At 50.5% G+C, this 107008-nt stretch overlaps 3 protein-coding genes and 1 long non-coding RNA gene across 4 annotated transcripts; 1 reads left to right on the top strand and 3 right to left on the bottom strand.

Annotated features, from left to right (window-relative positions):
- Positions 1-29517: 29517 nt before the first annotated feature.
- Positions 29518-55238, bottom strand: LOC136311237 (uncharacterized). The gene is made up of 9 exons (XM_066240529.1): positions 54204-55238; positions 53934-54083; positions 50544-50693; positions 47154-47303; positions 43764-43913; positions 40374-40523; positions 36983-37132; positions 33593-33742; positions 29518-30352 (listed from the first exon to the last, which is right to left on the bottom strand). Exons 2-9 carry the CDS (start codon positions 54006-54008, stop codon positions 30182-30184), a joined length of 1146 nt encoding a protein of 381 aa, XP_066096626.1. The 5' UTR covers positions 54009-54083; positions 54204-55238; the 3' UTR covers positions 29518-30181.
- Positions 54284-55063, top strand: ANXA2R (annexin A2 receptor). Its single transcript, XM_066240544.1, has one exon. The coding sequence runs from the start codon at positions 54284-54286 to the stop codon at positions 55061-55063; it is 780 nt and encodes a 259-aa protein (XP_066096641.1).
- Positions 55239-57940: 2702 nt separating the features above from the next.
- Positions 57941-63671, bottom strand: LOC136320355 (uncharacterized). Its single transcript, XR_010728317.1, has 4 exons — positions 63623-63671; positions 60940-61229; positions 59801-60013; positions 57941-58045 (listed from the first exon to the last, which is right to left on the bottom strand). It is a non-coding gene; the product is annotated as an uncharacterized lncRNA (long non-coding RNA).
- A 340-nt stretch (positions 63672-64011) lies between these two features.
- LOC136319493 (spidroin-1-like) lies at positions 64012-97058 on the bottom strand. Its single transcript, XM_066252738.1, has 3 exons — positions 96926-97058; positions 80155-80219; positions 64012-65958 (listed from the first exon to the last, which is right to left on the bottom strand). The coding sequence occupies exons 1-3, from the start codon at positions 97056-97058 to the stop codon at positions 64012-64014; spliced, it is 2145 nt and encodes a 714-aa protein (XP_066108835.1).
- Between the last annotated feature and the right edge of the window lie 9950 nt (positions 97059-107008).

Here is a 107008-nt window from a genome sequence, read left to right as displayed (position 1 = left end):
CCTTCCCTCCCAACCCGATCCGTCTGGTAACTACCATGCTGTTGTCTGTGTCTATGAGTTCGTGTTTGTTTTTCTTATTTACTTGTTGCTTTCAGTTTTATATCCTACATATAAGTGAAGTCATATGGTTCTTCACTTCTGTGGTGTACATTTTGTGTCAGTTAATAATAATGAAATTTATAGATGTTCTCTGGAGTTAATACGATTCTTCAAACTTAAGGAGACTTTACCGATAGTTCTGGCCACCTCAGTGGTGCCCTTTTCTATGTTTCAAGGCAACAGAGGGAACGAGACACCATGGTAGTCAAGAGTTCGGTTTGAAAGCTAGCCTGTATTTAAGTATTTGTTCAACTTACTAGCTGGGTGACTTTGGGCAAATTGTTTAACTTCATTAAACTTCCATTTCTTTACCTTTAAAATAGTGTTGTTGTGGGGAGTGAGATAACACATGGAAAGCACTTAGATTAGATGTCCTGACACCAGATTGAACTGTGACATCAGTGCTCCAGGAGTCCTCAGGCTCCTTGACCTCTTAATATCAGAGCATGTCTGCTAGGTAGTAAGCTTTCAGTAAATGAAGTTCCTTATTATTAAGGTGACCAACTTTTTTACAATGAAAAGGAGGACAAAAATAAATTGACGAAAACAATATCGTAAATAAAAAAACATTTTATTCATTGCAACAATAATACACTATAATATGATAAATGCATAATAAAAACATTTGTAATACTTTATATTATAATTCTGCTTACATGCCTATTAACTTTTAATAATTGTAAGAAAAAGCTACTCATTTATATACAAATACGTCACATCACATGCAATGGATCGACTCTGCATCGATTGAATATGGACATTTACAGATTAGTCTTTCAATATCAAAAAGGAGGACATGTAGGAGGACACTTTTCGAGGGACAAAAGAAGGACTGTCCTCTCTAAAGGAGCACGATTGGTCACCTTATTATTATGGCTCAGTATAAGGTTTATGATGCTCCCTGTTGGATTTTTTAATAGCCATTTATGGATTAAAATTGAGACCTTCTTTGTGACTGCCCAAAGGAACTGAAACTTGAAGATATCCTCGATGAAACAAGTTGCAACAAGATAAAAAAAAAAAAAGGATTATGACAAGTCCAGATGTTTTCCAGGGGCAAGCAATATTTTAAATATGCCACAGATAAGAAACTGACAACATTATTAAGATTATTATTCCCTCCTTTTCTTCCTTCAGAGCACATGCGAGGCTCAGGACAGGAATGTGTACTTGAGAGCAGTTACTTAGTAGCCTCCTGGCTTGTGGATGGTGACTCAGACAGGAGTCATGGAATGCGGGCTTGCACGCTCCAAAGTAGGGAGTTACTCAACCATCTGGTGGAGCTGGGGAAGAAGGCAGGACCATGGCCAGGGACAGCAGACCCAAGCAGGCTAAGCAAGGAATGACACCCCAGGCCCAGAAGTTTCCCTCTCAGCATTGTGGTGCCAAGCAGCTGTCAGATCTTGAGTGTTCAAGTTCAGCTCTGGTCCCATCTTGGTACAACAATCTGAAATTGTAATAACCTCTGGGTGTGGAAAAGGTTGCTATTCTCCTGGAAGTTGGAGATACTCCAGAATGTTGTTATTGTCAAAGGGTCCTTTGAGGTCTGAGTACAGCTGCTGCTTTTATTCATTTATTTTTAACTTTTCTTGCAATCTTGGAACTCACTGGAACCTCCTTGGAATTTCTGTGGATCTTCCTCTTTTCCTTGACCTCTTTTTTTTTTTTTTAACTTTAATTTTGCATTGTGTTTTGAAAGAGAGAGAGAGGGAAGCATCAACTCATAGTGCCACTTAGTACTTCCATTTACTTGTGCACTCGTTGATTACTTCTCCTACATGCCCTGACCCGGGATTAAACTCATGACCCTTTGTGCCTGGATGACGCTTTTATCCACTAAGCCACCTGGCCAGGGCTCCTTGACCTCTTAATATTTGAGCACCACTGTGCATTATTTTTAATGTCATTCTAGTATGTTTTGGATTCAATTTATTATGTTAGTACTATGTTTTCTGTTTGTCTTACTGTTCTGTGTTACTTCTTTCTCCTTTTTGGATTGATTTTTAAAATTATTCTAGACTCTAAGATGACTTCCAAACAGGGCCAAAACTTCAGTGGCCTGAAGGAGGCATGTGCCTGAGGTGACAAATTTAAGAGGGGATCGAAACTCAGAAATTGAAATGAATAATATTTTTATGCAACATTTTGTTTTTTAAGAAACAAAATGAATGCAAGACTTCCCCTTCCAGGAAGATAGAGTCAGTGTACTCTATGCTATTTGTCCCACTAAGCACAGTGAAAACATTGGACAGTATATAAAAATGTTTTTCAACTAAACTCTTTTAAGAATGATTCATTTGACTTCTGAAGGTCAGGATACCAGAATGTGAGTTTTGTATTCTGTTTCTAAGACTCCTTAAGTCTTGGGGCTTTTTTAAAAAATATTTTATATATGTGTGTGTGTATATGTACATATAGATATATTAGTATTATATGTATGTATTTTTTAATTGATTGTAGAGAGAGATATATCAATTTGTTGTTTCACTTTTTATGCATTCATTGGTTGATTCTTGTGTGGGCCCTGACAGGGAATTGAACCCACAGCCTTGGCATATGGGGACGACACTCTAACCAGGCCAAGGCCTAACTCCTGAAGTTCTATTCTACATATAATTCTGAGAGTCTCAGTGCTGTTACGGAAATTGCAATGCATAATTATTCCTCGCGTTTTCTAAAATAATTTAAAATTCTCATATGGAAAATCTAAGTTAAATTCAATGAATATATGTGTGTGTGGAGGAGGAAGGGGAGGGGAGGAAATAAACACAGAATATCTATCCCTCAACTTCTGACCCCACCCACCCATTTTATTAGGGCTGAACCCAAGGCATGACAATCAGGGAACTCTAGAGCCATCTTAGGGGCATGCTAGAGTAGATAGACTCTCTAGACTGTCCTAGAAACACCCTAGCCATCCCAGACGCCCCAAGACTGGGAAGTCCAAGGCCAAGTTTTGGGGACAGTACAAGTTGCCTTGAGCTCAGCTTCTGTCCTTCTCTAACTCCACACACTCTCGCTAGGTGACCTCACCCTTGGTCTTGCTTTATATACACCCAGACCTACATCTCCAGCCCAGACAGTGATGTTCAGCACCAGGCAGGAGGCTCTGCTGGGGTGCCCTAGGGGTGCTTCAAAGCCGCATCTTCTGGACATCAAATTCACTCCTCTAACTGAGATTATAGTCTTGGTTATTAATACCTACAACTACGCACTAGTAGAACAAGTCAGAAATCTGAAGATTGTTTCTTTTGCTTTTTTCTCCCACTTTTGTCTCTCTGTCACACACATACATCTAATCAACATATACCAAATCCTGGTGATTTTAAACCCGTAATAATGCTCATACCATTGACAAATACAATTTCTAGAAAGTCATTTAGCAATTTTTATGAAGAGGGTTTGACAGTTTTATATCCTGTTACGAATTATATAGCATTATGTAAATCAAGGGCACAATAAAATCTTTACATATACAGAGGAGTGAGTATAGGCATAGCAAAAAGTGAACAAAGAAAATGCAACAAAAAGTTAACACTAGCTGTCTTTTAATGGTCGAGTGATGGAATGTTTTATTCTTCCGTACAAGATTCAATATTTTCTGTTTTACACCAAGGCTGTGCTATCATTAAATATGAACTCCATGTGTTTTTGAAGTGCCTAGAACAGTGTCTGACACATAGTTGGTGCTTAATAAATATTCGTTAAATGCATAAATCTTTATAATGTAAAATATAATATGAAAAGGAATAAGTGTATAGAATTTCCATTTCATCCTTTCCCTGGGTTTATTTTACTATGATTTTTTTTTCAATTAAGTGAGAAGCTCCTGCAGAGACAGACTCCTGCATGTGTCCTGACTGGAATCCACCTGGGAAGCCCCTTACCAGGCCAATGCTCTGTGCATCTGGGCTCTGCTCCATTGCTCAGCAACCGAGCTATTTTAGCACCTGAGGTGAGGCCATGGAGCCTGGGGTCAACATTTCTTAAACCATTTTAGCCATGGCTGCAGGAGGGGAGGGGAGAGAGAGAGATGGCATAGAGGTGGAGAAGCAGATGGGTGCTTCTCCTGTATGCCCTGACCAGGACTCGAACCTGGGACTTCCACACTCTCGGCCAATACTCTACTGCTGAGCCAATCGGCCAGGGCCAACTGTAATCTTCATCCCTTCCTTTAGACCACCTGTGGCTAAAACAGTCAGCAGTGGCCATGCCCGCAGGTCATTCCTAGATCTTGGATTTTTTTGAGACCTCACGAAGTCTTCCCTCTGCTCTTTCCGTTCACCTTCCCCACAACACTGTTAGGCAGACTGGCCCCAAGTCAGTTTTCAGAAAGTGATGTGAGCATCATGCTGGAACAAGATGTTTTGTCTGCCCCTCCACAACATTAAGTTGGTATCCACGCACACATGCAAAAGTGCTTTTGTGGACACCATGGGATCCAGCACCCATGGAGTTGGGAGGAGTCTCCCCCACCTGTGTGTCAGGTAATAGGCACGTAGACCAGTTGTGGGTCCCGCAGTGGCCTGTGAACCTCTTGGCTGTGGTCTTGCAGCCCCTAAAAAATAGTCTCAGAAATCACCAATGGACAAGAAGAGTCTTTGTGGAAGTTCAGGTTTCCAGAGGAGAGGTTCCAATGCACTGTTGGATTAAGAGAGAGAGAGAGAGAGAGAAAGAGAGAGAGAGTGTGTGTGTGTGTGTGTGTGTGTGTGTGTTCGGGGCATTGGAGAGAGGAAGAAAACAGTTTGACTTGACCTGCATGAGCACTGTCCCCAAAGCAGCACAGCATAGGGTCAAGAGAGATCTTCCCGGTTTGTGATTTCTCTTGACGGTGGGTTGAGCAGGAAGAAGTGAGCACCGCTTCCCCACGGGGCAGACGCTGCCAACGAGGCGCTTCTCAGGCTTTGGCAGGTGGCTAGTAAACGTAGGCAAAATACCTGGCTGAGTTCTGCAAGCCCGAGAAAAACCACAGGCTTGACCTTGAGCACCACCTTTGGGCAGAGTGAAGAAAGGCGTAAGCCTTTCAGTATCCAGAGAAGCTTAAGAATTCTGCCACAAGAGGGCGCAAAAAGCGCGGAGCAGGTGTATGAATAGGTCTGAGATCTCCAGAATTTCTCTCCCAAAGTCAAGACTGGGAGGAGGTGTCTGCTGTTTCAAAGGCAAAAACAAGTGTAAAATGCAAGGAACATGAAAAATTAAGGAAACATGGTAGGTACTATCAATGAGTCACACTAACCTTACAGAAACCAACACCAAAGTCATGAAGATCTATGAATTGCCTGATAAAGAATTCAAAATAGATATTTTAGGGAAACTCAGTGAGCTACCAGAAGAGACAGAAAGACACCTCAACTACATTAAGACAACAATAGGTCAAAGAACATGTAAAGAGAAACAAAATAGTTTCCAAATATATAAACGGAAACATCACACACCAGACCTAATGTAGCAGAAGCACTTTCCATCTTGTTTTGCCAGCATGTTGGCCAACTAGCCATACTGCTCTCAGTGCCTGGAAATATTGATCAGATGTATGTGATGTATAAATATTTAAAATCATCAGGACGCTTACCCTTCCATAAAACATTCAGGATCAAGTATAGTTCTATCAACTCTGCCCATTAAGCAGATTTCTCCTCACCAGTGCACTTAATACTACCTTTTTTCTAACCAATAATTTGATTAACAGGCAATTATTGAACCAAGTCATCTGTGAACAATCCTAAATGCATGCCTCCTCCATCCACAGTTCACAGTTAACAGTCCACAGGGGTGACATGAGTTCCTACAACACAGGACAATGACATTGGGCCTGGGTTGCCTATCCAGTTTACTTATGATTCCTGGGTATTCCTGGGGTCATTTCTGAATGCACCACACCACGGGTGCTGCAGTGCCTGTTCAACTGTGTGTTACAGTGAATCTGATCAACTTGATTCTGATAGGCGTTTCCACTTGCATGGTCAGTTGGTGCCCATACCATGGATTGGACAGATTGGGTCATGTTAGCTTCTCCAGGAGCTTTGTTCTGCTCTGGATGAGGTCCCTCTCTTCTTCTGGCCCCATCAATGTTCAGAGACTCACGAGTCACTGACTAAATGGGTTGGAGAACTGTTGTCAAGAGTGATCTGGCTGGTCCGATGGTAGTGGGTTATCAGAACTTATTAACTTAGTGTCAAGAGTGATCTATGCTGCCTGACCAGGTGGTGGTGCAGTGGGTAGAGCAACAGACTGGGATGCCGAGGACCCAGGTTCAAGACCCTGAGGTCGCCAGCTTGAGCGCAGGCTCATCTGGTTTGAGCACAAGCTCACCAGCTTGGACCCAAGGTCACTGGCTCAAGCAAAGGGTTACCCGGTCTGCTGTAGCCCCACGGTCAAGGCACATATGAGAAAGCAATAAATGAACAACTAAGGTGTCGCAACGTGCAACGAAAAACTAATGATTGATGCCTCTCATCACTCTGTTCCTTTCTGTCTGTCCCTGTCTATCCCTCTCTCTGACTCTCTCTCTGTCTCTGTAAAAAAAAAAAAAAAAAAAAAAAAAGAGTGATCTATGATGACTTCAAAACTGAACACCGCCCTGGCCCATTGGCTCAGAGCGTTGGCTGCCTGTGGAAATCCCGGGTTCAATTCCGGTCAGGGCACACAGCAGAAACAACCATGTGCTTCTCACCCTTCCCCCTTCTCTCTCTCCCTCTCTCCCCTCCTCCTGCAGCCATGGCTCGAATGGTTCGAACAAACTTGGCCCCAGTTGTTGGACATGGCTCCATGGCCTCGCCTCAGGTGCTAAAATGGCTCCGTTTCCGAGCATCTGAGCAGCAGCCCCAGACGAGCAGAGCATCCTCCCCAGGTAGAGGGCTTGAGGGTGGACCCCGGTCCAGTGCATTCAACAGTCTGTCTCTCTGCTTCCCTGCCTCTCACTTAATTAAGGAAAAAAACCACAACAAACCCAAAACAACAACTGAAAGAGGCTTCAAGTGCTGTGCTTATTTGTGGAGAGGAATTCAAGGTACAATAATTTTTCCTTTATTGGCATGCCCTTGGCCACTAGTACCCTGAGAACTGTATCAAAGTGGCACACCCTCAATTTCTGTAGGGTTTACACTACCTACTGGAATGCAGACAGTAACTTTTTGGTAAGTCATGTTTTTTTTAGGAATATGTCTTTTTTATTTAAAATTTTCAGATTTGTTGATATAAAGTTATATACAGTACACCGTCATTAATATCTCTTTACTGTCTACAGACTCTACCGTGATGTTCTTTTTATTCCTGATCCTATGATACTATTAATTTTTTCTCATTTTTATTTCTTGTTAGCCTTATTAGGGGCTGTCTATTTCAGGGTTATTTATCATTTCTAATGTCTGTTTAATGTCTACATCATCAATGTTTATTCTTATAATTATTTACTTTCCTCTAATTTTTTTGGACGTAATTCCCATTATATTTCTCTAATCTCTTGAAATAGATTCTTAATTAATATTACAGGTATTGGTTTTATAAGTATAGTTATTTAAAGATGAACATTTATCTCTCAGCATGATTTAAGGTGCATTCCTCAGATTGATGCTGAATATTCATTAGAAATCAATTAAAATATTTTATTTATATATTATTTGGGGGGCATGACAGAGACAGAGAGAGTCAGAGAGAGGGACAGACAGACAAGAAGAGAGAGAGATGAGAAATATCAGTTCTTCATTGCAGCACTTTAGCTGTTCATTGATTGCTTTCTCATATGTGCCCCAACAGGGGGGCCACAGCAGATTGGGTGACCCCTTGCTTGAGCCAGTGACCTTGGGCTCAAACTGGTGAGCATTGCTCAAACCAGATGAGCCTGCACTCAAGCTGGCGACCTCGGGGTCTTGAACCTGAGTTCTCCGCATCCCAGTCCAATGCTTTATCCACTGCTCGACCACCAGGTCAGGCCAAATAAAATATTTTATAATCCCCACTGTGGCCTTTTTCTGTGACTCATGAGTATTTAGATGTATATTGCTATTTTATTTCCAAATATTGGCTTACTGCAGAACTTTTTTCCTAATAATTTCTAACTTAATTTTTTTTTTTTTTTTGTATTTTTCTGAAGCTGGAAATGGGGAGAGACAGTCAGACAGACTCCCGCATGCGCCCAACCTGGATCCACCCGGCAAGCCCACCAGGGGCGATGCTCTGCCCACCAGGGGGCAATGCTCTGCCCCTCCGGGGCGTCGCTCTGTTGCAACCAGAGCCACTCCAGTGCCTGGGGCAGAGGCCAAGGAACCATCCCCAGCGCCTGGGCCATCTTTGCTCCAATGGAGCCTTGGCTGCGGGAGGGGAAGAGAGAGACAGAGAGGAAAGAGAGGGGGAGGGGTGGAGAAGCAGATGGGTGCCTCTCCTGTGTGCCCTGGCCGGGAATTGAACCTGGGACTTCTGCACACCAGGCTAATGCTCTACCACTGAGCCAACCGGCCAGGGCCTAATTTCTAACTTAATTTTAATGTGACATCTGTTGAAGTAATTTCAAGTGCATACTGGAATTTAGCAATAGGATAGTGTTCGTTTCTCAAATTAATGGAAAAAGATTACTTATTCATTAAATATGTATAACATCCAACTCCTAGAAATAAACAGAAGTGGTTCCCTACCCAGAGGCAGACTAAGGTGGGTTGAGGTCCCGGGCGCACAAAAAAATATTGAGCCCCAAGGGCCCAGTGAAGACCCCCCTTCATTAGAAAAAAGTGTAAAGTTGGGGTTTTGTGGGGCCCTTCAGAAGTGGAGGCCCAGGGCAGGCGCCTGATGCACCTGCCATGAAATCCGCCTCCGTCCCTACCTCACTCTTTACTCCAAAATATATTCCTAGAGAATAGAATATTTGATGTGTATATGACTAAAAGATTTAAATGAAAATATTTAACATGTGAATAAAAGACTGGAAGATTTATATGGAAAAGTAAACACATTATAGGATCATAGCTTTAAAAAACCACCTTTTGGTTACTGATTATATTACAGATACAGAATTCTTAGCAAATTATCATAATTCATCCTTGTAACAACATACTCCTATTTTATTTGTTTTGTTCTGTTATATTATATTCTCTCATCACCAACCACCATTTCCACTCTTGTCTCATTCTAATTTTTCAAAATTTTAAAAAGTATGTATACATCCATCTAAATTTGTGGAATTTTAATGTGTGTTTTTGATATATATGAATGGTACTCAGACCTATTTCTCTGTTTTCATTATTCACTCATCATTATGATTTAAAATCAACAGGTCTGTACATATGACTCATCTATTTCACCTAACTGCTGCAATATATTTTGTAGTGAGCATGTTCCACATTTTATGTAAAAATATACCTAACGATGATACCAACTCTTCTACATGACAAACAATGCTGTGATGAATGTCATCACACTCATACTCTGTGGACCCGAATGGAATGTTTTCTGTGACAGTCCAGGAGTGAGGTTTGTAGGGACAGAGGGGAAAAGTATACAAAGCTCCCCACTTACTGCCATATTGCTGTTCTTAACCATCAGTCCTGAAGAAAGGGCTGTTTTCAAATCTTCACCAACTCTTTAATAAACTATTCACCTTTCTAATGTTTGCTTCTTTGGAAGTTTTATAGTTTTAACATTGATTTATCTATGATGAATTTGAGCCTCTCTTTACACACCCGTTAGCCAGTTTGTAGTATAGGTTTCCCATTATCTAAAAGTACAGTCTTCTTATGCAACTTTTTAAAACTAAGATGGCGTAAAGCAAAGAGGCAATTGCCATAAATTTATATGAAAAAATATTTCAGTTTCCCAGATCCAAAATAACCTACCAAATAACGCGTAAAACCTCAAATAGCACTAACAGAATAAAAGCGGAATGACATTGTTAGACAAGAAAACTTCCACGGCCGAAATCGTTCCTGAAAGAAAGGGTTTACTGAGCCAAATGCTGGCCAGAAGAGGCCAGGTCCTGGGGCGTGGACCAGGTCTACATGGAAAAGACCAACAACATTGCCGTCCTTAGTTGACGGGCTCCTTTATGGACGCGGTTTGGGAGAGAAAGATGTAAGTTGTTCTGAAAGAACTAGCCTTGGCTGTAGACCAAGCGGGTGGTGAAGGTGAAGCATCCTTGTTCTGGGGAAGGCACACAGTACGTCAGGAAAGTGACGGGCCCTTCGGATGGGTGATGGGCAACAGCATGGGAAGCTCACGGGTGGTCGAGGAGCAGAGGCTCCCGGTGACCGTGACACCTGGCTTTTCCTTAGATAATCACAGAAATGGGCACCGCGAAGTTGTCTGCTTCTGCGTGCACTCGGGAATGTAAGCAGCGCTTTCTCGGGCTCCCTGCAGCTGTTAATGGGTTAACCTCTCCTGTCTCTTCCTTCCATCCTCTGGCCTGCGGTGATTTAATTTAGGGCATCTCAGAGTTCTTTTCTTGTCAATCTGATAAGTACACAGACCGTATAAAGTAGAAATAAGGTGTGCACAGGATAGCTCCACTTATTAAAAAGCCTGACTTGATTTCTTCTTAAGCTGAAGAAAATGGAATACCACTCTTTGCACACCCGTCAGTCCAACTCAGACAACAGACTTTTCGTTTTCTCTATTACTGGATGGCGACTGAAGAGACCATCTGCTACTAGCAGAGCCTATAGTAACTTCAGCAGCTCTCTCATTCCTTCTTTCTGCATGTAAGCAGTATGCATGGCACACGCAGGCAAGCTCCACGCATGCGCAGTCTTTATTTTATTCACCGGGATTAAGACGCTTAATTACATCAAATTTTACTCTACGTGTAATACCATGCAAGCTCTTATAGGCTTTTCTGATCCCTTAGGACACATCTTGCTAGTGGATGCACAGAATGAGTCAAGGTAAAGCGCAGATGCTCACTGACAGCTCAAAGCCGTGGCAGCTTGAGGCTGAGATGCCGAGTGTAGTTCCCGGGGAAGGCGCTAGGGATGCCCGTCTCTCTGCTCCAGGTGCGTGCTGCCTCCCGAGCAGCTTGAAAACAAACGCTGAATGCTATTTCCACTTTCCTTTTTTTCTTTTTTTTTGTAAAAGAAAAATCCTTTCCAGATATTTTTGTTGTTCTTAGCAAAAACAGGTACAGGGGGTCCTCATGTTATGACACGGTTCCATCTTTACACCAGTGACGTAACCCTAATTTTGGTGTAAATCGAAACACACCCTAGCCTAAGTCACTTACCTATCCTAACAGAGTTGTAAGACCATAATTTAAAACATAGAAATACAACTAAGCCACAGAAGAGGGAAAGAACATAAATATACTGTACTGCACACGGTAATGTAGTAACAGAAAAAAGACAAAAAGTGAGTGTATGCAAAAATTCCTTACCTTTACTCCTGTGGTTGGCTTGCAGACTGGAAGGGGCATTGCAAGGTGGGAGACAGTGGCCTGTTGGGAGGAGAACCTGCAGAAGGTGCTGTAGACACTGGGTCAGGGGAATCAGGATTGCCTAAGGAACATGCAGGAGATGCTGGAGATGATTCTACCTGCACTACAGGTGTTTCATTTGAGAAGCAGCTGATGCAGAGGGTACACGATCTGTTGCAGGCCTCTCTACCTTCTTAAAGATTTGTTCCAAGCTAGACTGGAAGGTTGATGGCTTCTCTCTTCCAAAATCTGCCTACAGCATTGCAAGGCATCCATAACAGCCGAAACACTCATATCTCAAGTTTTTAAAGTTTTTATGGGAGTGAGCATCATAAACTCAAAAAGTCATATGTGAAGACTATTGTAAGTCGAGGACCCTCATACTAATATAGGTCTTTCATGAAAGCAAAGTGGTGTAAAGCAGACATTCAAAAAGCAGGGTTTGCCTTTATTGTGCTGTTTATTCTCCTGTGAATTTTCTTTGGCTTTCCTGATTTATTATTTCGATTTATGGAAGTTATAAGTGGTGTGTATACCTATTAATTACTTGTAAATTTAAGACTTTGAAACTATCTTCTCCTGATTGTTTCTAAATTCAATTTGAAAATAGAAAAAAAAAAGAAAGAAACAACAGGCTCAAAAAAAGGAGACACTGGGAGAATCCCATCAATTTTTTTTTTTGTGTGTGTGACAAAGACAGAGGGAGAGAGAGAGAGAGAGAAATAGGGACAAACAGGAAGGGAGAAGCATCAGTTTCTTATTGCGGCACCTTAGTTGTTCATTGATTGTTTTCTCATATGTGCCTTGACGGTGGAGAGGGAGCTACAGCAGGACAAGTGACCCCTTGCCCAAGCCAGCCACCATGGACTCAAGCTAGTGAGCCTTGCTCAAACCAGATGAGCCTGCGCTCAAGCTGGTGACCTCGGGGTTTTGAACCTGGGTCCTCTGCGCCCCAGTCTGAAGCTCTAGCCACTGCACTATTGCCTAGTCAGGCAAAATCCCACCAAAATTTAACACTGAATCCAATTGAAGTTTTAGCCTCTCACAAGAGGGGAATTTTTAAAAAATTAGTGTATAATTTTCCAGATCAGCACTAGTGAGGTAAACTGTCAGATAGGACCCCTGCTGCCCTTCCTCCAAAGAGAGGTGTCCTTACCTGATACAATCTTTATTTATTTATTTTTTTGCTAACAACTTTCTTGTTGCACCCAGTTCCTCCCTATAAAAACCTTCCATTTTGTTCAACATCTCTGAGCACCTCTCTACTCTCTATTAAGTAGATGGGATGCTGCCTGATTCATGAATCATTAAAGCCAATCTTTAATTTTACTCGGATAAGTTTTTGTTCTTTCACAATTCAATAAATTGATGTTTAGGCATGTTTATGGCATAATCCTACCCACGGGCATATCCTTGAAGGGATTCTCTCACAAGGGGACTCTTTTACGTGGAGAAGGTGGGTGAGAGGCGATCTGGATGTCCACGTAGACAGCAGGTCGGTGACATGGGGCAGGGCTCATCAGACGTTAGTATGCCAGCATTGGAAGCAACAGATAAAATGTACACATAATTACCTTAGAAACTTGCAAATGAATAGAAAATAATGGACTAAATTAGGTATATACATTGATCACTGTATCTGAATTTAAGATACATGCACACAAAAGAACGTCACATGTTACCAGACTAATGCAAAAAGACACAAAAAATTGTTCTGGCCCTGGCGGTTTGGCTCAGCAGTCAGCCTGGTGTGTGGAGGTCCAAGGTTGATTCCCGGCCAGGGCACACAGGAGAGGCACCCATCTCCTTCTCCACCTTTCCTCCTCTCCTTCCTCTCTACCTCTCTCTTTCCCTCCCGCAGCCAAGGCTCCATGGGAGCAAAGTTGGCCCTGATGCTGAGGATGGCTCTATGGCCTCCACCTCAGGAGCTAGAATAGTTCCAGCGGCAATGTGCAGGATGTGCAGAGCATCGCCCCCTGGTGGGCATGCCCTGTGGATCCCGGTAAGGCACTTGCGGGACTCTGATTGCCTCCCTGCTTCTACTTCGAAAAATACAACAACAACAACAACAACAAATTGTTCCCAATGGGAAGAATTGAAAAAAAAGTAAGGAGAGTGTAAAGCCAGTAGCCACGGCCACCATCACAGCCGCCTGGCCCATGCAGTTTTGCATTTGATTCAGACAGTGGGTAATGAAACAATGGAGCCAAGAACTGGTGGGCCATTGCCTTTAATCCTAGCTTGCACCCGACGGGCAAGTAAAAACACACACTGGGCTCCGAAACCCACTCACTCAGTGCTCACAAAGCTACTGACTTATCAGAGTTTCCTAGAATCGAAGGTTTCTAGCTCACCAGATTTATTCACCTCTGTCCCCATCTCCTTCTCTCTGCACAAACTCTGCACAAACTGGCTTCTCACTCAGCACTCCACCATCTTGGCTGTTTCTCCTGCTCTCCTCTCTAATGCTAATCTTAGAACCAAGAGAGCAAGCTTTATAGTGCCCCACTTTATAGTGTAAAAACCAAAACCTTTAATCCAGTATACAAACAAGGAAGTCTCTGATACAAAGTCACTTATCTGAGGCATAATGGGATTCCTCATGAAAGTGCACCACCCCACATCAAAAAGAGTGGGAAAGGCTTAATCCCAAAACCAAGCCCCAGGCTACAAGGATCCTGCCTGCCCACAGCCTGCCCCCAACACACATTAATATAATCACTCCCATCCCGAACAAGAACGGCAACCAATACCATCACCTGGGAGAAGGGCATCCACGTGGGCAGCTCCATCTTTAACAAAGTGAGCATAATATGTTTTATCTGCTCAACAGAGAGCAGAGAAAAGGGAATCACTAATAGGATAATGCACATAATTACATAAGACACAATAGAGGTTTGGAAAACAAACACCAGGAAATGTGGCATTAACTATAAATTTTTGCCATCGGGTATGAAAAGCATAGCATATTTGAGGTCTTTCTTTCATTGAGATAATCCAGTGTAGACAAAAATAGAAAAGAACAATTCTAAGTGAGGTATGGGACTCCCGTTTTCCTCCTCCTCCCTAATGACTCTTTTACTTATTTTCCTTCCTGACACATCTGAGCCCCGACGTGAAGTCTCAGTTCAGCTCCAGAGGTGAGCAGCGCTGTGATCTGCAAGGGTCTCGTCTCCCAGAATCTCATCTCTACAGCAGACAATCCTCTCTAGAATAAGAAAACAGCACACGAGAGAAGAAAGGTTTGCCTGGAAAGCAGAGACTTTCTATGGAAAATAGAAACAGCCAGGAACTGGACCTTTCTCCCCAAGGACCTTCTCTCTCCTCCCATTCCCCATTTTATATTTAAAAAATTCAATTTCGAAACCGCTCAGATTTTCAATAGGTCTTCCCCCACCGCGGGGAAATTTCTCTTTAATCCCATCAATCTCGGAGGCAATTTGCAATGCAAACAGTAGCCAATCACGTGTAAGTTCCTTTCCCGGTCCCTGGCCTGTCCCAGAGGGACAGCATGAAAGGCACTCTCTGTACCCGACTGGGTCCTTCGCCTCTTCTCCCAGACCAGCTCTACGTCTCCGGCTGCCCAGGAGGCTGCAGCGATGGACACGCATCCATCCACCTCGGGAGACCCGTCTTGGATGTGGGGATGGCCAGAGCCCGCCATGCCGCCGGGCCTGAACCGCGAACAGGCCTGGGCCTGGGCCATGGACAACTTCCCTGCGCTGAGCCGCCACTCGTGCGATCCCGGCCGCCTTTGCCGGGAACTCAGCGATGGTGCCCTCGGGCTGCTGCGCCGTGCTTGCACCTGGCACGCGGATGATCCTGTAGCCGAGAGGGGCCAGAAACGCGGTCAAAACTCGCACGTCCGCGACCCAGTGGCTGAATCCGCCAAGGACCCACCGTCACCAAAAGGAGAGGCGCGTGGGACAGACCTCACAGCCCAGTGGGGCCTGAACCAGCCAGGAGATGCCAGCACCAGAGCGCATGGAGAGAGAGATGCTCCTGGGGCCTCACTGAGCCCAAGCCGATCCCACAAGCGGCTGAAAACCGAGGCTTAACTCCGCCGGAACCGGACAGAAGGCAGTCCAACCTTGCTCCAGGAGACAGCACGATGCCCTGCAAGGAAACCCACACACCCCAGGAGTCAGACTGCCCCCAGAGCATTCCTGCTCGGTTCTTCCTCTGCTAAATGACTCACAGAATTTTCAGTGATGAAATACCCCTCTGAATGGAATCAATAAAATGCGAAGGAATTTGGATTTTGCACCTACTTACCCATGATTAAACCATTAAACCCTTTTCCACCCCTTCTGCTGTCCAATTGATTCTCACAAGGGGCATCAGGATCGCAAGAGGTGGCCCTGGGACAGGAAGGGGACAGGGCTGGAGGTGAACTAGAGAAGCTCAGAGAATGAATAGAGAAGTCCTGGGTGGCACTGGGGAGGGAGGGGAATGTGAGGACCACACACAGGGGAGGCTCGGTTATTTGAGTGTGGGCTTCTAGCTGAGTGCAGAGAACAGGCATCAATAGATGTTTCTTGAATGTTTGAAGGAGACATTAGCAAGGTGGGGGAAGGGCTGGTTAAGGTGAAGGGGTTCACCGGGAAGACTTAAGCCCTGTGCCCTCTGAGTTGACAGCCATGGGTTCCAGAGCACCAGCCCCAGGTCAGACTGTGCCAGGCAGCTACAGAATGCTGCCCTGGTGGAGTGCCTTGGGCCACGACCCACATAGTGAAGAGGAAGGCAGTCGTGGCCTGGACAGACAGGACCAATTACTGAACCTGGAATATGTATGTTCTGTGGGCTTAGGTTCCAGCGGGCATGCTGGCGGGCAATCCCTGCTCCAATCGGCTGACTGATCAAAGATGACAACCTCTCCAAAGCACAGGGAGTCAACTGGACTCTCCACTGGATGGGCCGAGGAAGTGGGCACTGACTCACTACCATGTCTGTTTAAATGTTGCTGGGCTGGCCAAGATTTCAACTAGACCACTTTCCAGTCTCAGCAAGGGTCCCCTGGCATTGCCCAGAGTGCAGAACACCTAGAAAGGAGGGCGGACATGCCTAAAACAGATAACCCCAACCCCTAGGGAAGGAAAGTCGCCACCTCGAGGGTTGTCAAACCTCACAAATAAGACAGACTGCATCCAGGGCAAGCTGCCCTGGCCAGGATGCCCACCTGGACCAACACAGCTTCAGACAGTCCTTTGAGCAGGGACCATTTGGAGCAACTCCTTTCAGTTCCAGCTGCAAGGAGGCGCTATGGAGATTTCTCGGTCTGTTTGGAGTGGACGGGCTCCTCCTTGACCTCCTTGCTCTGGGTCAGCTGCCACCTGCCATCTGACACTGAAGTGCTTTCAGGACTCAGCTTGCAAATCTTTTTTTTTCATATAATTTTATTTTTTTAATGGGGTGACATCAATAAATCAGGATACATATATTCAAAGATAACATGTCCAGGTTATCTTATTGTTCAATTATGTTGCATACTCATCAGTCAGATTGTCCTCTGTCACCTTCTATCTAGTTTTCTTTGTACCCCTCCCCCTCCCCCTTTCCCTTTCCCTCTCCCCCCTCCCCCTGTAACCACCACACTCTTATCAATGTCTCTTAGTCTCACTTTTATGCCCCACCTACGTATGGAATAATGCAGTTCCTGGTTTTTTCTGATTTACTTATTTCACTTCGTATAATGTTATCAAGATCCCACCATTTTGCTGTAAATGATCCGATGTCATCATTTCTTATAGCCGAGTAGTATTCCATAGTGTATATGTGCCACATCTTCTTTATCCAGTCTTCCATTGATGGGCTTTTTGGTTGTTTCCATGTCCTGGCCACTGTGAACAATGCTGCAATGAACATGAGGCTGCATGTGTCTTTGCGTATCAATGTTTCTGAGTTTTTGGGGTATATACCCAGTAGAGGGATGCTTGCAAATCTTTTTACATCTTCTTCAGAAAGGTTCTATGTGAAAACACTGTCTCATTCCTCTTATTGGATCTTCCTCTGCAACAAGAGAGTGGTTCATCAAACCTCTACTTTTGCTCTATAATGATGGAAGAAGTTCTGTCTTCATTGTGCTTTATAGTCATCCTTCGCCATATACTGGTTCACTTTTCGTGGTCTCTCTGTATTGCAGATTTAAAAATTCTATATATATATATAATTATATATATATAATTATATCTAATTTTGTATCACAGATTTTTTACTATATCACGGAATTTGCAGTATATAGCTATTTTTATATATTTATTATCTTAATTATTTAGAAAGTGTTTAAGAGCATAGGAGTGTTTATAAGAGTGTGGGAAAGGTTAATAACAGTGCATAGAGGTTTATAAGAGTATAGGGAGGGTTTATAAAGGCTTACAATATATATAAATAATAAAATAAATATAAGGTCGCTACTTTGCGGGTTTTCGCCTATCGCGGGCGGTTCTGGAACCTAACCCCGAGATAGACGAGGGACCACTGTATACAGATTTTGTTCTCTTTTTCAGTAAAACTGTGCCGCATGCCTCTGCTCCTGTGTGTCAGTGTGAGTCTGTGTGGGTGCGGTGGGAAATTGGACACCTATTGGGAAAGGGTGTAAGTTCGAGCCTGTGTGTAGCTGGATGTGGGCTTCAGCTGGGTGACACTCTGGATTTGGGCAGTAGGAACAACCAGCAGTTACTGTTAGGTACAGGCGGTTAGTGATTAAAAGAAAGTGTTTCCTGGGCCAATCTAAGATATATACTTTTTCTCCGGTCTACTCGAGGTCCAGCCAAGCATTTTCAGGTTGCTCTGCCTTATCCTCTGACACTAACTGAATATCCACTCATCCCCATATGACATGTAAATTTAAGCTCTTTTCTTCAACAACAAAAAATAAATAAAAGAAATGTGAAACTTATAGATGAAAAGAGATTTTAAGACATCTCAACTCTAATGAATAGAACTTCTGTGAAATTAGGTGATCTCAATTTTGTTGGTGACTGATACTGATTATCTGTAGTTTGACTGCATTCCTGGTTCTCATTACAGTGATTTTTTTTATGTGTGTGGGTGTGTGTGTGATAGAGACAGAGAGAGGGACAGTTAGGAAAGGAGAGATGAGAAGCATCAATTTTTTATTGCAGCTCCTTTGTCTACTTAGTTGTTCATTAATTGCTTTCTCATATGTGCCTTGACCGGGGGGGGGGGGGGGGGGGGGCTGCAGCAAAGCGAGTGACCCCATTCTCAAGTCAGTAACCTTTGGCTCAAGCCAGCGACCTTAGGCATCAAGTCTATGATCCCACGCTCAAGCCAGCAGCACTGCACTCAAGCTGGTGAGCCCAGGCTCTTTCCGGCAACCTTAGAGATTTGAACCTCGGTCCTCCGCATCTCAGTCTGATGCTCTATCCACTGTGCCACCGCCTGGTCAGGCAGTGACTTCTTTCTTGATGCATCTACAAAACTGACTAGCTGCCCTTTACCCCACTTGTGGAAATCAGCTCTCCCTGGGAGTCAAAGTATTGTCTGGGAAGGTTCTCCACCATGTTGCTGAGCCATCAAAGGGAACAGAATTGATGAACTCCTGTCTGGCCCACCTTTCAACCTGGCCCAGCAGAGTGTTCCACCTTGAATATCTTTATTCTGTGTCCAGAATCAGCAGTAGAGAGTGCATGTTGCTCCAGTGAACCCTTTGACCTATCACTATGAGCTACCTTAATCAGAGCTTCAACCCTTCTGCTCCCTTTTTGTTGTTATATTTTCATTTCTCAAGTTTTGTTTTGATGGCATTTCATCTCTTTTATGTTTACTGATTTCTCATCTTTATGCCTACTACTATCTTTTTCCCTCAGCTCATGCAAAAAGAATAACTTGGATGCCAAACATCACAAACTTTAAAAGTGTTCTTTCCTGGTATCAATCAATCACCATAGGGAACAGGAGTTGGCTATGTTCTCATGGTCCTTGACTGTGATATTCTTCTCCCCTGAAAGTGTGGGCTCTGCAAAAGCAGGCTCCAATTCCACTCTGTATGTGCAGCGCCCATGACAGCACCTTGATCATGGTAGGTGGTCAGAGCATGCTTGCCAAGCTCTTGAACTGATCTGACTTTGTTACACTGATATGTCATTGACATATCCGGGTTGGAATGCCCTGGCATCTTTGCCAACAGAAGGTCAGGATCATCTGCTCAAGGCTGTCAGGGAGTGCCATTTTTCTAGATTTCAGACAAGAAGGAAAACGACTGACAAAGAATAAACATTAACAAAAAATAAATGACAAAGAATAGGATGACACTTTACATTTGCTATTCATTGATGTCACTTTAATATCCATGATCATACCTTTAACCAGGATAATGAAAATAATAATAATTGTGATTACTTTTATAATTACAACTTATTTTGTGCCAAGTAATCTCATCACTTAGTCTTTGTTAGTCAATGTAATTGTAAGAGCTACCTTGGAAATACTCATGTTTCAGCTGTAGCCCTCAGGTAAAAATGGAAGACAAGAGAGATCAGGAAACTAGTTGAATGCCATGTATACAGAAATGATGGACAAAACTTGTACCCAAACACTTTGCGACTCGATCCCTAGACCTTGAACCCTCTCCATCATACATGAAACCAACAGAACACCAAGGTGTGAGTCTGACTTCTGTCATTGTAAGGTCAGCAGTGTGACTTTATGTAAACACCACTTCTCCCCCTGGTCATCTGGGTAACATCTGATTGCATGTTCCAATGAGAAAGGCTATGAGAGTCAATGAACATAAAGATACCTAGAAGTGTCAGGCACAAAGAACGTTTTTCATAGAAGCTGTCCTTCCAAATAGCATGTCTAGAACAATCCCCTCTAACTGTAAATTTTTAAAAAATTCAAACGAATAAACAAACTTTAATCTTATCACTCCACACAACCAGCTCCACCTTGGACATCCCCCATCCAAGATGACTGGATTTCCCTTAATCCCATCAGATCCTGCCTTCTGCAGCAATCTGTCCCTGGAGAAGTCGTTACCACCCAGCCTTAATATCCTCTGATTGAACCCCTGAGAACGCAGCGGACTATAAATGCGCAGGGAAGGGGTAGCGGGGAATCTTCCTCCTCTCGGCGGCGGAATCATGGAGCAGGACTTGCTCCGCTGTGTGCGCGAGGCCTGGGACTCGGTAGAGGACTCAGAGTCGCCAAAGATGCCTCCACCCGGGGCCCCCGAGGTCGCCGGGCCCTGGCTTTTCTTTCTCTACCCTACGCTGAACCCGCTCATTTGGGAAGGCCAGGACGTCAGCGGGGAACTCGATTCTGTTCCCTGCGGGCTTCTGCACGGAGTCTGCCGGCGACACGGGCCCAGAGCACAAAACACGTCCCAGCGGGGCGCAGAGCCACCCAACCCGGATCCGGATGCGGCACCCGAGACCCAGCGGCCAGAGATACCCTCGGGAGTGGAGGCTGCGGATCGGAAGCCTGGCGGATGCTCGCCCCCCAGACACCCTCTACCTGTCGCTGGGCAGGAGGAAGGGACCCTTCCAGCATCGCTCTCAACTGCGGCCACCTGACACCCGACGGCTGAGGCGGCGGATCTGAGACGGATCTGAGACGCAGGGGCCAGGAAGCTGCCTTTGGCTCCCAGGAGTTCTTAGATTTCCTCTGAGACTCGTCACTGGATGATCCTCTGCGGCAACTGTTCTTATAATAACCTTGCAGTTTAATAATTATAAGAAATTTGCCTTCACAGACATTTGTGAGTTTTTCTTTTGCTTACCTAATAAAGTATACAAAAGTTACATCTTTCACTCGTCTGTGTGTCCCTGCTTTGGCTGTTAGGGAAGGGCTAGGCCAGGGTCCCCCTAATCACCTGGTAAGGCAGTGGGGTCTCCTGCACACTGGGGAAGAGGTACATAGTGGGTCATCAAACTGGGACCCTCCAACAGTCCCGCAGAGAGGCCACCAGCAGCTCTGACAAAGTCACTTAACCCAGAAACGCTTCTGCTTCAGAACTTGGTCCGTCCCGTCGTCCCCCCCCCCCCCCCCCGCCCCATGAGTCCCTCTTGGTGGCTTCTGGTCACCTCTCTATTTGTCTGCTGCCTTCTCTATATGTAGGCACTGCAAACACATCTACAAGTACTGGCCTCTTATGGCCCAGAGCTTCTCCCTTTTTAAGGCACTTGCCGAAACATGTCCCTTCTTCCTGAAGTTCCCCACAAAACTGACTTCCAGCACGCACAAGCACAACCCAGCTGACCTGCTAGGGTGGCGTGGGAAGGACACTGGAAAACCAGCCATGAGTCCTTGGTAGTGTGAACTTTCTGGATCCACATTCCTTAGTGAGAATGCCAGTTTCTATTTCAAACTCCAAACTGCTGACTTACCACTGGTCACACAGTACTTATGGCTAATAATGAACAAAAATTTAGCTGAGTAAATGTAATGATCTAATTGGCTTTAAGTTAAATCATTCATAAATAGGCAGTGTCCTTCATACAAAATTAAAGGTTTTTATGGGAAGAAGGTGTGGCAGAGGAGTTGTTAGCAAAAGCAAGAATTAATTTTTGACCAGGGCATCTTCTTTGGAGGGAGGAGAAAGAATAGCAAGGGACTTCCTATACCGATTGCATGCATCATTTGGAGATGTTGAGGGCCGAAGATAGAAAGGGGCCTTAAATGGCCAGTAGCCTCTGCCTTTGTGGTGATGCAGTTTCTCATTGGATTTTATTAAAGTCTCATACCAGCAGATGAGCAAACCAGGCAGGGAAGACTGCTTGCCTCTCATTCAGGACTCCCAAAGCCCTGACGCATTCTCTGGTCCCACAATCCAGAAAAATCTTCTCCAGTTTCTCCTGGAATCAAAGGCCCCCTCCAGCTTCAGTGGAGCTCCCAAAGCCCCTTAGCTCAGGTTCTGCAACTGCACTCCTTCATCTCTTCTTGCAAAAACCTAGGCTGGGGGAAAAAAATCCCTTCTCCAACAAACATCAGCAATACAATGACCCCTCCAAGCAGGAAGGTTATCCGAAATTTGCAATTTGCCTCCCTGAGGGCAAGCATTCGTAGCCTTTCACAGACTACATGCACATGGTACTTCCCAGGCCAATGCAAACTATAAGCGAGCAAACCTAAAAAATCACATTTTACAAACTTATTTGCCCAACAGTCCTTGTGATAGATTACCTATCTGGTGCTTGACAAAAAAATTCCAGACTAGTTGATTGAGATTATATCTCAATTGAGATTATATATATGGGAGAGATGGAAATTGCAGTGAAATCAGGTATTAAATTAAATCTAGGGCAAGTATCGTGCTTGGGCTTTTAGCATGAGTGTCACCATTTTGTGGATATTCTTGGTCTCTCTGCACAGGCAGTTGTTTTGTGCCTTCATTTTCTGGGTGGCAACATCACTACAATCACTGGGTCATTCCTTTCTTAGTAACTGATAGATAAAATGGCTACTCAGCCACCATCTTTCTTAAGAATAAGCACAATGCAGGCCTGAAGGAGGAAGAAGGACTTGCCTGTTCAGCAATCTGGCTCAGGCTTCCTTTGTATCTGGATACTGATAAGGGACGATTGGGTTAGGGTACAGATAATTTTGAGAAACTGTGGCACTACTCCCAGCCACAAACAGAAGAAGACTATCTTGCAGCTGCCTTTGCCCAAGGTCCTTTGATGAATCCATATAACCCCTGCCCCATCTCTCCCTTGGGGCTGACACCCTTTGCTGGTCTCAGCCTGCCTGCACCCAGGCATTTTTAAAATAAATTTTCCTTTTGGAACACACAAGCCTTGCGTTTTTGGTTCAACCCACAGTTTCTGCCTTTCAGTAATAACACCTCTAATCACACCAATTGGACAGTTTCAAAGTTGCAGGTTCCCCAGTTCTGAGTAGCAAAATGTATCTTAGTGGCAGCAGATTGGGTAGAGATCAAGGCCCATGAATAAGACGCACCGTTATTCGAAAAATTTGGGGTCTTAAAACTGGGTGCGTCTTATACAGGGTTGTAGATTTTTTAACTTGCATTTCCTTCTTTTTTCAAGCTTGTTTTTTCGCTCATTTTTGAAAACAGTGACTCCTCATCAGACACTGATGAGGACAATTTAATGGATGAAAGTTTGACAGTGATGAGGAGTTGTATGAATTCTATGATGAATAAAACTTGAGTTCAATAACTATGGAATACATTTCCCCCCCAAATTTCGGGCCCAAAAATTAAGGTGCATTTTTTTATACATTGGGATCGTCTTATACATGGGGAAGTATGGTAAGTACACATAAACTCTAGAGCGCCACTGTTTATTTATTTTTTTTTAATTTTTTTTTATTCATTTTTTTAGAGAGGAGAGAGAGAGAGACAGAGAGGGAAAGAGAGGAGAGAGAGACAGAGAGAGAGAAGGGTGGAGGAGCTGGAAGCATCAACTCCCATATGTGCCTTGACCAGGCAAGCCCAGGGTTTCGAACCGGCGACCTCAGTATTTCCAGGTCGACACTTTATCCACTGCGCCACCACAGATCAGGCCATAGAGCGCCACTGTTTAGAACCCAACCCAAGCCCTTGGTTGGATGGCCGCAACGACTCTCGGTAGTTCTTGGAGAGAGCAGATTCTTGCTCGTTCTCGTTCGTTTACGTGCAAACAGTGTCATTTGCACGGAAATGGTCGGTTTCTTGTTCCTTCTTGTTTACAGTGCGGGTCGAGGCACGGCCCGCAGCGGCAGAAGCCCTGCTTTCCCCGCGCGACGGGGTCCTAGCATCGTTGCTTTACTCGAGGGTCTCGCAGTCCCGCACGGCGGATGCGCGGAATCCGGTTCCCGGGGTGACTGCTTGCGCTTGGTAAAGGGCCTGCGCCGCTGCTGTCGCCGCATAATTCACTGCCTCCTTGGAGCTACCGCTATGTTTGTCTTTACTTCGTAAACGAACAAGGTTTTCTAGGCGAAACACCGGTCGTTCCATTCACCCAGATGCTTTTCACTGCTCTGAAAACCTCCGTTATTAAACCTGGCTGTTCCTTGACCGCAGGGACAGCTGTTCTCCGCTAAAGGAAAACAGGTCTTAACTAGGCTTGGGACACCAACTGCTCCGTATCCTCTGTCAGCGCTGCGAGCATTTGGGGATCGCTGATAGCTACAGTTTCCTTCCAGGGATGTGGACGAAAACGTCGAGTCCGGGAAGGCCTCGGCTGGCAGGTGACTCCTCCAGAGATCCAGTTTCATCACCATCCCTGAATTTCTAGTCGCTCTCAGTAAGATTTGCGACCAAAACGTGAGATCTAAACACTGTCTGCTCCCGATTCTGTCGACGATGCTCTGTGAGGATGATTGTGCCGTGCGCCCCCCGACTCAACATTTCACAGCATTTTATTGCAGGTCACAGACGTCGCGCATTGACCAGCGAAGGGTGAGCCCGTTTTGAATTAGGCGATGTTGCAATCTGAGGAGCGGCGTGGCACGAGCGGGTTTCGCGGAGACCTGCGGTTCCGTCCCCGAGTGGGCACCGTCAGCCGCTCTCAGATGCTTTCTGCGGTCTCTCAAAGCCTCCGTTTTCAGAGCCGGCTGATTCTCGGCGGAAGCGACCGGGGTTCGCCCCGAAATGGATAAATGCCGTGCCAGGGGCTTGGGCCACGGCACCGCTCGCTGTCCTCTGTCACCACTGCCAGGGTTTCGACGCCACTGAGATGGCCGGTTTCCCTTCAGCGACTAGGCCTAAAGCGCGGAGCCCCACAGCGCCGGGGCTGCACGCTGGTTTGACGGAGACCCGGGGTTCCGTCGACGTGTCCGCACTGTCCTACGCTCTCAGTAAGACAAGCGACCGCAACGTTAGTTCTCGTACGGTTTGCGCACGGTTATGTGGACGGTGCTCCGTGCGCCCTGCTCCTCAACATTGCACGGTATTTCATCGCCGTCACAGACGTAGCGCACTGACCAGCGGACGCTGAACACGTTTTGAATTAGGCGATGTTGCAATCTGGAGCAGCGTGGCCGCGTCCGGGTTTCGCGGAGATCCGCAGTTCCGTCACCCTCAGCCGCTCTCAGCACGACGGGCGACCGCAGCGTTGGTCTCAGAACGGTATGCTGATGGTTCTGCGGACGCCGCTTTGTATGGGTGACTGCACGGTGTTTCTAGCCCGTCGTTGTTGTCATCGGAGAAGGGCCGTGGGTGCGCAATGCATCGCGTTACCCGTGCTTTCCTCGCTTTCCTGCAACGGTAACGGCTCTCAGACGAGTTTGCATGGCGACGTTAGTCTCGGAACGGGTTGTTAATGGTTCTGGCGGCCCTTCCCTGTATGCAGGACGGTTGGGTGCGCCCTGCCCGTCACCATTTCACCGTATTCATCGCGGTCACCGACTTCGCTACTGTCACAGGAGAGACACGGGGTTTGAGTCAGGCGGTTTTGCCATCTGGGAACGGCAGTGTGAGCACGCTGACCTCGCGGAGATCCGCCGTTCGGTCGCCGTGTCTACACCGCCGCCGCTCCAGTAAGACCGGCGACCGCAACGTTAGTTCTCGGTACGGTTTGCGCACGGTTCTGTGGACGGTGCTCCGTGCGCCCTGCTCCTCAACATTGCACGGTATTTCATCGCCGTCACGGACGTAGCGCACTGACCAGCGGACGCTGAACACGTTTTGAATTAGGCGATGTTGCAATCTGGAGCAGCGTGGCCGCGTCCGGGTTTCGCGGAGACCCGCAGCTCCCTCACCGTCAGCCGCTCTCAGCACGACTGGCGACCGCAGCGTTGGTCTCAGAACGGTATGCTGATGGTTCTGCGGACGCCGCTCTGTATGGGTGACTGCACGGTGTTTTGAGCCCATCGTTGTTGCTATCGGAGAAGGGCCGTGCGTGCGCGCTGCATCGCAGAGACCGGTGGTTTCCTCGCCTTTCCTCCACCGGCAACGGCTCCCAGACGAGTTTGCATGGCGACGTTAGTCTCGGAACGGGTTGTTAATGGTTCTGGCGGCTCTGCCCTGTATGCAGGACGGTTGGGTGCGCCCTGCCCGTCACCATTTCACCGTATATCATCGCGGCCACCGACTTCGCTACTGTCACAGGAGAGACACGGGGTTTGAGTCAGCCGGTTTTGCCATCTGGGATCGGCAGTGTGAGCACGCTGCCCTCGCGGAGATCCGCCGATCCGTCGCCGTGTCTGCACCGCCCGCCGCTCCAGTAAGACCGGCGACCGCAACGTTCGTTCTCGGTACGGTATGCTCACGGTTGTGGCGACGAGGTCGTGTGCGCATGACGACGAGGTGCGTCCTGCTCGTGCACTTTGTACCGGATCTTACCGCGACTACAGATGTCGTGCCCTTGTCAGCGGCGCGGAACTCTGTTGGAATTAGTTGGGTTTTGGCCTTACCTGTGGTGGTGCAGTGCAGAAAGCATCGACTGGGAACGTTGAGGCCGCCACGTGGAGAGCCCAGGCTTGTCTCATCAAGGCACATATGGGAGATGAAGCTTCCTGCTCCAACACCTTCCTCTTTCTTCTTTTCTTCTTCCTTTGCTTCCTCTTTTTTTCCCCCAAAACGAAGCAACAAAAATTTTAAGATTATTTTTTCTGTATGTAAAAGTAGTGACGTGTTCCATCTGTGTGTTTGCACCCGCCCACGACCCCGCGGAGCATAAATACCCTGAGTCTGGTCCCATCTGCAGCCTTTGCGTCCAGCACCGGCTCAAACGTTTGTGTCCTCCGGGTCCAACGTCTCCGCCATGGAGCAGTACTTTGGCGACGCTGTGAAGCGGGTTTGGGATTCCGCAGACCTGGCGCCGGAGCCGGTGCCTCGGGCGATGCGGAGCTCCGGAGACTCAGGGCCGTGGCCGCTGGCCCTCTACCCGGCACTGGGGGTGTCCTCCGGCCATCACGGCGATGACGGCGGGCGCCTGCTTTCCAGTCCTTGTTGGCAGCTGCCCCCGATCTTCCAGCACGACTATGGCCTCTCAAGCGGAGCTTGGACCGCAGTGGAACCAAGCCCAGCGCAGCCCGTTCCGGGCCCCTGGCTGGGGGCACTGGTGACGCCAGAAGCACCCGCAGGTGCGCCGGAGCCCGCAGAGGAGGACACGTTGCAGCGGGTTCCAATGACCCAGCCGCCCGACGACGCCGTCGACGCAGCGCAGGACACCGAGATCGCTGGGCGCGCGCAGCCCGTTCCGGGCCCCTGGCCTGAGGCACTGATGACGCCAGAAGCACCCGCAGGTGCGCCGGAGCCCGCAGAGGAGAGCACGTTGCAGCGGGTTCCAATGACCCAGCCGCCCGACGACGCCGTCCACGCAGCGCAGGACACCGAGATCGCTGGGCGCGCGCAGCCCGAAGAGCGCCGCCCACCACCGGGCCCGGCTGCGTGGCGCCGGCAGCCGCTGTTCTCAGGCCTCGTGCAGTGGGTCGCCGGCGCTCTGTCTTCCCTGAGCTGCGGCGGCCTGCCGACCTCGTGCGACGTGGAAGAACCCTCAGATGGCAGCGGCGGGGGGCCTTCTGGGGACGTTCTGGGTTAGGCAATAAAATCGCACGAAGCCATGTTCCGTTGTCGATGTTCCGTTCTCTCCTTTTGCCGCGCCGGTCGCGTCGTACTGGCAGGTTCGTCGCTCGCTGCCGAGCCACGGGGCCGAAGTGTAGGGCCGATCTCGAGGCAGCGGGGCCGGTGGCGTCTCGCGGAGCCGCTAGCTGGCTCCAGTCCGGTTAAGTGCTCGGGACGGCATTTTGTGGCCGTGCCTCTGACTGGAGCAAAGCGCGGGCGGACTCCCCGCCCACCGCCCCTGTTTCGGGACCAGCCCAATCCTTTGGTTGGATGGGCGCGACGACGATTCCTGGTGGTTCTCGGGGAGAGCGGATGCGTGCCCGCGCTCGGTTCGTTTCCGTGTAAACAGAGACGAACTTTCTCTGGTCCTTCCCAGCGGGCGGTGTGGGGCAAGGCACAGCCCGCGGTGGCAGAAGCCCTGCTTCCCCCGCGTCGAATGGGTCCCCGGAACCGCTGCTTCTCCCGATGGTCTCACAGTCCCGCCACCGCGGATACGCGGGACCCGATTCTCCGTGTGAGCACGTGCGTGTGAGCGCAGCCCGCGCCGCTGCTGTCGCAGCACAACCCACGGAACCTTCCGAGCCAGCGCTGCGTCTGTCTTTACGTCGTAAACCGATGGGGTTTTTCTCCGCGCAACGCCGGTCGTCCCATTCGCCCAGATGCTTTCTGCGGCCTCTCAGAGCCGTCTCAGAGCCGGCTGATTCTCGGCGGCAGCGACCGCTGTTCACCCCGAAATGGATAAATGCCGTGCCCGGGGTTGGGGCCACGGCACCGCTCCTGGTCCTCTGTCACCGCCGCCGGGGTTTGGACGCCGCTGAGATGGCCGGTTTCCCTTCAGCGACTAGGCCGAAAGCGCGGAGCCCCGCAGCGCCGGGGCTGCACGCTGGCTTGCGGGAGACCCGGGGTTCCGTCGCCGTGTCTGCACCGCCCGCCGCTCCAGTAAGACCGGGGACCGCAACGATAGCTCTCGGTACGGTTTGCGCACGGTTCTGTGGACGGTGCTCCGTGCGCCCTGCTCCTCAACATTGCACCGTATGTCATCGCCGTCACGGACGCAGCGCACTGACCAGCGGACAGTGAACCCGTTTTGAATTAGGCGATGTTGCAATCTGGAGCAGCGTGGCCGCGTCCGGGTTTCGCGGAGACCCGCAGCTCCCTCACCGTCAGCCGCTCTCAGCACGACTGGCGACCGCAGCGTTGATCTCAGAACGGTATGCTGATGGTTCTGCGGACGCCGCTTTGTATGGGTGACTGCACGGTGTTTCTAGCCCATCGTTGTTGCCATCGGAGAAGGGCCGGGGGTGCGCGGTGCATCGCGGTACCCGTGGTTTCCTCGCCTTTCCTGCACCGGTAACGGCTCCCAGACGAGTTTGCATGGCGACGTTAGTTCTCGTACGGTTTGCGCACGGTTCTGTGGACGGTGCTCCGTGCGCCCTGCTCCTCAACATTGCACGGTATTTCATTGCCGTCACGGACGTAGCGCACTGACCAGCGGACGCTGAACACGTTTTGAATTAGGCGATGTTGCAATCTGGAGCAGCGTGGCCGCGTCCGGGTTTCGCGGAGACCCGCAGCTCCCTCACCGTCAGCCGCTCTCAGCACGACTGGCGACCGCAGCGTTGGTCTCAGAACGGTATGCTGATGGTTCTGCGGACGCCGCTCTGTATGGGTGACTGCACGGTGTTTTGAGCCCATCGTTGTTGCTATCGGAGAAGGGCCGTGCGTGCGCGCTGCATCGCAGAGACCGGTGGTTTCCTCGCCTTTCCTCCACCGGCAACGGCTCCCAGACGAGTTTGCATGGCGACGTTAGTCTCGGAACGGGTTGTTAATGGTTCTGGCGGCTCTGCCCTGTATGCAGGACGGTTGGGTGCGCCCTGCCCGTCACCATTTCACCGTATATCATCGCGGCCACCGACTTCGCTACTGTCACAGGAGAGACACGGGGTTTGAGTCAGCCGGTTTTGCCATCTGGGATCGGCAGTGTGAGCACGCTGCCCTCGCGGAGATCCGCCGATCCGTCGCCGTGTCTGCACCGCCCGCCGCTCCAGTAAGACCGGCGACCGCAACGTTCGTTCTCGGTACGGTATGCTCACGGTTGTGGCGACGAGGTCGTGTGCGCATGACGACGAGGTGCGTCCTGCTCGTGCACTTTGTACCGGATCTTACCGCGACTACAGATGTCGTGCCCTTGTCAGCGGCGCGGAACTCTGTTGGAATTAGTTGGGTTTTGGCCTTACCTGTGGTGGTGCAGTGCAGAAAGCATCGACTGGGAACGTTGAGGCCGCCACGTGGAGAGCCCAGGCTTGTCTCATCAAGGCACATATGGGAGATGAAGCTTCCTGCTCCAACACCTTCCTCTTTCTTCTTTTCTTCTTCCTTTGCTTCCTCTTTTTTTCCCCCAAAACGAAGCAACAAAAATTTTAAGATTATTTTTTCTGTATGTAAAAGTAGTGACGTGTTCCATCTGTGTGTTTGCACCCGCCCACGACCCCGCGGAGCATAAATACCCTGAGTCTGGTCCCATCTGCAGCCTTTGCGTCCAGCACCGGCTCAAACGTTTGTGTCCTCCGGGTCCAACGTCTCCGCCATGGAGCAGTACTTTGGCGACGCTGTGAAGCGGGTTTGGGATTCCGCAGACCTGGCGCCGGAGCCGGTGCCTCGGGCGATGCGGAGCTCCGGAGACTCAGGGCCGTGGCCGCTGGCCCTCTACCCGGCACTGGGGGTGTCCTCCGGCCATCACGGCGATGACGGCGGGCGCCTGCTTTCCAGTCCTTGTTGGCAGCTGCCCCCGATCTTCCAGCACGACTATGGCCTCTCAAGCGGAGCTTGGACCGCAGTGGAACCAAGCCCAGCGCAGCCCGTTCCGGGCCCCTGGCTGGGGGCACTGGTGACGCCAGAAGCACCCGCAGGTGCGCCGGAGCCCGCAGAGGAGGACACGTTGCAGCGGGTTCCAATGACCCAGCCGCCCGACGACGCCGTCGACGCAGCGCAGGACACCGAGATCGCTGGGCGCGCGCAGCCCGTTCCGGGCCCCTGGCCTGAGGCACTGATGACGCCAGAAGCACCCGCAGGTGCGCCGGAGCCCGCAGAGGAGAGCACGTTGCAGCGGGTTCCAATGACCCAGCCGCCCGACGACGCCGTCCACGCAGCGCAGGACACCGAGATCGCTGGGCGCGCGCAGCCCGAAGAGCGCCGCCCACCACCGGGCCCGGCTGCGTGGCGCCGGCAGCCGCTGTTCTCAGGCCTCGTGCAGTGGGTCGCCGGCGCTCTGTCTTCCCTGAGCTGCGGCGGCCTGCCGACCTCGTGCGACGTGGAAGAACCCTCAGATGGCAGCGGCGGGGGGCCTTCTGGGGACGTTCTGGGTTAGGCAATAAAATCGCACGAAGCCATGTTCCGTTGTCGATGTTCCGTTCTCTCCTTTTGCCGCGCCGGTCGCGTCGTACTGGCAGGTTCGTCGCTCGCTGCCGAGCCACGGGGCCGAAGTGTAGGGCCGATCTCGAGGCAGCGGGGCCGGTGGCGTCTCGCGGAGCCGCTAGCTGGCTCCAGTCCGGTTAAGTGCTCGGGACGGCATTTTGTGGCCGTGCCTCTGACTGGAGCAAAGCGCGGGCGGACTCCCCGCCCACCGCCCCTGTTTCGGGACCAGCCCAATCCTTTGGTTGGATGGGCGCGACGACGATTCCTGGTGGTTCTCGGGGAGAGCGGATGCGTGCCCGCGCTCGGTTCGTTTCCGTGTAAACAGAGACGAACGTTCTCTGGTCCTTCCCAGCGGGCGGTGTGGGGCAAGGCACAGCCCGCGGTGGCAGAAGCCCTGCTTCCCCCGCGTCGAATGGGTCCCCGGAACCGCTGCTTCTCCCGATGGTCTCACAGTCCCGCCACCGCGGATACGCGGGACCCGATTCTCCGTGTGAGCACGTGCGTGTGAGCGCAGCCCGCGCCGCTGCTGTCGCAGCACAACCCACGGAACCTTCCGAGCCAGCGCTGCGTCTGTCTTTACGTCGTAAACCGATGGGGTTTTTCTCCGCGCAACGCCGGTCGTCCCATTCGCCCAGATGCTTTCTGCGGCCTCTCAGAGCCGTCTCAGAGCCGGCTGATTCTCGGCGGCAGCGACCGCTGTTCACCCCGAAATGGATAAATGCCGTGCCCGGGGTTGGGGCCACGGCACCGCTCCCGGTCCTCTGTCACCGCCGCCGGGGTTTGGACGCCGCTGAGATGGCCGGTTTCCCTTCAGCGACTAGGCCGAAAGCGCGGAGCCCCGCAGCGCCGGGGCTGCACGCTGGCTTGCGGGAGACCCGGGGTTCCGTCGCCGTGTCTGCACCGCCCGCCGCTCCAGTAAGACCGGGGACCGCAACGATAGCTCTCGGTACGGTTTGCGCACGGTTCTGTGGACGGTGCTCCGTGCGCCCTGCTCCTCAACATTGCACCGTATGTCATCGCCGTCACGGACGCAGCGCACTGACCAGCGGACAGTGAACCCGGTTTGAATTAGGCGATGTTGCAATCTGGAGCAGCGTGGCCGCGTCCGGGTTTCGCGGAGACCCGCAGCTCCCTCACCGTCAGCCGCTCTCAGCACGACTGGCGACCGCAGCGTTGATCTCAGAACGGTATGCTGATGGTTCTGCGGACGCCGCTTTGTATGGGTGACTGCACGGTGTTTCTAGCCCATCGTTGTTGCCATCGGAGAAGGGCCGGGGGTGCGCGGTGCATCGCGGTACCCGTGGTTTCCTCGCCTTTCCTGCACCGGTAACGGCTCCCAGACGAGTTTGCATGGCGACGTTAGTTCTCGTACGGTTTGCGCACGGTTCTGTGGACGGTGCTCCGTGCGCCCTGCTCCTCAACATTGCACGGTATTTCATTGCCGTCACGGACGTAGCGCACTGACCAGCGGACGCTGAACACGTTTTGAATTAGGCGATGTTGCAATCTGGAGCAGCGTGGCCGCGTCCGGGTTTCGCGGAGACCCGCAGCTCCCTCACCGTCAGCCGCTCTCAGCACGACTGGCGACCGCAGCGTTGGTCTCAGAACGGTATGCTGATGGTTCTGCGGACGCCGCTCTGTATGGGTGACTGCACGGTGTTTTGAGCCCATCGTTGTTGCTATCGGAGAAGGGCCGTGCGTGCGCGCTGCATCGCAGAGACCGGTGGTTTCCTCGCCTTTCCTCCACCGGCAACGGCTCCCAGACGAGTTTGCATGGCGACGTTAGTCTCGGAACGGGTTGTTAATGGTTCTGGCGGCTCTGCCCTGTATGCAGGACGGTTGGGTGCGCCCTGCCCGTCACCATTTCACCGTATATCATCGCGGCCACCGACTTCGCTACTGTCACAGGAGAGACACGGGGTTTGAGTCAGCCGGTTTTGCCATCTGGGATCGGCAGTGTGAGCACGCTGCCCTCGCGGAGATCCGCCGATCCGTCGCCGTGTCTGCACCGCCCGCCGCTCCAGTAAGACCGGCGACCGCAACGTTCGTTCTCGGTACGGTATGCTCACGGTTGTGGCGACGAGGTCGTGTGCGCATGACGACGAGGTGCGTCCTGCTCGTGCACTTTGTACCGGATCTTACCGCGACTACAGATGTCGTGCCCTTGTCAGCGGCGCGGAACTCTGTTGGAATTAGTTGGGTTTTGGCCTTACCTGTGGTGGTGCAGTGCAGAAAGCATCGACTGGGAACGTTGAGGCCGCCACGTGGAGAGCCCAGGCTTGTCTCATCAAGGCACATATGGGAGATGAAGCTTCCTGCTCCAACACCTTCCTCTTTCTTCTTTTCTTCTTCCTTTGCTTCCTCTTTTTTTCCCCCAAAACGAAGCAACAAAAATTTTAAGATTATTTTTTCTGTATGTAAAAGTAGTGACGTGTTCCATCTGTGTGTTTGCACCCGCCCACGACCCCGCGGAGCATAAATACCCTGAGTCTGGTCCCATCTGCAGCCTTTGCGTCCAGCACCGGCTCAAACGTTTGTGTCCTCCGGGTCCAACGTCTCCGCCATGGAGCAGTACTTTGGCGACGCTGTGAAGCGGGTTTGGGATTCCGCAGACCTGGCGCCGGAGCCGGTGCCTCGGGCGATGCGGAGCTCCGGAGACTCAGGGCCGTGGCCGCTGGCCCTCTACCCGGCACTGGGGGTGTCCTCCGGCCATCACGGCGATGACGGCGGGCGCCTGCTTTCCAGTCCTTGTTGGCAGCTGCCCCCGATCTTCCAGCACGACTATGGCCTCTCAAGCGGAGCTTGGACCGCAGTGGAACCAAGCCCAGCGCAGCCCGTTCCGGGCCCCTGGCTGGGGGCACTGGTGACGCCAGAAGCACCCGCAGGTGCGCCGGAGCCCGCAGAGGAGGACACGTTGCAGCGGGTTCCAATGACCCAGCCGCCCGACGACGCCGTCGACGCAGCGCAGGACACCGAGATCGCTGGGCGCGCGCAGCCCGTTCCGGGCCCCTGGCCTGAGGCACTGATGACGCCAGAAGCACCCGCAGGTGCGCCGGAGCCCGCAGAGGAGAGCACGTTGCAGCGGGTTCCAATGACCCAGCCGCCCGACGACGCCGTCCACGCAGCGCAGGACACCGAGATCGCTGGGCGCGCGCAGCCCGAAGAGCGCCGCCCACCACCGGGCCCGGCTGCGTGGCGCCGGCAGCCGCTGTTCTCAGGCCTCGTGCAGTGGGTCGCCGGCGCTCTGTCTTCCCTGAGCTGCGGCGGCCTGCCGACCTCGTGCGACGTGGAAGAACCCTCAGATGGCAGCGGCGGGGGGCCTTCTGGGGACGTTCTGGGTTAGGCAATAAAATCGCACGAAGCCATGTTCCGTTGTCGATGTTCCGTTCTCTCCTTTTGCCGCGCCGGTCGCGTCGTACTGGCAGGTTCGTCGCTCGCTGCCGAGCCACGGGGCCGAAGTGTAGGGCCGATCTCGAGGCAGCGGGGCCGGTGGCGTCTCGCGGAGCCGCTAGCTGGCTCCAGTCCGGTTAAGTGCTCGGGACGGCATTTTGTGGCCGTGCCTCTGACTGGAGCAAAGCGCGGGCGGACTCCCCGCCCACCGCCCCTGTTTCGGGACCAGCCCAATCCTTTGGTTGGATGGGCGCGACGACGATTCCTGGTGGTTCTCGGGGAGAGCGGATGCGTGCCCGCGCTCGGTTCGTTTCCGTGTAAACAGAGACGAACTTTCTCTGGTCCTTCCCAGCGGGCGGTGTGGGGCAAGGCACAGCCCGCGGTGGCAGAAGCCCTGCTTCCCCCGCGTCGAATGGGTCCCCGGAACCGCTGCTTCTCCCGATGGTCTCACAGTCCCGCCACCGCGGATACGCGGGACCCGATTCTCCGTGTGAGCACGTGCGTGTGAGCGCAGCCCGCGCCGCTGCTGTCGCAGCACAACCCACGGAACCTTCCGAGCCAGCGCTGCGTCTGTCTTTACGTCGTAAACCGATGGGGTTTTTCTCCGCGCAACGCCGGTCGTCCCATTCGCCCAGATGCTTTCTGCGGCCTCTCAGAGCCGTCTCAGAGCCGGCTGATTCTCGGCGGCAGCGACCGCTGTTCACCCCGAAATGGATAAATGCCGTGCCCGGGGTTGGGGCCACGGCACCGCTCCTGGTCCTCTGTCACCGCCGCCGGGGTTTGGACGCCGCTGAGATGGCCGGTTTCCCTTCAGCGACTAGGCCGAAAGCGCGGAGCCCCGCAGCGCCGGGGCTGCACGCTGGCTTGCGGGAGACCCGGGGTTCCGTCGCCGTGTCTGCACCGCCCGCCGCTCCAGTAAGACCGGGGACCGCAACGATAGCTCTCGGTACGGTTTGCGCACGGTTCTGTGGACGGTGCTCTGTGCGCCCTGCTCCTCAACATTGCACCGTATGTCATCGCCGTCACGGACGCAGCGCACTGACCAGCGGACAGTGAACCCGTTTTGAATTAGGCGATGTTGCAATCTGGAGCAGCGTGGCCGCGTCCGGGTTTCGCGGAGACCCGCAGCTCCCTCACCGTCAGCCGCTCTCAGCACGACTGGCGACCGCAGCGTTGATCTCAGAACGGTATGCTGATGGTTCTGCGGACGCCGCTTTGTATGGGTGACTGCACGGTGTTTCTAGCCCATCGTTGTTGCCATCGGAGAAGGGCCGGGGGTGCGCGGTGCATCGCGGTACCCGTGGTTTCCTCGCCTTTCCTGCACCGGTAACGGCTCCCAGACGAGTTTGCATGGCGACGTTAGTTCTCGTACGGTTTGCGCACGGTTCTGTGGACGGTGCTCCGTGCGCCCTGCTCCTCAACATTGCACGGTATTTCATTGCCGTCACGGACGTAGCGCACTGACCAGCGGACGCTGAACACGTTTTGAATTAGGCGATGTTGCAATCTGGAGCAGCGTGGCCGCGTCCGGGTTTCGCGGAGACCCGCAGCTCCCTCACCGTCAGCCGCTCTCAGCACGACTGGCGACCGCAGCGTTGGTCTCAGAACGGTATGCTGATGGTTCTGCGGACGCCGCTCTGTATGGGTGACTGCACGGTGTTTTGAGCCCATCGTTGTTGCTATCGGAGAAGGGCCGTGCGTGCGCGCTGCATCGCAGAGACCGGTGGTTTCCTCGCCTTTCCTCCACCGGCAACGGCTCCCAGACGAGTTTGCATGGCGACGTTAGTCTCGGAACGGGTTGTTAATGGTTCTGGCGGCTCTGCCCTGTATGCAGGACGGTTGGGTGCGCCCTGCCCGTCACCATTTCACCGTATATCATCGCGGCCACCGACTTCGCTACTGTCACAGGAGAGACACGGGGTTTGAGTCAGCCGGTTTTGCCATCTGGGATCGGCAGTGTGAGCACGCTGCCCTCGCGGAGATCCGCCGATCCGTCGCCGTGTCTGCACCGCCCGCCGCTCCAGTAAGACCGGCGACCGCAACGTTCGTTCTCGGTACGGTATGCTCACGGTTGTGGCGACGAGGTCGTGTGCGCATGACGACGAGGTGCGTCCTGCTCGTGCACTTTGTACCGGATCTTACCGCGACTACAGATGTCGTGCCCTTGTCAGCGGCGCGGAACTCTGTTGGAATTAGTTGGGTTTTGGCCTTACCTGTGGTGGTGCAGTGCAGAAAGCATCGACTGGGAACGTTGAGGCCGCCACGTGGAGAGCCCAGGCTTGTCTCATCAAGGCACATATGGGAGATGAAGCTTCCTGCTCCAACACCTTCCTCTTTCTTCTTTTCTTCTTCCTTTGCTTCCTCTTTTTTTCCCCCAAAACGAAGCAACAAAAATTTTAAGATTATTTTTTCTGTATGTAAAAGTAGTGACGTGTTCCATCTGTGTGTTTGCACCCGCCCACGACCCCGCGGAGCATAAATACCCTGAGTCTGGTCCCATCTGCAGCCTTTGCGTCCAGCACCGGCTCAAACGTTTGTGTCCTCCGGGTCCAACGTCTCCGCCATGGAGCAGTACTTTGGCGACGCTGTGAAGCGGGTTTGGGATTCCGCAGACCTGGCGCCGGAGCCGGTGCCTCGGGCGATGCGGAGCTCCGGAGACTCAGGGCCGTGGCCGCTGGCCCTCTACCCGGCACTGGGGGTGTCCTCCGGCCATCACGGCGATGACGGCGGGCGCCTGCTTTCCAGTCCTTGTTGGCAGCTGCCCCCGATCTTCCAGCACGACTATGGCCTCTCAAGCGGAGCTTGGACCGCAGTGGAACCAAGCCCAGCGCAGCCCGTTCCGGGCCCCTGGCTGGGGGCACTGGTGACGCCAGAAGCACCCGCAGGTGCGCCGGAGCCCGCAGAGGAGGACACGTTGCAGCGGGTTCCAATGACCCAGCCGCCCGACGACGCCGTCGACGCAGCGCAGGACACCGAGATCGCTGGGCGCGCGCAGCCCGTTCCGGGCCCCTGGCCTGAGGCACTGATGACGCCAGAAGCACCCGCAGGTGCGCCGGAGCCCGCAGAGGAGAGCACGTTGCAGCGGGTTCCAATGACCCAGCCGCCCGACGACGCCGTCCACGCAGCGCAGGACACCGAGATCGCTGGGCGCGCGCAGCCCGAAGAGCGCCGCCCACCACCGGGCCCGGCTGCGTGGCGCCGGCAGCCGCTGTTCTCAGGCCTCGTGCAGTGGGTCGCCGGCGCTCTGTCTTCCCTGAGCTGCGGCGGCCTGCCGACCTCGTGCGACGTGGAAGAACCCTCAGATGGCAGCGGCGGGGGGCCTTCTGGGGACGTTCTGGGTTAGGCAATAAAATCGCACGAAGCCATGTTCCGTTGTCGATGTTCCGTTCTCTCCTTTTGCCGCGCCGGTCGCGTCGTACTGGCAGGTTCGTCGCTCGCTGCCGAGCCACGGGGCCGAAGTGTAGGGCCGATCTCGAGGCAGCGGGGCCGGTGGCGTCTCGCGGAGCCGCTAGCTGGCTCCAGTCCGGTTAAGTGCTCGGGACGGCATTTTGTGGACCGTGCCTCTGACTGGAGCAAAGCGCGGGCGGACTCCCCGCCCACCGCCCCTGTTTCGGGACCAGCCCAATCCTTTGGTTGGATGGGCGCGACGACGATTCCTGGTGGTTCTCGGGGAGAGCGGATGCGTGCCCGCGCTCGGTTCGTTTCCGTGTAAACAGAGACGAACGTTCTCTGGTCCTTCCCAGCGGGCGGTGTGGGGCAAGGCACAGCCCGCGGTGGCAGAAGCCCTGCTTCCCCCGCGTCGAATGGGTCCCCGGAACCGCTGCTTCTCCCGATGGTCTCACAGTCCCGCCACCGCGGATACGCGGGACCCGATTCTCCGTGTGAGCACGTGCGTGTGAGCGCAGCCCGCGCCGCTGCTGTCGCAGCACAACCCACGGAACCTTCCGAGCCAGCGCTGCGTCTGTCTTTACGTCGTAAACCGATGGGGTTTTTCTCCGCGCAACGCCGGTCGTCCCATTCGCCCAGATGCTTTCTGCGGCCTCTCAGAGCCGTCTCAGAGCCGGCTGATTCTCGGCGGCAGCGACCGCTGTTCACCCCGAAATGGATAAATGCCGTGCCCGGGGTTGGGGCCACGGCACCGCTCCCGGTCCTCTGTCACCGCCGCCGGGGTTTGGACGCCGCTGAGATGGCCGGTTTCCCTTCAGCGACTAGGCCGAAAGCGCGGAGCCCCGCAGCGCCGGGGCTGCACGCTGGCTTGCGGGAGACCCGGGGTTCCGTCGCCGTGTCTGCACCGCCCGCCGCTCCAGTAAGACCGGGGACCGCAACGATAGCTCTCGGTACGGTTTGCGCACGGTTCTGTGGACGGTGCTCCGTGCGCCCTGCTCCTCAACATTGCACCGTATGTCATCGCCGTCACGGACGCAGCGCACTGACCAGCGGACAGTGAACCCGGTTTGAATTAGGCGATGTTGCAATCTGGAGCAGCGTGGCCGCGTCCGGGTTTCGCGGAGACCCGCAGCTCCCTCACCGTCAGCCGCTCTCAGCACGACTGGCGACCGCAGCGTTGATCTCAGAACGGTATGCTGATGGTTCTGCGGACGCCGCTTTGTATGGGTGACTGCACGGTGTTTCTAGCCCATCGTTGTTGCCATCGGAGAAGGGCCGGGGGTGCGCGGTGCATCGCGGTACCCGTGGTTTCCTCGCCTTTCCTGCACCGGTAACGGCTCCCAGACGAGTTTGCATGGCGACGTTAGTTCTCGTACGGTTTGCGCACGGTTCTGTGGACGGTGCTCCGTGCGCCCTGCTCCTCAACATTGCACGGTATTTCATTGCCGTCACGGACGTAGCGCACTGACCAGCGGACGCTGAACACGTTTTGAATTAGGCGATGTTGCAATCTGGAGCAGCGTGGCCGCGTCCGGGTTTCGCGGAGACCCGCAGCTCCCTCACCGTCAGCCGCTCTCAGCACGACTGGCGACCGCAGCGTTGGTCTCAGAACGGTATGCTGATGGTTCTGCGGACGCCGCTCTGTATGGGTGACTGCACGGTGTTTTGAGCCCATCGTTGTTGCTATCGGAGAAGGGCCGTGCGTGCGCGCTGCATCGCAGAGACCGGTGGTTTCCTCGCCTTTCCTCCACCGGCAACGGCTCCCAGACGAGTTTGCATGGCGACGTTAGTCTCGGAACGGGTTGTTAATGGTTCTGGCGGCTCTGCCCTGTATGCAGGACGGTTGGGTGCGCCCTGCCCGTCACCATTTCACCGTATATCATCGCGGCCACCGACTTCGCTACTGTCACAGGAGAGACACGGGGTTTGAGTCAGCCGGTTTTGCCATCTGGGATCGGCAGTGTGAGCACGCTGCCCTCGCGGAGATCCGCCGATCCGTCGCCGTGTCTGCACCGCCCGCCGCTCCAGTAAGACCGGCGACCGCAACGTTCGTTCTCGGTACGGTATGCTCACGGTTGTGGCGACGAGGTCGTGTGCGCATGACGACGAGGTGCGTCCTGCTCGTGCACTTTGTACCGGATCTTACCGCGACTACAGATGTCGTGCCCTTGTCAGCGGCGCGGAACTCTGTTGGAATTAGTTGGGTTTTGGCCTTACCTGTGGTGGTGCAGTGCAGAAAGCATCGACTGGGAACGTTGAGGCCGCCACGTGGAGAGCCCAGGCTTGTCTCATCAAGGCACATATGGGAGATGAAGCTTCCTGCTCCAACACCTTCCTCTTTCTTCTTTTCTTCTTCCTTTGCTTCCTCTTTTTTTCCCCCAAAACGAAGCAACAAAAATTTTAAGATTATTTTTTCTGTATGTAAAAGTAGTGACGTGTTCCATCTGTGTGTTTGCACCCGCCCACGACCCCGCGGAGCATAAATACCCTGAGTCTGGTCCCATCTGCAGCCTTTGCGTCCAGCACCGGCTCAAACGTTTGTGTCCTCCGGGTCCAACGTCTCCGCCATGGAGCAGTACTTTGGCGACGCTGTGAAGCGGGTTTGGGATTCCGCAGACCTGGCGCCGGAGCCGGTGCCTCGGGCGATGCGGAGCTCCGGAGACTCAGGGCCGTGGCCGCTGGCCCTCTACCCGGCACTGGGGGTGTCCTCCGGCCATCACGGCGATGACGGCGGGCGCCTGCTTTCCAGTCCTTGTTGGCAGCTGCCCCCGATCTTCCAGCACGACTATGGCCTCTCAAGCGGAGCTTGGACCGCAGTGGAACCAAGCCCAGCGCAGCCCGTTCCGGGCCCCTGGCTGGGGGCACTGGTGACGCCAGAAGCACCCGCAGGTGCGCCGGAGCCCGCAGAGGAGGACACGTTGCAGCGGGTTCCAATGACCCAGCCGCCCGACGACGCCGTCGACGCAGCGCAGGACACCGAGATCGCTGGGCGCGCGCAGCCCGTTCCGGGCCCCTGGCCTGAGGCACTGATGACGCCAGAAGCACCCGCAGGTGCGCCGGAGCCCGCAGAGGAGAGCACGTTGCAGCGGGTTCCAATGACCCAGCCGCCCGACGACGCCGTCCACGCAGCGCAGGACACCGAGATCGCTGGGCGCGCGCAGCCCGAAGAGCGCCGCCCACCACCGGGCCCGGCTGCGTGGCGCCGGCAGCCGCTGTTCTCAGGCCTCGTGCAGTGGGTCGCCGGCGCTCTGTCTTCCCTGAGCTGCGGCGGCCTGCCGACCTCGTGCGACGTGGAAGAACCCTCAGATGGCAGCGGCGGGGGGCCTTCTGGGGACGTTCTGGGTTAGGCAATAAAATCGCACGAAGCCATGTTCCGTTGTCGATGTTCCGTTCTCTCCTTTTGCCGCGCCGGTCGCGTCGTACTGGCAGGTTCGTCGCTCGCTGCCGAGCCACGGGGCCGAAGTGTAGGGCCGATCTCGAGGCAGCGGGGCCGGTGGCGTCTCGCGGAGCCGCTAGCTGGCTCCAGTCCGGTTAAGTGCTCGGGACGGCATTTTGTGGCCGTGCCTCTGACTGGAGCAAAGCGCGGGCGGACTCCCCGCCCACCGCCCCTGTTTCGGGACCAGCCCAATCCTTTGGTTGGATGGGCGCGACGACGATTCCTGGTGGTTCTCGGGGAGAGCGGATGCGTGCCCGCGCTCGGTTCGTTTCCGTGTAAACAGAGACGAACTTTCTCTGGTCCTTCCCAGCGGGCGGTGTGGGGCAAGGCACAGCCCGCGGTGGCAGAAGCCCTGCTTCCCCCGCGTCGAATGGGTCCCCGGAACCGCTGCTTCTCCCGATGGTCTCACAGTCCCGCCACCGCGGATACGCGGGACCCGATTCTCCGTGTGAGCACGTGCGTGTGAGCGCAGCCCGCGCCGCTGCTGTCGCAGCACAACCCACGGAACCTTCCGAGCCAGCGCTGCGTCTGTCTTTACGTCGTAAACCGATGGGGTTTTTCTCCGCGCAACGCCGGTCGTCCCATTCGCCCAGATGCTTTCTGCGGCCTCTCAGAGCCGTCTCAGAGCCGGCTGATTCTCGGCGGCAGCGACCGCTGTTCACCCCGAAATGGATAAATGCCGTGCCCGGGGTTGGGGCCACGGCACCGCTCCCGGTCCTCTGTCACCGCCGCCGGGGTTTGGACGCCGCTGAGATGGCCGGTTTCCCTTCAGCGACTAGGCCGAAAGCGCGGAGCCCCGCAGCGCCGGGGCTGCACGCTGGCTTGCGGGAGACCCGGGGTTCCGTCGCCGTGTCTGCACCGCCCGCCGCTCCAGTAAGACCGGGGACCGCAACGATAGCTCTCGGTACGGTTTGCGCACGGTTCTGTGGACGGTGCTCCGTGCGCCCTGCTCATCAACATTGCACCGTATGTCATCGCCGTCACGGACGCAGCGCACTGACCAGCGGACGGTAAACCCGTTTTGAATTAGGCGATGTTGCAATCTGGAGCAGCGTGGCCGCGTCTGGGTTTCGCGGAGACCCGCAGCTCCCTCACCGTCAGCCGCTCTCAGCACGACTGGCGACCGCAGCGTTGATCTCAGAACGGTATGCTGATGGTTCTGCGGACGCCGCTTTGTATGGGTGACTGCACGGTGTTTCTAGCCCATCGTTGTTGCCATCGGAGAAGGGCCGGGGGTGCGCGGTGCATCGCGGTACCCGTGGTTTCCTCGCCTTTCCTGCACCGGTAACGGCTCCCAGACGAGTTTGCATGGCGACGTTAGTTCTCGTACGGTTTGCGCACGGTTCTGTGGACGGTGCTCCGTGCGCCCTGCTCCTCAACATTGCACGGTATTTCATTGCCGTCACGGACGTAGCGCACTGACCAGCGGACGCTGAACACGTTTTGAATTAGGCGATGTTGCAATCTGGAGCAGCGTGGCCGCGTCCGGGTTTCGCGGAGACCCGCAGCTCCCTCACCGTCAGCCGCTCTCAGCACGACTGGCGACCGCAGCGTTGGTCTCAGAACGGTATGCTGATGGTTCTGCGGACGCCGCTCTGTATGGGTGACTGCACGGTGTTTTGAGCCCATCGTTGTTGCTATCGGAGAAGGGCCGTGCGTGCGCGCTGCATCGCAGAGACCGGTGGTTTCCTCGCCTTTCCTCCACCGGCAACGGCTCCCAGACGAGTTTGCATGGCGACGTTAGTCTCGGAACGGGTTGTTAATGGTTCTGGCGGCTCTGCCCTGTATGCAGGACGGTTGGGTGCGCCCTGCCCGTCACCATTTCACCGTATATCATCGCGGCCACCGACTTCGCTACTGTCACAGGAGAGACACGGGGTTTGAGTCAGCCGGTTTTGCCATCTGGGATCGGCAGTGTGAGCACGCTGCCCTCGCGGAGATCCGCCGATCCGTCGCCGTGTCTGCACCGCCCGCCGCTCCAGTAAGACCGGCGACCGCAACGTTCGTTCTCGGTACGGTATGCTCACGGTTGTGGCGACGAGGTCGTGTGCGCATGACGACGAGGTGCGTCCTGCTCGTGCACTTTGTACCGGATCTTACCGCGACTACAGATGTCGTGCCCTTGTCAGCGGCGCGGAACTCTGTTGGAATTAGTTGGGTTTTGGCCTTACCTGTGGTGGTGCAGTGCAGAAAGCATCGACTGGGAACGTTGAGGCCGCCACGTGGAGAGCCCAGGCTTGTCTCATCAAGGCACATATGGGAGATGAAGCTTCCTGCTCCAACACCTTCCTCTTTCTTCTTTTCTTCTTCCTTTGCTTCCTCTTTTTTTCCCCCAAAACGAAGCAACAAAAATTTTAAGATTATTTTTTCTGTATGTAAAAGTAGTGACGTGTTCCATCTGTGTGTTTGCACCCGCCCACGACCCCGCGGAGCATAAATACCCTGAGTCTGGTCCCATCTGCAGCCTTTGCGTCCAGCACCGGCTCAAACGTTTGTGTCCTCCGGGTCCAACGTCTCCGCCATGGAGCAGTACTTTGGCGACGCTGTGAAGCGGGTTTGGGATTCCGCAGACCTGGCGCCGGAGCCGGTGCCTCGGGCGATGCGGAGCTCCGGAGACTCAGGGCCGTGGCCGCTGGCCCTCTACCCGGCACTGGGGGTGTCCTCCGGCCATCACGGCGATGACGGCGGGCGCCTGCTTTCCAGTCCTTGTTGGCAGCTGCCCCCGATCTTCCAGCACGACTATGGCCTCTCAAGCGGAGCTTGGACCGCAGTGGAACCAAGCCCAGCGCAGCCCGTTCCGGGCCCCTGGCTGGGGGCACTGGTGACGCCAGAAGCACCCGCAGGTGCGCCGGAGCCCGCAGAGGAGGACACGTTGCAGCGGGTTCCAATGACCCAGCCGCCCGACGACGCCGTCGACGCAGCGCAGGACACCGAGATCGCTGGGCGCGCGCAGCCCGTTCCGGGCCCCTGGCCTGAGGCACTGATGACGCCAGAAGCACCCGCAGGTGCGCCGGAGCCCGCAGAGGAGAGCACGTTGCAGCGGGTTCCAATGACCCAGCCGCCCGACGACGCCGTCCACGCAGCGCAGGACACCGAGATCGCTGGGCGCGCGCAGCCCGAAGAGCGCCGCCCACCACCGGGCCCGGCTGCGTGGCGCCGGCAGCCGCTGTTCTCAGGCCTCGTGCAGTGGGTCGCCGGCGCTCTGTCTTCCCTGAGCTGCGGCGGCCTGCCGACCTCGTGCGACGTGGAAGAACCCTCAGATGGCAGCGGCGGGGGGCCTTCTGGGGACGTTCTGGGTTAGGCAATAAAATCGCACGAAGCCATGTTCCGTTGTCGATGTTCCGTTCTCTCCTTTTGCCGCGCCGGTCGCGTCGTACTGGCAGGTTCGTCGCTCGCTGCCGAGCCACGGGGCCGAAGTGTAGGGCCGATCTCGAGGCAGCGGGGCCGGTGGCGTCTCGCGGAGCCGCTAGCTGGCTCCAGTCCGGTTAAGTGCTCGGGACGGCATTTTGTGGCCGTGCCTCTGACTGGAGCAAAGCGCGGGCGGACTCCCCGCCCACCGCCCCTGTTTCGGGACCAGCCCAATCCTTTGGTTGGATGGGCGCGACGACGATTCCTGGTGGTTCTCGGGGAGAGCGGATGCGTGCCCGCGCTCGGTTCGTTTCCGTGTAAACAGAGACGAACGTTCTCTGGTCCTTCCCAGCGGGCGGTGTGGGGCAAGGCACAGCCCGCGGTGGCAGAAGCCCTGCTTCCCCCGCGTCGAATGGGTCCCCGGAACCGCTGCTTCTCCCGATGGTCTCACAGTCCCGCCACCGCGGATACGCGGGACCCGATTCTCCGTGTGAGCACGTGCGTGTGAGCGCAGCCCGCGCCGCTGCTGTCGCAGCACAACCCACGGAACCTTCCGAGCCAGCGCTGCGTCTGTCTTTACGTCGTAAACCGATGGGGTTTTTCTCCGCGCAACGCCGGTCGTCCCATTCGCCCAGATGCTTTCTGCGGCCTCTCAGAGCCGTCTCAGAGCCGGCTGATTCTCGGCGGCAGCGACCGCTGTTCACCCCGAAATGGATAAATGCCGTGCCCGGGGTTGGGGCCACGGCACCGCTCCCGGTCCTCTGTCACCGCCGCCGGGGTTTGGACGCCGCTGAGATGGCCGGTTTCCCTTCAGCGACTAGGCCGAAAGCGCGGAGCCCCGCAGCGCCGGGGCTGCACGCTGGCTTGCGGGAGACCCGGGGTTCCGTCGCCGTGTCTGCACCGCCCGCCGCTCCAGTAAGACCGGGGACCGCAACGATAGCTCTCGGTACGGTTTGCGCACGGTTCTGTGGACGGTGCTCCGTGCGCCCTGCTCCTCAACATTGCACCGTATGTCATCGCCGTCACGGACGCAGCGCACTGACCAGCGGACAGTGAACCCGGTTTGAATTAGGCGATGTTGCAATCTGGAGCAGCGTGGCCGCGTCCGGGTTTCGCGGAGACCCGCAGCTCCCTCACCGTCAGCCGCTCTCAGCACGACTGGCGACCGCAGCGTTGATCTCAGAACGGTATGCTGATGGTTCTGCGGACGCCGCTTTGTATGGGTGACTGCACGGTGTTTCTAGCCCATCGTTGTTGCCATCGGAGAAGGGCCGGGGGTGCGCGGTGCATCGCGGTACCCGTGGTTTCCTCGCCTTTCCTGCACCGGTAACGGCTCCCAGACGAGTTTGCATGGCGACGTTAGTTCTCGTACGGTTTGCGCACGGTTCTGTGGACGGTGCTCCGTGCGCCCTGCTCCTCAACATTGCACGGTATTTCATTGCCGTCACGGACGTAGCGCACTGACCAGCGGACGCTGAACACGTTTTGAATTAGGCGATGTTGCAATCTGGAGCAGCGTGGCCGCGTCCGGGTTTCGCGGAGACCCGCAGCTCCCTCACCGTCAGCCGCTCTCAGCACGACTGGCGACCGCAGCGTTGGTCTCAGAACGGTATGCTGATGGTTCTGCGGACGCCGCTCTGTATGGGTGACTGCACGGTGTTTTGAGCCCATCGTTGTTGCTATCGGAGAAGGGCCGTGCGTGCGCGCTGCATCGCAGAGACCGGTGGTTTCCTCGCCTTTCCTCCACCGGCAACGGCTCCCAGACGAGTTTGCATGGCGACGTTAGTCTCGGAACGGGTTGTTAATGGTTCTGGCGGCTCTGCCCTGTATGCAGGACGGTTGGGTGCGCCCTGCCCGTCACCATTTCACCGTATATCATCGCGGCCACCGACTTCGCTACTGTCACAGGAGAGACACGGGGTTTGAGTCAGCCGGTTTTGCCATCTGGGATCGGCAGTGTGAGCACGCTGCCCTCGCGGAGATCCGCCGATCCGTCGCCGTGTCTGCACCGCCCGCCGCTCCAGTAAGACCGGCGACCGCAACGTTCGTTCTCGGTACGGTATGCTCACGGTTGTGGCGACGAGGTCGTGTGCGCATGACGACGAGGTGCGTCCTGCTCGTGCACTTTGTACCGGATCTTACCGCGACTACAGATGTCGTGCCCTTGTCAGCGGCGCGGAACTCTGTTGGAATTAGTTGGGTTTTGGCCTTACCTGTGGTGGTGCAGTGCAGAAAGCATCGACTGGGAACGTTGAGGCCGCCACGTGGAGAGCCCAGGCTTGTCTCATCAAGGCACATATGGGAGATGAAGCTTCCTGCTCCAACACCTTCCTCTTTCTTCTTTTCTTCTTCCTTTGCTTCCTCTTTTTTCCCCCCAAAACGAAGCAACAAAAATTTTAAGATTATTTTTTCTGTATGTAAAAGTAGTGACGTGTTCCATCTGTGTGTTTGCACCCGCCCACGACCCCGCGGAGCATAAATACCCTGAGTCTGGTCCCATCTGCAGCCTTTGCGTCCAGCACCGGCTCAAACGTTTGTGTCCTCCGGGTCCAACGTCTCCGCCATGGAGCAGTACTTTGGCGACGCTGTGAAGCGGGTTTGGGATTCCGCAGACCTGGCGCCGGAGCCGGTGCCTCGGGCGATGCGGAGCTCCGGAGACTCAGGGCCGTGGCCGCTGGCCCTCTACCCGGCACTGGGGGTGTCCTCCGGCCATCACGGCGATGACGGCGGGCGCCTGCTTTCCAGTCCTTGTTGGCAGCTGCCCCCGATCTTCCAGCACGACTATGGCCTCTCAAGCGGAGCTTGGACCGCAGTGGAACCAAGCCCAGCGCAGCCCGTTCCGGGCCCCTGGCTGGGGGCACTGGTGACGCCAGAAGCACCCGCAGGTGCGCCGGAGCCCGCAGAGGAGGACACGTTGCAGCGGGTTCCAATGACCCAGCCGCCCGACGACGCCGTCGACGCAGCGCAGGACACCGAGATCGCTGGGCGCGCGCAGCCCGTTCCGGGCCCCTGGCCTGAGGCACTGATGACGCCAGAAGCACCCGCAGGTGCGCCGGAGCCCGCAGAGGAGAGCACGTTGCAGCGGGTTCCAATGACCCAGCCGCCCGACGACGCCGTCCACGCAGCGCAGGACACCGAGATCGCTGGGCGCGCGCAGCCCGAAGAGCGCCGCCCACCACCGGGCCCGGCTGCGTGGCGCCGGCAGCCGCTGTTCTCAGGCCTCGTGCAGTGGGTCGCCGGCGCTCTGTCTTCCCTGAGCTGCGGCGGCCTGCCGACCTCGTGCGACGTGGAAGAACCCTCAGATGGCAGCGGCGGGGGGCCTTCTGGGGACGTTCTGGGTTAGGCAATAAAATCGCACGAAGCCATGTTCCGTTGTCGATGTTCCGTTCTCTCCTTTTGCCGCGCCGGTCGCGTCGTACTGGCAGGTTCGTCGCTCGCTGCCGAGCCACGGGGCCGAAGTGTAGGGCCGATCTCGAGGCAGCGGGGCCGGTGGCGTCTCGCGGAGCCGCTAGCTGGCTCCAGTCCGGTTAAGTGCTCGGGACGGCATTTTGTGGCCGTGCCTCTGACTGGAGCAAAGCGCGGGCGGACTCCCCGCCCACCGCCCCTGTTTCGGGACCAGCCCAATCCTTTGGTTGGATGGGCGCGACGACGATTCCTGGTGGTTCTCGGGGAGAGCGGATGCGTGCCCGCGCTCGGTTCGTTTCCGTGTAAACAGAGACGAACGTTCTCTGGTCCTTCCCAGCGGGCGGTGTGGGGCAAGGCACAGCCCGCGGTGGCAGAAGCCCTGCTTCCCCCGCGTCGAATGGGTCCCCGGAACCGCTGCTTCTCCCGATGGTCTCACAGTCCCGCCACCGCGGATACGCGGGACCCGATTCTCCGTGTGAGCACGTGCGTGTGAGCGCAGCCCGCGCCGCTGCTGTCGCAGCACAACCCACGGAACCTTCCGAGCCAGCGCTGCGTCTGTCTTTACGTCGTAAACCGATGGGGTTTTTCTCCGCGCAACGCCGGTCGTCCCATTCGCCCAGATGCTTTCTGCGGCCTCTCAGAGCCGTCTCAGAGCCGGCTGATTCTCGGCGGCAGCGACCGCTGTTCACCCCGAAATGGATAAATGCCGTGCCCGGGGTTGGGGCCACGGCACCGCTCCCGGTCCTCTGTCACCGCCGCCGGGGTTTGGACGCCGCTGAGATGGCCGGTTTCCCTTCAGCGACTAGGCCGAAAGCGCGGAGCCCCGCAGCGCCGGGGCTGCACGCTGGCTTGCGGGAGACCCGGGGTTCCGTCGCCGTGTCTGCACCGCCCGCCGCTCCAGTAAGACCGGGGACCGCAACGATAGCTCTCGGTACGGTTTGCGCACGGTTCTGTGGACGGTGCTCCGTGCGCCCTGCTCCTCAACATTGCACCGTATGTCATCGCCGTCACGGACGCAGCGCACTGACCAGCGGACAGTGAACCCGGTTTGAATTAGGCGATGTTGCAATCTGGAGCAGCGTGGCCGCGTCCGGGTTTCGCGGAGACCCGCAGCTCCCTCACCGTCAGCCGCTCTCAGCACGACTGGCGACCGCAGCGTTGATCTCAGAACGGTATGCTGATGGTTCTGCGGACGCCGCTTTGTATGGGTGACTGCACGGTGTTTCTAGCCCATCGTTGTTGCCATCGGAGAAGGGCCGGGGGTGCACGGTGCATCGCGGTACCCGTGGTTTCCTCGCCTTTCCTGCACCGGTAACGGCTCCCAGACGAGTTTGCATGGCGACGTTAGTTCTCGTACGGTTTGCGCACGGTTCTGTGGACGGTGCTCCGTGCGCCCTGCTCCTCAACATTGCACGGTATTTCATTGCCGTCACGGACGTAGCGCACTGACCAGCGGACGCTGAACACGTTTTGAATTAGGCGATGTTGCAATCTGGAGCAGCGTGGCCGCGTCCGGGTTTCGCGGAGACCCGCAGCTCCCTCACCGTCAGCCGCTCTCAGCACGACTGGCGACCGCAGCGTTGGTCTCAGAACGGTATGCTGATGGTTCTGCGGACGCCGCTCTGTATGGGTGACTGCACGGTGTTTTGAGCCCATCGTTGTTGCTATCGGAGAAGGGCCGTGCGTGCGCGCTGCATCGCAGAGACCGGTGGTTTCCTCGCCTTTCCTCCACCGGCAACGGCTCCCAGACGAGTTTGCATGGCGACGTTAGTCTCGGAACGGGTTGTTAATGGTTCTGGCGGCTCTGCCCTGTATGCAGGACGGTTGGGTGCGCCCTGCCCGTCACCATTTCACCGTATATCATCGCGGCCACCGACTTCGCTACTGTCACAGGAGAGACACGGGGTTTGAGTCAGCCGGTTTTGCCATCTGGGATCGGCAGTGTGAGCACGCTGCCCTCGCGGAGATCCGCCGATCCGTCGCCGTGTCTGCACCGCCCGCCGCTCCAGTAAGACCGGCGACCGCAACGTTCGTTCTCGGTACGGTATGCTCACGGTTGTGGCGACGAGGTCGTGTGCGCATGACGACGAGGTGCGTCCTGCTCGTGCACTTTGTACCGGATCTTACCGCGACTACAGATGTCGTGCCCTTGTCAGCGGCGCGGAACTCTGTTGGAATTAGTTGGGTTTTGGCCTTACCTGTGGTGGTGCAGTGCAGAAAGCATCGACTGGGAACGTTGAGGCCGCCACGTGGAGAGCCCAGGCTTGTCTCATCAAGGCACATATGGGAGATGAAGCTTCCTGCTCCAACACCTTCCTCTTTCTTCTTTTCTTCTTCCTTTGCTTCCTCTTTTTTCCCCCCAAAACGAAGCAACAAAAATTTTAAGATTATTTTTTCTGTATGTAAAAGTAGTGACGTGTTCCATCTGTGTGTTTGCACCCGCCCACGACCCCGCGGAGCATAAATACCCTGAGTCTGGTCCCATCTGCAGCCTTTGCGTCCAGCACCGGCTCAAACGTTTGTGTCCTCCGGGTCCAACGTCTCCGCCATGGAGCAGTACTTTGGCGACGCTGTGAAGCGGGTTTGGGATTCCGCAGACCTGGCGCCGGAGCCGGTGCCTCGGGCGATGCGGAGCTCCGGAGACTCAGGGCCGTGGCCGCTGGCCCTCTACCCGGCACTGGGGGTGTCCTCCGGCCATCACGGCGATGACGGCGGGCGCCTGCTTTCCAGTCCTTGTTGGCAGCTGCCCCCGATCTTCCAGCACGACTATGGCCTCTCAAGCGGAGCTTGGACCGCAGTGGAACCAAGCCCAGCGCAGCCCGTTCCGGGCCCCTGGCTGGGGGCACTGGTGACGCCAGAAGCACCCGCAGGTGCGCCGGAGCCCGCAGAGGAGGACACGTTGCAGCGGGTTCCAATGACCCAGCCGCCCGACGACGCCGTCGACGCAGCGCAGGACACCGAGATCGCTGGGCGCGCGCAGCCCGTTCCGGGCCCCTGGCCTGAGGCACTGATGACGCCAGAAGCACCCGCAGGTGCGCCGGAGCCCGCAGAGGAGAGCACGTTGCAGCGGGTTCCAATGACCCAGCCGCCCGACGACGCCGTCCACGCAGCGCAGGACACCGAGATCGCTGGGCGCGCGCAGCCCGAAGAGCGCCGCCCACCACCGGGCCCGGCTGCGTGGCGCCGGCAGCCGCTGTTCTCAGGCCTCGTGCAGTGGGTCGCCGGCGCTCTGTCTTCCCTGAGCTGCGGCGGCCTGCCGACCTCGTGCGACGTGGAAGAACCCTCAGATGGCAGCGGCGGGGGGCCTTCTGGGGACGTTCTGGGTTAGGCAATAAAATCGCACGAAGCCATGTTCCGTTGTCGATGTTCCGTTCTCTCCTTTTGCCGCGCCGGTCGCGTCGTACTGGCAGGTTCGTCGCTCGCTGCCGAGCCACGGGGCCGAAGTGTAGGGCCGATCTCGAGGCAGCGGGGCCGGTGGCGTCTCGCGGAGCCGCTAGCTGGCTCCAGTCCGGTTAAGTGCTCGGGACGGCATTTTGTGGCCGTGCCTCTGACTGGAGCAAAGCGCGGGCGGACTCCCCGCCCACCGCCCCTGTTTCGGGACCAGCCCAATCCTTTGGTTGGATGGGCGCGACGACGATTCCTGGTGGTTCTCGGGGAGAGCGGATGCGTGCCCGCGCTCGGTTCGTTTCCGTGTAAACAGAGACGAACGTTCTCTGGTCCTTCCCAGCGGGCGGTGTGGGGCAAGGCACAGCCCGCGGTGGCAGAAGCCCTGCTTCCCCCGCGTCGAATGGGTCCCCGGAACCGCTGCTTCTCCCGATGGTCTCACAGTCCCGCCACCGCGGATACGCGGGACCCGATTCTCCGTGTGAGCACGTGCGTGTGAGCGCAGCCCGCGCCGCTGCTGTCGCAGCACAACCCACGGAACCTTCCGAGCCAGCGCTGCGTCTGTCTTTACGTCGTAAACCGATGGGGTTTTTCTCCGCGCAACGCCGGTCGTCCCATTCGCCCAGATGCTTTCTGCGGCCTCTCAGAGCCGTCTCAGAGCCGGCTGATTCTCGGCGGCAGCGACCGCTGTTCACCCCGAAATGGATAAATGCCGTGCCCGGGGTTGGGGCCACGGCACCGCTCCCGGTCCTCTGTCACCGCCGCCGGGGTTTGGACGCCGCTGAGATGGCCGGTTTCCCTTCAGCGACTAGGCCGAAAGCGCGGAGCCCCGCAGCGCCGGGGCTGCACGCTGGCTTGCGGGAGACCCGGGGTTCCGTCGCCGTGTCTGCACCGCCCGCCGCTCCAGTAAGACCGGGGACCGCAACGATAGCTCTCGGTACGGTTTGCGCACGGTTCTGTGGACGGTGCTCCGTGCGCCCTGCTCCTCAACATTGCACCGTATGTCATCGCCGTCACGGACGCAGCGCACTGACCAGCGGACAGTGAACCCGTTTTGAATTAGGCGATGTTGCAATCTGGAGCAGCGTGGCCGCGTCCGGGTTTCGCGGAGACCCGCAGCTCCCTCACCGTCAGCCGCTCTCAGCACGACTGGCGACCGCAGCGTTGATCTCAGAACGGTATGCTGATGGTTCTGCGGACGCCGCTTTGTATGGGTGACTGCACGGTGTTTCTAGCCCATCGTTGTTGCCATCGGAGAAGGGCCGGGGGTGCGCGGTGCATCGCGGTACCCGTGGTTTCCTCGCCTTTCCTGCACCGGTAACGGCTCCCAGACGAGTTTGCATGGCGACGTTAGTTCTCGTACGGTTTGCGCACGGTTCTGTGGACGGTGCTCCGTGCGCCCTGCTCCTCAACATTGCACGGTATTTCATTGCCGTCACGGACGTAGCGCACTGACCAGCGGACGCTGAACACGTTTTGAATTAGGCGATGTTGCAATCTGGAGCAGCGTGGCCGCGTCCGGGTTTCGCGGAGACCCGCAGCTCCCTCACCGTCAGCCGCTCTCAGCACGACTGGCGACCGCAGCGTTGGTCTCAGAACGGTATGCTGATGGTTCTGCGGACGCCGCTCTGTATGGGTGACTGCACGGTGTTTTGAGCCCATCGTTGTTGCTATCGGAGAAGGGCCGTGCGTGCGCGCTGCATCGCAGAGACCGGTGGTTTCCTCGCCTTTCCTCCACCGGCAACGGCTCCCAGACGAGTTTGCATGGCGACGTTAGTCTCGGAACGGGTTGTTAATGGTTCTGGCGGCTCTGCCCTGTATGCAGGACGGTTGGGTGCGCCCTGCCCGTCACCATTTCACCGTATATCATCGCGGCCACCGACTTCGCTACTGTCACAGGAGAGACACGGGGTTTGAGTCAGCCGGTTTTGCCATCTGGGATCGGCAGTGTGAGCACGCTGCCCTCGCGGAGATCCGCCGATCCGTCGCCGTGTCTGCACCGCCCGCCGCTCCAGTAAGACCGGCGACCGCAACGTTCGTTCTCGGTACGGTATGCTCACGGTTGTGGCGACGAGGTCGTGTGCGCATGACGACGAGGTGCGTCCTGCTCGTGCACTTTGTACCGGATCTTACCGCGACTACAGATGTCGTGCCCTTGTCAGCGGCGCGGAACTCTGTTGGAATTAGTTGGGTTTTGGCCTTACCTGTGGTGGTGCAGTGCAGAAAGCATCGACTGGGAACGTTGAGGCCGCCACGTGGAGAGCCCAGGCTTGTCTCATCAAGGCACATATGGGAGATGAAGCTTCCTGCTCCAACACCTTCCTCTTTCTTCTTTTCTTCTTCCTTTGCTTCCTCTTTTTTCCCCCCAAAACGAAGCAACAAAAATTTTAAGATTATTTTTTCTGTATGTAAAAGTAGTGACGTGTTCCATCTGTGTGTTTGCACCCGCCCACGACCCCGCGGAGCATAAATACCCTGAGTCTGGTCCCATCTGCAGCCTTTGCGTCCAGCACCGGCTCAAACGTTTGTGTCCTCCGGGTCCAACGTCTCCGCCATGGAGCAGTACTTTGGCGACGCTGTGAAGCGGGTTTGGGATTCCGCAGACCTGGCGCCGGAGCCGGTGCCTCGGGCGATGCGGAGCTCCGGAGACTCAGGGCCGTGGCCGCTGGCCCTCTACCCGGCACTGGGGGTGTCCTCCGGCCATCACGGCGATGACGGCGGGCGCCTGCTTTCCAGTCCTTGTTGGCAGCTGCCCCCGATCTTCCAGCACGACTATGGCCTCTCAAGCGGAGCTTGGACCGCAGTGGAACCAAGCCCAGCGCAGCCCGTTCCGGGCCCCTGGCTGGGGGCACTGGTGACGCCAGAAGCACCCGCAGGTGCGCCGGAGCCCGCAGAGGAGGACACGTTGCAGCGGGTTCCAATGACCCAGCCGCCCGACGACGCCGTCGACGCAGCGCAGGACACCGAGATCGCTGGGCGCGCGCAGCCCGTTCCGGGCCCCTGGCCTGAGGCACTGATGACGCCAGAAGCACCCGCAGGTGCGCCGGAGCCCGCAGAGGAGAGCACGTTGCAGCGGGTTCCAATGACCCAGCCGCCCGACGACGCCGTCCACGCAGCGCAGGACACCGAGATCGCTGGGCGCGCGCAGCCCGAAGAGCGCCGCCCACCACCGGGCCCGGCTGCGTGGCGCCGGCAGCCGCTGTTCTCAGGCCTCGTGCAGTGGGTCGCCGGCGCTCTGTCTTCCCTGAGCTGCGGCGGCCTGCCGACCTCGTGCGACGTGGAAGAACCCTCAGATGGCAGCGGCGGGGGGCCTTCTGGGGACGTTCTGGGTTAGGCAATAAAATCGCACGAAGCCATGTTCCGTTGTCGATGTTCCGTTCTCTCCTTTTGCCGCGCCGGTCGCGTCGTACTGGCAGGTTCGTCGCTCGCTGCCGAGCCACGGGGCCGAAGTGTAGGGCCGATCTCGAGGCAGCGGGGCCGGTGGCGTCTCGCGGAGCCGCTAGCTGGCTCCAGTCCGGTTAAGTGCTCGGGACGGCATTTTGTGGCCGTGCCTCTGACTGGAGCAAAGCGCGGGCGGACTCCCCGCCCACCGCCCCTGTTTCGGGACCAGCCCAATCCTTTGGTTGGATGGGCGCGACGACGATTCCTGGTGGTTCTCGGGGAGAGCGGATGCGTGCCCGCGCTCGGTTCGTTTCCGTGTAAACAGAGACGAACGTTCTCTGGTCCTTCCCAGCGGGCGGTGTGGGGCAAGGCACAGCCCGCGGTGGCAGAAGCCCTGCTTCCCCCGCGTCGAATGGGTCCCCGGAACCGCTGCTTCTCCCGATGGTCTCACAGTCCCGCCACCGCGGATACGCGGGACCCGATTCTCCGTGTGAGCACGTGCGTGTGAGCGCAGCCCGCGCCGCTGCTGTCGCAGCACAACCCACGGAACCTTCCGAGCCAGCGCTGCGTCTGTCTTTACGTCGTAAACCGATGGGGTTTTTCTCCGCGCAACGCCGGTCGTCCCATTCGCCCAGATGCTTTCTGCGGCCTCTCAGAGCCGTCTCAGAGCCGGCTGATTCTCGGCGGCAGCGACCGCTGTTCACCCCGAAATGGATAAATGCCGTGCCCGGGGTTGGGGCCACGGCACCGCTCCCGGTCCTCTGTCACCGCCGCCGGGGTTTGGACGCCGCTGAGATGGCCGGTTTCCCTTCAGCGACTAGGCCGAAAGCGCGGAGCCCCGCAGCGCCGGGGCTGCACGCTGGCTTGCGGGAGACCCGGGGTTCCGTCGCCGTGTCTGCACCGCCCGCCGCTCCAGTAAGACCGGGGACCGCAACGATAGCTCTCGGTACGGTTTGCGCACGGTTCTGTGGACGGTGCTCCGTGCGCCCTGCTCCTCAACATTGCACCGTATGTCATCGCCGTCACGGACGCAGCGCACTGACCAGCGGACAGTGAACCCGTTTTGAATTAGGCGATGTTGCAATCTGGAGCAGCGTGGCCGCGTCCGGGTTTCGCGGAGACCCGCAGCTCCCTCACCGTCAGCCGCTCTCAGCACGACTGGCGACCGCAGCGTTGGTCTCAGAACGGTATGCTGATGGTTCTGCGGACGCCGCTTTGTATGGGTGACTGTACGGTGTTTCTAGCCTGTCGTTGTTGCTATCGGAGAAGGGCCGTGCGTGCGCGCTGCATCGCAGAGACCGGTGGTTTCCTCGCCTTTCCTGCACCGGTAACGGCTCCCAGACGAGTTTGCATGGTGACGTTAGTTCGGAACGGGTTGTTAATGGTTCTGGCGGCTCTGCCCTGTATGCAGGACGGTATGCAGGGGTGCGCCCTGCCCGTCACTATTTCACCGTATATCATCGCGGCCACCGACTTCGCTACTGTCACAGGAGAGACACGGGGTTTGAGTCAGCCGGTTTTGCCATCTGGGAACGGCAGTGTGAGCACGCTGCCCTCCCGGAGTTCCGCCGTTCCGTCACCATGTTCGCACCGCCCGCCGCTCCAGTAAGACCGGCGACCGCAACGTTCGTTCTCGGTACGGTTTGCGCACGGTTTTGTGGACGGTGCTCCGTGCGCCCTGCTCCTCAACATTGCACCGTATGTCATCGCCCTCACGGACGCAGCGCACTGACCAACGGACGGTGAACCCGTTTTGAATTAGGCGATGTTGCAATCGGAGGAGCAGCGTGGCCGCGTCCGGGTTTCCCGGAGACCCGCAGCTCCCTCACCGTGTCGGCACCGTCAGCTCTGCTCTCAGCTTGATTGGCGACCGCAATGTTGGTCTCAGAACGGTATGCTGATGGTTCTGCGGACGCCGCTCTGTATGGGTGACTGCACGGTGTTTCTAGCCCGTCGTTGTTGCCATCGGAGAAGGGCCGTGCGTGCGCGCTGCATCGCGGTACCCGTTCTTTCCTCGCCTTTCCTGCACCGGTAACGGCTCCCAGACGAGTTTGCATGGCGACGTTAGTCTCGGAACGGGTTGTTAATGGTTCTGGCGGCTCTGCCTGTATGCAGGACGGTTGGGTGCGCCCTGCCCGTCACCATTTCACCGTATATCATCGCGGCCACCGACTTCGCTACTGTCACAGGAGAGACACGGGATTTGAGTCAGCCGGTTTTGCCACCTGGGAACGGCAGTGTGAGCACGCTGCCCTCGCGGAGATCCGCCGTTCCGTCGCCGTGTCTGCACCGCCCGCCGCTCCAGTAAGACCCTGCTCCGTGTGGATGAGTGTGCCATGCGCCCCACTCAGCATTGCACTGCATTTCATCGCCGTCATTGGCTTCGCTGTGGTTAGTGGAGGGAAACGGGGTTTGAATTAGTCGCTTTTTAGCGTCTGTGTAGGGTCGGGCCGCACAGTGCCCTCCCGGAGGCCTAGTATTCAGTCATCCCTTCCCCACTGCTCTCGGGCCTCAGTAAGATTTCCTTTGCAACGTTAATCTGAGAGCCGGTTGCTAATGCTCGTGGCAACGGTGCTCCATGCTCATGAGTGTTGTGTGCACCCCGCGCGTCAACATTGACCGTAATTTATATGTAGTACTGATTTCGTGCATTTGTCAGAGGAGTGTAATTCTTTGAAATTCGGTAGTTTTTTTGTTTTTTAGGCCCTACCTGTGGTGGTGCAGCGGATAAAGCAGCGACCCGGAACGTTGAGATCGCCGGTGTGAAACCCGTGCTGTCCTCAGAAAGGTCTCATGGGAGTTGAAGATTACTGATCCTCCTCCTTCTTCTTCTTCTCTCTCTCTCTCTCTCTCTCTCTTTCTCTGTCTCTCTTTTGTCATTGGAAGTCAACCGGGCAGGTTCCTTTCACAGCTGCCTTCCTCGCTGTCTCGCAGTCTGAGCAACATATATTTTAAGTTAGTTTTTTTTTATTTTAGTGTTTTGCCATTACTTTACAAGATGTACTTTTACGAAGTTGTGTTTTCTCTCCTTTAGTTTATTGTTGTTGTATTTTTAAAGTTATTTACTGATTTTTACCCAAAAGCACCCGGGGGACAGAGTGAGAGAGAGGAAGACAGAGAGCGCAACACAGCCCCAGTTTTGTATGTGTCATGACGAAGGATCATACCGCTAGAGTGCTGTAACCGCCAGAGCTACACAGCCAAGTTCTACGGTGTTTTTGTTCTTGTACTTTCACTTTTTCTAATGTTTTTCAACGTACCGTGTTTTACTTACTTTTACATACTTGTACTTGATTTTACCTACTTTTATTCACTTTTTACTTCCATTCTTTAATATATTTTACTTTATTTACTGACTTTACTTTTTGTACACTACTGTTACTCATGTCCTTTTACTCACAACGAAGTTCTACTTACGTACACTGCTCTAGTGCCCTATGTCCTGCAGTGAGGTACACTGATTTAACTTACATAGACATTGTTACTTACCTGTATCCTTTTACTTTCAGACAGTTTTGATTACATACCTAATTTGACTTACACGAGTAGCTAGTTTTACTTACATAATTTAACTTACTTTTCTCCATTTATTTACATACACTGCTTTTATTAACACACTTTCACTTATGGACTTTTACTTCCTTTTACTTACTTCCTTTTACTTAATTACTTTTATTGACTAACTGCCTTTTATTTAATTTTACTTACTGACTTGTAGTTACATGCCTTTCACTCACTGACTTACTGACACTTTCACCTATTGAGTTTTAGTTCTCACACTAATTTTACTTATAGACACTTTTACTTACTGACTTTTGCTTATTGATACAATTTTTTTTAGAACCAGCTTTTTCTAATTTTGAATGCAGGTATTGAGTTAGGCATCAAAAGAGATACATTTTGACCATGTTTAGTTGATATCACTTTTGGGTAAAACTTTCTATTTTTGGAAGTACTTGCAAGTTAAGGCTTCCTATTAATTGGATATCTCTAGGAGTATTAATGGGGGCTAGAGGATGGGAACTTTCAGTGATGAAGGCATGATTTCTCATGCTGTTTTAGTTTTATTGAGATCTGTGTCATCTGAACACATTTCTAGTGATAAGTGTATTAGGTTGAATTATGCTGCTTGTGTGTTCACTCCTAGGGGTTGTCACTACCCGAGTCATCTCAATCCCTTTTATGTGTCTCAGTTTCTCTCCCCAGCTGTCTGATACAGCCATGGACTCAGGGCACTAGGTAACCAACCTTTATTTGCACATCCTGGAACAAAGTCAAGTATTTAAATACGATTGAGTTGAAATTTTCTATGGGGCTCCTGCCCCAAATGAGATTATTTCTGTCACCTCCACAGAGATTCTTAGTCACCTAAGAATACCTGAGATTCAAGCTGGAGGGAGGAACTGTCTCTTATCTTTGGAGCTGAATGAGTTCAGGCTCTCCTCCAGCAAAAGGTTTTGTTCAGACCCTCAGAAAGCAGTTCCAATCGAAAAGCCAAAGTAAAAAACCAGCCACCCATTTTTTTTCTTCTCCTGTCCCAAAGTATCTCAACACTTACCTTTAGCTCCAGCTTGAGGATTTTTTTATATATGCTTTATTAATAGTGGACATCATCCCCATGGGCCATGTGGTCCACCCAGATACCCAGAACACAGGACACAAATTCAGCACAGCCACCCAAATCTCTCACCTTGACTCTAATAGGGTGAGTATGTTGCTGTCAGACACAGGGCCTTTCACATGTGGATGATGGAGTGGTCCTATGAATTCCATGTGCCTCTGCATGCACTGTTTCTGGTCTCTGGGAACTGGTCCTGCCCAGCACCTTGGTGACTCTGGCTAGCTGGATAGGTTGCATACAACTCATGTTCGTGATGGTGGCAGTAATCGGGTGGAAACTCACCTTGAGGATTTTAAAAGCAAAACAGTTGAAAAAAAAATCTACTGGTCACCTTAAAATAGAGAAGTTATGAATTCCAAGAAAAACTAACCCAAGTCCACCCCATGCAAAGCAAGGGGCTGGTGGGCAAAATGGGTTTCTGCTAATATGTAGCATGGTCAGAGGGTGCCAGGTGGTCCTGGGTGGTCCTCCTTGGTATCCTGTCACCACAAGACATTTTGAGTCATGGCACCATATGTGATGAATGAAATGGTACCAGGTGTTACACCAGTGGAGTCAGAACCGATGTTAGTTCAGCAACCTTGGCCTGAGTTCTGTTTAAGAAAGAATTCAGAGCCAAGAAGCAAACTGTAAGAAGAGGTCTAGTTAGATTATCACAGAGGTAGAAAAGAAGTGAGGCACAGAAGAAATGGGCTAAAGAAACAAGTTACAGAAGCCAGATAGGGGCCCCCTGGAATTTAGGAGACAGAGAGAGGCAAAGAAAACACACCTGGGGGAAGGAAAGTGGGAATAGGATGGGGCGTGTTCCATAAAGAGCCACTTACTTACTGACATTTTCATTCCTGATTCTTACTTACTGAAACTTACTTTTACCTACTGGCTTTAACTTACTTTTACTTTTGCTCCCTAACTTTTACTTGCTGGTTTTTTATTGATTTTACTTACTGACACTTTTTTTTACTGACACTTTTACTTGTTGACTTATTTTTCTTACTGATATTTATATACTGATAGTTTTATTTTCTGCCTTTCCTTACTGACACTTGCTTTTCCTTACTGACTTAGATTTTTACTGCCTTTTCTTTCACAGCAACTTTTTGTTACTTATCTATTTTTTCTTATTTACTTTTGTTATGGACTTTTACCTGCTGGCACTTTATTTACTGAGTTTCTTTTTTGTTGAGTTTTACTTAGTGACTTATACTTACTGACTCTTGCTGTCACTAAATCACGTTTGTATCCTGGGTGCTGTCAAGTTCTCTGTGGATTCTCTGAGCCAGGTGTTTCTCAGTCCTGGATGCTCTTTGCTCTTTGTGGCCCCATTGGACACAGCAACAGTGATGTGCTGTGTGTTAATGTTTTGTCTTGGGCAAGAGCGCCAGGCTGCTGTTTCTTGGAAGCAAAGTTGCTGGTAGAGAGGCTGGGCAGCCTTCTGTTGACCTGGATGACTTTTTCCATGGCCCTGCCTCTTTTTTCTTTCATCCATCATGATGTTTTTCTGATTTCAAAGACAAATACAGCAAGTCACAAATTTTGTAAAAAAACAACAAAAAAAACCAACCACATAATATCAGTTCTTTTAATATTGAAAAGACTCAGTTTATCTTAAGTAATCAAATTCATATAAAGACAGTGTGAAACACAAAGAATTATTGTGATAAGTCACAGAGTCCTTCTTTCTAGGAAGATTACAGAAAATATTTATAATGTGTTTTTCTTTTGCTCCCCATTTGAGATTTATAATTTTTAATAAAAAACAGATTAGTCACCTAAGAAGTTGTCTGATTCTAACAGGGAGCAAATTGAACTTTAGTTTTGTATCAGCACACTAATGAGATCATTTTAAAAACTTTTATAAATAAATGTATTCAGTTTTGTCTATCTTTGACCCTACAACATAGCTGTTCCCTTCCACCTCCCACAACACATGACTCCTGCAAATTTCTATATTCATTTAGATTTTTCTTTTCTTTTTCTATTTCTGGAATGACTATTTATTTATTTATTTATTTTAACTGAGGTAGAGAGACAGACTCCCTCATGTTCCTTTAACTGTGACCCCCCCTGGCAATCCCTGTCTGGGGCTGATGCTCTGCCCATTTGGAGTCCATGGTCATGGAGGCTCCACAGAGCCCTCCTCAGAGCCCTGGCCAGATGCCTTCCAACCAGTCCAGCCAGGGCTGCAGAAGGGGAAGAGAGAGAGAGAGAGAGAGAGAGAGAGAGAGAGAGAGATGGGGAGGGGTAGAGATACAGATTGTCGCTCTCCTGTGTGTCCTGACCAAGAATTGAACCGGGACATCCACATGCTGAGCTGATGCTCTACCACTGAGCTAACCAGCCAGGGCTTATTTTTATATTTTGATCATAAATGCTACCAAAGTAAAGTAAACTTTACTTTGTAGAGTAAATTAAGAAGCCTGATCTGTGGTGGCGCAGTGGATAAAATGTCAACCTGGAAATGCTGAGGTTGCCGGTTCAAAACCCTGGGCTTGCCTGGTCAAGGCACATATGGGAGTTGATGCTTTCTGCTCCTCCCCCCTTCTCTCTCTCTCCCCTCTCTATAATGAATAAATAAAATCTTTTAAAAAAATAAAAAAAGAGCAACAACCCCCAATATCAATATATTTAAAAAAAAAAGAAGCAGGCAATTTGAACTGATATATACTCGCTCCCTTTAGATTAGCACATTTATAAACACAAGTTATAAAATTTTATGATTTTTTGAGACATGCTTTTCATAGTATAATTGCCTTAAATGTGGGAAATGTCCTATTTACTAGTAGCACTAAATATTTTTTCTTCCCTGTAAAAAGTTAAGGAGACAAAAATAGATTGACTTAAACATATATTTAGAAATTAATGTTGCAGTATATTAGCTTGTTTGGAAATAACCTAGATATTAAATGAATATCCATCATTTAATGTACAATAATTTTGTATAAATTTTTATCTTATTTCCATCTATTTTAATCCTTTCTGTTTTACAAGTAATTTAATGTGTAACAAAAGATTAGACAAAATGAGCTAAATATCGCCTTAATTTACTATCTTTTGACTGACAAATTTTGTGAGGCAGAGATAGATAAGCTTACTGAACAAGAAATCCCAGGTAGAAAAAAAGTGTATGTTTGGGTTATACTTAATGTTAACAACTGTGAAAACATGTCTGCCTTCATTAAACCAAAAAACTTAAGTTAGTTTTACGTATCAGAGAGCATTCCAGATCATGTGAATTTGACAAACATTTAGGTTAGTTTCTGCATTTCTGAGGTTTAAAACATGCTTAAATTATAAAAGAGATTCTTTTTCTTTAAGTCACTATATAAAGCTTTTTTTTTTTTTGTATTTTTCTGAAGTTAGAAGTAGGAGGCAGTCAGACAGACTGCCGCATCCTTCGCCCGGATCCACCCGGCAAGCCCACCGGGGTGCCCATCTGGAGCACCACTCCTTGCAGCCAAAGCCCTCCTCAGAGCCTGGAGCCTCGCTGCGGGAGGGGAAGAGAGAGAGAGAGGAAGGAGAGGGGGAAGGGTGGAGAAGCAGATGGGCGCTTCTCCTGTGTGCCCTGGCCGGGAATCGAACCCGGGACTTCCACAAGTCGGCCTGATGCTCTACCGCTGAGACAACCGGCCCTTTGCGTTTAGATTTCCTGAGGCATCTAAACTCTTAAGGACCCCACATTTCAAAGACTTCCAACAGAGAATCAACCGTTCGGTCGGGGTTTTTATAGAATAGGGATGCCTTACCAAGAAACTTACAAAGACGGCACAATAAGCCCAGAGAACTCAACACCAACGCAGTGCAGCTCCAGACTGAGCTTTACCCTGGAACTCTAAGACCCTCGGGGGAAGCAGAGAGGGCGGTGGGCTAGGGGCACCAGCACCGGTTACTCACCCGCCTCGGGGGCCGTCGGGTCGGGCCTCTTCCTTCCACCCCCCCCCCCACCCCGCCTGGCGACAGCAACCGTGGCCGTGGAAATTCGGAGCGCCCGGATGGGTATGAAGACAGTCTGAACACCAGCGCGAAGCTCCGAGGATGGGCCTTGCGGGGCAGTTTATATAGAGAAGAACAGGGAAATGGTTTGACCGTTACAACGATTGGTTGTCACAAGGGGGTTTCCAGAAGCCTGGGATTGCTTAAAAGTGACTTTCTCAGACCATTTTAGGAAGACGAGTTCAGTTCCGTTTCCGATTTTTGAAGTCATTTACAAGAATTAGTAGTTTCGGTTCTGTTGTGTCATATCTGCTAGTTGGGGGATTTCCGAGCCTGGTGTACGTTTTATTTTATTTTAACCCCGGGGATGCCGATCTTCCCGTGTTAGCTCTGCTCAAGTGACCAGTGTCCATCATTCTTGGTGGCAGCACCTTGCAAGCGCCAGAACGGACGCTGGTTGCTTCGCCCCGGCCGGGCTGTTGAAGCCCCGCGGGGTCCTGCGGCGCCTTGGCGGCTGCGCGCCCTCGGCGCTCCCTCTGCCGGGGCCCTCGGCTCTCCCTCTGCCGGCGCCCTCGGCTCTCCCTCTGCCGGCGCCCTCGGCTCTCCCTCTGCCGGCGCCCTCGGCTCTCCCTCTGCCGGCGCCCTCGGCGCTCCCTCTGCCGGGGCCCTCGGCTCCCTCTGCCGGCGCCCTCGGCGCTCCCTCTGCCGGGGCCCTCGGCTCTCCCTCTGCCGGCGCCCTCGGCTCCCTCTGCTGGGGCCCTCGGCTCTCCCTCTGCCGGCGCCCTCGGCTCCCTCTGCCGGCGCCCTCGGCGCTCCCTTTGCCGGCGCCCTCGGCTCTCCCTCTGCCGGCGCCCTCGGCGCTCCCTCTGCCGGCGCCCTCGGCTCTCCCTCTGCCGGCCCTCGGCGCTCCCTCTGCCGGCGCCCTCGGCGCTCCCTCTGCCTGCGCCCTCGGCGCTACCTCTGCCGGCGCCCTCGGCTCCCTCGGCTCTCCCTCTGCCGGCCCCCGGCGCTCCCTCTGCCGGCGCCCTCGTCGCTCCCTGCCGGCGCCCTCGGCTCCCTCGGCTCCCTCTGCCGGCGCCCTCGGCGCTCCCTCTGCCGGCGCCCTCGGCGCTCCGTCTGCCGGCGCCCTCGGCGCCCTCGGCTCTCCCTCTGCCGGGGCCCTCGGCTCTCCCTCTGCCGGCGCCCTCGGCGCTCCCTCTGCCGGGGCCCTCGGCGCTCCCTCTGCCGGGGCCCTCGGCTCCCCCTCTGCCGGGGCCCTCGGCGCTCCCTCTGCCGGCGCCCTCGGCTCCCTCTGCCGGCGCCTTCGGCGCTCCCTCTGCCGGCGCCTTCGGCTCTCCCTCTGCCGGGGCCCTCGGCTCCCCCTCTGCCGGCGCCCTCGGCTCTCCCTCTGCCGGGGCCCTCGGAGCTCCCTCTGCCGGCGCCCTCGGCTCCCTCTGCTGGGGCCCTCGGCTCTCCCTCTGCCGGCGCCCTCGGCTCCCTCTGCCGGCGCCCTCGGCTCTCCCTCTGCCGGCCCTCGGCGCTCCCTCTGCCGGCGCCCTCGGCGCTGCCTCTGCCGGCGCCCTCGGCTCCCTCTGCCGGCGCCCTCGGCTCTCCCTCTGCCGGCCCCCGGCGCTCCCTCTGCCGGCGCCCTCGTCGCTCCCTGCCGGCGCCCTCGGCTCCCTCTGCCTGCGCCCTCGGCGCTCCCTGCCGGCGCCCTCGGCTCCCTCTGCCGGCGCCCTCGGCTCCCTCTGCCTGCGCCCTCGGCTCCCTCTGCCGGCGCCCTCGGCGCTCCGTCTGCCGGCGCCCTCGGCGCTCCGTCTGCCGGCGCCCTCGGCTCTCCCTCTGCCGGCGCCCTCGGCTTTCCCTCTGCCGGGGCCCTCGGCTCTCCCTCTGCCGGCGCCCTCGGCTCTCCCTCTGCCGGGGCCCTCGGCGCTCCCTCTGCCGGCGCCCTCGGCTCCCTCTGCCTGCGCCCTCGGCGCCCTCTGCCGGCGCCCTCGGCGCTCCGTCTGCCGGCGCCCTCGGCTCTCCCTCTGCCGGCGCCCTCGGCTCTCCCTCTGCCGGCGCCCTCGGCGCTCCCTCTGCCGGGGCCCTCGGCTCTCCCTCTGCCGGCGCCCTCGGCTCCCTCTGCCGGCGCCCTCGGCTCCCCCTCTGCCGGCGCCCTCGGCTCTCCCTCTGCCGGGGCCCTCGGCTCTCCCTCTGCCGGGGCCCTCGGCGCTCCCTCTGCCGGCGCCCTCGGCTCTCCCTCTGCCGGGGCCCTCGGCGCTCCCTCTGCCGGCGCCCTCGGCGCTCCCTCTGCCGGCGCCCTCGGCGCTCCTGAGCTGAGGAATGGGTTAGGGCCCTGGGGCTTCAGACGGGAGGCGAATAATTAATTCACGAAAAAATAAGAACAGGTCTTTTGTAGTTAGAAGTTTGCCCTGCCATAGCGATAAGTCAGTCTCTATGGTAAGTACGTCTTTTTCTGAGCTAAGTCCTTTAATGCTTATAGTTAATTCGGGGAGAGGCAAAAGTTTTTCCTGAATCTGCTGGGTCTTGATTTGCCATCAGCTCAAAACAGTCCAAAGTGACACATCGTGGAGAGGCTAGTTCTGAACTCCTTCACTACCACCCGAAAAGACAAACGGGAGGCAATCGATTGGTCAACAAATGACAGCTCTAAGCTGTTTCTCTATGCTGTTTTCAAGTGCCAAACAAAGTGAAAGACATTAAGTCTTGAAAATAGGGACTGGACAAACTCTACCTAAACTTAATTCTAACAGGAACCATTTTCTCAATTTCCTATCTTTGAAATACATATATATTTTTAAATGAGTGGTTTCTTACCATTAAAGCACAGTGTTAATACCAACCTTTTTCTGTCCTTCTGGTATATAAAATCATGACACATCTTAACAATGATCAGCTTCTGAGATTGAAGGAATTATGATTCCAGACAGTGGGTGGGAGGAAGCTGGCCAGTGTGGCTGTAGTGGTACATTTGGCTTAACTTCTCTCAATATTACTCAAAATGGGCCTGACCTGTGGTGGCGCAGTGGATAAAGCGTCGACCTGGAAATGCCGAGGTCGCCGGTTCGAAACCCTGGGCTTGCCTGGTCAAGGCACATATGGGAGTTGATGCTTCCTGCTCCTCCCCCTTCTCTCTCTCTCTCTCTCTCTCTCTCTCTCTCTCTCTCTCCCCCTCCTCTCTAAAAAAAAAAAGAATAAATAAATAAAAATTAAAAAAAATTAATATTACTCAGAATGATTGTAGAAGAATCGATGAGCTTATCTGAAAGATATATCTGATAATTATAACCATGGAGAAATGAACTCAAAGAAGAAAGTTTAATTAGTGGAATAAATATAGAATTACAGAAATGAAGAGTCTGGCCTACTTAGGTTTAACACCAGTATCCCTCAAGGTCCAGACTGCAACAATGGCATCACCTGGTAGGCAGGTAAGAATACAAGGGTCTCACCCTTCCCAGACAGCCTGAGATGGAGTCGCTGGGGGCAGGATCCTGAGTCCACACTGCAACAAACTGCAAGTACTGTGTGAGGCAAGTGGAGGGGTGCTCAGGTAACTGGCATTTAAATTTCAGTATCCCAACTTCTTTCCCTAAGACCAGAGAGGAAAATAATGCAAAAGTGACAAAAGACTGGAAATTACTAATATTTTTTATCATAAAGTATAATTACATTTCAGAAAGAAATGAGTAAGTAACTTTCTCTGAAAAAGAGATATTGACTCTGTGTAGACTGCAGTTATTGGGGGGAGAGAATGGTAAATTAACTTACCCTATTTTCTACTCTGAAAATGACCAAAAGTCCCATTTCTAACCCGATTATAGAGCTGAATGTGTCCAAAATGGCTCAATATCACAAGAAAGGCAAAAGATATAAAGCCAGGGCATGCTATAAGCTCGAAGAGAAAGTCTCAGACAAAAGCCCAAGCAGTGAGACCTGGCCGGTTGGCTCAGCGGTAGAGCGTCGGCCTGGCGTGTGGGGGACATGGGTTCGATTCCCGGCCAGGGCACATAGGAGAAGCGCCCATTTGTTTCTCCACTCCCCCCCTCCTTCCTCTCTGTCTCTCTCTTCCCTTCCCGCAGCTGAGGCTCTATTGGAGCAAAGATGGCCTGGGCGCTGGGGATGGCTCCTTGGCCTCTGCCCCAGGCGCTAGAGTGGCTCTGGTCGCGACAGAGCAACCCCCCGGAGGGGCGGAGCATCGCCCCCTGGTGGGCAGAGCGTAGCCTCTGGTGGGCGTGCCAGGTGGATCCCAGTCGGGCGCATGCGGGAGTCTGTCTGACTGTCTCTCCCTGTTTCCAGCTTCAGAAAAAAAAAAAAAAAAAAAAAAAAAAGCCCAAGCAGTGAAAGAAACATTAGGCTGGAATTTGGAGCTCTTCTCAGTCATCTCTGTCTTTTCTCCATGTTTAAAGATACATGTGAAGTCAGTGTAATTGAAATTTCTTCTTGTCAATAGGTGCCTCTCTGTATAGCTCATCCACTTCCTTGTCTAGAAACCGATGTCCCATTGTTGTCAGTAGCCTTCTCAGGTTATCTTTCTGATAGGTGCCACTTGCTTCTTCGTCAAATAAAATAAAAGCATTTCTTATGACATCTTCTATCTTCTAGATCTATGCCATTTAACTTTTCTTTCTTTTTTTTTAAAGAGGGATTTTTTTTAGATTTTATTTAATCATTTTAGAAAGAGGAGAGAGGCAGAGAAAGGAAACATCAATTTGTTGTTCTGCCTATTTATGCATTCATTGGATGTTTCTTGTCGATGTCCTCACTGGGGATCCAACCCCCCTACCCCACCCCACCCCACCCCCACCTTGGTGTAACCAGGTGACCCTCTAACCCACTTAGCTACCGGGCCCAGGGCCAAGAAAAAGTATTTTAAGACCAGGTTGTTTTCTTTTTTGGGGAAAGGGAATGACAAGAGTTTTATTGAGGGTTTTATCATGCAGATTGCCTCTTTTGCCTATGGGGGATTAAGAGGGCCAACATGACCGATTATTTTATTGGTGTTGCTCAGAAAATTCCAGACTGGTAGATTAAGATCACATTTATGGCCTGACCAGGCGGTGGCGCAGTGGATAGAGCATCAGACTGGGATGCGGAAAACCCAGGTTCAAGACCCCGAGGTCGCCAGCTTGAGTGAGGGCTCATCTGGTTTGAGCAAAAAGCTCACCAGCTTGAGCCCAGGCTCGCTGGCTCGAGCAAGAGGTTACTTGGTCTGCTGGAGGCCCGCGGTCAAGGCACGTATGAGAAAGCAATCAATGAACAATTAGGGTGTTGCAATGTGCAATGAAAAACTGATGATTGATGCTTCTCACCTCTCCGTTCCTGTCTGTTTGTAACTGTCTATCCCTCTCTCTGTTAAACAAAAAAAGAAAAAAAAAAGATCACATTATGGTTATGACCGAAACTGCAATTTAAATCCAGGTTTTGATATTGTCCAATGAACTCAAAAAGTGTCCTGAGGCTTTGCTAGAAAGAAATGGTAAGAATTTATTCAAGGGTCATGTGGTTGCAAACTGGGAACCCAGATAGGAAAACCCCAAAAGTGTTCCAAAGAGGAAAGGAAAGCTGAGTGTTCTTACAGTAGAAAACATGTCTTTGAGAGTGATCAGTCCTGCTTCCCAGTCCTAGGATGGCCCAGGATGGTTATCAGGCAGATGTCAGGCAGTCAGGATGCCAGATGCCAGGTGGTCCAGAAGATGGGCTCCAGGAGGTCTGGTCATATTCAGTGTTTGGATAACAGATGTCAGGTGGATAGCATGTGGTCTGTAATTATGAGTCTCTGGTGGTGGTGATGAGGGGGTGATCAGGTGGTATGGATACTTGAGTCTTTCGAGGGGTAATCAGAGGGTTATCTGGAGGTTTGAGATATATGTTTAGATGTATACCCAGGCATTGATGCAGGATGAGAGAATTCAAAATTGTAAGTTCCCAGGCTAGTTAGAACAAGAATATGCCTTTCCTCATGCCTCAACCTTCATAATATTAATCATTTTAGCAGCTTCATTAAAGTGACTCTATTTTGTAGTGTCCCAATGGCCACTCTTTCCTTAATACCATGACATTGGCAGGCACAGGCACAGTTTGCATCACCCCCGCTCCTGCTCTTATCTTCTGCTTTGGGCTCGCTCAGACTAAAGCACCTGGCTTCCTCCTGTGCTGGGCCTTTGGTATCATGGAGGTTCCAAGATGGGGAGCTTGAAGCTTCCCTGCTCTTACATGACTGTGTTATAATCTTCATAAACTTTCAGCACAGTTTGCCTTCCTGAGCCCTTTGAGCCATTAAAGGAAAAACAGTTGTATGATTGCCTGACCTGTGGTGGAGCAGTGGATAAAGCATCAACCTGGAAACACAGAGGTCACCAGTTCGGATCCCCAGAACTGCCTGGTCAAGGCACATATGGGAGCTGATGCTTCCTACCCCTCCCCCCTCCTCTTTCTCTCCTCTCTAAAATAAATAAATAAATAAATAAATATTTTAAAAATGTTGTATGGCTGCACTGGATTCTAAACATGTCATTAAACATTTTCTTTGATCTAGGATTGATTTTTTCTCTTCTGATTTCAAAAGAAATTGAAACAATTTTGTGGGCCCCTAAAAGTATTGGGGCCCTAAGCAACTGGCCCAGTGGGAAGGTCAGTGCTGCTCTTTCATAGATTCCTAGAGACAGCTCATGGGGGTCTAACCCTAAAGGGGTGGGGCTTAGACCCCCAAGCTTCTAATTTTGGATTCTTCTTTCTGAAGACAAATCACAGCCAAAGGTCCACCAATGATAACCCCATTGGATCAAAAGATGCTCCTATCACAAAGAAAATTTAAAGAGATTTAGCAGCTCTGAGTAGACATTCCTATCAGAAAATTACAAGACTTTTAGTAGAGCTGTGCCACAAACCCCAGACAGAAACAAAAGTATTATTTCACTAAAGAAATTTTGTAACAACAGAGTTATAGTTAAAGATATCAGCCTGATAGGTGTGTATACACACACACACACACACACACACACACACACACTTTCTAAAAGACATGTAAGACTGATCAGGACAAGCAGTAAAATAGATAATGAATCTCCACCTCGGTGCAAATCAAGGTTCTTCCACCAAAAAAAGACGCCAAGGAAGTGATGATGTCAGAAACAGAAAGCAACACTGGAGCAAAACAACAACAACAACAACAACAAAAACAGATCTTCCAAACTAGAAAAGTTTCCTCTAAGGCTCTGAGCAATATTCCCAATTTTTGGAACTGTTAATAGGTGCTGCAGAAGAACGTACAACTGAGATATGAAAACTAAGCACACGGACACTGAGATTGAACCTCTTTGAACCAGTAAGCAGTGAGTGCTGTGTCAAGAAAAACACTATCATGCAAAAAAAGAAAAAAAGAAAAAAAATTTCTGTTCTCTGCCAGCAATAGAGCCAACTCCTCACACAAATTGCCTCACTAACTGGTGGAACTGTGAGAGGGACCTGAAAAGCACCAGTTTCAGCATATTGAGAAATTCCTTGTGCTGCCACCGGAAAACGGAAAACGACCATAGAGATTGGTTTATTCAACAACCACAAAATAAAAATACCCAGGAGGTTAGTGTTGCTGAAGCAAGAGCTAAGCGGCCCGTGTGTTCGGGCAAATCACACTTCTGAGACCTTGAAAGACCCTCCAGGACACAAAGTGGTGCTAAGGGCCCAAAAGCCACATACGAGCACCAGCATCGTGCAGATATATACAAGCAGACATGTTTTCTCGGACCCTTTCAGTAAACATGTAACCTTGGAATTCAGCCAATAGCAGCAGCTTGCAAATGTGGGGCGGTAATACTGTGACACAGCCTCCCGAGTGACACTGAACTGCTTGTGAGGAGTAGACGGTGTTTCTGCAAGAAAAACGCAGGCAGGCACCGTGCAGAACTTTCCAAGCAGAAACATTGTTTTGGACTCTCTGAGTAAAGCACACTGCCTTTCAAAGCAGCAAGTAGCAGCCCCTTAAAATGTGGGGTGGAGATTCGGCGACTCGGCCTCCTGTGTGACACTGAATTGCTTTGGAGGAGTAGACGGTGTTTTGCAAGAGAAACTCCGGCGGATGTCAATGTTGTTCTCAGCCATTAAAAGCACCACGTCCCAGCACAGAGGTCCTATGCTAACTGGTGGGACTGTGAGAGGGACCTAGAAAGCTCCAGAGTTAGCATCCTGAGAAATATCTTCGTGCTGCCAACCCAAAACGAACATTGGAGCTATCTAGCGATTGGTTTATTAAACAACCACAAAATGAAATAACCCAGGAGTTTAGCCCTGCTAACACAAGTGCTAAGCGATCCCCCTGCTCGGGCAAATCACGCTTCTAAGAACTTAAAAGACCTTCCAGAAAACTGAATGATGCTAAGAGCTTAAATGCCACACAGGAGCACCGTGCAGATGTTTACAAGCAGAAACGTTCCTTGGCACTCTCTCAGTAAAGCACCCTAATGTGGAGAGCAGTGAATATCAGCAGCTTGCAAAAGTGGGGTGGAGATACTGTGACTAAGCCTTCCCTGTGACACTGAACTGCTTTGGAGGAGTAGACCGTGTTTTGCAAGAGAAACTCTGGCAGACGGATGTCAATGTTGTTCTCTGCCACCAAAAGCGCCACGTCCCGGCACAGAGGTCCTATGCTAATTGGTGGGACTGTGAGAGGGACCTAGAAAGCTCTGGTGTTAGGATAAAGATAAAATTTTTATGCTGCCAACCCAAAACGAACATTGGAGCTATCTAGCAATGATTGGTTTATTAAACAACTACAAAACGAAATCACCCATGAGTTTTGCCCTGCTCACGCAAGTGCTAAGCAGTCCCCGAGCTCAGGCAAATCACGCTTCTGAGACCTTGGAAGACCCTCCAGAACAGTGAGTGGTGCTAAGAGCCGAAATGCCACACACAAGCACCGTGCAGATGTTTACAAGCATAAACGTCCTTTGGCACTCTCTAGTAAAGCACCCTAACATGGAGAGCAGTGAATAACAGTACCTTGCAAGAGTGGGGCAGAGATACTGTGACTTACACTTGCACTGTGACTCTGAACTGATATGGAAGAGTAGACGGTGTTTTTGTAAGCGAAAAGCAGGCAGGCACCTTCCAGATCTTTACAAGCAGAAATGTTCTTTCGGACTCTGAGTAAAACACCCTAAAGTTTTTTTTTTTTTTTTTTTTTTTTTTTTTTTCATTTTAGAGAGGAAAGGGAGAGACAGAGAGAGAGAAGGGGGGGAGGAGCTGGAAGCATCAACTCCCATATGTGCCTTGACCAGGCAAGCCCAGGGTTTCGAACCGGCAACCTCAGCATTTCCAGGTCGACCCTTTATCCACTGCGCCACCACAGGTCAGGCCAAAACACCCTAAAGTTGAAAGCAGTATATAGCAACCCCTTGCAAATGTGTGGCAGAGATACTGTGACACAGCCTCCCTTGTGACACTGAACTGCTTTGCAGGAGTTGACTGTGTTTTTGCAAGAGAAAGGCTGGAAAGCACGGTGCAGATGTTTATAAGCAGAAATGTTGTTTGGGACTCTCGGAGAAAAGCACCCTTCCGTTCAAATCAGCAAATGGCAGCCCCTTGCAAAAGTGGGGTGGAGATACTGTGATGCAACCTCCCGTGTGACACTGAACTGCTTTGGAAAAGTAGACATTGTTTATGCAAGAGAAACTCAGGCAGGCGGATGTCAACGTTGTTCTCTGCTACCAGAATCGCCGGCTGCTAGAACATAGGTCCTCTGCTAACTGGTGGGACTGTGAGAGGGACCTGAAAAGCACCGGTTCTGGGATCCTGTGAATATTTTTGTGCTGCCACCCCAAAATGAACATTGAAGCTATCTAGCGATTGGTTTATTCAACAACCACAAAATAAAAACACCCAGAAGATTAGCCCTGCTCTTCCAAGTGCTAAGCGGTCTCCATGCTTGGGCAAATCACGCTTCTGAGATCTTGAAAACCCTCCAGAACTCTGAGGGGTCTAAGAGCCTTAACGCCACACATGAGCGCCCTACAGATGTTTACAAGCAGAAACATTCTGTAGCACTCTCTCAGTAAAGCATTCTATCGTGGAAAGCAGTGAATACAGCAGCTTTGAAAAGTGGGGCTGAGGTGTTGTGTTTTTGGATAAAAGTGACATAAGCAATTGAAATACTGTCAGGGAAGGACTTAGTAGAAAATAATAAAAATATAGGAGAAAAAGAGGTTAACTATGTAAGAGAGAAAGAGACTAGAGAAGAGTTTGAGGGGATAGGTCAATGAATGAGCCTTAGATAGGAGGAAGGACACCTATTATTACTGAAAAGATTAATGCATTGTATGCTCTTAGGAGTGTATGTTAAAAAAAAAGGAGTGTATGTTTGAGATTAGAAGATATATTAGTATTTAAGGCTGTGTAACAAGTTATTCCAAAATGTAGTGGCTTAGAACAATATTATTATTTCACAGTTTCTGCAGGTCAGAAACATGGATGTCACTTACCTAGGTTGTCAGGGTCTTTCACAAGTTTTCAATCAAGATGTCAGCCAGGACTGCTGTCATCTCAAGCCTCAGTGGGGGAAGATGTGCTTCCACAGCCATGGTAAGTAACTGTTGACAGAGGCCAGTTCCTCCTGAGCTGTTAGACTGAGGACCTAAGTTTCTTTGCAAGCTCTTCCTCCATGTGGGGTTCACCGCAGGGTCTGACAGCTGAGTCTGTCTGAGAGAGAAAAAAAAAAGTGAGCAAGACAGAAGTCAAATCTTCTTGTAGCAGAATCTAAGTGACATTCTGCCACATTTGCTACATCCTATTTGTTAGAAGCAAGTCACCAGGTATAGCCGCAGTCAATGGCAGACACCGAGGAGGTGTGATCACTGGGAGCAGTCAGCCTTAGGAGCGGCCAACCACGGAGGAGAAAGGAAAATATTTTAAATGTCACAGTAGCATCAACAGGACCAGCAAAGTTGGTAACCGAGATATACGATAGCAGTCTGAGGGGCATCGTGTTCCCTCCAGAAGCAGTCAGTAACCAGGTACCTACAAGGACAGGTGACAGGAGAGTGAAGTCGGTGTCCATGCATAGTTCTCTGTGGTGCAGATTTTTTAAAAACTAAGTTTATTCGGGTGACACGGGTTAATAAGATTATTAGGTTTTAAGTGTACCGTTCTATGATGCATCATCTGTATATTGCATTGTGTGCCCACCCCCTACAGTTACATCTTCTGCCGTCACTGTGTATTTGACCCTCTGTAGCCCTTACTACCTTCCCTCCCAACCCGATCCGTCTGGTAACTACCATGCTGTTGTCTGTGTCTATGAGTTCGTGTTTGTTTTTCTTATTTACTTGTTGCTTTCAGTTTTATATCCTACATATAAGTGAAGTCATATGGTTCTTCACTTCTGTGGTGTACATTTTGTGTCAGTTAATAATAATGAAATTTATAGATGTTCTCTGGAGTTAATACGATTCTTCAAACTTAAGGAGACTTTACCGATAGTTCTGGCCACCTCAGTGGTGCCCTTTTCTATGTTTCAAGGCAACAGAGGGAACGAGACACCATGGTAGTCAAGAGTTCGGTTTGAAAGCTAGCCTGTATTTAAGTATTTGTTCAACTTACTAGCTGGGTGACTTTGGGCAAATTGTTTAACTTCATTAAACTTCCATTTCTTTACCTTTAAAATAGTGTTGTTGTGGGGAGTAAGTGAGATAACACATGGAAAGCACTTAGATTAGATGTCCTGACACCAGATTGAACTGTGACATCAGTGCTCCAGGAGTCCTCAGGCTCCTTGACCTCTTAATATCAGAGCATGTCTGCTAGGTAGTAAGCTTTCAGTAAATGAAGTTCCTTATTATTAAGGTGACCAAGTATTTTACAGTGAAAAGAAGGACAAAAATAAATTGATGAAAACAATATCGTAAATAAAAAAACATTTTATTCATTGCAACAATAATACACTATAATATGATAAATGCATAATAAAAACATTTGTAATACTTTATATTGTAATTATACTTACATGCCTATTAACTTTTAATAATTGTAAGAAAAAATCTACTCATTTAGATACAAATACGTCACATCACATGCAATGGATCGACTCTGCATTGATTGAATATGGACATTTACAGATTAGTCTTTCAATATCAAAAAGGAGGACATGTAGGAGGATACTTTTCGAGGGACAAAAGAAGGATTGTGTTCTCTAAAGGAGCACGATTGGTCACCTTATTATTATGGCTCAGTATAAGGTTTATGTTGCTCCCTGTTGGATTTTTTAAAAGCTATTTATGGATTAAAATTGAGATTTTCTTTGTGACTGCCCAAAGGAACTGAAACTTGAAGATGTCCCTAATGAAACCAGTTGCAACAAGATTAAAAAAAAGGATTATGACAAGTCCAGATGTTTTCCAGGGGCAAGCAATATTTTAAATATGCCACAGATAAGAAACTGACAACATTATTAAGATTATTATTCCCTCCTTTTCTTCCTTCAGAGCACATGCGAGGCTCAGGACAGGAATGTGTACTTGAGAGCAGTTACTTAGTAGCCTCCTGGCTTGTGGATGGTGACTCAGACAGGAGTCATGGAATGCGGGCTTGCACGCTCCAAAGTAGGGAGTTACTCAACCATCTGGTGGAGCTGGGGAAGAAGGCAGGACCATGGCCAGGGACAGCAGACCCAAGCAGGCTAAGCAAGGAATGACACCCCAGGCCCAGAAGTTTCCCTCTCAGCATTGTGGTGCCAAGCAGCTGTCAGATCTTGAGTGTTCAAGTTCAGCTCTGGTCCCATCTTGGTACAACAATCTGAAATTGTAATAACCTCTGGGTGTGGAAAAGGTTGCTATTCTCCTGGAAGTTGGAGATACTCCAGAATGTTGTTATTGTCAAAGGGTCCTTTGAGGTCTGAGTACAGCTGCTGCTTTTATTCATTTATTTTTAACTTTTCTTGCAATCTTGGAACTCACTGGAACCTCCTTGGAATTTCTGCGGATCTTCCTCTTTTCCTTGACCTCTTTTTTTTTTTAACTTTAATTTTGCATTGTGTTTTGAAAGAGAGAGAGAGGGAAGCATCAACTCATAGTGCCACTTAGTATTTCCATTTACTTGTGCACTCGTTGATTACTTCTCCTACATGCCCTGACCCGGAATTAAATTCATGACCCTTTGTGCCTGGATGACGCTTTTATCCACTAAGCCACCTGGCCAGGGCTCCTTGACCTCTTAATATTTGAGCACCACTGTCCATTATTTTTAATGTCATTCTAGTATGTTTTGGATTCAATTTATTATGTTAGTACTATGTTTTCTGTTTGTCTTACTGTTCTGTGTTACTTCTTTCTCCTTTTTGTGATAGTTTTTTTTTCTTTTTTTATTTTATTTTAGAGAGGAGGGGGAGAGAGAGAGAGAGAAGGGGGAGGAGCAGGAAGCATCAACTCCCATATGTGCCTTGACCAGGCAAGCCAGGGTTTTGAACCGGCAACCTCAGTGTTTCCAGGTTGACGCTTTATCCACTGCGCCACCACAGGTCAGGCTCTTTCTCCTTTTTGGATTGATTTTTAAAATTATTCTAGACTCTAAGATGACTTCCAAACAGGGCCAAAAACTAGAGTGGCCTAAGGGAGGCACTTGCCTGAGGTGACAAATTTAAGAGGGGACCCAAACTCAGAACTCAAAATGAATAATATTTTTATGCAACATTTTTTAAGAAACAAAATGAATGCAAGACTTCCCCTTCCAGGAAGATGGAGTCAATATACTCTATGCTATTTGTCCCTCTAAGCACAGTGAAAACATTGGACAGTATATAAAAATGTTTTTCAACCACACTCTTTTAAGAATGATTCATTTGAAATCTGAAGGTCAGGATACCAAAATGTGAGTTTTTTATTCTGTTGCCAAGACTCTTAAAGTCTTGCGGCTTTTTTTTAGTATTTATATATGTGTGTGTGTATATGTACATATAGATATATTAGTATTATATGTGTGTGTATTTTTTAATTGATTGTAGGGAGACAAACATCAATTTGTTTTATTTATTTATGTATTTATTTATGCATTCATTGGTTGATTCTTGTGTGGGCCCTGACAGGGAGTTGAACCCACAGCCTTGGCGTATGGAGATGACACTCTAACCAGGCCAAGACCTAACTCCTGAAGTTCTATTCTATACATAATTTTGAGACGTCTCGGTGCTGTTACTAAAATTCCAATACATAATTTTTTCTTATTTTTTTCTAAAATGATTTAAAATCCTCATATGGAAAATCTAAGTTAAATTCAATGAATGTATGTGTGTGTGGAGGGAGAGGGGAGGAGAGGAAATAAACACCGAATATCTATCCCTCAACTTCTGACCCCACCCACCCATTTTATTAGGGCTGAACCCAAGGCATGACAATCAGGGAACTCTAGAGCCATCTTAGGGGCATGCTAGAGTAGATAGAATCTCTAGACTGTCCTAGAAACACCCTAGCCATCCCAGACGCCCCAAGACTGGGAAGTCCAAGGCCAAGTTTTGGGGACAGTACAAGTTGCCTGGAGCTCAGCTTCTGTCCTTCTCTAACTCCACACACTCTCGCTAGGTGACCTCACCCTTGGTCTTGCTTTATATACACCCAGACCTACATCTCCAGCCCAGACAGTGATGTTCAGCACCAGGCAGGAGGCTCTGCTGGGGTGCCCTAGGGGTGCTTCAAAGCCGCATCTTCTGGACATCAAATTCACTCCTCTAACTGAGATTATAGTCTTGGTTATTAATACCTACAACTACGCACTAGTAGAACAAGTCAGAAATCTGAAAATTGTTTCTTTTGCTTTTTTCTCTCACTTTTGTCTCTCTGTCACACACATACATCTAATCAATATATACCAAATCCTGGTGATTTTAAACCCGTAATAATGCTCATACCATTGACAAATACAATTTCTAGAAAGTCATTTGGCAATTTTTATGAAGAAGGTTTGATAATTTCATATCCTTTTATGAATTATATAGCATTATGTAAATCAAGGGCACAATAAAATTCTCAAACTTTACACATATAGATGGGTGAGTATAGGCATAGCAAAAAGTGAACAAAAAAATGCAATGAAAAGTTAATACTAGCTGTCTTTTAATGGTTGAGTGATGGAATGTTTTATTCTTCCCTACAAGATTCAGTATTTTCTGTTTTACACCAAGGCTGTACTATCATTAAATATGAGCTCCATGTATTCTGAAGTGCCTAGGACAGTGTCTGACAGATAGTTAGTGCTTAATAAATATTTTTTGAATGAATAAATCTTTATAATGTAAAATATAATATGAAAAGGAATAAGTGTATTGAATTTTCATTTCATCCCCTCCTTGGGTTCATTTTACTATGGTTTTTATGTGTATGTGTGTGTTTTTTTTTAAAAATTAAGTGAGAAGCAGGGAAGCAGAGACAGATTGCTGCATACACCCCGACTGGTATCTACCTGAGAAGTCCTTTATCAGGACAATTCTCCACGCATCTGGGGCTGCTGCTCCGTTGCTCAGAGACCGAGCTATTTTAGCACCTGAGGTGAGGCCATGGAGCCCAGGGTCAACTTTTCTTAAAGTATTTGAGCCATGGCTGCAGGAGAGGAGGGGAGAGAGAGACATGGCATATAGGTGGAGAAGCAGATTCCTGTGCCCTGACCAGGAATCGAACCTGGGACTTCCACACTCTGGGCCAACGCTCTACTGCAGACTCAAATGACTAGGGCCTACTGTGATCTTCATTGCTTCCTGTAGACCACCTGTGGCTAAAACAGTCAGCGGTGGCCATGCCCGCAGGTCATTCCTAGATCTTGGATTTTTTTTCTGCCCGACCTCACAAAGTCTTCCCTCTGCTCTTTCCGTTCACCTTCCCCACAACACTGTTAGGCAGACTGGCCCCAAGTCAGTTTTCAGAAGGTGACGTGAGCATCATGCTGGAACAAGATGTTTTGTCTGCCCCTCCGCAACGTTAAGTTGGTATCCACGCACACATGCAAAAGTGCTTTTGTGGGCACCATGGGATCCAGCACCCATGGAGTTGGGAGGAGTCTCCCCCACCTGTGTGTCAGGTAACAGACACATAGACCAGTTGTGGGTCCCGCAGTGGCCTGTGAATCTCTTGGCTGTGGTCTTGCAGCCCCTAAAAAACAGTCTCAGAAATCACCAATGGACAAGAAGAATCTTTGTGGAAGTTCAGGTTTCCAGAGGAGAGGTTCCAATGCACTGTTGGATTAAAGAGAGAGAGAGAGAGAGAGAGAGAGAGAGAGAGAGAGAGAGAGAGAGAGAGAGTGTTCGGGGCATTGGAGAGAGGAAGAAAACAGCTTGATTTGACCTGCATGAGCCCAGTCCCCAAGGAAGCACAGCTTAGGGTCAAGAGAGATCTTCCCGGTTTGTGATTTCTCTTGGGGGTGAGGTGGGCAGGGAGAAGTGAGAGAGTGCGCGTGAGCACCGCTTCCCCAACTGTGCGGACGCTGCCAACGCGCTTTTCAGGCTTTGGCAAGTGGCTAGTAAACGTAGGCAAAATACCTACCTGGCTGGGTTCTGCAAGCCCGAGAAAAACCATAGGCTTGACCTTGAGCGCCACCTTTGGGTAGACTGAAGAAAGGCGTAAGCCTTTCAGGATCCAGAGAAGGTATACAAGCTTAAGAATTCTGCCACAAGAGGGCGTAAGAAGCACGGAGCAGGTGTATGAATAGTTCTGAGATAATCTGTCTCCAGTATTTCTCTCCCAAAGTCAAGACTGGAGAAGGTGACTGCTGTTTTAAAGGCAAAGGCAGAAGTTTAAAACTGCAAGAAACATAAAAAAAATCAAGGAACCTTGGCACTATCAATGGGTCACATTAACCTTACAGCAACCAACACCAAGCCATGAAGATCTATGAATTGCCTGATAAACAATTCAAAATAGTGGATTAAAAAGCTTTGGTACATATATACTATAGAATACTACTCAGCCATAAGAAATGATGACATCAGATCATTTACAACAACATGGATGGACTTTGATAACATTATACGGAGTGAAATAAGTAAATCAGAAAAAAAACTAGGAACTATATGAATCCATACATAGAAGGGACATAGAAATGAGACTCAGAGACATGAACAAGATTGTGATGGCAACAGGGATGGGGAGTGGGGGGAGGGGGATGGGGTGAAGAAGGAGAGAGGGGTTGAGGGAGGGGAGGGGCACAAAGAAAACCAGATAGAAGGTGACAGAAGACAATTTAACTTTGGGGGAGTGGTATACAGCACAATCAAATGTCAAAATAATCTAGAGATGTTTTCTCTCAACATATGTACCCTGATTTATCAATGTCACTGCATTAAATTTAATAAAAAAATTAAAAAAAAGAATTCAAAATAGCTCTTTTAGGGAAACTCAATGAGCTACCAGAAGACACAAGAAGACACGTCAACTACATCAGGACAGCAATGGGTCAAAGAACATGTAAAGAGAAACAAAATAGTTTCCAAATATATAAATGGAAACATCACACACCAGACCTAATGTAGCAGAAGCACTTTCCATCTTGTTTTGCCAGCATGTTGGCCAACTAGCCATACTGCTCTCACTGCCTGGAAATATTGATCAGATGTATGTGATGTATAAATATTTAAGATCATCAGGATGCTTACCCTTCCATAAAACATTCAGGATCAAGTATAGTTCTGTCAACTCTGCCCATTAAGCAGATTTCTCCTCACCACTGCGCTTAATACTACCTTTTTTCTAACCCACAATTTGATTAACAGTCAATTTTTATTTTTTATTTTTTATTTATTCATTTTAGAGAGGAGAGGGAGAGACAGAGAGAGAGAAGGGGGGAGGAGCTGGAAGCATCAACTCCCATATGTGCCTTGACCAGGCAAGCCCAGGGTTTTGAACCGGTGACCTCAGCATTTCCAGGTCGACGCTTTATCCACTGCGCCAACACAGGTCAGGCCTAACAGTCAATTATTGAACCAAGTCATCTGTGAACAGGCCAAAATGCATGCCTCCTCCATCCACAGTTCACAGTTAACAACCCACAGGGGTGACATGAGTTCCTACAACACAGGACAATGACATTGGGCCTGGGTTGCCTATCCCGTTTACTTATGATTCCTGGGTATTCCTGGGGTCATTTCTGAATGCACAACACCACGGGTGCTGCAGTGCCTGTTCAACTGTGTGTTGCAGTGAATCTGATCAACTTGATTCTGATAGGCGTTTCCACTTGCATGGTCAGTTGGTGCCCATACCATGGATTGGACAGATTGGGTCATGTTAGCTTCTCCAGGAGCTTTGTTCTGCTCTGGACGAGATCCCTCTCTTCTTCTGGCCCCATCAATGTTCAGAGACTCACGAGTCACTGACTAAATGGGTTGGAGAACTGTTGTCAAGAGTGACCTATGCTGACTTCAAAACTGAAAGAGGCCCTGGTCAGTTTGTTCAGCCACAGAGCATTGGCTGTCCGTGGAAGTCCCAGGTTCAATTTTGGTCAGGGCACACAGCAGAAGCTACCATCTGCTTCTCACCCTTCCCCCTTCTCTCTTTCCCTCTCTCCCTTCCTCTTGCAGCCATGGCTCAAATGATTCAAACAAAGTTGGCCCCCATTGCTGAGGATGGCTCCATGGCCTCACATCAGGTGCTATAATGGCTCTGTTTCTGAGCATCTGAGCAGCGGCCCCAGACGGGCAGAGCATCCTCCCCAGGTAGAGGGCTTGAGGGTGGACCCCGGTCCAGTGCATTCAACAGGCTGTCTCTCTGCTTCCCTGCTTCACTTAATTAAGAAAAAAAAAAACCACAACAAACCCAAAACAACAACTGAAAGAGACCTCAAGTGCTGTGCTTATTTGAGGAGAGGAATTCAAGGTACAATAATTTTTCCTTTATTGGCATGCCCTTGGCCACTAGTACCCTGAGAACTGTATCAAAGTGGCACACCCTCAATTTCTGTAGGGTTTACACTACTTACTGGAATGCAGACAGTAACTTTTTGGTAAATCATGTTTTTTGTTTAGGAATATGTGTTTTTTATTTAAAATTTTCAGATTTGTTGATATAAAGTTATATACAGTACACCGTCATTAATATCTCTTTACTATCTACAGACTCTACCGTGATGTTCTTTTTATTCCTGATCCTATGATACTATTAATTTTTTCTCATTTTTATTTCTTGTTAGCCTTATTAGGGGCTGTCTATTTTGGGGTTATTCATCATTTCTAATGTCTGTTTAATTTCTACATCATCAATGTTTATTCTTATAATTATTTACTTTCCTCTAATTTTTTTGGACTTAATTTCCATTATATTTTTCTAATCTCTTGAAATAGATTCTTATTTATTTATTTATTCATTTTAGAGAAGAGAGACAGAGAGAGAGAGAGAAGGGGGGAGGAGCAGGAAGCATCAACTCCCATATGTGCCTTGACCAGGCAAGCCCAGGGTTTTGAACCGACGAACTCATAGTTCCAGGTCGACGCTTAATCCACTGCGCCACCAGAGTTCAGGCTGAAATAGATTCCTAATTAATATTACAGGTAATGGTTTTTTAAGCATAGTTATTTAAAGATAAACATTTATCTCTCAGCATGATTTTTGGTGCATTCTTCATGTTGATGCTGAATATTCTGTGACTCATGAGTATTCAGATGTATATTGCTATTTTATTTCCAAATATTGGCTTACTGCAGTATGTTACTGTTAATAATTTCTAAATTAATTTTAATGTGACATCTGTTGAAGTAATTTCAAGTGCATACTGGAATTTAGCAATAGAATAGTGATAGTTTCTCAAGTTAATGGAAAAATATTAATTATTCCTTAAATATGTGTAACATCCAACTCCTAGAAATAAACAGAGATGGTTCCCTACCCAGAGGCGAACTAAGGTGGGTTGAGGTCCTGGGCGCACAAAAAAATATTGGGCCCCAAGGGCCCAGTGAAGGCTCCCCCTTCATTAGAAAAAAGTGTCAAGTTGGGGTTTTGTGGGGCCCTTCAGAAGTGGAGGCCCAGGGCGGGCGCCTGATGCACCTGCCGTGAAATCCGCCTCCGTCCCTACCTCACTCTTTTTTTTTTTTTTTTAATAAATTTTTATTAATGGTAATGGGATGACATTAATAAATCAGGGTACATATATTCAAAGAAAACATGTCTAGGTTATTTTGTCATTAAATTATGTTGCATACCCCTCGCCCAAAGTCAGATTGTCCTCCGCCACCCTCTATCTAGTTCTCTGTGCCCCTCCCCCTCCCCCTAACTCTCTCCCTCCCTCCCCTGTCCTCCCTCCCCCCACCCCTGGTAACCACCACACTCTTGTCCATGTCTCTTAGTCTCGTTTTTATGTTCCACCAATGTATGGAATCATGTAGTTCTTGTTTTTTTCTGATTTACTTATTTCACTCCTTATAATGTTATCAAGATCCCACCATTTTGCTGTAAATGATCTGATGTCATCATTTCTTATGGCTGAGTAGTATTCCATAGTGTATATGTGCCACATCTTCTTTATCCAGTCTTCTATTGAAGGGTTTTTTGGTTGTTTCCATGTCTTGGCCACTGTGAACAGTGCTGCAATGAACATGGGGCTACATGTGTCTTCACGTATCAATGTTTCTGAGGTTTTGGGGTATATACCCAGTAGAGGGATTGCTGGGTCATAAGGTAGTTCTATTTTCAGTTTTTTGAGGAACCACCATACTTTCCTCCATAATGGTTGTACTACTTTACAGTCCCACCAACAGTGAATGAGGGTTCCTTTTTCTCCACAGCCTCTCCAACATTTGCTATTACCCGTCTTGTTGATAATAGCTAATCTAATAGGGGTGAGGTGGTATCTCATTGTAGTTTTGATTTGCATTTCTCTAATAACTAATGAAGCTGAGCATCTTTTCATATATCTGTTGGCCATTTGTATCTCTTCCTGGGAGAAGTGTCTGTTCATGTCCTCTTCCCATTTTTTTATTGGATTGTTTGTTTGTTTGTTGTTGAGTTTTATGAGTTCTTTGTAAATTTTGGATATTAGGCCCTTATCTGAGCTGTTGTTTGAAAATATCATTTCCCATTTAGTTGGCTGTCTGTTTATTTTGATATCAGTTTCTCTTGCTGAGCAAAAACTTTTTATTCTGATGTAGTCCCATTCATTTATCTTTGCCTTCACTTCTCTTGCCATTGGAGTCAAGTTCATAAAATGTTCTTTAAAACCCAGGTCCATGATTTTAGTACCTATGTCTTCTTCTATGTACTTTATTGTTTCAGGTCTTATATTTAGGTCTTTGATCCATTTTGAATTAATTTTAGTACACGGGGACAGGCTGTAGTTGAGTTTCATTCTTTTGCATGTGGCTTTCCAGTTTTCCCAACACCATTTGTTGAAGAGGCTTTCTTTTCTCCATTGTGTGTTGTTGGCCCCTTTATCAAAGATTATTTGACCATATATATGTGGTTTTATTTCTGGGCTTTCTATTCTGTTCCATTGGTCTGAATGTCTACTTTTCTGCCAATACCATGCTGTTTTGATTATCGTGGCCCTATAATATAGTTTGAAGTCAGGTATTGTAATGCCCCCAGCTTCATTCTTTTTCCTTAGGATTGTTTTGGCTATTCGGGGTTTTTTATAGTTCCATATAAATCTGATGATTTTTTGCTCTATTTCTTTAAAAAATCTCATAGGAATTTTGATGGGAATTGCATTAAATTTGTATATTGCTTTGGGTAATATGGCCATTTTGATTATATTTATTCTTCCTATCCAAGAACAAGGAATATTTTTCCATCTCATTGTATCTTTTTTGATTTCCCTTAACAATGCTTTGTAATTTTCATTATATAGGTCCTTTACATTCTTTGTTATGTTTATTCCTAGGTATTTTATTTTTTTTTGTTGCAATCGTGAAGGGGATTATTTTTTTGAGTTCGTTTTCTAATATTTCATTGTTGGCATATAGAAAGGCTATGGACTTTTGTATGTTAATTTTGTATCCTGCGACCTTACTGTATTGGTTTATTGTTTCTAATAATCTTTTTGTGGAGTCCTTCGGGTTTTCGATGTATAGGATCATATCATCAGCAAAAAGTGATACTTTTACTTCTTCTTTTCTGATATGGATGCCTTTTATTTCTTTGTCTTGTCTGATTGCTCTGGCCAGAACTTCTAGCACCACGTTAAATAAGAGTGGAGAGAGTGGACAACCCTGTCTTGTTCCTGATTTAAGGTAGAAAGTCCTCAGTTTTATGCCGTTTAATATGATGTTGGCTGATGATTTATCATATATGGCCTTTATCATGTTGAGATATATTCCTTCTATACCCATTTTGTTGAGAGTCTTAAACATAAAATTGTGTTGTATTTTATCAAAAGCCTTTTCTGCATCTATTGATAAGATCATGTGGTTTTTGTTCTTTGTTTTGTTGATATGGTGTATTACGTTAACCGTTTTGCGTATGTTGAACCATCCTTGAGATTCTGGGATGAATCCCACTTGATCATGATGTATTATTTTTTTAATATGTTGTTGTATTCGGTTTGCCAGTATTTTGTTTAGTATTTTAGCATCTGTATTCATTAGAGATATTGGTCTGTAGTTTTCTTTCTTTGTGCCATCCTTGCCAGGTTTTGGTATGAGGGTTATGTTGGCCTCATAAAATGCGTTTGGAAGTATTGCTTCTTCTTCAATCTTTTGGAAGACTTTGAGTAGAATAGGAACCAAGTCTTCTTTGAATGTTTGATAGAATTCACTAGTATAACCGTCTGGGCCTGGACTTTTATTTTTGGGGAGGTTTTTAATAGTTTTTCTATTTCCTCCCTGCTGATTGGTCTGTTTAGGCTTTCTGCTTCTTCATGACTCAGTCTAGGAAGGTTGTATTGTTCTAGGAATTTATCCATTTCTTTTAGATTGTTGTATTTGGTGGCATATAATTTTTCATAGTATTCTACAATAATTCTTTGTATATCTATGATGTCTGTGGTGATCTCCTCTTTCATTTTGGATTTTATTTATTTGAGTCCTGTGCCTTTTTTCCTTGGTGAGTCTTGCCAAGGGTTTGTCAATTTTGTTGATCTTTTCAAAGAACCAGCTCCTTGTTTTATTGATTTTTTCTGTAGTTTTTCTGTTCTCTATTTCATTTATTTCTGCTCTGATTTTTATTATCTCCTTTCTTCGGCTGGTTTTGGGTTGTCTTTGTTCTTCTTTTTCTAGTTCCTTAAGGTGTGAAGTTAAGTGGTTTACTTCGGCTCTCTCTTGTTTGTTCATATAGGCCTGAAGTGATATGAACTTTCCTCTTATTACTGCTTTTGCTGCATCCCAGAGATTCTGATATGTCGTATTTTCATTTTCATTTGTCTGTATATATCTTTTGATCTCTGCGCTTATTTCTTCTTTGACCCATTCATTTTTTAGAAGTATGTTGTTTAGTTTCCACATTTTTGTGGGTTTTCCCCCCTCTTTTTTGCAGTTGAATTCTAGTTTCAAGGTTTTATGATCAGAAAATATGCTTGGTACAATTTCAATTTTTCTAAATTTGCTGATATTGTCTTTGTGGCCCAACATATGGTCAATTCTTGAGAATGTTCCATGTACACTAGAGAAAAATGTATACTCTGTCGCTTTGGGATGAAGTGTCCTGTAGATGTCTATCATATCCAGGTGTTCTACTATTTCGTTTAAGGCCACTATATCTTTATTGATTCTCTGTTTGGATGACCGATCTAGAGCCGTCAGCGGTGTATTGAGGTCTCCAAGTATGATTGTATTTTTGTTAGTTTTTGTTTTAAGGTCAATAAGTAGCTGTCTTATATATTTTGGTGCTCCTTGGTTTGGTGCATATATATTAAGGATTGTTATGTCTTCTTGATTCAACTTCCCCTTAATCATTATGAAATGACCATTTTTGTCTCTGAGTACTTTTTCTGTCTTGTAGTCAGCCTTTTTAGATATGAGTATTGCTACACCTGCTTTTTTTTGGGTGTTGTTTGCTTGGAATATTGTTTTCCAGCCTTTCACTTTGAATTTGTTTTTATCCTTGTTGCTTAGATGTGTTTCTTGTAGGCAGCATATAGTTGGATTTTCTTTTTTAATCCATTCTGCTACTCTGTGTCTTTTTATTGGTTAGTTTAATCCATTTACATTTAGTGTAATTATTGACACTTGTGGGTTCCCTACTGCCATTTTATAAATTGCTTTCTGTTAGTTTTGTATCTAGTTTGATTCTTCTCTTTTGTTTTTCTATCATTTGTTTTTGTTTGTTTGTGTTCCATACTTCTTTCCTCTGTTGCTATCTTTTTTAAGTCAAGTGTTTTTGTGGTGGTTTTTTCAAGGGTGGTTACCATTAAGTAATGAAAAGGGTACCTACCATATTCATTGTAGTACCCTATCTTATGAGTATTTCTGCACTTCATCGTCCTTTGCTACTGTTAATCTCCATCCTCTCCCCCCTTTTTTTCCTTTGTTGTCACAGTTTAAGTTTGGTTTTATTGTGTTCTTGGTGGAGCTGTTACTTGTGTTGTTTTCTTTTGTTCTTTGAATCTGGTTGGAAAACCCCCTTTAGTATTTCCTGGAGTGGGGGCTTTCTGTTGATAAATTCTCTCATCTTTTCTGTATTTGTGAATGTTTTTATATCTCCTTCATACTTGAAGGATAGCTTTGATGGGTATAGTATTCTTGGCTGAAAGTTCCTCTCTTTCAGGGCTTTAAATATTGGGGTCCACTCTCTTCTAGCTTGTAGAGTTTCTGCTGAGAAATCTGATGATAATCTAATAGGCCTTCCTTTATATGTTGTACTCTTCTTTTCCCTGGCTGCCTTGAGAATTTTTTCTTTGTCATTGGTTTGTGTCATCTTTATTATGATGTGCCTTGGAGTGGGTTTGTTGGGGTTAAGAAAACTCGGTGTTCTGTTTGCTTCTTGAATTTGAGGCTTTAGTTCTTTCCACAGGCTTGGGAAGTTCTCGTCTATTATTTGTTTGAGTATATTCTCCATTCCATTTTCTTTCTCTTCTCCCTCTGATATACCTATTATTCTTATGTTATTCTTTCTGATGGAGTCAGACAATTCCTGTAGGGCTTTCCCGTTTTTTATTATTTTTGAGTCTCTTTCTTCTTCTCTCTGTTGTGCCTCAAGTTGTTTGTCTTCTATTTCACTAATCCTATCTTCAATCTGGGCTGTTCTGTTAGCTAAGCTTGTTACCTTGTTTTTCAGCTCGTGAATTGAGTTTTTCATTTCTGTTTGATTTGTTTTTATAGTTTCAATTTCCTTGGTAATATATTCTTTGTGTTCATTGAGTTGTTTTCTGATCTCCCTATATTGCCTTTCTGTGTTTTCTTGTATATCTCTGAGTATTTTTAAGAATTCTATTTTAAATTCTCTGTCATTTAGCTCCAAGGCTTCCAATATGTTAAGTCTTTTCTCCATAGATTTTTCCACATCTATTTGTGTTACCTCTCTTTCTTTTGTATCCATAATATTCGATTTCCTCTTTCTTATTGGCATCTGAGGGTGGTCTTGTTGATAGCACTAGTTAGAATTAATAAAGAGCAAAAAGTAAAAAAAAAAAAAAAGGTAAAACACCCCACAAAAAAAAAAAACCAGTAATAATTTATTATTTCCCCCTTTTTTCTTTCTTCTCTTTCCCTCCTTTCCCCTCCTCAGGGAAATATTGTGATGACCTGTGAATTATATTATGCTAAATGAAACTAAAACTGCCTATAATGGAGGGCCTGATTTGGGGTGAAGAGTTCAAGGGGTAAAAAAAGGGAGTAGGGACCTACTAAATGCAAAAAAAAAAAAAAAAAAAAGGAATAAAATCTTAGACAAGCATAAGATGATTTGCTTGTAAGTGATGGTCGACTAAGAGATATAATGAGAGGGATAAGAGGGAACCAGAAAAAAGGAGGAAAAAAAAGAATAATAAAGAAGAAAAAAATAAAAATAATAAGTAAAAATCTGACCTTGGGTTGGGAGGAATGCTAGTGAGTTAAAAAGCAACGTAAAAAGTACCCAAAATGCCACAAAAATAAACAAACAAACAAGAAAAAAACAAAAACAAAAGCAAAAAAGAAAAATAAAGCCAAAAAAACCCCTTGAGTCCCAAATTAACTAATTTGTTTGTGATTGAGGATTAAATGGGAGGAAAGTAAAACGAGAAAAGAAAAAACAAATAGAAAGGAAAAAATAAGAAAAAGAGAAAAATGGAGGAAGAAAAAAAAGGAAGAGAAAAAAACAAATTAAAGCAAAACAAAAAAAAAAACAAAAGAGGAGAGAGTGAGAGTTAAGTGTTTTGGAGTATAACCTTAAAGGAGGGTGAGGATGAAGAAGAGAAATAAAATGTAACACTCATGGGTAGTGTAGTTCAAGAAAAGGGAAGCATAAGATGGGCAGAGAATAGAAGGACCGAGGTGGAGGAAATAGAAATAATAATAATAAAGGCAATAAGCTAGAAGAAACAAACAACAACAACAACAAAATTAGTGGAACAAGTTGTAAAGTCTGTGGATTTTTCTTGATTTTGAGAGGTTAACTTCTTCCTTTTTCTTTTCTCTCCCTCTTCCTGGTCGGTGACTCTGTACCCTAGGCTCTGCCCATGTGTCACACTTAGATAGGGATTTGCAGTTGATGGGATTCTATGGCAATGTCATATAATTGGCTTTAGTCTTGCTGGTAGTCAAGGCTTGTTGGCGTTTGCAGGGTCCAACGATGAGAGAGTTTGCTTTCCTGGAGTCTCTCTCCTAGTCCCCCCTTCCTGAATTAGCAGCCTGGTGATCCAGCTATAAGGCTGCAACTGCTTCTGCCTGGGGAGTAAGAGGCTCAAAGAGCTGGGAAATCCCCACTCTATCCCCACTCAGCGCAAGGCTTTGGGAAAGGCTCTGGCAGTCAGAGCCTCCAGTGTAATCAGGCAGGGGTGGGAGTCAATTGTTGTCAAGGTGACTGTTCAGCACCTAGCATTCAGTTGGACCACTCAACCCAGGCTTTCCACACTTTGTAGCCTGTTTTGGCTGGGAAGAAGAGGCACTAGTCTCTGCTTGCGACTAGTGTAGTATAGATCTTATGATCTGCCAAGTCCCTTTTGTTAGCGTTTATCCCTGAATATGGAGGCTCTATCAATCAGAAGTTGCCCCCGCCCCTTTAGCGAGAGGCACTAAAAAATATCACGCCTCTTGTCTTGGATCGCTGAACTGAGAGAGATTTTATCAATTAGAACCCGTGGGTGCGCAGATTTCATGGGTTAAGCTAATTTCAGTGATTGGGTCGCAGCTGTGCTCCCGAAGGTATTTCAGGCTGCCTGAGTGCCCCTCCCCCAACGCTTGATTGTTAGCTTGAATGGCTGGGTGAGGTGCTCCGCCCACGGAGAGAATCTCCCAAGTAGGGAAGACTGCCCTGGCGTCTCTCCCGCTCGCCCTGCCGCTGGCGGCTGGGGTGCACCCGGTGCAGGATAATGGGGCACCCTGGGTGTGCGGGCCAGTAGGGCGCTCTGGGTGCGTGGAATGCCCAGGGCACGCGCCCGAATGGGGTGCTCCGGACACCGGTGGCTAGGGACTCTCACTCGCAGTGTGCAGGCCGCTGGGAACGTTAGCGGTGCTCGCTCTGCAACCGGACCGGGCGCTCTGCAACCTGACCGGTTGCGCGGCGCCGGCTGCTCACCGCTCCCGAGTGTGGGCTGACTCACCACAGGCGCACTCCCTCCGCGGCTTGAATGAACGTCCCTGCGGTAGCTTCCTCCACACCCTCGTCTCACAGATTCAAGTGATAACAGTCCTTTCGCTTTCAGTTTGTGTGGAACTCCAGAATGCTCCGAGGATAAATTTTTCTGTTTCTAGTTGATAAATTTGTTGTGATTTTGGGGAGATCTGTCGGACGCGCTGCTCATGGCGCCATTTCCGTGACGTCACCCCTACCTCACTCTTTACTCCAAAATACATTCCTAGAGAATAGAATATTTGATGTGTATATGACTAAAAGATTTAAATGAAAATATTTAACATGTGAATAAAAGACTGGAAGATTTATATGGAAAAGTAAACACATTATAGGATCATAGCTTTGAAAACCACCTTTTGGTTACTGATTATATTACAGATACAGAATTCTTAGCAAATTATCATAATTCATCCTTGTAACAACATACTCCTATTTTATTTGTTTTGTTCTGTTATATTATATTCTCTCATCACCAATCACCATTTCCACTCTTGTCTCATTTTAATTTTTCAAAATTTTAAAAAGTATGTATACATCCATCTAAATTTGTGGAATTTTAATGTGTGTTTTTGATATATATGAATGGTACACAGACCTATTTTTCTGTTTTCATTATTCACTCATCATTATGATTTAAAATCAACAGGTCTGTACATATGACTCGTCTATTTCACCAACTGCTGCAATATATTTTGTAGTGAGCATGTTCCACATTTTATGTAAAAATATACCTAACGATGATACCAACTCTTCTACATGACAAACAATGCTGTGATGAATGTCATCACACTCATACTCTGTGGACCCGAATGGAATGTTTTCTGTGACAGTCCAGGAGTGTGGTTTGTAGGGACAGAGGGGAAAAGTATACAAAGCTCCCCACTTACTGCCATATGGCTGTTCAGAACCATCAGTCCTGAGGAAAGGGCTGTTTTCAAATCTTCACCAACTCTTTAATAAACTATTCACCTTTCTAATGTTTGCTTCTTTTGAAGTTTTATAGCTTTAACGTTTATTTATCTATGATGAATTTGAGCCTCTCTTTACACACCCGTTAGCCAGTTTGTAGTTTAGGTTTCCCATTATCTAAAAGTACAGTCTTCTTATGCAACTTTTTAAAACTAAGATGGCATAAAGCAAAGAGGCAATTGCCATAAATTTATATAAAAAATATTTCAGTTTCCCAGATCCAAAATAACCTACCAAATAACGCGTAAAACCTCAAATAGCACTAACAGAGTAAAAGCGGAATGACATTGTTAGACAAGAAAACTTCCACGGCCGAAATCGTTCCTGAAAGAAAGGGTTTACTGAGCCAAATGCTGCCCAGAAGAGGCCCAGGTCCTGGGGCGTGGACCAGGCCTACATGGAAAAGAACAACAACATTGCTGGCCTTAGTTGACGGGCTCCTTTATGGACGCGGTTTGGGAGAGAAAGATGTAAGTTGTTCTGAAAGAACTAGCCTTGGCTGTAGACCAAGCGGGTGGTGAAGGTGAAGCATCCTTGTTCTGGGGAAGGCACACAGTACGTCAGGAAAGTGACGGGCCCTTCGGATGGGTGATGGGCAACAGCATGGGAAGCTCACGGGTGGTCGAGGAGCAGAGGCTCCCGGTGACCGTGACACCTGGCTTTTCCTTAGATAATCACAGAAATGGGCACCGCGAAGTTGTCTGCTTCTGCGTGCACTCGGGAATGTAAGCAGCGCTTTCTCGGGCTCCCTGCAGCTGTTAATGGGTTAACCTCTCCTGTCTCTTCCTTCCATCCTCTGGCCTGCGGTGATTTAATTTAGGGCATCTCAGAGTTCTTTTCTTGTCAATCTGATAAGTACACAGACCGTATAAAGTAGAAATAAGGTGTGCACAGGATAGCTCCACTTTTTAAAAAGCCTGACTTGATTTCTTCTTAAGCTGAAGAAAATGGAATACCACTCTTTGCACGCCTGTCAGTCCAACTTAGACAACAGAATTCATTTTCTCCATTACTGGATGGCGACTGAAGAGACCATCTGCTACTAGCAGAGCCTATAGTAACTTCAGCAGCTCTCTCATTCCTTCTCTCTGCATGTAAGCAGTATGCATGGCACACGCAGGCAAGCTCCACGCATGCGCAGTCTTTATTTAATTCACTGCAATGAAGACGCTTAGTTACATCAAATTTTACTTTAAGTGTAATACCATGCAAGCTCTTATAGGCTTTTCTGATCCCTTAGGACACATCTTGCTAGTGGATGCACAGAATGAGTCAAGGTAAAGCGCAGATGCTCACTGACAGCTCAAAGCCGTGGCAGCTTGAGGCTGAGATGCCGAGTGTAGTTCCCAGGGAAGGCGCTAGGGATGCCCGTCTCTCTGCTCCAGGTGCGTGCTGCCTCCCGAGCAGCTTGAAAACAAACGCTGAATGCTATTTCCACTTTCCTTTTCTTTCTTTCTTTTTGAAAAGAAAAATCCTTTCCAGATGTTTTTGTTGTTCTTAGCAAAAACAGGTACAGGGGGTCCTCAGGTTATGACACGGTTCCGTCCTTACACCAGTGACGTAACCTGAATTTTGGTGTAAATTGAAACACACCCTAGCCTAAGTCACTTACCTATCCTAACACAGTTGTAAAACCATAATTTAAAACATAGAAATACAACTAAGCCACAGAAGAGGGAAAGAACATAAATATACTGTACTGTATACAGTAATGTAGTAATAGAAAGAAAGACAAAAAGTGAGTATAAGAAAAAATTCCTTACCTTTACTCCTGTGGTTGGCTTGCACACTGGAAGGGGCATTGCAATGTGGGATACAGTGGCCTGTTGGGAGGAGAACCTGCAGAAGGTGCTGGAGACACTGGGTCAGGGGAATCAGGATTGCCTAAGGAACATGCAGGAGATGCTGGAGATGATTCTACCTGCACTACAGGTGTTTCACTTGAGAAGCAGCTGATGCAGAGGGTACAGGATCTGTTGCAGGCCTCTCTACCTTCTTAAAGAAGTGTTCCAAGCTAGACTGGAAGGTTGATGGCTTCTCTCTTCCAAAATCTGCCTACAGCATTGCAAGGCATCCATAACAGCCGAAATACTCATGTCTCAAGTTTTTCTAAATTTTTATGAAAGTGAGCATCATAAACTGAAAATGTCATATGTGAAGACTATTGTAAGTCGCAGACCATGGTACTAATATAGGTCTTTCATAAAAGCAAAGTAATTTAAAGCAGACATTCATAAAGCAGGGTTTGCCTTTATTGTGCTGTTTATTCTCCTATGAATTACCTATCCATATCCTGTGAATGTTTTCCATTGGCTTTCCTGCTTTAGTATTTTGATTTATAGAAGCTGTAGTGCTGTGTATAGCTATTAATTACTTGTGAATTTAAGACTTTGAAACTATCTTCTTGCCTGGTTGTTTCTAAATTCAATTTAAAAAAAGAAAAGAAAAGAAACAACAAGCTCAAACAAAAAGAGACACTTGGAGAATCCCACCAAATTTTTTTTTCCCCACCAATTTTTTTGTATGTGTGACAGAGACAGAAGGAGAGAGAGACAAATAGGAACAAACAGAAAGGGAGAGAGATGAAAAGCATCAATTTCTTGTTGCAGCAACTTAGTTGTTCATTGTTTTTTCATATGTGCCTTGATGGTGGAGAGGGAGCTACAGCAGAACAAGTGACCCCTTGCTCAAGCCAGTCACCTTGGACTCAAGCTGATGAGCCTTGCTCAAACCAGATGAACCTGCGCTCAAGCTGGCAACCTCGGGGTTTTGAACCTGGGTCCTCTGCGGCCCAGTCTGAAGCTCTAGCCACTGCACTATTGCCTAGTCAGGCAAATTTCCACCAAAATATAACATTGAACCCAATTGCAGTTTCAGCCTCTCACAAGAGGGAAATATTAAAAAAATTAGTGTATAATTTTCCAGATCAGCACTAGTGAGGTAAACTGTCAGATAGGACCCCTGCTGCCCTTTCTCCAAAGAGAGGTGTCCTTACCTGATACAATCTTTATTTATTTTTATTTTTTGCTAACAACTTTCTTGTCCCACCCAGTTCCTCCCTATGAAAACCTTCCATTTTGTTCAACATCTCTGAGCACCTCTCTACTCTCTATTAAGTAGATGGGATACTGCCTGATTCATGAATCATTAAAGCCAATCTTTAATTTTACTCGGATAAGTTTTTGTTCTTTCACAATTCAATAAATTGATGTTTAGGCATGTTTATGGCATAATCCTACCCACGGGCATATCCTTGAAGGGATTCTCTCACAAGGGGACTCTTTTACGTGGAGAAGGTGGGTGAGAGGCGATCTGGATGTCCACGTAGACAGCAGATCGGTGACATAGGGCAGTGCTCATCAGATGTTAGTATGCCAGCATTGGAAGCAACAGATAAAATGTACACATAATTACCTTAGAAACTTGCAAATGAATAGAAAATAATGGACTAAATTAGGTATATACATTGATCACTTTATCTGAATTTAAGATACATGCACACAAAAGAATGTCACATGTTACCAGACTAATACAAAAAGACACAAAAAATTGTTCTGGCCCTGGCGGGTTGGCTCAGTGGTCGAGCGTCTGCCTGGTGTGTGGAGGTCCAAGGTTGATTCCCAGCCAGGGCACACAGGAGAAGCACCCATCTCCTTCTCTACCCTTTCCCGTCTCCTTCCTCTTTATCTCTCTCTTCCCCTCCGGCAGCTATGGCTCCATTGGAGCAAGGTTGGTCCCAGCGCTGAGGATGGCTCCATGGCCTCCACCTTAGGCGCTAGAATGGCTTGGGCTGCAACGTCCCTGATGGGCAAAGCATCACCCCCCAGTGGGCATGCCGGATGGATCACAGTCAGTCGCATGCAGGAGTCTGCCTGATTGCCCCCTGCTTCTAATTTCAGAAGAAAAAAAAAGTTTCCAATGGGAAGAATTGCAAAAGAAGTAAAGAGAGCAAAGAAAAGGGAATCACTAATAGGATAATGTACATAATTACATAAAACAAATAGGGGTTTGGAAAACAAACACCAGGAAATGTGGCATTAACCATAAATTTTTGCCATGGGGTATGAAAAGCATAGCATATTCGAGGTCTTTCTTTCATTGAGATAATCCAGTGTAGACAAAAATAGAAAAGAACAATTCTAAGTGAGGTATGGGACTCCCGTTTTCCTCCTCCTCCCTAATGACTCCTTGACTTATTTTCCTTCCTGACACATCTGAGTCCGGACGTGAAGTCTCAGTTCAGCTCCAGAGGTGAGCAGCACTGTGATCTGCAAGGGTCTCGTCTCTCAGAATCTCATCTCTACAGCAGACAATCCTCTCTGGAATAAGAAAAGAGCACACGAGAGAAGAAAAGTTTGCCTGTAGGTGCGCCTGGCAAGCAGAGAGACTTTCTGTGAAAAATAGAAACAGCCAGGAACTGGACCTTTCTCCCCAAGGACCTTCTCTCTCTCCCACCCCCCATTTTAAATTCAAAAATTCAATTTGGAAACCGCTCAGACTTTCAATAGGTCTTCCCCTACTGCGGGTAAATTTCTCTTTAATCCCATCAATCTCTGAGGCGATTTGCAATGCAAACAGTAGCCAATCACGTGTAAGTTCCTTTCCCGGTCCCTGGCCTGTCTCAGAGGGACAGCATGAAAGGCACCCTCTGTACCGGACCGGATCCTTCGCCTCTTCTCCCAGACCAGCTCTACGTCTCCGGCTGCCCAGGAGGCTGCAGCGATGGACACGCATCCATCCACCTCGGGAGACCCGTCTTGGATGTGGGGATGGCCAGAGCCCGCCATGCCGCCGGGCCTGAACCGCGAACAGGCCTGGGCCTGGGCCATGGACAACTTCCCTGCGCTGAGCCGCCACTCGTGCGATCCCCGCCGCCATTGCAGGGAACGTAGTGACAGTGCTCTCGGGCTGCTGCGCCGTGCTTGCACCTGGCACGCGGATGACCTCGGAGCCGAGAGGGGCCAGAAACGCTGTCGAGACTTGCACTTTAAGGACCCAGTGGCTAAATCCGTTAAAGACCTACACTCATCTCAGGAAGAGGCCTGTGGGAAAGACCTCACAGCCAGGTGGGACCTGAATCAGCCAGGAGATACCAGCACCAGAGCGCATGGAGAGAGAGATGCTCTTGGCGCCTCCTTAAGCCCAAACCGCCCCCACAAGCGGCTGAAAACCCAGGCTTATTAACCCCGCCAGAACAGCCAGATAATAGTTCTGCTGGGTTCTTCCTTTGCTGAGTGACTCACAGACTTTCCAGTGACGAAATACCCCTCTGAATGGAATCAATAAAATGCGAAGGACTTGGATTTTGCACCTACTTCCTATTGTCTTGGTTCTCTTCTTGGATAGGTGTCCCATGATTAAACCATTAAACCCTTTTCCACCCCTTCTGCTGTCCAATTGATTCTCACAAGGGGCATCAGGATCGCAAGAGGTGGCCCTGGGATAGGAAGGGGACAGGGCTGGAGGTGAACTAGAGAAGCTCAGAAAATGAATAGAGAAGTCCTGGGTGGCACTGGGGAGGGAGGGGAATGTGAGGACCACACACAGGGGAGGCACGGTTGTCTGAGTGTGGGCCTCTAGCTGAGCCAAGAGAACAGGCATCAATAGATGTTTCTTGAATGTTTGAAGGGGACATTAGCAGGGTGTGGAAGAGTCTGGTTAAGGTGAAGGGGTTCACCGGGAAGACTTAAGCCCTGTGCCCTCTGAGTTGACAGCCACGGGTTCCAGAGCACCAGCCCCAGGTCAGACTGTGCCAGGCAGCTACAGAATGCTCCCCTGGTGGGGTGCCTTGGGCCACGACCCACATGGTGAAGAGGAAGGCAGTCGTGGCCTGGACAGACAGGACCAATTACTGAACCTAGAATATGTATGTTCTGTGGGCTTAGGTTCCAGCGGGCATGCTGGCGGGCAATCCCTGCTCCAATCGGCTGACTGATCAAAGATGACAACCTCTCCAAAGCACAGGAGTCAACTGGACTCTCCACTGGATGGGCCGAGGAAGTGGGCACTGACTCACTACCATGTCTGTTTAAATGTTGCTGGGCTGGCCAAGATTTCAACTAGACCACTTTCCAGTCTCAGCAAGGGTCCCCTGGCATTGTCCAGAGTGCAGAACACCTAGAAAGGAGGGAAGACATGCCCAAAACAGACGTATGACCCCAACCCCTAGGGAAGCAAAGTTGCCACCTCGAGGGTTGTCAAACCTCACAAATGAGACAGACTGCATCCAGGGCAAGCTGCCCTGGCCAGGATGCCCACTTGGACCAACACAGCTTCAGACAGTCCTTTGAGCAGGGACCATTTGGAGCAACTCCTTCTTCCAGTTCCAGCTGCAAGGAGGCGCTATGGAGATTTCTTGGTCTGTTTGGAGTGGACGGGCTCCTCCTTGACCTCCTTGCTCTGGGTCAGCTGCCACCTGCCATCTGACACTGAAGTGCTTTCAGGACTCAGCTTGCAAATCTTTTTACATCTTCTTCAGAAAGGTTCTATGTGAAAACACTGTCTCATTCCTCTTATTGGATCTTTCTCTGCAACAAGAGAGTGGTTCATCAAACCTCTACTTTTGCTCTATAATGATGGAAGAAGTTCTGTCTTCAGTGTGCTTTATAGTCGTCCTTCGCCATATACTGGTTCACTTTTCAGGGTCTCACTGTATTGCAGATTTTTAAAATTGTATATATCTAATTTTGTATATGGATTTTTCGTTATATTATGGGATTTTGAAGTATTTAGGTATTTTTATATATTTATTTTCTTAATTATTTAGAAAGTGTTTAAGAGCATAGGAATGTTTATAAGAGTGTGGGAAAGGTTAATAACAGTGCAGTGAGGTTTATAAGAGTGTGGGGAGGGTTTATAAAGGCTTACAATATATATAAATAATAAAATAAATATAAGGTCGCTACTTTGCGGGTTTTCGCCTATCGCGGGCGGTTCTGGAACCTAACCCCGAGATAGACGAGGGACCACTGTATACAGATTTTGTTCTCTTTTTCAGTAAAACTGTGCCGCATGCCTCTGCTCCTGTGTGTCAGTGTGAGTCTGTGTGGGTGCGGTGGGAAATTGGACACCTATTGGGAAAGGGTGTAAGTTCGAGCCTGTGTGTAGCTGGATGTAAGTTTCAGCTGAGTGATACTCTGGATTTGGGCAGTAGAAACAATCAGCAATCACTGTTAGGGACAGGCGGTTAGTGATTAAAAGAAAGTGTCTCCTGGGCCAATCTAAGATATATACCTTTTTTCTTGTCTACTCTAGGGGCCCGCCAAACAATTTCAGGTTGCTCTGCCCTATCCTCTGACACTAACGAACATCCCACTCATCCCCACTTGACAATTTAAGCTTTTTCCTTCAACAACAAAAATAAATAAGAGATGTGAAACTTACAAATGAAAAGAGATTTTAAGACATCCCAACTCTAATGTATAGAACTTGTCTAAACTGAGGTGATCTCAGTTTTGTTGGTAACTGATATTGATTATTTGCAGTTTGACTGCATTCCTGGTTCTCACTACAGTGACCTCTTTGTGTGTGTGTGTGTGTGTGTGTGTGTGTGACACAGACAGAGAGAGTCAGAGAGAGGGACAGATAGGAAGTGAGAGAGATGAGAAGTATCAATTCTTCGTTGCAGCTCCTTAGTCTTCTCAGTTGTTCATTGATTGCTCTCTCATATGTGCCTTGACCAGGTGGGGGGGGCTGCAGCAAAGCCAGTGACCCCTTTCTCAAGCCACCGACCTTTGACTCAAGCCTGCAACTTTGGGCTTCAAGTCTATGATACCACACTCAAGCCAGCAACCCAGCACTCAAGCTGGTGAGCCTGTGCTCAAGCTGGTGACCTAAGGGATTTGAACCTCGGTCCTCCGCATCTCAGTCTGATGCTCTATCCACTGTGCCACCGCCTGGTCAGGCAGTGACTTCTTTCTTGGTGCATCTACAAAACTGACTAGCTGCCCTTTACCCCCCTGGTGGAAATCAGCATCTCGGAGTCAAAGTATTGTCTGGGAAGGTTCTCCACCACGTCGCTGAGCCATCAAAGGGAACAGAATTAATGAACTCCTGTCTGGCCCACCTTTCAATCTGGCCCAGCAGAGTGTTCCACCTTGAATATCTTTATTCTGTGTCCAGAGTCAGCAGTAGAGAGTGCATGTTGCTCCAGTGAACCCTTTGACCTATCACTGTGAGCTACCTTAATCAGAGCTTCAGCCCCTCTGCTCCTTTGTTGTTGTTATATTTTCATTTCTCAAGTTTTGTTTTGATGGCATTTCATCTCTTTTATGTTTACTGATTTCTCATCTGTATGCCTACCACTATCATTTTACCTCAGCTCATGCAAAAAGAATAACTTGGATGCCAAACATCACAAACTTTAAAAGTGTTCTTTCCTAGTATCAATCAATCACCATAGGGAACAGGAGTTGGCTATGTTCTCATGGTCCTTGACTGTGGTATTCTTCTCCCCTGAAAGTGTGAGCTCTGCAAAAGCAGGCTCCAATTCCACCCCGTATGCGCAGCGCCCATGACAGCACCTTGGTCATGGTAGGTGGTCAGAGCATGCTTGCCAAGCTCTTGAACTGATCTGACTTTGTTACACTGAAGGTAACTGTCTGGTCATTGATATCCGAGTTGGAATGCCCTGGCATCTTTGCCAACAGAAGGTCAGGATCATCTGCTCAAGGCTGTCAGGGAGTGCCATTTTTCTAGATTTCAGACAAGAAGGAAAACGACTGACAAAGAATAAACATTAACAAAAAATAAATGACAAAGAATAGGATGTCACTTTACATTTGCTATTCATTGATGTCACATTAGTATCCATGATCATACCTTTAACCAGGATAATGAAAATAATAACAATTGTGATTACTTTTATAATTACAACTTATTTTGTGCCAAGTAATCTCATCACTTAGTCTTTGTTAGTCAATGTAATTGTAAGAGCTACCTTGGAAATACTCACGTTTCAGCTGTAGCCCTCAGGTAAAAATGGAAGACAAGAGAGATCAGGAAACTAGTTGAATGCCATGTATACAGAAATGATGGACCAAACTTGCACCCAAACACTTTGCGCCTCGATCCCTAGACCTTGAACCCTCTCCATCATACATGAAACCAACAGAACACCAAGGTGTAAGTCTGACTTCTGTCATTGTAAGGTCAGCAGTGTGACTTTATGTAAACACCACTTCTCCCCCTGGTCATCTGGGTAACATCTGATTGCATGTTCCAATGAGAAAGGCTATGAGAGTCAATGAACATAAAGATACCTAGAAGTGTCAGGCACAAAGAACGTTTTTCATAGAAGCTGTCCTTCCAAATAGCATGTCTAGAACAATCCCCTCTAACTGTAAATTAAAAAAAAATTCAAACGAATAAACAAACTTTAATCCTATCACTCCACACAACCAGCTCCACCTTGGACATCCCCCATCCAAGATGACTGGATTTCCCTTAATCCCATCAGATCCCGCCATCTGCAGCAATCTGTCCCTGGAGAAGTCGTTACCACCCAGCCTTAATATCCTCTGATTGGACCCCTGAGAACGCAGCGGACTATAAATGCGCAGGGAAGGGGTAGCGGGGAATCTTCCTCCTCTCGGCGGCGGAATCATGGAGCAGGACTTGCCCCGCTGTGTGCGCGAGGCCTGGGACTCGGTAGAGGACTCAGAGTCGCCAAAGACGCCTCCACCCGGGGCCCCCGAGGTCGCCGGGCCCTGGCTTTTCTTTCTCTACCCTACGCTGAACCCGCTCATTTGGGAAGGCCAGGACGTCAGCGGGGAACTCGATTCTGTTCCCTGCGGGCTTCTGCACGGAGTCTGCCGGCGACACGGGCCCAGAGCACAAAACACGTCCCAGCGGGGCGCAGAGCCACCCAACCCGGATCCGGATGCGGCACCCGAGACCCAGCGGCCAGAGATACCCTCGGGAGTGGAGGCTGCGGATCGGAAGCCTGGCGGATGCTCGCCCCCCAGACACCCTCCGCCTGTCGCTGGGCAGGAGGAAGGGACCCTTCCAGCATCGCTCTCAACTGCGGCCACCTGACACCCGAAGGCTGAGGCGGCGGATCTGAGACGGATCTGAGACGCAGGGGCCAGGAAGCTGCCTTTGGCTCCCAGGAGTTCTTAGATTTCCTCTGAGACTCGTCACTGGATGATCCTCTGTGGCAACTGTTCTTATAATAACCTTGCAGTTTAATAATTATAAGAAATTTGCCTTCATAGACATTTGTGAGTTTTTCTTTTGCTTACTTAATAAAGTATACAAAAGTTACATCTTTCACTCTTCTGTGTGTCCTTGCTTTGGCTGTTAGGGAAGGGCTAGGCCAGGGTCCCCCTAATCACCTGATAAGGCAGTGGGGTCTCCTGCACACTGGGGAAGAGGTACATAGTGGGTCATCAAACTGGGACCTTGTTCTGGGCCTCCAAGAGTCCAGGAGAGAGGCCGCCAGCAGCTCTGATAATGTCACTTAGCCCAGAAATGCTTCTGTACCAGACCCCCCCTCCCACTCCCTTGAGTCTCTCTTGGTGGCCTTCTGGTCACCTCTCTATTCATCTGCTGCCTTCTCTATATTTAGCCACTCCAAATGCATCTACAAGTACTGGCCCCTTCTGGCCCAGAGCTTCTCCCTCCTTAAGGCACTTGCTGGAACATGTCCCTCCTTCCTGAAGTTCTCCCAGATTCTGACTTCCAGCACGCACAAGCACAACCCAGATGACCTGGTGCAAGCCTGCTGGGGGGTGGGGGGCATGGAAGGCCCCTGTGCCCAGGACACAGGAACGTCAGCCGCTAGTCCTTGGTAGTGTGAGCTTTCTGTGTCCAGATTCTGGAGTGGGCCTGCTAGCTTCCATTCCCTACTCCAAACTGCTGACTTACCACTGGTCACACAGTAATTATGGTTAATAATGAACAAAAATTCAGCCGAGTAAATGTAATGATCTAGTTTGTTTTAAGTTAAGTCATTCATGAATAGGCAGCATCCTTCTTACAAAATTAAAGGTGTTTGTAGGAAGAAATTGTGGCAGAGGAGCTTTTAGCAAAAGCAAGGATTAATTTCAGACCAGGGCATCTTCTTTGGAGGAGGAGTGAGAACAGCAAGGGATTTCCTATGCAGGTTGCATAATTTGGAGATGGCAGGGGTGTGAAGATAGAGAGGGTCCTTGTGACAGGTTACCTACCTGGTGCTTGACCACAAAACTCCAGACTGGTTGATTGAGATTATATTTCTGGGCCTGCCCACGCGGTGGCACAGTGGATAGAGCTTTGGGCTAGGACGCAGAGGACCCACATTGGAAACCCCGAGGTCATTGATTTGAATGCAGGCTTATCGGGCTTGAGTGCAGGGTTGCTGGCTGCAGTGTGGGATCATAGACAAGACCTCATGGTTGCTGGCTTGAGCAAGGGGTCTCTAGTTCTGCTGTAGTGCCTCCCCCCCTCCCCATCAAGGCACATAAGAGAAAGCAATCAATGAACAACTAAGGAGCTGCAACAAAGCATTGATGCTTCTCATCTCTCTCCCTCCTGTCTGTCTCTCTCTGTCTGTCTTGTCTCTGTCTCTCCCCCCCCAAAAGAGATGATATTTCTGGGAGAGATGGAAACTGCTGCAAAATTAGGTATAAAACCTGGGTTCAGTATCATGGGCTTTTTAGCATGATGACACCATTTTGAGCTTGTCGTGTTCTCTTTAACATCACCAAATGGAGCTGACCAAATGGAGCTGAACTAGAGCATCGAGCCTATCTGGAGTGGAAACCAAGCACTGACTTAAGCAGTGTTCAGCAAAGAGTTAATGCTCAATAGATGTCAACTGCAATTATTCTTTTTTAAAAGCATTTTTTATTGATTTATTTTTAAAGAGAGGGCAGAGAGAGAAAGTGGGTGGGAGGAGCGAGAAACATCAACATGTTTTCCAAATGGAAACCTCGGAGTTTCAGGCGACGGCTTTATCCACTGCTCCAGCACAGCCAAGGACGCTGGTTGGAGCCCTGGTCAGAAAACAAGAGAAGTGATGAATGGATGGATAAACAACTAAGTGAAGAAAGGAGTTGATGTTCTCTCTCTCTCTCTCTCTCTCTCTCTCTCAAATAAGCCATTAAAGAGAAAGAATTAAAAATTGGAAAAAATATAAGTTCATCTCTCAAGCTGTAGAGCGGCTGCTGACAGCTCCATCCCTCCCAAACTACCACCAACCCAGGCCTCCCAGCTCCCTGCTCCCACTCCTGTAACCCTCCCCACTCCTCCCTGCTCCCCCACACTCCTCCTCCCTACTCCTTTGTGCTTCACTACACCTCTCCTTTCCACTTCCCCCTGCTCTTCCACAACTCTCCTCCTCCCAGCTCCCGGCTCCCCCACACCTAACCTCCCCACTCCTCCCAGCTCCCCTGCTCATCCATCCTCGTTCTCCCACTCCTTTAAGCGCCCCTGCTCCTCCACCCCTCCACTCCCCACTCTTCGCGGCTCCCACCCCGTCCCCTCCCCGCTGCTCCTTACTTTCCTGCCCTTCCACGTGTCCCCCTTTCCACTCTTCTCAGGTTTCCGGTTTCCCACCCGCCTCCTCCCCACTCCCCGCAGTTCAGTTCCGTGGTGAGCCTAGCTCTGAGGGGCGCGCGCCGGCTCCACAGCGCCAAGAAAGTTCTGCTCCTTCGCGGAGACGTCGGACCGGAGGGGCACCCGAGCGCTGGAGCGGGATCAGTGGGCGAGTCTACAGCCGTACTGGCAGCCTGAGTATTTATGCTCTCCCGGGATGTGGGAGAGCAAGCCCTGTCTCTACCGCTCGCAAAAATTAAGGAATATTCCAACGCTTCATATTCATTTTTATATATCTTCTAATTTTGGTGAGCAGTGTATATACACACCTTCAGGGGAAAGAATAAAAAATTGATAAAGGACACTGAAGGTACATGTTAGTAGACTTTTTTATTCAGTAAGAGTACTTCTCAAAATGCCACCCCACACCCCTCGCTGCCTACAGTTTCAGGGCTCTTCAGCGTCGAAGTTTGTGGTAAACAACGCAATGGATCCTCAGCAAGCAGCCTGAGAAAACCTGGTTTAGGCCTCACCCGGCCCGGAGGGCGGCGGCTCTGCGCTTTGTGTACATACAGAATCTGGGTGAATGGCGGTTCGTCAGGGCAGGGAGGTGGGCACCTACTGTAAGATGGTCTCCTCTGCCGGCTGTGCGCGCCCAGGGATCTGGGTGGCCCGCGCTCTGTCTCCCGCGGCGGGGGGCAGGGGAGTGGGCACCTGCTGTAGGGCGGTCTCCTCTGCCGGCTGTGCGCGCCCAGGGATCTGGGTGGCCCGCGCTCCGTCTCCGGCGGCGGGGGGCAGGGGAGTGGGCACCTGCTGTAGGGCGGTCTCCTCTGCCGGCTGTAGGAGCCCAGGGATCTGGGTGGCCCGCGCTCCGTCTCCGGCGGCGGCCGGCTGGCCCTGGAAGCTGCTGCAACGTGGTCTCCTCTGCGGGTTCCCGCGCTTCTCCGAGTGTTTCTGGCGTGCTCAGTGCCCCCGGCCAGGGGCCCGGACTGGGCTGCGCTGAGCTTGGTTCCACGGCTCTCCAAGCTCGGTTTAAGCAGCTATAGTTGTGGTCGTGGTGCACAAAGTTCTTCATCGCAAAGACGTCTGAACGAAGGACGCAGGCGCTTGAGTGGGAACAGGAGGCAAATGCGCAGCAGTACCAGTAGCGGCCTGGTTGTTCGTGTTTGCTCTCGCGGTTGGGAGGGGCAAGCCGGCAGTATAGATATGGCAAACAATAATGAAAAGTCTAGAACATCCCTCAGGAGGTAGCCCGGAAGCCAGCACCGCCCCTTTCTCCGCCCAGATGGGCGTGCCCTTAGTTCTGAGCAGAGTGGTCTGCGAAGTCCAAAACCCGTCCAGGAAGAAGTGCTGCTCCTTCGCGGAGACGTCGGAACGGACGGAAAAAGTATTGAGCTGGTGGTGTGGCAAATCTGCAGCGATTCCAGCCGCCCGGGTATTCAGGCTTTCCCGGGGAGTGGGAAAGCAAGGTCTCTATTTAAACCTTCAGGAGAAAGAATAAAAAATTGACAAAGGACACTGAAGGCACATCTTAATGCGCTTTTATTCGGTAACCGAGAGTCTTTTCCCCGGGCACTTCCCAAAACGACTTTCCCTCCCCCCCCTGCAGTCTCAGGGTTCTTAGCGTCCAAGACGGTCCTAAGGCAGCTGGCAGTCGAGGTGTAGACAGCGCGAGAGATCCATTGCAGGCATTGGGGGGGGGGGGGGGGCTAAGCAACTAAAAACGTTGCCTTGTACCCTGGCCGGCATGTACAGGAGCAGGTGTTCCTGTCCTCTTTCTCCCTGCCCCTCTCTCTCAACACACACACACACACACACACACCCCGGGGGGGGGACACACAAAAAACCTGGAAGGCTATGTGCTACCTGCAACAGAGCCAGGGAACCGTAGCTGGGTGCCAATCAGTGTTCGGAGACCCTGAACCGGCCGGTAAGGGAATCTAACGGTGCTAGGAAGGACAAAGTCACGTCTTCAGAAGCAGAATGTAGGTCTACATTCATCATATAGCCAAGTTGGTGAAGCAGTCAAATAAAAGCTGAGCAATACAGGCACAGGGAGTTAAGGGCAAGGGAGTGTGGAGGAGGAAGGCTGTCGGGTGAGGTGGAAAGCGCCTTGGAGGAGCTGACTCTGAACTGAGTTTTGCAAGAGAGAAGGAGATCACTCTGAGGAGCAGAAACGGAAGGAGATTTCAGAGGGAGGAGCAGGAGATGGAAAGCAAGG

This window comes from Saccopteryx bilineata, chromosome 1, assembly GCF_036850765.1.
Source record: "Saccopteryx bilineata isolate mSacBil1 chromosome 1, mSacBil1_pri_phased_curated, whole genome shotgun sequence".
NCBI lineage: Eukaryota > Metazoa > Chordata > Mammalia > Chiroptera > Emballonuridae > Saccopteryx > Saccopteryx bilineata.
This window is presented reverse-complemented; position numbering and strand designations above follow the sequence as displayed.

What these genes read in the sequence shown, in the direction of transcription:
- LOC136311237 (XM_066240529.1), bottom strand. Translation starts at nt 54,008, where the DNA reads ATGAGACAAGCCTGGGCTCTCCACGTGGCGGCCTCAACGTTCCCAGTC. An exon ending in TCTGCACTGCACCACCACAG is followed by an intron (nt 43,914 to 47,153) that starts GTAAGGCCAAAA and finishes GGGGAAAAAAAG; the next exon opens with AGGAAGCAAAGGAAGAAGAA. An exon ending in TCTGCACTGCACCACCACAG is followed by an intron (nt 33,743 to 36,982) that starts GTAAGGCCAAAA and finishes GGGGAAAAAAAG; the next exon opens with AGGAAGCAAAGGAAGAAGAA.
- ANXA2R (XM_066240544.1), top strand. Translation starts at nt 54,284, where the DNA reads ATGGAGCAGTACTTTGGCGACGCTGTGAAGCGGGTTTGGGATTCCGCA.
- LOC136319493 (XM_066252738.1), bottom strand. Translation starts at nt 97,058, where the DNA reads ATGGCGGGCTCTGGCCATCCCCACATCCAAGACGGGTCTCCCGAGGTG. An exon ending in GAGGCGAAGGATCCGGTCCG is followed by an intron (nt 80,220 to 96,925) that starts GTACAGAGGGTG and finishes GCCTTTCTTCAG; the next exon opens with TCTACCCAAAGGTGGCGCTC. An exon ending in GGCTTGCAGAACCCAGCCAG is followed by an intron (nt 65,959 to 80,154) that starts GTAGGTATTTTG and finishes CCCATTCCTCAG; the next exon opens with CTCAGGAGCGCCGAGGGCGC.